Source organism: Poeciliopsis prolifica, unplaced genomic scaffold (genome assembly GCF_027474105.1).
Source record: "Poeciliopsis prolifica strain line A6 unplaced genomic scaffold, Auburn_PproV2 SCAFFOLD057, whole genome shotgun sequence".
In the NCBI taxonomy this organism is placed as follows: domain Eukaryota; kingdom Metazoa; phylum Chordata; class Actinopteri; order Cyprinodontiformes; family Poeciliidae; genus Poeciliopsis; species Poeciliopsis prolifica.
Genome location: NW_026562432.1, coordinates 1,666,193 through 1,810,371, shown reverse-complemented (window position 1 = coordinate 1,810,371; position 144,179 = coordinate 1,666,193). Strand labels below are relative to the sequence as shown.

At 39.5% G+C, this 144,179-nt stretch overlaps 3 protein-coding genes across 10 annotated transcripts; 2 read left to right on the top strand and 1 right to left on the bottom strand.

Moving 5' to 3' along the window:
- Positions 1–53,280: 53,280 nt before the first annotated feature.
- mtss1lb (MTSS I-BAR domain containing 2b) lies at positions 53,281–126,251 on the bottom strand. 5 transcript variants are annotated; one of them, XM_055060017.1, is made up of 15 exons: positions 125,590–126,251; positions 109,893–109,954; positions 109,248–109,321; positions 80,963–81,047; positions 80,135–80,226; positions 78,821–78,895; positions 74,848–75,005; positions 73,178–73,285; positions 73,003–73,100; positions 71,606–71,879; positions 70,306–70,380; positions 66,570–66,725; positions 65,942–66,124; positions 64,752–64,917; positions 53,281–62,688 (listed from the first exon to the last, which is right to left on the bottom strand). In XM_055060017.1, the coding sequence occupies exons 1-15, from the start codon at positions 125,674–125,676 to the stop codon at positions 61,820–61,822; spliced, it is 2,562 nt and encodes an 853-aa protein (XP_054915992.1). In that variant the 5' UTR covers positions 125,677–126,251; the 3' UTR covers positions 53,281–61,819. The 5 variants fall into 5 exon arrangements, with proteins under 5 accessions (XP_054915992.1, XP_054915993.1, XP_054915994.1 ...); XM_055060018.1 differs by having other exon boundaries at positions 71,606–71,753; XM_055060019.1 differs by having other exon boundaries at positions 71,606–71,750.
- LOC129379309 (flagellar attachment zone protein 1-like) lies at positions 69,683–103,720 on the top strand. Of its 3 annotated transcripts, none has more exons than XR_008608160.1 (2): positions 69,683–70,153; positions 103,304–103,720. XR_008608160.1 is itself a non-coding variant. In XM_055060022.1 (2 exons), exon 2 carries the CDS (start codon positions 92,681–92,683, stop codon positions 94,427–94,429), a length of 1,749 nt encoding a protein of 582 aa, XP_054915997.1. In that variant the 5' UTR covers positions 69,683–70,153; positions 92,282–92,680; the 3' UTR covers positions 94,430–94,518. The 3 variants fall into 3 exon arrangements, 1 of the variants encoding a protein (XP_054915997.1); XR_008608159.1 differs by lacking the exon at positions 103,304–103,720 and adding an exon at positions 74,793–75,741; XM_055060022.1 differs by lacking the exon at positions 103,304–103,720 and adding an exon at positions 92,282–94,518.
- Positions 126,252–135,428: 9,177 nt separating the features above from the next.
- Positions 135,429–141,633, top strand: dhcr7 (7-dehydrocholesterol reductase). Of its 2 annotated transcripts, none has more exons than XM_055060134.1 (8): positions 135,429–135,511; positions 136,473–136,581; positions 137,699–137,921; positions 138,005–138,095; positions 138,180–138,393; positions 138,482–138,686; positions 139,138–139,269; positions 140,192–141,633. In XM_055060134.1, exons 2-8 carry the CDS (start codon positions 136,493–136,495, stop codon positions 140,654–140,656), a joined length of 1,419 nt encoding a protein of 472 aa, XP_054916109.1. In that variant the 5' UTR covers positions 135,429–135,511; positions 136,473–136,492; the 3' UTR covers positions 140,657–141,633. The 2 variants fall into 2 exon arrangements, with proteins under 2 accessions (XP_054916109.1, XP_054916110.1); XM_055060135.1 differs by having other exon boundaries at positions 135,438–135,511; positions 136,470–136,581.
- The last annotated feature ends 2,546 nt before the right edge of the window (positions 141,634–144,179 follow it).

The window sequence follows — 144,179 nt, the reverse complement described above, 5'->3', positions numbered from 1 at the left end:
ATATACAAAACACAAACACTGCCAACGGAACAAACCTGTAATAAAACCTTTGGGAGAAATGTAGATGAGCAAAAAGTCATATTTTCTTTTTTCTTATATTCTCTGAAATGCTGTGGAGTGAAAATATAAAATTTTCCTTAAAAAAAATGCTGCTCAAGTAAAGTAGAAAATTCTCAAAATCTGTACTCAAACAAACTTAATTTGTTTCTACCTACCTCTGCAATTTAAGTGTGAAAAAGAAAAAAATCCTCCCATAATCTAGAGTCGTTTATCCTTGCAGGGTCACATCGTCAGCCCGTCACAGAAAACAGGGTACAAATTTCACAAGACTTTAAAATAATCTGCAAATTACAACTAGATGTTTTATTGGCCAATCATTGTTGCTGACAGTATGCTGGATCGATCCGCCGCGGCTTTGAATTATTGATGCGCAGGATTTTGGTTATATCCAAAGAAATCTGAGCTTAAAAAAAAAAAAAAACACCAGCAGGAGTCTTTGATGTTCTTCCAGCCCACAGTGAAAGTCTGCATGAGTTTATTCTCTAATTTCTTTCCAGTTTCATGTTTGTGATGTTACAATACATCATTTTTTGCACCAATTTTTAATGAGCCAAAACCCCCTTCTAAAAAAGCTGACAGAAAATAATTTCCTGATTCTCAGATAGCAGAGCGCAGAGCCAAAAAATCTGCACACCATCTTTGCTGCAGTTAAGGGAAATCTTAAAAGGACAACTTTCTCTTTGTAGGTTCTTTTTAAAATGGCTCCCACATACCTACACACTGCGTAGTACTTATTATCCTGCCTAATTGTACTGTTTATCTGCGTTTTGGAGAAAAAGTGTGGTGCCAAACTGAAAACGCAAAGTCTTTTCCTGGATGAGCTGTAGAGCAGATGATGATGTGACATTTGACAACACACTCACCATAAATAATTGAGGCTGCCATCTGCAATGGAGATGGTGTCAGTCATAGCAGCAACAAATAACACAAGTGTGTACTTTCTTGTTCGACGTTTTCAAGAAGTCACTTCCATGGCAACTTTTGCTCGACTCCTTGTCAGAACCAAGCAGAGGACCTTGTTTGGAGCGCCGTGTCTGGCTCCAGCCACGTCAGCTGCTATGCAACACCTGTTGGGTGAGCTGGGAAAAGCAACTGTGAGCATTGGTTTGTTTGCCAGCATCACTGTTTGCCCTCACTACTGGCTACAAAGAAATTGTTCTGATGCAGATAAAGGCTTTTATGTCAAAGATAAAATCTGAATAATTTGGTGGATGAACAACTGTTCCTCAAAAAAGTTCAAGTTTTTGTTATTTTACAACCACAAATTTGTACAAATTTGTTAAAATGATCATTATGTATTATAATGTATAATTTAAGACAACCAGAAAAAAAAAAAATCAAGCTCCTCTCCAGTCCCCCCCAGTTCTCCCAGTACTAACTTCAGAAATCCACCACTCAGTCAGAAGCAGAATATACTTACTTACTTTTATCGGACAGAATCCAAGAAAAATATATTCTTCCATATAACATAGCGCCGTCAATAACCCTTGTGCTCACCCCTTCCCACTTTCTCGTTGCTAAACTGCAGGTTCATCACAACATAACCTGCCATGAAGGCTAAAGCTAGCTAGCATGGCCTGTGATGATGGCCGATTAAAGGTATTTCTGTAATGGTAAGTTGTTTCTCCACCAGTCACACATTAAGCAGCGTACAGGAGGATGATTGACAATGCTAAGCCCCTCCTCCTGTCTCTGATTGGTTGTTTTAGACCAGGATCGGTGCATCTTTGCCGATCACAACAGCTGCACAAGGAGAAGGTGGAAGAGACAGATGTTTTCATAGATTATCTGTCGTATGCCATACTGTCATGACTGGGTTCTCATCTATTGAGTTGTTTTGGAAAATGTATTATTTGAACCTCGTTTCACTACTATTGTGTGCTTTAGTTTCTTAATTTGATTAGATCAGCCTCGTTTCAATGTCACCAAATTTGTCTTTATTTCATCATTTAATCACTGAATTTGTAAATAGAGTCAGACTGTTCCTTCAGATTTTCGTGATTGTTTTGTGATATTTTGTGACATAGTTAGCTTAGTTAATTATGATTTTATTCTGGTAATATTATGAGGATTTCTCTATCATTGCAACTTTTTTTCTCATATTATTCTGACTTTATTTTCATAAGTTCTTAATCTGGTCCTAATACTTTGTCATAGTTTTTATTTAATTCAGTGACCTTTTTGGGTTTTTTGTTCATTAACAGAGGGGTCTCAACAATGTTGCCCACATTAGTACATAAGCCACCTTATGTAGTAGTTTAAGGAAAATTCACAATAGTTTGTAAAGAGTCATGAACAATTCTAGCTTGGCATTTGTATACAAATGCCAAGATTCTGACTTTAAAGTTTAATTTGAGTGCAGACAGATGAGCTGACAGCAATAGATTTGATGCTATTCAGTCAGATGATGCCCAGCAACATCTCCATTTCCTCTAAAACCATGTTTAGTTCTCCTGAATTTATTTTGTGTATGCTTGCTAGTTACACTGCAAGCCTCAATGAAATTTGCAATACTTCCATCATAAAATAACAGACAAATCTAGCATCACAACAACGTACATTTAATTTCTCATATATGTGGGGCTCCCACAGCAGACTGTTTGAATCACCTCAGGCATATTGGACTTCAAAGGACCTTATTTAGAATTTAATTGCACAATTGTAGATCAAATCATTTTTGTAGTCTGAGAGCTCTGAATGTTCTAAATTTCAAACCCTGACTCACAATGTTTTATTTATTTATTTGTTTTATGTTCCAGATAAAAATACAGGCATACTCCCTTTTAGTAGAGCTGGTTTAAGATTAATCTTAAAACTTAATATTTTACTATTGGAAAGAAAATGTTGAGAAATAACTGGTCTGACTAAATCATACATGATGTCAAGTTGAGCTAATGAAGAGGTTTCTACATCACTCCCGTGGATAGACCACATACTTTTGGCTTCATACAATATTTTCAATATGTTTTTCAAACTTTTCTGATATGTTGGACTTTGTCATGCTTTAAGTTTAAAGGTGCATTCACACCAGCCCTGTTTGGTCTGCTTTAATTGACTTTGTCTGTGTAGGAAGTTCAGTTCGTTTTTGGAGGTGTGAATAATCAAACTCTGATGCAGACTCTGGTCCGCCTGAAAACCTCGGACTCGGTTCAGCAGGATAGACAGTTTTCATTATTTCCTCATCTTCCAAACTTATGAACTCTTAACAGTTGTTTCTCTCTGCCATCATCGCTGTGCTCACTATACTGTTGTAAAGCACAGTAGTTTTAGTTATCTATTTTACACAGTTTTTTGGTTAAGTTGTTTATTCTTGATATAGATTAATCAATTCTAAACCCAATAGATGTTATGCATTTTTATGTTGTGGGACAAGGTCCAACATAAGTCATAGAACAATTAATTGTTCCCAGTTAGACTGTGTTTCCTGACAGGATCCAAGAAAAATATATTTTTGCAAAGCTGAAAAAAGACATGAAAAACCTCCAGGAAAGATTTATTTGTTGTTCTCTGGAAAAGATAAATGGAAGCACATGATAAAATATGCAAACTGAATGCTTGCACTTTTCAATCTTTTTTTTTTGTCTGTCTGAGAATAAAGAGACGTTTTCTTAATATGATGCATTGGCCTTCAGGTATTTTCCTGGAGTTGTCAAGTGATTCCAACTCTACTTTTCTGTGCAAACATTGCTAAAGCACCCCTGAAAAAAAATGCAAAGTATTTTTTTTTTCCGTTCTTGTGAATGGGAATCACTGTGTCTCCACTGTCTCTAGGCAGAGCTGAGAAGTGAAACAACAAATTAAAATGAATAAGCTTTGAAACTCCTCACACTGCTGAAACTGCTCTGTTGAAGGTCTTTAATGACCTTTTATTAGCTGCAGATTCAGGCAGCTAATGTGTAGTTAACCACAATATTTTTATCTACTGATTGGATCAAAGGCTCTGCGTTGGACTGCTTAAGGGATTATTTAGCAGGAGTTTCTTTGTGTGTCTCAGAGTTCATTTCCTCCACAACTCCCTCACACATGGAGTTCCTCAAGACTCCATTCTTAGTCCTATTTTATTTTCTATTTATATCTTTCCCTTAGGCTCTGTCTTTAGAAAATTTAAGTTCTTACTCCATTCATATGCAAATGATACTCAAATTGTTAGGTCAAAAATGTTTTCTGAATATATTTTTACACTGAAAAAGTAAGCACAAATATACCGCATTCACATTTCCATGGCCTTGGATGGGTGGATGTATTTCGCTTATTAAAGGATTTCTGTGTCATGATAACTTATCATTAGAAATATGTTGGGTGTCAGGTTAAATACTTGCTAACCAAACCTTTGTTCTCCTATGTCACTATCAAGGTAACTTTAACTGCTGTTCAGGAAATTACTGAGCAATGTTTAAATGATTAAAAACAGTTTATTTAACACAACTGATATCTTCAAAAATTAGTTTTTTTCCTTCCTTAAAGGTCCTAAATAATCCTGGTCAGGAACCATCAGCTGCTGCTACCCCCTTCATGCTTTGGTTTCATTAATTAAGAAAAGATAAACACCATTTTATACAGAAATATTCGACATTCATAAAACACTCCAGACAGAAAAAAGACCCAAACCAGGATTTAAACAATTTGTCCTACAAAGTGGCATTGAACAAAACTTTTCTATGTTTCGAGGAAGAAAGTGTAACCTCTCACAAACACTGATGTGTCTGCAGAGCAGCTAATGGCAGCCGACAGGCTAAAAACAAACTACATGAATAAAACATGAAAGATAGTCTTTTCATCTCTGCTCTGCTTTTCTACCACTCATTACTTTGGTTTGGGTGCAGTCTCTATCAGCATCTGTTTTGGCCTGCCCCTCAGTCCCTCTCTCACCTTCCCCCACATTTTATGTTGTTTCCCACGACTGTTTAGTTGTATTAGGACTGAGGGCGCCACCTTGAAACCTTGGCCAACTGTCACACCTTCATCAAGAAAGTTTGGAACTTGAGGGAATATAACTTAGGTGTAAATGTACTTCTCTTTATAGCATCAGATCTATCCCCATTTCCTCCTACAATAATCATTTGACCTGGACAAGTCTTACAGAGTTTTCCTAATATTTAATGTAGTCCATCATTCAGCTTATGCTCCACAAATCTGGAACAAACTTCCAGAAAACTCAAAATCTGCTAAAACACTGACTTGCTTTATATCAAGGCTAAAAGCTCAGCTGTTTTTTTGTTGTTGTTGTTGTTTTGTTTTTTTTTTTCCTTTTGATTCATAGTAACATTGATATATTTGACATATTTTTCAAAGTGTAATGTTTATTGTTTTTTTTCACAATTGATGACTGCATGATGCTTTCAACAGGCTTGTTCCTGGAAAGTGCTGCATAAGTAAACTTGACTTGATGTAAATGGGACAAATTCTTTAGTCCAAATCTGTGGACGTAAACATAATTTTCTGAAATATTAATGGGAGTCTAGTTAGATAGAGTGTTACATTTATTGATCTCGTCGTGATTTTGATGACCTTTTGGGCCAGAATGTCAAGCGGTAATCATTAACTGTCATACCTTTCAATAAATGTTGGGGATCATTTAAAGTGGAACGTGGGCTTCAGATGAATCAATATTCAGATTAGCCCGAAACAAATTTACAAAAGGAAACCATATCAGTGTCATGCAGTCCAAGGACTTTGATTACATTTTTCACTTCATCTCCCAAAGTTACATGGTTCTACCTGGATATATGTTCTGACTGACAGTTGTCCTGATTTTCAAATAGATAGAAGTGGTTTTTTCTTTTCTCTCACTCTCCCAGGTTCTTAGAGTTTGCTTCCCTTTGAAGAATATCACAAGTCTGTCAATTTTAATCTTAAATCCAACTTTGATGTGTGGAGAGGTTAACTTGAAACAGATTAGTGAGATTTCTCATTTTTAGCTTAATGGCACTTACAACTTTTACAATAAGTCACAAATATTGTCATTTTCTTCAAAGGACACAGCTTTAAAAAATTTAATCAGGACTCAAATAAGCTGCAAGGCATATTGCTCATGAAAAATACGCAGCGTGTTCATCTTTGAACTGAACGAGAGGAAACAGGATTCATCATCAAGCTGATTGACACAACAAGGAACTTGTTATTATAGAGAAAAGTTGATCAAATATAGTTATGGAAGCATTGTCTCTTTCCAGTTAGCAGTTCCATTCAGAAAACCTTCTTGAACAAATGAGATACAATGCTTTGGAAAAGTGTTCACACCAATTGGATGTCTTTATCTGTGATGTGTTATGGTAATTGGTGTTCATTAATCAAATGTTCTTACAAAATCCAGCATGACTGATTGGGTTCTGCTGTCACCATGCATCTCTCCCTCTCCACTCATTATCTCTGGATCTCGTCCAGCAAGGTGAAAATCACTTACCATGCAGCCAAGAAACCAGTAAAATATCATGTGTTGGACATTTCGAGCTCATACATGTAGATTTTGTGAGAATTTCATCTCCTATTGAGTTTTCTGTACCCATTCGATGGATACATAACTGCAATACAATACTTTGGGACAATTAAAAAAGTTAAAAAAGTCAAAGTATGAAAAAAATTCATGAAAATTAAAACTAAACAATATTTAACAGATAACGTAGTTTAACAATTGATTAAAACTAAATTAGACAAATAAAAAGTCACAATAAAATGAAACTAAACTATAGTGAAAAACCCCAAACTAATGTGAATGACTGATTTAACTTTGATTCATAGAGAATTAGTACAAGTTAAGACATTTACTATATAAACTTATTACTGAAGCTTTCGATTATTAGTACAGTAAAATTCCCTATGTTGCTATGGTGGTCTATGTCTGTTTACAGTTTTCTTTTCAACACTGAGAAGTCAAGGCAACATATTATCATATAATTTCTGGAATGGGATTTGGGACGCCACCCTTAATGGTTCTGAAGCGTTGTGCTTTCATGAGCCTATCAACAGGGAACCTCTACAAAAGCCTCATCTGTGCTAAGTAGTCGTATATATTTATAGAGCATAATATCAAGTTTATAGAAGTGCGAGTGTGCGGTGGAGAGAGGGGGATAAATAATTTAGCTGAATCAATGCCGATCGGGATTACGGCAGCAGGTTTCTGAGCATCAAGAGGTTAGGAAACTCAGATCTATCAAAGACATGGCAACACAGCCGACTCTCTCATTACCTCGGTTCAATAAGTCAGCAATAATCTTGCTCTCTCTGTTTCATATGCAAGAACACTCACTACTTTTCACATGACTCAAGATGTTCCTGCCTTACTTTGAATCCATCCAGAAGTTTGTCATGAGTTAAATCGTAGGATTCAGATTTTTCTTTTCACTCTGGATTTGAGTGCCATGTTGTTGTTTTTTTTAAATAATTATTTTGTTTTAGTTTTGTAATTTTGTGTTCTTGTCCTTGGTGCCTGAATTGAAAGAACTCATTTCGTTGTACTTGCTCAGTATGTACAGGCCTGTTATGAACGTTTGGTGATTGGACTCTTAGTTTCAGTGATGTTTAGTTGATTTCTTGTGTGAGTTAATTTAATCTCATTGTTGTTGTTTTGGATTTGTTTCTTTACATGAGTCTTTCTTTGTGTTTGCTGTTTATATTAGGTTCAGGTTTCTTTCTTCTTTTTTCTCCTCATCCTCAGTCTTCCTTTCTGTTCCCCTTCCCAGCTGATGATCATCTCCTCGTTTTCTTTGTCCCTTCCTGCTCCTTTCCCCAGCTTCACTCACTCAGCCCTCATTAGCTCTTGTGATTCCTTTGTCATTTCTCGCTGTCTGTCAGTATATTGAAGGTCATAGTTTCTTGTTGTTTTCCACTGGCTCCTTCTATTGCATTTGGCTGCATCCTTGTTGTTTTTATATACATTTGCATATATGTTTTTTGATGAAATGCATTGAAACTAGCCAAAGTAAGAGATTGCTGCAAAGGAGGGTTTGCAGCAATGGATTCTATTTATGCCAACAGGAAGTATTTTGATTTGATTTAACTATGTGGTGCAACTTTGGACTTGAATCTATAACAGTGGCGCTGGAGATGCCTGTTTCAAGAGTTAAACATCTCATCAAACACTTAAGTCCATCTTGTAAAAAATAAAAAGATTACACGTTTTTTTGTGGTATTTACTAACTAATAATTATTAAGCTGTTGAATTACTGAGGACTAATTTCTAAGCCATGCAAAGCCTCTTGTTTGTGCTGTTCATTGCTGCGTGGAGAACCCGCGCTAAGGAGTACTTGAAATAATGAGGATGACTAACGTATGGAAACCCAGGAAGGAGTCTCATTTCAGGAACATTTGCGAAGGGATCAGTGCAAGAGTCATTTCTCATAATGATAATCGCTCCAAAGAGCAGCTGCAGCTTTAAAGAAAATGCAAGCCAAACAATCACTTTGAGAGAAAATAAAAGCAGTATTCATGAGCCTGTTGCCTGCGCACAGACAGAAAAAGGAAGATCGACACAGAAATTGGCTTGAAGAAGGAGCATGTGAAGGCAGTGAGGAGGAGAAAACACTTAAGAATCTAAAATAGTTAAATAATTAACGCCTGCTCTCTCTAATTTCTTATTCCCTTCAATAAACAATTCTAAGAAAAGGAAGTCATGTAAAAAATTGGAAAAAGACTAACAGTCCTCCCTTCTCCATATTCCGGGTATATTGTATGTTTGTAGCTAGTATGTCGATGGTGTTCTGCCATTAGTCTCAAACCAAAACAAGTCAAATGCCATGAGACATGTTTTAATGAGCCTGATGTAGAAACATTACTGAGACCTGCAGTCATCTTTTATAGAACAAGTCAAGCCAGGAGGTAAAGATTCTGCCGCTGCCTGCAACAGGATGACGTCAGATGTTTCAGGCTGCTGTCGTAACTAACAGTTTTTGTAAAAATGCTTTTTCAACTTTGATAACAAAACAAATGCTAATAGCAATGGGAGCTGAACTTAAAAGGACGGTCTAGCTCACAGGAGAAGTTTGTCATCTTCATCTTGGTCAAAGCTTTCTTTGGCAGGTTCAGCAAAAATCCTTGATAAATTGCAACGTGGTCATTCTGATTGCAAACACTTGAAAAACTATGGGGGACGTATCAGATATAGTGGCACAAATCAGATTGACTGCCGTTTTGACTGCCATAAAAAACTCAGATATGAGTCTCAAATGCACAAAAAACCTACTGGATTTGGGTCACATTTGCCTGCTTTGTGAGTTAGCCTAATGGGCTCGTCACTCTAGGAGCGACAACAACAGAAAGATCAAATTTGTCTCTTGCGTTGAACTCAACAGACAAGATGCAGTGGCAACATCGACAAAAGTTGATATTTTTTCAACTTTCTTATGTCATGTTTGTAGCCTACGTGTTTGAAATGTGACCAGCACAAACTTTGCCACCCACAGGCGATTGGCGCCTCACAAACTGCTGCAGTGACGCCGCTTCCCTTAAAAAGAGTAGACAAGTAGCTTTGTGATTTTTTAAATATTCTTGTCAAACTTTTGATGTGCATTGTAATTTTCTCTACATTGAAGACTGATATGTACTTCAGTGTTGTTTGACATCTCACCAAATGTCTGAGCCCGTAATCGTCCTTCAGTACTTTATGGACCCCCATTTTTAGTCCCCATCATAATGAAACCATTGTCAGTTCCTTCGCCCAGGAGTTTCTGTTTTTTAAGGCTTCACTTTTTCCAGAAAAGCCACATCAGGTTATACTGCAGATCTGACTTTTCCTCCCTCCAATTCAAGAAGCCCCAGAAATGTGTGTTTGCTGTCAGTGAAGTGCCTTATCACAGCCCCCAGGCACTTACAGTCACTTACATCAGTGAACTTATCAGATTTAGACTGAAACTGGTCACCCTCATCGTTACAGCCAACTTTTCCGAAAGTATATTGTGCTAAAAACACCATTAATCATTTATGTACTTTGTATGGAGTCTGAAAAATTACCTGGACATGCTTCTCTAAATTGACTGCATGGTAGCATGGAACCATTGTCAGCCGTAGTTAATGCCATGGTGGCTTCAGTCTTTTTCACGTCATGATTTTGAGTTGGCTTTTGTTTTTTTAAGTTCAAGTTAGCATAAAAATTAGTCTGCCAATATAAAATATATGAATATAACAATGGCTCTAGAGTACAGTAATGGCTCAGAGCAACATAACATTGGAGAAGTTTTTTTTTTTTTCTGTTTGGTTCTAGTTTAAAGACCTTTTCACTGTGTGTGCGTGTGTTTTATTTTCTGTTTTCTTCAACATGCTCCCTGCTGGCTGGAGTTCCTGTCTGTACAGTTGTTGATGAGCCATCCTGGGAGGAGTGGTGCGGGTAAAGAACACAGTTTGTGCTCCACAACATTTGTTTAGTGGAGAAAATGAAATAAGCCAATCTGTCTTTTCCTTCAGCAGAGTTAGCACCTGACGCCAACTTACTCAACTTGTCTGCTTTGCATATGGAGTTATTGGAGTTATCAGAGTGTCGGTGATACTGTTAGCGTATCCTCGTTAGCCATTGCAAACATTTTACAGAAGAAGTCTTTTTCAGAAAACCTCCCAACAACAACTCAAAAGTCGTTTCGTATTTCTCTCGCAGAGACGAACAAATACCTCATTTTCGTTAGAAAGTGGTGTGTCAAAGAATAGCCGTGTATCCATCAGCAACTTTATATGAAACTTTTGAAGTATTGCATTAGAAATGGTTGAAGAAAACGCTAAAATTCAAAATAACTCCCTCAATTTTGTAAAAAGGTTATTTCGCTCACTTGACATGTTTTTTCTTTTTTTTTTTTCTTTTTTGCCTTTTTCTAAAAGTGAGCACTAAAGGGGAGATGGCTAATAACACATTTACCGACTAAGTTTGAACTTTCCCTTTCCAAAACTCCAGCAGAGAGGAGGGCTGTCAGCCCTGGGGGAGGCACTCTACGCTGGGGGAGGGAGCACTAAAATGTTCCCATCTACTGACCCATTTTTTTTTTTTTTTTTGGAGATGTGTGGTTCAGCTTCCGCATCCATTTGGTTTACAAACATCAGCAAAAAGGGGAATTGACTTTTTGTTTATTTAATTGTTTTACTTTATTGCCATGGAGATGGAGGGGGAGGAGGGCGGGTAATATTTACAGAGCCTACAATTTATTATTTTTATTTTTTGGAGCACCTTTTCCCCCAACAGGATCATATGGGAAACTGGAGTGAGAGGGCCACACACTGTAAATGTTTGACAACGTAATGCAACAATTTGGTCCCTGATTCGTTTCACTATCATTAATATTCTGTTCTGCGCTGAAGCTCTGTCTACATCCACCTGACATTGTCTCTGTAAATTTAACCTCCTTCCATTTACATGGCAAAAGAGTAAAAATATAAAAAAAAGCCCTATTATTGGTAGTATTAAACCACTCAAGTTACCTTCATATTAACTATCTTAGCACACGTACAAAAATGTGTGTTGCTGCAGCTCATTTTGTGGCAGCGTGTGCTTCTAAAACACCTCTGCTGCATTCATTAATCTCCTTCTCTTTACAAATCCTCCCACCAGTTTACTTCCATTTAGATAAGGGAAATACAAAACTTATACATGCACAAACACTGACATGCACGCACCAGCACACACATGCACACACGCACAAACAGTTCTCCAGTACATGTCTCAATCCTGATTTCTCTACATTCTCTAATATTTGTTGTAAAGGCTCCTTAATTAATTGCCTCCAAGCAATGTATGCCTGAGGGAGCTACGTTTGCTGCCTGCTTGCCATTCACTTCACTATCTGATGTATTCCCAGGAAGGTGTTTACCAAGATAAAGCACAATTGTTTCAAGTTACACCAAAGCCTTGCTGGCTTGTATTGTTCTTGTTTTCGTGTGTCACAGGTTATTGATGGCGGGTTTCTTTTTCTTGTTGTACTTTAGCCTAAAGTCTCACATGTAAATAAACCAGACGTTTGATGCATGTTGGTTTTGTCATAAGCCAACTGTCAGGCATAAAAGTTTTACAATTACAGAAATTTTGTTTTTTGTAAATTCTAAATACTTTTGAAATGTGGGTTGATGTTTGTAAAATCACACGGTCAAATAATTTTGGTTTATTTGGCCTGTAAAGAGAAAATACAATGATGGTTCATTTTTCAGTCATATTTTCAACATGTTATTCATTTCTTTATCCATGTCTTAATCTAAAAATAATTATTTATTAGCATGCTATTTATTTGGCTCCAAGTTAATATTTAGTTAGCAAACTAAATATTTACTTTGGAGAAAAATGTTTTGTTTACAAACTGAATTTCAAAATCAGTCTGTCTTGGATTGTTTCCTTCTATTTCCTGCTATTCTTTTCTTGCTGACTCTAGGCCAGTATTTGACGTCCATTCAGAAACACGTCCACCTACCTGCTGCCATTCTTGAATAAGCTCTGCATTGTTGGCAATCCCTAAGCATTAATGGCCTATGGCCTGCTGGATGTTGTCAGCCTTGAAGAAGATCTTTGGGGATTGCATTAGAAAAGGTTGATATGGTTTCTTAGACGTAACCGACACTTCAAGAACGAGTTCAAGCACCACTCGGTGTTCAAAGAACCGCTCTGCTTGTCTAAGTCATTCAGAATGACGGATATCAGCTTATCTGCCCTTATTAAAACATTTTTCCTCAAGCAAGTGATGAGATCATTTAAAATAAGTTAGCAGGTGATTTTGTGGGAGGACGAGTGTTTTTCATTTTTTATTTTTTATGTGATGAAGGTAATTTTCATTGACCTTCCATTTAACTGCATTTCATCTGATCACTCTTCATAGGAAGCTGAACCTAATAAAATTGCTCTCAGTGGTGATGTGTGTGTCAATCATAATTCTGTCCTGTTTCTAAACCACTGGCTCTCAATCCAGGTACCACAGCATTTAGAACCGAAATCCATTTTCAGATGTGATTGCTCGTGAGGTCTTTGGTTTAATTTATCATGTATAATTTATCATGTATGACTGCGTTTCAGTGACATAGTGGTGACTCAGAGTTATAACATTAAAGCATCAACATTCTTGCTGGAACCAGTACAGGAACTTGTATGAGTTGTTTTCAGTGCGTCCGGGTGGATTTGCTGTGAACTGCAGTGTTGTCTTGAAATAGTTTAACACTGTTTTCATTGTTTTTGAAGGCTGTAAGTTTTCATTTTTAAGCCATGAAATAAGCCATAAGCAGGAATAATGACAATAATGACAAGAATCGTCCTGTGCTTTAAACTCAGTCCAAAAAAAATGTTGGACTGAGTTTTTGGACCGATGTAATTAATGAGTTATTACATCACTGGAGCATATGAGGCATGTTTCTCTTTGGTTTGTAAAAATATGAACTCCCTGTGTGTCCAGCTGGTTTCCTGTGGAATAAAAAAAACACAAGTTGTCATAGTGTGCATGGGATTTTTATGATTAGACATCAGTTGGGGTTATTGAATTATAGATATATTCATATGTGCCTCTTTGAAATAAAACGAATTCACCAGCAACTGAAATATCATATCTAGCTAAACAGCTAGATAGATACCTAGTTAGCTATCTAGTTAGCTAGCTGGATAGCTGGCTGATCATCTGCTATTTTTAGCACAGACTTGAAAAAACAAATTGTACATTGTTGTTGTTGGGCTAAAACAGAGGATTTCATAACTTCACAAACAGTGTTGCATTACCAGCATATTTTTATATGTTGGTTATATTTTTTTCATTGTGATCCTCCTAATTTACTGTTGTGGCTATTTTCACAGTCTTACTTTATTTACATTGATAAGAGACATGTGGGGGTTTCAGACGCTGATTTTTGGCCATATATGCAATACGTCATCAATGTGCAGTAATACAAAGTATTATGTGTGTCAGGATTATGCTGTAAAATATATTATGTGTTTGTATCTGTCTTTGTAATAAATACGCTGCCCCAGAGTCAGAATTTTACACTTCAATTGCATATGACGGTTGTTACTGTATGCAGATTTAGGTTATGTGACAAAGTAAAGAGACAGAAGGAAGTAGAAATGGAGCCTAAGATGAAGTATTTTTTTCTTATCCAGGGAAAGGAGAAGAAAATAAATAGTTCATTTTTGTTTGTTCACTAATTAATTGCAGTTTTGTGTGATGCCATTTTCTCCATGATTTATGATTCTTCGAGACAGTCATGTTCAGTAGCTAACAGATGCTACAATTTTTTATGATGATGAGGCTTATTTAAATGATCTAAACAGAGAGGGAGGAAAGCCAAGGGTTATCTGGCATCTGCAGTGTCTCTGGTTTTTAAATAAACAGAGATCAACGGATCAGCCAGATGAAACAAATGTGAAAAAGATTCAGTCAGTGTGCGTGTGTGTGCGTGTGTGTGTGTGCGTGAACAAGTATGCATTTTATTTTCACTTATCTTGCTTACGTGTGAATCAACTCTAAGAACATTCTGCTGAATCCCCATTTTCCTTTAATCTTCAGCCTCGATTCATGCTGAAATGAAGCATAATGCACATCAATCAGAAACACACAGGCAAACACACACACACACACACACACACACACACACACAAATTGATGGATATATCAAAGATTAAATTAATGATATCAAACAGAGTTATAAATATGTAAATTAGTTTCCTACCCATTGCGGATTCAATACAAACACAGGCCAAGATTGCAACAAAACATACTTTGACAGCGTCACAAATCCGTCACAGAAAAAAAAAAAAAATGAAGGATGCATATTTTGGCAATAACTTAATCCAGAGAAGATTAGTGAGACAAAATCTGCTCATTATTGAAGAACTTTTTTCATTGTGGATGAAGTGCTAAAAGATTTTGGGTTAATAAAGCCTTAAAAGAAGTGTGACACAGTTGGAAAAAATAAACAAGAACCAACATGACAAAAAACAGGAAGTAATTATGTATTTTCCCTTTATATAGGGCCATTTTATAGTATGTTTTTAGGCTACAATCAAGTGACTATGTTAGCTTTAGCAGCTATGAATGGAAATTGCAAATGGAATGGAAATTCCAGATGTGAGCAACATGTTGCTCACATCTGGAAATTTTGCACATGCAAAGAACCAAAGATTCAGTTAGAGTTTTACGTTTTTAGGCTTTGTGTTTATTTTAATCTCCCTGGCTACTTTTTTTCAATGAAAACTTTTCACTGACCTATGAAAGGTGATACCATTGGACCTTGTTTTCCATGATGGTGTGGGAAATTAGCAGCAAAGAACTGTGTCACTTTTTCTTCATGTCACACATACATTTAAGATTTAGCATGTTTTGCTAAGAACATGACAGCTAAAAGTGTTTTGTCATTGTCAGTGACACCTTTCTGCCCTCCAGCAGGGAAACATATGTTTTAATTACGGGGTACCACACTGAAGGGGGTTGGGTGTCTTTACCATTTGTGAAAGGTGTGTGTGATGCACACATCCTGCAACCACGGGACCATGCATCAACTGTTTGGCTTCAGATGAAGTGGGAGAGCCTCAAGGCAAAGCAACATGCATTCATTGAGGAAATTACATGCCGCTTTTGCAAAGTAATCCAATATAACATTTCCTTGCAGTAGAAATAGGGTCACAGATATCTAACATGGGCGTTAAGAGATCATTCTATGTCTGTCTTGTTCCTTGTGGTCTAGTTTTTTTAAGAGATCTAGATAATTCCTGTGTCACCTCCTCCTGAAAGAAACCTTGTGAGCTCCCAGTTGGCTCAACGGATTATTACATCTTAAATATTCAGAGCTCACCTGTCAAAGTCAAAGTTCTACCCACTGGGACCTTTTCCTATTTATTACTCATATTTCTCAAATGAGCTTCTTCCTTCAAAAATGTTAGAATTATTCTCCATCATACCAGCACCCTGACAAACTTACTCCTCCTCTTTGACAAAGCAGCTGTGAATCCACGTCTCTGTGTTTCTCTGGTGTCATTGTATGAAAGTGAGTCTCATTACAAAGCAGCGTGTCACCTGGGCAGAGGATTAGATGCTTGGAGAGTTTTACCAATCTGGCCTTGGCAGTCAATAGTACTCTCACTTCACACCTACACACCGTGACTCCTCATTGCAGTTTTGTTTTCACTGTTGACCTGAAGTCACATACTATTATATCTAATAAATAATGATTCAAATCAGGACCACAGCACTATCAGAGTGTTCTGTTCTGAATTGTGTCGTTAGATTAAAGCTTTGGCACAGCACTTATATCCATATATGATCTCTTTTAATTCTGTCATACAAGAACAGATCTCACATGAATGTTTCTTTTGAAATGTTCTAAATCTTTTTATCAATATTTTCTCCATTTTTGTGATTTTTTTTTGTAAACTAAACTCTGGCTCAACATTTTGGTTGGAGAACTAAGTTTAATATATATATATATATATATATATATATATATATATATATATATATATATATATATATATATATATATATATATAGTATATACAGCTTTTACACAGTAATCTCCAATTCCCGTGTGAATGCTGAGTAAAATTTCAAAATGTTACAAAAAGGAAACTAGACATCTTTCCATCTACTGGTAGTGGTTTGGATCACACACCTTAGAAAATGGGTTAGAAGTTTTCAGAACAGCTCATCAGTTATGTGACATAAAGGTTTGAAACATCAGAACTTATTCCACAAATGTGTTCTCGTCTTCCTTCTAGAGCATTAGCTTCTTTTTTGGAAAAGATAAAACCCACCAAGTTATTAGGAAGTCTGCCATTCCATCAACGTTTTCTAATGAAATCTTAAAAATGTGCATAGAAAAATGATGGAAACATTGTTATTGTGTGGCACACTCATCAACTAAGAACAGCTTACTGTTCGATAAGGCACAACAAAACCACACTGCATGGTGACATTCATCTCATGTGCATCAACATGCTGCATAGCCTCTGCTTTGACGGCAGAACTTACTGCAAAATGTTGATGTGAAAACACCCTCAGACATCTACTAATGGCAAATGCCACAGAAAAGAAAAACAACTCAAAGTATTTTAATTGTAGGAACCAGAGCTGCATGTGTCAGGCAGTCATTTACAGTGCAGATGACAGAAAGACTTTCTGTGTGGTGAAAATAACAGAGAGCTGTCAAGGTCTCACTTTTGTCCTTGAAGATCATTTTTAATAAGGAAGGCCTTATTATTCAAAGAGATGCTCCTCACCCTGCAAACAAGCTGCTTCAGAAACATGAAATGATTATTTCATCAAATGAAGAACAACCAAAATATCTAAGAGGCAAGAGCAATCTAGTTGTCAGGATGGCTACATTGCGGTTTAACTCATGAAAAAATAGGAAATATGTGATTGAAGCTGATTACTGGGTGAAGGAGGTCAGAATGACAGCCAAGCCCTAAACAAGGAAGAACGGAGGAGAAGGTTCTAGATGCTGTGCAGACAGAGAAGTTTTGGCTCTTGCTTTTTAACTTTTATACAGTTGATATGAATCATAACTGCGAGCAGCTGGTAAGCATCTCATCATCCATCCATCCTAAAATGGCACAATATTAGTGCCAAAATTAGGAAGATTGCATGCCCAGCAGTTGTTATTGTTTTGTTTCAGGAGGCTATTTCTACTCCAAAGCCTGCTATTGGTCTGATTAATCATTAGCTTGCACTGGTTACTGAGACACTGGTGCTGGCAAGAGAGAAGGAGGTTACTGACTTATGTTAGCTTTGAACAGGCTAATGACTAGCATACCTGGACTGATTAGTCCAGGTATGCTAAAAATGTGCAAAGACATGCTTCCTGTGCTGCATTAGCATGTCCAGGCTGACATTAGCATGTCCAGGCTGGCATTAGCATGTACTGGCTAGCATTAGCCCTGGATAGGCTAACCACTAGCTTGCGCAGAATGGATTAGATCAATCCACATTAAAAACAGAACATTTAAAACCTACTTTATTGTTTTATGAGACCTTTATTGATTAGAAAGTTCAGGAAAGGGCCATATTTGTGGATTTATGAATTATGATTTTGCCCCAAATGACACAAAGTTTAGACACCACTGGTCTAAACACACTTTCATCCATTATTTGACTATTTTACTCTGCAATCAATGGGCAAGAGAAGCGCTACACGCTGGGCAGGTCACCAGTTCATTACAGAGCAACTTTACTGGAACGCAGTCAAAATGGCCAATCAGTCTAACAGTAGCTGTGTAAAACATAATTATTCAGTTGGGGTGTTTACATTATGTAACAAATGCAGTTAAAAACACATGAATAAATTTGTTTGCGCGATAAGTTGATAAAAAAACTCTCATCTTTTTCGTCTTTTCTGCCAGTAGTAACATTCCGCTGTTAATTACATGACTTGTGCTTCCGTTTCACTTTTGTGAAATACACTAAATGCTAAATACACAGCAGGTCTTTTTCAAAACTGGTGTGTTTCCATTAAGCAAATTTATTTTGTAATTTCAATTTGTGCAATTTTAAACTTGCCATGCTTCTGGACAGTGTGAGGAAGCAGAAGCACATAGGGAGGAACACGCACACACACACACACACACACACACACACGGAGCTTCTTGTTTTCAAGATAACAGTGCTATTAACTGAACCGCCATGCAGCCCTGAACACAAACAGCCAAACAAAAGAACAGTTTTACTGCAGCACACGCTGCAAACAGCAGAGGAGCTTAAAAACTCACAACATATAAATCAAAGTGCCACCGAGAGCCTCTCCTAGATCATGAAATAAAGTGAAGGAAATGAAAAACTCCCAGCTCTAAAAGTGTGGATGCCACAGGGCTGGACACGACTGAGAAGAACCTCAGAGAAATCCACAACTACTGCTTAACCTGGGTTGAGATGGTACAAGAGGGAGCGCATCGCAAAAGTCAGTGTTTCCTTTCCAATCTATTTGAAATATAGACGGAGACATATCTTCATTGTTTTTTTATGATTATTATTATTCTGTTCTGAGATATTCAATTTCTCAGTCATATATAGGTTATTGCCAAATATAAAGCAGGAGCAGTCAGACGAGGTTGTGGGTCTGAGGCACAGCCAGCGGATGGTACATCCCAGCAGGTAGCGGCAACTTCTAGACGCTACAACGACACAAACTTCCAGTCGACAACCTGCCGCTCTCCTGAGGAGCCGTGCTCCAGTTTTTACCAAGCCAGGCGTCACAGAGTGCCTGCGGGAACTCGACACAGACATTGTAACAAGCTGACGCTCCGAGGAAACTTCAGAACTGGATTGTTTCTCAAACAAAACAGACGAGCTGCAAACAATGCGAGTTTGTTTACCCGGCATTGTTGGTTGGGTAAACGGTGCAGCGCAAAAAAGATAGATTTACCACCGTGACCCTCTGACCTTAACACAGCAACATGAAACGGGAGGCCAGCCGTCCTACTGAACGTTCAGTTCAGTCAAAATGAAAAGTTCATCAATCAAAGTTTTTTGTGCTAATAAAAAACAATTTTTTTTAACTGCACATATTAGCCTTATTTTACCTATTTAACACTACCAATTAAAGTAGTAATTGATTATTTTATCTATAGGTTTTGATGATTATAAATTGCCACATTCTGCAGATGTTTTTATTGAACCACTTATGCCCAGCCTGTAAAACTTTAAAGATACATTAAAATTAATATTTCAATTCCTCTTTAAGAGAAGAAAACAGATATTTTTAAATGCAGTAACAGCATGTAGCAAAAGATGTTTCTGCCACTGAAAAAATGTTTCTCATGCTAAAAGCTCATCTACTTCTTCTCTAATTTAACATCAATACAGAGCAGCAGAAATTGACAATGACACTTGAAGAGTTTTATTCAAAATGTCTCGTTTTGTACAATTTTGTACTTAAATCCCACTGAAAATAACTGTTGCCAGACTTTTTTCTTTTTTTTTCCACTTATGGAAGTTCTGAAAGTTTTGTTGTTTTGCAGCAAATTTAAATTTTGAAATAAAATATTATGTTGGCTACTCTAAGTAATAAGGTGAAAGGTCACATGACCGAACTTGGACATAAAGTAAAATACTTAATTGAACAAATACAGTTAAAATATTTTTTTACATAAGCTCCTTACAGGGTTTTCTGTTGATATTGAATGAGAATCTTTTTGCTGCCAGTATCTTTTATTAAACTTGTTGAAGCTCATTTGGCTTTTGATTTAATAATTTAGCAGCAAAAGTAGTTTTTGAATTGAAAATGTTGCTTATTTTATTCTATGCATAGTTTTTGATCGGAATACAGTTCAAATGTGTTTTTTTTAACTTTTTATTACAGATCTTGCAATTAACTTGATTAAACTTTTTTTAATGAAGGTCAATTACTGGATAAAATCATAACACAAAATCACAGAAAAAGTAAATACATAAAATAACAACAAAAAATAATTTGCGGGTGTGCTGTGGTGACGAAGGGGATGGCTCGACTCACATATGGAGGCCTTGAGTCCTTGACGCAGTCGTCGCGAGTTTGATTCCTGGACTCGACGATATTTGCCGCATGTCTTCCTCCCACCTACTTTCATATAAGGGACACTAGAGCCCACAGGAAGCCCCCTGGAGGGAGAGAAAAAAAAACATTTTGTGAAGAAATGTCAATACATTTGAAACTGATAATTAATAAAAGCAACAACACTCAAAAAAATTAGTGACCAAAGAGTTATAATATAAAAAGACCAGGAGAGGAGATAGGACTGGCGGGTCAGTGAAGTACTCACAGGGTGGTTTTTAGTCTTTTTCTTTTTCTTCACCCAAACAAGGAGCTGCTTCTGCTGGAGAGGACACTGACTAATGGCTTTGGCCCCCTTTGTCTTACAAATGCCAGCAGCAACAAACACGCCTCCTTACTGAGAGGGAAGATCTCTTAAACCGATAAGAACAATACGATTTTTATTCAGTTATGTCACAGTATAGAGAAATAGGATCTGTCAGTGTTTCAGTTGGATCATTTCAGATGAAGTAAAGTCATTCTGAGCATTATGTTGGGACATGGGCGCAGCAGTGTTGCAGTGGCAGAGCTTGAATGTGATAAATGTGTGGAGCGGTTTCCCACTTGCTCCTGGAGCTGCACACACTTCGTTTGGACGGCTCAGTTTTTATGAGTCAGCTGCTCCAAAAGCTTTGGCCAAACAGCTAGCGACCTCTACAGGCAACTGGCTGTACTGCATTTTATTCAGGGGCGTCAGAATAAATTGGGTTGATTATAATGCATGGGATACTTTTATTTATAAAATATTTAGAAAATATTGTAATTTTTTTGATCTATTTTGTTTAGAAATGATATGTTCTGATGTGTAAAAATAATATATATATATTTTTTAAAAAGCCACAGCTCGGAAACTGCAGCTCTGAGGAGGAGCTGCGTCTCGAAGGCGGAGCTAGGTCCACCGAGGCATTTTACACAGCTGAATGGTTACCATGGAGATAAAAGGATTTCTCAAACCTGCATGAAGGAATTAAAGCAACACTGCAGGTGTGTTTTGACGAGTTAATAACATTAGAAAGATAAAAACAATGTAGATTTTACAAAGTACTGCCTCTTTAAGAATGTGTTTGTTCTTGTGACAGGTAAACAATCGCGAATGTATTCCCGAACCACACTGTCCCCGGAATGTTTTGTCATTTAGCTCAAATCATCTTTAATAACTGGGGCATAAACATGAGGAGTTGTCTGTTCTTCATCAGCATTAAGTCAGACATCAGAACCACTGTTCAACCTCTGAGCCTTTTGTTGGATGACATATTTTATCCAAAATGAGCCACTTTACATGTGACAACAGATTTTCAGAAAAGGCAATTTCATAACTTGTGTGCATTATGCAACAGTATCACTTAAAGCAGCTACAGAAAGATTTTATCTCCCATTTATTTTAATTTCACAGTGAGGCAAACTCTTGAATGCCACAAGCTTAGACATAAAGATAAAGTTTTATTCATACTTGCTAATCATATACATCATAAAATGAGGCATTAAATATTAATGATAACATTAAACGGTCCCTAATGATTAATAAAGCAACCTTCAGAAAAGGTTAGTAGAGGTTGTCTAAAAAAAAACACAGTAAAATACTGGAAGAATCCATGTATATTGTGGAGGATGGAGCCTTCAGCATTCAGCTCTCTGAACAAAACACAGCTTCGTCTCTGAAGGCCTTTGCGTATGTCTCCACTGTTCTGCGTCCTACACTGAAAATGTGTGTTGCTGTTCAGATTTTCCTGGAATCATCTATTTATTGTTGGATTCCAGGTCAATGTAGTTTAGACCATTACTGAGCCCCTCTCAGCTCTGGGAGGAATGGATCAAATAAGCACCGATTTACTGAAACAAAGAACACTTAATATTCAAAACACATTCAGTAAATCATTTTGTGGTCCGATACAAATCTTGATAATAGCACTAACGTTCAAGCAATTAATGAGACGCTGTGCCTTTATTGTCACGCTTACATATCATTTAAAACAAACCACCTCCTGAATAAGTCACCCCTGTTGCGGTAATAGCATATGTCACGGTTATTAGTGCATAAAAGAAGATGTTCAGTAAGAAGAAATGTGGGATTTAACCTTTGACACTGTAGAGGAGGCAATAAAAGAAGGCTTCCACCAAGGGATCATCACTAAAGTACATTTAAATCCTCTGTAGATTTTAATTAGACTCTGCACAGATCGTGTCTGGAACACCTCTAATTTCAGTAAATGACACAATCCATTTTGTCAGCCCTCTTCTTATCTTATGTAATAGAAATTCAGCTCCCTGAGCTAATAAAGACCTTCATGGAAAAAAAATATCCACTTTAGGTCCTCCTTTCGTCTTGTGATCTCAGCCCAAGCCAATTTTATACACTTGAACATTTTTATCCTCGGGCTACACACCTGGAACGAGAGGGCTTTACTCTGAAATGTCAGAGCGAGAGAAAAACCTTCGAGTGCTTCATTAAGAGAAGAGCTGGGAATTGACAGGCTGTTCTCACACAGTGCTGCATGTTTTCACTGCGACGTCTTAAAAATTTAGTAGTCGTCCTTCCTTTGCTGTCGTTGTGCCGCGGCGTTGGTAATCAGAGACGTCGTCGGATGACGCTGACGGTCGGCAGCAGGTCTGTAGTCACCGTGAAGCTCTGGATGTTTCTGCTGCCATCTCTCCCCAGCTTGATTAAATGTCTGCCTTGATCTTTCCTGCATCGTTTCTTCCACAGTGGACAGCTACTCAAAGGCTATTTTCTTGTTTTTGTTTGGGTATTGATGGTAGGGTTGTGGGAAAGCCAGTTTATGAAGCTGTAGCTTCATACGTTTACATTGTGACGTACTGAGCAGCTCATTCACCAAAAATAAGCCACCAGTTATTATTATTTATTACAAACTTGTCGTGATTTTCTCCACATCATTTAGCCATGGATTAATAGCAGTGGTGGGTCTTGATGAAAAGATCTTAATCGATTTATTTAATTGAGATATTATGTTATTTTAATTGACAACTGTATTGACAAAATAAGCAACAATTTCAATTCAAAATCGCTTTTTGATGCTAAATTGTTGAACTTGTTAATACTGTGACAGATAAGCGCAACAAAAAAAAAAAGTTTATTGTTTGAAATCTATTATTCAGGTTCTTCAGCCAGCAGATTGGTGCAAAGTTCTTTTCTGAACTTTCCAGGTTCAGAAACTCGTTCATCTGCGATCCTGCCATTGAAGTGGAGGATGGTTTGTTTACAGCACGGGAAATTTTCAGGTAAGCTTCATAGTATTGAGTGGGTGCATTACATACGACACAGGCAAACATTTGGGCAAATGATTGGGTAAGAATGAACATTTCAACAGAGTGAAAGCCTTCAGAAGCAATCATTTCCCAATAGCAGGAGTCTAGACCCTCTGGAAGAAGCAAAGCGTAGAACAAGGGTCTGGTTTTTAATTTTGAGAATGGGAAAATGTTTTTTTTTTTAACAAGAAAAATATGCAGGCACTTTAGAATACTTTGCATTGAGAAATACTCCTTCAGTAGCAAATGCATTTTTGCTACTGAAGTTCTGGAAGTGTATCTGTCTTGTTTTCTTTTTTCCATCTGTCAAAGTATTTTGGATTAGAAAAATACCTGATTAATTCAGCTGTGCAATTTACTTTTACTGTGGAACTGCATGTAATTGCTGGTTATTGAGGCATCTCCATTATGTTTCTTGAAACGATGCTCGACTGCTTACATTGACCTGAGAGAAGTGATATTGCAGATATCTACTATATGCAATATCTGTGCAAGACAACTAAATTCATAATTAAAAAAGGTGATCAGGAGTCGTATCAACGCAACAAGTCGTGAAGACTTTCTGTCAAAGATTCGACATGGAGCGGTTCTGGATGAGGACGGCTCACATGGACACGAGTTTCTCACCCTGTCAACAACAGCAAATGAGGTCCAGGTGTTGATAGGGTTCTTATTGACACTTTCAGAAAATTATAATTGCTTCACTCTTTGGAGTTCCTGATTATAGATGAGATGACTCTGCTCTTAAATGTCATATTGGACGTGTATTTTAGCATTTCTCCTCGTGCATTAAGCTTGTTTTCTCTTTTAAGTGATAAAGGCTGGAGCATTTCTCCATGGTGACCTTTCAGCCCTCAGCGTCATGCAGCGTCTCCTACGGAGCAATATGCAATACTAGTCATTAGTTGTTGTTTTTTTTAACTTGAATATTTCAAATCTAAATGCATGGAGAACCCTCAGGAAATCCATTTGCAGACAAAATGGCAGCAAAACGGCTTCTAGAAAAATCAACCGATGTTCCTGCAACACATATTTGTTCTGATCTGATGGACATACAATTTTTCATGCATGAAAAACTACATCAAATCAATTAAATGTGGTAGAATATAAAAAAAAATCTCAAGGAATTCTTTACTTCAACTTTTCTTTTGCAAGCCTTCATACTCATTGTTCTGCCCGCCACAGACTTAGTTTTATGTTTTTAACAAACTTGTATTTGTTTTATTGAATCAATTTTATGAACAATTACGTTATCAAATCATTTTAATGTAAACAGCTGTGTAAACAGACTCAGATTCTGATCAGAGCATAAAAATGACCCTTCTGACAGTATGCAGCCGTTTTTTCTAAATATTTCTATTTAGTATGAGACAGACAATGTGTGCTACTATTGGTCTAAAAAAGCACCACTCCCAAAGACGACCAATCAAAGCAAGGAAGAGGTTCTCAGCGCTATCAATCATCCTCATGTATGTGCTCCTCACTAGACAGAGAAGAAACTTAACGTTCCTGAATAGATCTTATCCAGATGAGAGCAGGACCAAAGATTTTTTTCCAAATCTTATATTATATTTTCACAACATAATCATAGTTATAGCAATTATGCAAAAAAAAAAACAACAACAACAACATATTTGTAATTAAAGTGGCTTTCAAGAATGAAAGTTCTTTCATAAAATCGACCATAACGCAAAATGGTTATGGGCGTTATGTTTTTCATTCTTAGTTTTTGCTATAAATACAACAATAAGATTTCCATCCTGTGTCTGTGAGAGGAGAAATATTTTAGGTCATTTCAGCTGTTTGCAGCTGAGACCACAGAATGGAGCTGTTGTTTCTGAAAGCTGTGCTAATTAGCAGGGCCTGAATAAAACCTCTAACTCACTCTTGTGTTTTGAAGCATTTCTTGAACTAACGAGCTGTGGTTTAGAGAGAAGGGAGAAACCTTTTCTTTTTTTTTTTCCAGGAAACATTGGAAACGAAGTAGTTAGAGCTGCATTTTCAAATGCTCCCTCGATTGAAAGATTTTCTGAGCTAAAAGGTTTTTACTGTCCCAAAAAGACCTTGAATGTCGACTTTGATTCATTCAGATCAGGTCTTGTTGTCGGTTATTCCTGAAAGTTGTACAGCCAGCAACAAGCAGCATGCTTGGCAACGCTAAACGTTTTACAAAATTCACTTTTTAATTTTCAATGACACCAGCTCTTCCTTTTGACAGGCAGGTTTGTTTTTTCTCTGTCGAAACTTATCGAATCACAACATGAACACAAAACACTAATATGTCAATTAGATTAATAATGAAAATGATATTGTGTTGTGCTCTCAACTGTTAGTGGACACAGTTTGAGTCTTATATAAGATGGAGGCGTTGCCAGGTCAACCGGGTGGGCGGAGCTAAGGTGTTGATCCCTGATGACACAACATTTGGTGCAGATCTGATGACTCGGGAGGAATGTTTCTGAACATATTCTAGGGGGCGCAGTTGAGTTTAGCTCCCATGTCATCTAGTTGGCCTCTTGTGATCATTCATATCCAGTTTGGTGGAAATCAGATCATCAATGTATTTGTAATATTTGAAGTTGAATAAAAGACACGTGCCATTCATTTGTGCAAAATAGTTTTTCATTTATACATGGAGCCACCGTTTCAATTACCTATATTCAGATTGTTGTGGTTTGGACAGGACGATAATAAAAAGTGCCAGGACTTGGAGAGAAAGCTTTAGAACTTCCTGAAAAGTTTAGGTGAGTCATAGGAATTATGCTAAAGTAGATATTGCCAGGAGATGTTTTTTCTCTCTCTTTCTTTATTACAGCCTTTGTCCAGTTGCCCTTTACATGGTTATTATTTTTTCTCTACTTTCCACAATCAATACAAAGCTTACCTGTGTGAGAATATTATTATTCTGCAACATGTAAGCCAATTCGACTGCAAAAAAAAGAGGCAGCTGTTGTTGTGATATCACGTTTATTTACATGTCAGAGATGCTCAAGTTTGTTCCTTATTCAAAGTTGAGCGCAGAGGTTGGTATCGTAGCTGCCATGTTTCCGCCTGCCAACTTCAAGCACACACACACACACACACACACACACACACACACACACACACACACACACACAATTACCTATTCACGATTAGTACATGTGCAACGTTCCCACTGTGCAGCCTCCATCTGCATCTCGGTGGTTGGTATGTTTCATCCAATTGTTTTTTTCACGTGGGTGGAGCATGACATCAGAGGCAGGATATTACAGATTTAGCACAAAATAATCAGGAGTGAGAAAACCAAGTGTTTTTACTATTTAATTAGGGATATGTTGTCTGAATTGAAACTCCATTTTCTGCAGCATCATGCTTGGTCTTCACTCAGTGGCTTATAAATGCCCATACAGGAGAGATCATTCTACATTTCTGTGAAAGTTGGCATCAAACGCTGTGCGCTTTAAAAACACCGAAGCCCAATTCATCCTCCTCCTCTGTGATCCCCGATTCTTCATATTCCCAGTGAGTTATTACAGGAAGATGAAGAGAATGTGCCTCACTGGTCGACTTCTGCAAAGACGAATGGCTACTTAACCGCTCTCCAACAGCATTTCCAATATGGATTAGCTGTGAACGCCACGCCGTGTCCTGGTTTGAAATACATAATGCATATGAACAATTTTAGGGGGGAGAATGTGAAGTCAGAGACAGGGTGTGCACGCAGCAGGCAGAGCGAGGTGATCTGTTTGGCGTTGTTGTCGAGATGCGATGGATGTAATTTGGTGCAGCGCTGCAGAGGCTTGGTGGGGAGCTGCTGTGAGCGGCCGTCTCACCTCACTCATTAGAGGGAGTAATAAATCGCTGAGTATAGATCAGTGTCAAGGAGCTACTCTACTGTGTACTCTGAATCGATGAGCTGTGAAGGTGTGTGCGTGTGTGCGAGTGTGTGTTTATTTCTCCTACTGCAGCCTGATCTGGTGAAAAAAGCAAGGAAGGAAGAGGAGTGTGTTCATGTTGATGGACACAGATTTCAGTACATCTGAAGAGCAATTTAAACACAAATGAGTCTTTCACAGTCAATATAGAACAGGCTATGATGCTGACTGACCAATCAGATAATAGAAGGTTTTTTAGATGAGAATGCAAGACGATTTTAAAACCTCAATATTTATTTCATATTTAAATTCACTAAATAAAAGCTGGAACCGCTTTTAAAACTCCTGCTTTTGAATGAAAATCTACTTATTGCCCCAAAAAGGCCCTGGACTCCATGCATCTGTCCATTGTGGTAAGTCACAAGCTGTGTGGGGAACAAAGCAAAGGCGCTCTTGTCAAATGAGACTCAAATGAAACTTTTTGGCCAATGTACTTTTACACCAGAACAGTTTGGTTCACTTTAAATGAACCAAAGTTTGTTTCCTCTGACATCTGGACTGGAGTAAAAGCACCGTGACCTACAGCAAGAGTTCAGATAGAATGGTACAAACCTGAAAATGAATCACTTGTTGCAGAAACTCCTGCAAGAGTCAGTTCTACAAAAAACAAAATAAAATAAAATAAAATGGAAGGAGTAAAAACTTTTGAAACCGTGTTTTTTTATTCTTTTTTCTGCCTCACAATGATGTAGTTTGTGTTGGTTTGTCACCTAAAACTCAAATAAAGGTCTGGTTTGAGGTTGACAAAGGGGTATGGATGGATACATTCCCACTCTACTCCAGCTTAGCAGCAACAGAAAACAGGAGAAGTTTATAAAGTTTTTGTTCCGACGTGCCAGTTACTCCACTGATTCACATTAGTGCAAGTGAGTTCCTTCTGTCCACAGTGGACAAGGTCAAACCTCCAGATTTGTCTCCTTCAGATGAACATATTTGTCTGTGAAGCGCTCCTCAAAGCCTGGGGTGAGACGAGAGTCAACTCAGCTTTTCCTTTTCCCGCATGCAGACTTCTAGGGTTCTGCTTGAAGAGCTTCAAGTTAAGAGAGCTGTCTGATGTACTGCACTTGTTTTGAATTGAGAGTCTAAGTTCCCAGCGCTGCACTGCTGCTTTTCTGAGCTTGTTTTAAACAGACTGGAAAAAAGTTTGAAAAGACTATAAAGTATGAAAAAAAAAATATTTGGAGTTTCATTAATATTTTTAATTGACTTACATATTTGATCCTATAAAAGAGTGGAGATACCCGTCTACCTGAGCTGTTTATTTTTTTCTTTCATATATAAGAGATGTGAGTCTTTGGTTAAACATTTGAAGTAACAAAAGCAACGGAAGCTTAAAGGTCTTGGTGTGTATGGTGGATGAGGCCAGTGCATCCAGAAAATGGAGCCTGACATCATGCAAACTCATGAAATGGATTATATCACTTCCATCAAGGGATTTGGGTGAAGCTATGGAAATGTCAGTATGATGATGTATTCATTTTAAGGCAAACGGTGTCTCTTTGGCACAGAGCCAGAAGATGCAGGAGTTTCAGTAAAAGAGAAATGCAGTGCATGTGTAGTAGTTAAAGCTTTGGTAAGCTGGAGGGAAAGTAAAAGGCTGGGCATTGATCATGGACCCTGGCAACCAGGAGGGAAAGCGCAACAAGTCTGCAGCATGGAAACAAGAAAGCATTAGCTGAATGAAATCCATAAGATGTGGAATTTAAAGGGAAAGCATTTTGTGTTTTCCAGCCACATGTCATTGCATCGAACAATCTAGGAACTATGTTCCTTTTAGTTAGGAAGTTGCAAAAAGATGACTTTTTGCACACATGCTCAGTGTGTTCAGCATGTCTCTTTGTCAACCATCAAGGTTTTTCATTCAGAAATTGGACTTTTCTTACATGGCTTCATTCCAGGAAAAGTTGAAGAAGAAAAAGAAACCCAGTTCTGTGTTTCCTAACTTTGGAACTTCAAACTGAATTATAAATCAGACCAGAAGGTTGTGCTGCAGAGTAAAGTGTGTTTTATTTCAACCACAGGAGCACGAAGGCCAAACACACTTTCCTGAAACATTAAATATGTTTCAAAATGCACTTTAAGATAAGATTGCACCACAAAAACAAATAGATCTGTGCTTGCATAACTGGTGACGTTCATATTTTTAACAAAAGACCTAAAGCCAAAAGATCCCGTCCAATCAGCAATGTCTCCCACTTTTTTCCCACTGAGCTCTACCTCTTCTGTCTTGCTAGTGTTTAATGTAAACGTTTTATTGCAAATATACACAATAAAAATAATTAAAAACAAACCTCACCCTCAAAAATGAACCAATCAGGTGATTGTCATGCACCAGCCAGAAAAATGAAAGTTCAGGTATATTTGAAACATGTCAAATATACCTGTGGTCATATTTTTTTTGTTTGTTTTTTACTCATCTTGCTTGCTTATGGCTTTGTTTTTAGAAAAAAAACTTTTTCACACTTTTCTCTCTGCTACACATATCATGTGACCTACACAAGCATCTTAACAGGCACCAAGAGTGAGTCACAGACGAATGTAGCGGAGTGAATCCAGTCATTTTTCAAGGTTGCTTAGACTCCAAAAATAAATAACATAACAATACCGTGAAGTTACATATTATTTCAGTGGCAGATGGGCCCAAATCAGGGTGTCTATGCACTCTTTAAAAGTCTTAAAATATCTGCAATCCGAAATCTGAAATCTGAAATTAAGGCTTTAAAATGTCTTAGATCCATGAAAAATAAATACGAGTTAGCCTTAAATAAGAAAATTACAATTTGTAAGTTTTGTCCTGACAGGACAATTGAATCTCATATTCTCATATGTACTTTTTTTTTCTCTTGGGACTTTTTCACCAGGTAAAAGTCTGAATCATTTGAAGCTACTGCTAATTAGCTGCTAATATTCCCACACTACCCAGGGCAGCAGTGACAGGGCAGGGGTATATTGTTTCTAGTTGCCACTGGAAGCAACTGGAAACCCAACATATGAGACATGACAGCAGTGACGGAGAAAATTACTGTCAGAAAATTTGAACAGGTTTTGACTTTCTCACATCACAGTTCCAGCCCACCCACACATCTCTACATGCACAGACGTAAAATTTCACATGAATGAAAGTAATTGGTCATTGACTGAAGGAGGGCAAGATATTGTCGCCTCATTGTAAAGAAGTGACGTCCTCTCTCATGTATTGACGGTTTTAAGTCAAAACTTATCGCCGGTCGCCAAGACATTCGTTCCATGAGACTCTTCAATCCAACACAGCAGGATTACATGATAGTTTTTTAGTCTTAAATTTGATTCATGGTGGCATTCAAAAAATGCTTTTACAAAGTCTCAAATTTGACTTGCTGAATCCTGCTGATATCCTGTTTTCAAGATCTTCAGTGCTGTAGATTCATATTCTATATCTAAAAAGAAAAAAAAAACTTTTGAGGCCAATCACAATGTTGGCTTCAGAGCTCATAAGAGGTCCTCTCATTTCAGCTCTTGAATTTCACCCAAATGTTGTGAAATGGTGTTTAACCCGTGGAGAGACGTGGAAGTGGAATCAAAGGCATGGATCAATTATCCACAGTTACTACATGAACACAGCTTCAAAGCCTCCATGTCAGATCCCAATCTCTGCGGGTTGTGCTTTCTCCTCCTCCTCCTCTCACATTTCACAAACATTTAATACACACACAGTACACAAAACACACTAACACACAGATGAAGCATTAAGATTTTACATCCTCGCATTTGGATATCGTTAATGTCATCAGGGGAGATATATATATTTGACTGATTAAAGATGATAAGGAATACAGCTATTCTTAAGTGAGGATGAAGAATAAAATCTTGGTGATAGATTCAGAGGTTGACCCACTTCGAAGAAATGAAGGGCAGGCCAACAGAAAAACTATTGTAGATTTTAAGAAATAACTTCACCCAATTAAGTGAAACTTTCAAAATGAAGACAGGGTTCCTCGGTTAAAACCTGTCAAGTACTTCTTATGATTTCATGATGCAAACGAACTCTTAACTAGGCCAGAGTGAAGAAGCTGAAGGTTAGAGAATGAAGCTGTAAGCAGAACAACAGGCGTGAGCGGACCAGAGGAGGGAGGAGAGGAAGTGTGTGTGCGGCGCTTCTGCCGGCCTGGAAGAAAGGAGGTTGAGAAAAGTGGGCCTCCAGATGTGACTCGGCGTCGTTCCGCCTCCCCTGGCAGCGTCTTCAGACGGCTGGAGCGTGTTCAGTTATTCTTTACCAAAGTCCGGATTGTCTCACAGCTCGCAAATGTTCACTGGATCTGTATTATTTAGACGCAACCTGGGAGGAAAATTTCTAGCGTGAATATGTAAACGGAGTAGGAAGATAAAGCAAAAAAGAAAAAGAACTGTTGGGGGAGTTGATGCGTCGCCGAGGCAGCAGCGCTCCACCGCGAAGGGGGGAGGAGTTAAGGATACAAGTGAGGAAGGAGAGGCGGAAGAAGAAAAACAAAAAGAGCAGTCACATAAGAGAAGAGGAATCATAACTAAAGAAGAGTAAAGGTGTTTTGGTTTTGTGTAAGCAAAGTTGGAAAACCAATATGTTGTTTATGTTAAATAGATACTTCATAGTATTTTTAGTAAAGTTCTGTTAAAAGTAGATAATATCTTAATAGCAATGAATACATCTGTTGGTGTAATTCCAGATTAGTTGGCTTTGGGTTTTATGCGAAGCAGCTTAAAACTTTGATCTCAAAAAGAGGACACACTTCATGGATGTTCCGCCTCTGATTGAGTCCAAATGAAGTTTAACCGTTTTAACTTTTCTAATGTCATGATCCCCAGAGGGACTCCAAAGCATCACAAGTTTGGAAAAAAGTTGATATAAATATATTAGTATGAGCTTCATGCAAGTCATTTAGCATATGTGTGACAGCAAAGCGATAAACAATTTCTGTTTCATTTTCAATAAATTGAGGCGATACGAGGGATTTTGACTTTTTTGAGCTTTATGTTATGACATCATCCTGTCATCAAATACACACCCAGAGTGTTTCTCCATGGTAACCATGAGGGATTCCTAAATGCTTGCTCATGCAAAGCGTTACCCATTTACCCAAAGCTCCCCCTTAGAGCTCAGCTCCTCCAGACTAGCGGCAGCAGCAGTTAATTAGCAGCTCGTTGGACTGTGAGTCTGTTGACCTCACGATACCAGTTCAAGTTTAAATCCAAATGTATTCTTAAATGAAACAACGCTCCTAGGAATGGCTGTAAATGGCATCAAGGAGGAGCATTGTTGTGATGAAATGCTGAAGGGGGCATGGAGGAAAGAGGAGACGCTTCTTAAAGACACAGAGGCCAATTTCAAAGTGTTAGTTACATCTATGATGTAGAGTAAAATATAAAAAATAAATGACATTTATAACCTTTTTCTCACAACTGAAAGAATCAGAGTTACTTTGGGTTTTTATTTAACAAAATGGCATAATACCTACCCTTTAACAGAAGGAGTTAAATGTGAATTTGTGACAGTAGGGGAACTTTTTGACAGGATTCATGTTGCACTTCATTTTTTTCACCACAAAAAACTGACAAGAAAACCCAAAAACCTGAAAGTGCTGTTTTTTCAACTGTTCCTTTCCTGTGTAAATCAGTTTGGTCTTAGTGCCTGACTTTATTTGGTCCAGAGGTGCTTCACGCCACATTCACCCGTCCACACACCCAAACACACACACACACACACACACACACACACACACACACACACACACACACACACGCACACCCAGCACACACACACACACACACACACACACACACACACACACACACACACACATTCACACACTGATGCAACGACTGAGACAGACAGAGTGGAGGTTCGAACGGACAACCCCACTGGTTACAGGACAAACTCCTACCATGACTCCATCCTCAGCTCCAGCCTCTGGCTCCAGCTGACAGACATCATGAAAAAACAGGCAACATGAACTTCTTATAAAATCCCAAACCATCTGTAGTCTGAACAATTTCCCAGCCTGTGCATACAGCGAACACAGTGAGGTGCAATTAATCTCATGGTGTTTCTGTTATGACTTTTTTGTGTTTTTTTTTTTTTCTTTAATAAAAAACCGGAATCCTCTGCAGAATAAATCAAAGTATTTCTGGGCCGCTTCTCCTGCCTCCTACCGCACGTAATTAAAAAAATCAATTAGCACCTGTTTCCAAACCTTACAGCAAAACAGAGAGCAGAGAAAAGTCCCGACATGTGGCTCCTCAGAAACAAGGCAATAAACGCGGCGGCGTGACGCGGCCCGTTATCACGACGATCAGCGGGAGCAACGTCTCAAGACGATGAGCGGGTGGGGCGTGAAGGGGGGCGTGGAGGGGGGCGTGGAGGGCGGCTGTCTGAGGAGATGATGAGATACGGCGAGACAAAAGCCGCTTGAAGATGAAGCAGGGGATACGCAACAAAAGAGAGGAGCTGTGATGTTCAAACGGGCCGATCAAAGCCGCTCGCTGTCCAGACGTCGTTCTCTTGTTTCGTTTAGAATAAATCCATCAAGGTTCTCGCTTTGCGCTCCGGATTTCTTGAAAGAGAGTTTTTTTTTTTTTGTAAGACAGATATTTTATTAAAAAATGTTGAATTAATAATTAAACCAGCCTTATTGCTACAACCAGATCCACATTTGGAAGCGTCAGCGCGTTTCAAACCTCTTCGCTCTCCATGCGCTCTGCTTGACCTCTGTGAGATAATCACAGCATATTTCTGTTTCTGCTCACACCGAGATGACAGACAAGTCGCTTTAAGATGAGAGCTTCATCAGTCCTTTCCTTCTTCCTGGAGGCTTCTATTGAGCGCTGTGGGCAACCAGAAACACGTTCAAGACGCTGACGGCCATTTTCTGACTGTTTTGAAGTCCAGAGAGTTTCGAGCAGTTGACACTTAAAGCCCCTCTGGAGCTTTTCCACTTTTCACCAAGTCATGAATGCAAACCTTTGTATGTTTTACTCAGATTGTCATGCGTGGTTAATTTGCAAACAGGAGATCAGAAGAGTTATAAAATATAACTGAATGCAGAAAGACTTACAGGAAAGAGGCAACTGTAATCAAAGTGAAAACCACAGAGATGGATGGAACGCAACGGAGGGAGCCAGTGCAGAACCTAACCATAGAGATTAAATATACAGAAGAGGGAGCAGAAACACAGAAGAATAAGAAGAGCTAATTACAGGTGGGTGGAAGCAGCTGGAGAAAGCAGCAGGTGGGGGTAAAGGAAGGGATGAATAACAGCTGGAAAGGGGAGCAGGTGCAAAGGGTGGGGTGGAAAAATGAACAAAACAAAAGAGAAAACCTGAACCTAAACTGAAAGAAACATAAAATCTAAAGAAACAAATCCAAAACGCCAACAATGACACACAAAGAGCAGCAGGCAAAAGGGGAAAACCAAGAAAATACACATTTAACAAATGATCAAAACAAAAGCATGAGTGAAAATGAAGAGAGAATTATGATAATCACTGATCACAGCAGCTCAGAGGAGCAAATATGTAGAGCAGCGTAAAGCAGGGTTCAGTTAGAGAGCAGCAGATTTTACAGAACGTCGTTTGTGGAACGCCGTTTGTGGAACGCCGTTTGTGGAACACCTTAGGAACGTTCTGGACCCAAAAAACACAGTCCAATAAAAGCAAAATAGTTTCTATTGACAATAAATGCGACAGAAACACGACTTTGTTCTGAGAAAAGCGAACACCATTACAATTCAACATGAATCGTTTGTTCCAAACTGGGTGGAGGAAAAGTATAACCAGTCAACTGCCAACAATCCACTCACATATTCACGTTTACAACTTTGTAATGGTAAAGTGGTATTAATAGTTCTCACAGCTGGGTGGGACTGACGACTGCCATAAATCTCATGTTGCTTCTACACTGAATAATTAAAAACTGTTTTAAACTAACACCACCTTGAAATTATTGCTCTTAGAATAACATGCTAAAAATCTTTGCTTTGACTCTGAATCCTGATTTTTTTTTTTTTTTTTTCACCAGCATAATGAAATCTTTGGGGATTAATGTGAACCTTATTTAGAATGACTGAAGTGTCAGTTATTACACAGCAGCGGCTGACATTTCCTGCTTTTGACATTCAAATCTCACAACTGGTAATTACTTAAAAGCAATATCTGGCTCTTCATGAGAGCAGTTTTTTTTTTTTTTTGCATGTTCCACTTTGCCCCTTATTGTGTCTCTGACTCGTCGATGAACAATGGCAGCCCTGGGATTTGACGGGAGGGAGACATTCCAGCCACTGAGCTTCAATGTTGCACTTCTTTTCAAACCCAACAAATGATCACAAGTTGTTTTGTGTCAGCAACATATTTCTATATGATCTGTTCTCTAATGAGTCATTTGTTCAACACTCTTACGGAGCAGTGACGGCGTCAACACCGTCAGTCCCATCACAGCTCAGACTTGTTTATTTCTGATTCATAATTTCCTTTCTTAATTAGATTTCCTTCTAGATCAATTGTCATCGATCAATTAGGAAAAATGTGTGAGTCCATTTAATTCATTATCTTCATAGGAGCTATGAGTTACTGACAACAGCCACAATTGTAATGACTTAGTATGGAGATTGAAGTGTAGATAAAGTGATGTTAAATTTTAGTTTCATTTGTTGCTCCTCGGTGGAATCAAACATCCAAATCAGTTTTCTATAGTTCTTCTCGATCAAAAGCTTGTGGCATTATTTCAGCTCCGATTGAACTAACCGTCAGGTTTGGTCTGCGTTGGACATGCAGGGAGATGAGAAGACGCAGCACAGATCAGTGAAGAGAGGAGACATAAAACTGGATATGGACAAAAAATAAAAAATAAAATCAGTGTGTCAAGATCGTTTTATGTTCATTTTTAGTGGATGCACAAGAATGAATTCATTTGTGGAAAAATGCAAATGGATTTTATTTAGTAAAAAACAATTGAAGGATGAAATGACAATCTATTTGTCCTGCATTGAGGACACTTTTGTTTGTTAAAACAAAAGTTTGTCATCCTCTAATGCACTTTTCATCTCTCCGTCTCCCTCTGTGCTCAAGGCGTTTGGTAATCGCTTCTTTAATCCACTCACTTGTCATTCTTTGGTCTTTTTCTCTGCCCCCCCGAAACAAATAATGAAGGATGAGAAATACTCGCACAAACTTTAACTGGGATAAAAGGATCAGAATGCAACCAATAGCTTCTATTTCCTTAAGGATTGCCTCTTTTCGGTGCTCATATTCTCTAAAAGTGTTTCATCATTAAGAGAATAAATAATTTTGACATGCTATTTTCTTGAAAGTGTCAATAAGAAAAAATTTTTATTGAGTTTTCCTTGTACGTTGTTTCTGTCTCATTTCAGAAAACAAACTTCACTGTTAATGATAATACATCTAAATCAGCCACATACAAGAATAATAAAGTAAGCTGAGGGCGTACAAATGACATCATTTATCAGGAAAAAAAGCTTTGAAAACCAGCCTGTACCAGCTGAATGTAAAAATATAATTGTTCTCCTTAAACCAGAGTTTAAATTACCTGTAGAGTCAAGTAATCACTTAATTGGAGAGTGGGGGAGGTTATATACATTTTGAGCGTTATATGACGTTATAATGTTATTGCCTCATCAAAAGCAAACCTGTTTTTTTGCCTTGATTCTTTCTTGCATGTTTGAGGTATACCTGAATCGCCCGTGTCGACCATTTGAGGTGCTTAACGCTTGCTCCGCCATGGAGCTGCAACTCCAGCCTCACAGGCCATCCCAACCTCATGGTAGAAAATAATCATAAAAAATAAAGATAAAAATCACAATGATTTTATTTATTTTTTATTTTTTTTAATGATTCTAATTATTTTAGAGCGATACTTGTCAGGAACGTCACTGTCCTCTCAGAAGCTGTAAGCATAATAGTGGCAGCTGTAATTTATTGCATGCATAAAATTTGATCTTCCATATTTAAAGTGTTAAATATGCAAATATCACAAGCTACTAAAATATCCTTAGTTAAATAGATACAAATCTGAGGCACCTGAGTAAATAGTCTTACACATTTTATTAATGTCTGGTATGAGACACTTCCACGTCTGTCAAAGCTGAAAAGTTTTCATGAGCAACGCATTTATATTTATATTTCTACGTTAAAACCAGCTCCTACTAGACTGATACCTTTAACACCAAGACTGTGCTGAACCTTTGGGATGTTCGTACTGAATATGACTAATATTCCATATGCATCTTTAGCCTTTGTTTTGTTGCTGGGTAGACCTGGGCAGCCTTTGATAACTATCCTAGTTCCAGTTTGTTTCTGCAGGGTGAAGGTTTCCCTGCTTCCCATCCTGACACCGTTTTCTAAGTTTGGTCGTTATTAGTGATGGCAGCCATTTTCTCCATCGCCTCGTTTCCACCTGATCCAAACCACTCACCTGTTCCCACTCTGACAATACCCCTCTTTAGCATTCACACATCTTGCCAGACCCTGGTTATATTTTTCATGACTTTTTTTCATGACTTTTCTCATTGCTCAGCGTAGCTTTGTGGAGTTTTTGCCTCAGGATTCTCCGCTTCTTCACTGTTTTTGGTTTAGATAATAAATGTCAAGTTTGATTACGGCTTGCCTCCTGCCTAGTTGAGTTCTGAGGGCTTTACAGCAGAGTTCAGTGCGGCTGTTCTTGACAAATACAAAACAGAAAAACTCAACAGATGCTGCAGCGGTGTGTGTGATCTTGGTCATGGTCAGGTCTGTTCTCTGCTTAGGGGATCACGTTCAATACGGATCATTTTATTAATTCTGTGGCCCGAAGTCAAGGAAGTGAATGTGATCAAAAATTCAAGACTGCTCAAAATGCACCTTTTGAACTTTCCCACATGTTTTTAACAGTGCTATCACAATATTGAATGCATTTTCTATGGACGTTTTGTGACAGATGAGCACAAAGAAATCCTTTAAAGGTTGGAGGAAAATAATCCATAGTTCTCAAAATATTTCTCAGATAAACATTTTTAAAGAGTGTTGTGTATCTATATCATTATGTAGCTCAACCCTTTACTGCAGATCGTTTTGGGTTTGTCTCTACAAAACATTTTGTCCTTTGTGAATAATTTTGGACAAACTACATAAATTACATTCTATGGGAGGCGAACATCTCCGCCTAGGATGGTAGAAATCAGATTCCCTCCAATTGCAGAATCTCATTTTGACATCCCTCTGCGCTGAGATGATGTCGCCCCGCAGCATCCCACCGCCTCCACCAAAAGGTGATTGGTATTAATGGAGGCCAGTTTTTCATGTTTGTAGTTAATTAGTTGACTCTGCTGCTCAACTTGTGGCATAATTTGTTTTTTGAGTTTAGCTTCCTGATCTTTGTATTTAATACGTGTATTAAATACAATACAAGTAATCCAGTTACTTCAAGTAACTGGATTTGAATACAATATAGAGGGACCCAAAAAGTAAAATGACATTTGAATGATAAGAAAAGAAGCAAAGCTAAATGGAAATTACTGAAATACCTCTTGACTCTTTGGTGTTTGGATTTTGATTTGTGGTTTTTGTCATGGGTTCTTATTTTTTTTAATAGTTGCATCTGTTTTTATCTTTTATTCTTTTTCCTGATTGGCCTCTCTTGGCTCTTTCTGTTGTTTTATTCTGTTTCTTTCCCTCCTAGTTAAAGTCTTTTCATATTCTGTCAGGTTTTTCTTTTACTCCAGACTTGTCAGCTTTTGTCATGTCTAGTTTCATATTGTATTCTTTAGCCTGATCGTTAGTTTTTACTCTCTGTATTATTCCTGTCATGTCTTTCTTATCATCCTTCCTCATTAGTTTATTCAGTTTTATTCAGGCTTCTTGTTCCTGTCTTGCCATGTTTTGTTTTTAATGTTTTTTTTTAAATATTATTACATAACTATCAAATATGTTTCTCCTCTTGGCTCCAGATCCTCAGTCATCAAGCCCACCTGTGTTCCCTCATCCTAATTCTCTCACCAGCTATTTACATTCCTGTTTTTATTTTCCTTTCTGTTTATTGTCAAGCTGAAGTGATCAAGATTTTTTTAGCTTTCTTCTTAAAACATGAACCTTCACTTTTCCATTCAGCAGCTGTTGTCGGCGCTTTGATCCACCATGACAAAAATGTAAAAAAAAAAAAAAACCTTGCAATGTTTAAGTTAAATCTGTTAATAAATGGCATAATTATATGCAACAGAATCAGTATTTTTTTTCATATTTGTCTAATTTCCCCAAGCATTGATATGCTTTTTGAAAGAGTCAAACAATGAATATTAGAAACGATAAGAGCAAATTAAAATTTCCTTCCCACTTTTTCCCGTCTCTGACATGAAGGCCTCGTCTTCAACTCCTCCTGCTTAAATGACTTGGCTCTGACAAGTCCACTGAACACCGGATGTCCTAATTTTTTATCTCTGAAATCAGTAATTGGAGGTGGCGGCTTTACGCGGCGGCTCGTGTAGCAGCAGCTAGTCGAGATAATTGCACCAAGCGCGCGTCTTGAATATAATGGCGATTAGCTATGTAACCTCCTTGAAGAGCAAACTGTGACCAAATAAACACATCTTAATTACGCCCGCAGAGAATAAAAGTTGGAGAACATACGATTACAGTGGCTAATTAATTCACTGTTTTATCATTATAGTTTCCGCCCTCATGCCAGACTTATGCAAATAAAAGATTCATTATCTGTTCATGTTTCCCACGGCGCTGTGGGTCAGCCTTTGTAGCTCGCTGTCCTGGCGCTCATTAGCCTCCATGGGGCCCCAGCAAAGAGCCGGACTCTGAGATAAATAAAAAAATAAATGTGTGGATGAATCAGACCGCGGTTCTGTCTGTCAGGCCGGGTTCTCCAACCAGCGTGTCTTTGAGTGCTTCAATCCAAGTTTTGCCTCCAGCTAAACCTCCATTGAATAATCAGCAGGTGCCTACAGGCACTGGTGCATGCTGGGAACTTGTGGCAACACACCAGAGTGGTCTCGCGGGGGGAACGCTTTAACTTTCTTCTCTCCATTCTATTCCACAATAACCCATTTAGAGGCCGACCGCTACGCTACGCTGCAGAAAAAAAACAAACAAAAAAATACGTGCCATGTGATTTCAATATGAATCTAGATCATACACAGATAAAAGATACATGTTATATGATAGATATAATGATCATAAAGGGCTTTGAAGGAAAAATTTCTTTGGTTAGATCAAATATGTTCAACACCACGAGGCCGGGCTCAACGGTTCAAAGCTAATCTAGTGCCAGTTCAGCGCCTGACATGAGGTTCTGGATCACATTGTGAGTCGTTTGTGGAAAAGCAGATACTGCAAACCCACTTGTTCATGCAAAGTTAACTTCTACATTATTAGATTTTAAGATCATAAGATCACATCTTATATCAGAGAGAACATGTGTATACACAAAATAAAGTTTTCAAAAGATGATTTAGCGTCTTGATTCAATAAGTCATGAAAATCAACCTGCGTCAGAATCAACATCGCCTCCTAGCTGCTCTAGTTAGCAACGTGCTCCTGCCGCCGCGATCAAACCAAACTGCTCCAATGAGGGATAAGCAGGAATCTGTCCAACAATGCTTGTAACTCCTTTATTTCTTATCCGACTTTTACAAAACATGTCTTAAATTAAAGATGGAAAAACTGACAATGTTTTCACAGGTAAAACATTGTGAATTGCTTTTTCTCAAGATGCAAGAGAGGACTAAACAAATTTCTGTTCAAGGTTGAACCATAATTTACTTCTACAATAACCACTACACTACAGGAGCCATGATTTGTTCAAATTGAACAGACTTTGGCTCCTAAGCCTTATGAAAGATGTCATAAGTGTTTGATTATGACTATGTTGAACTTTTAGAACCTTAACACATAAGAACACAACAACAAGAATAAACCCCAGCCATAACAAACAAGAAAAAAACAGCAGACAAACAACTTGTCCTAGCTTTTTTCACCGATGCATTGCTATGGCAACCGGCTGACAACAGATCCACTAGTTAAAAGAATAATTGTGTCAGGAATAAACACCAAAAAGCACAAGTATGTAAAAAAAACACAAAAAAACGGAACATTCAGTCCATCGCAGTTTTGTTTTCAATCTTGAAGTTTGTTTTGCAATTTTGAATATAATTGCTGATTGAAACACCTGCTCTACTGACGATCTGTCAGAGTTGTTGTGTAGCTCGACTTATTTAACGCTAACTGCAACTGAAACGCATCGAACTGCACTGCACATATACGTACGTGTTAAGGTTGTCAAAATCAAGCTAGAACTGACCTAGATCCTATTTTCTTGATAGTTTCTAAATTAAGGCTTTTTACTGTAAGATGTGATGACCTTGGACCTTGTTGTCTGGCTGCCATAGTGTTGACAATTTATAGCAACACATTACGTCCCATTTTCTGATTCTTTGTGTCATTCTGTCATTTTACTGACCATCAATATTCTCAACTCATTGCAGTGGTATGACAGGCGTCATATTTTACTGATGTCCAGGTCAGTAAAATATAAAATGGATCATCCCACCGAAAATTCTTAAAACACACTCTCAATTTCTTTAAGGTTACATTTTCCCAGGTCAGCTTGAAAATGCAAAACCAGAGAAAAAAAAATCTACTGATGACCAAGTACCTTTCTACAGCACTGTGGTTTTACTTCTAATGAAAACCTACTGCTCCTTTGTTTCTATCAGACTTTCTCTCACTTCTGTTGCCTCAGTAAGTTTGTTTTTGTGTGGGTCCTGGATAAGAGGCAGCCTGGTGCTGCAGCAGTTGGCAGGTTTGACTCTCAGCTGAGGCCTTTCTGTTTGGAGCCTGGATGCCTAAGTGAAATGGATTTCCTCCAGCTGCTGTTTCTGCAGCCCAGAAAGTAGACAAAAAGATGTGAGCATCTGTCTCTGTGTCGGACCCGTGAGAGAGGACGATCACTGACCTCCTGGTTCTGAGGGACCTGAGGTATGCTAATGCAGCCCAGGTAGTAGTTTTAGACAGAAATCTGGTATTGATATCACTAATTATTTAACATTTTAGAGAGAGAAAGCCCCAACCCACTGTTCTCCCGCCACAGCTTGTGAATATTTCATATCTGTTTCACTCCAAAAGTGGCTCAAAACTTGGAACTCAAAGGATTTGTCACAAGAAGACCAACCAGCTAGACACTCTCCTTCCTGATGGCAGAAGTTCTTTCAAACATAAACTTCAGAGGAGTTACGATTGAATTAATTTGTAACCTAGATTATAAATGCTTTGAAATATTGTCAGATCCCCATTTGAAATCCATAAAAGTAGCTCCACAGGGGAGGAACCTGTTGTACTGTTGCAATCCAATCAATGTGAAGCACTGATATGACACATTGTGAATGAGGTTTAATGAATGAATCTAAATCTTGTTGTACAATTTAGAAGGATCAAATAGACGACCAAAAACAATGATGATGCAGACGATGACGTTCAGCCGGTAAGAAACATCTTGGCACCGTTCCAACACAGATCTCTGTTTATAGTCCAGAAGTTTTCTTTACTTTCCTCAAACACATCCTGGCTCTCTGTCCACTTCCTGACTGCACTTTCCTTTATCTAAGACATTGTTATTTCTTTCCTAAAACATTTCCCGTGGATGTTTTTGGTGACGCGGGTCAAGAAAATGCATCATAAAAAAAACTTGTACATAACACAAACGAGAAAATATCAAATTTCAGTGGAAACCACATCATTTATACTCAATTTCTAAATACGAATAAGATCAAGTAGTAAAAAAGTTTGTTAGCTCCTTTTTGAGCTAAATGACTAAAAACAGTTTTAGGTAAAACATGAATGGGATTATTCAGACAATGTCTCGTCCTTACTGTATGTATATGTATATACTTGTGGATAAGCATATATCCACAAGTATATACGTACTTGTTCTCTGCGATCTTCCAAAATTCCCATGCTTTTATTTTGAAATGTTTACCCTGTTTTTAAATGTTTTTATTGTAGCGTTTCCTTCGTTTCCACTTTTACACTGTTGACATGTTTATTTGCTTCTTTGAGTTTGCTTCACATAAATTGGATATGATTGCATTCAAGAAAATGAAGTGACTGAACTGCAGAGAAACACATTGTAAATACTAGAATCTATTGTAGTAATAGTTAGCCCAGAGATGCTTGTTTTGAAAAATGTTTGTCACAGTGGCTTCCAACATTTATTTATGCTCCATGCAGTTTAACGCATATTTTGACAACAAAGGCCTTTTTTCATTAAATCTTATTGTTGACTCACCAACATTTGACCGAACCGAGGTGAGCCAAGTGTGCAGTTTTTTAGGCTGTGCTCATAGTAGACTCAAACCTGCTTTCTTTGCCCAAATGCAACATGTAGTCAGATCTTCCACATCAGCCTGAAAGACACAATTCAGATCTTTTCACCCTAAAAAAACAGTTTGTGCCCATTCCCATTTGTGGAACTAAATCCAATTGTTTTCAGATTCAGTTTTATCCGACTTCTCTGTCGTTGGCATTTGACATTTTGTCGAACAAATTTGTCATAATTCTGCACCACAAGAAATTTGGTAAATCCAAATGGTAACAATGGCTGAAAATATAAATATGAAATTATAAAAGATGTGTCTGAGTGAAGTGTGTTGCTCCAAAGAGACTTCCCTCCTATAAAACTCATTGCCAAAAGTTGTGCTTTCTTTTTATTAACTTCCTTCATGCAATGATTTAGTGAAAATAGTGTCAGTTGTGAATAACTTTGAAATCGACCCTAATAAATTAGTATTTTATTAGAGCGAAATGACCCTAAACTCAGACCGGTCCTTCTGGATGCTCATTAATGTTATCACTGCAGTAAAATTGAACTCTTAGCGAATGTCACTGCAGCGACCAAAAAGGTGTCAACCAAAACATGACAAAGTGCAGCTGTAACCGATCAAAGCAGAACAGACCCTGAATGTCCCAGCAGGGCCACCGTCCAGATCTGAGAATTCAAAAAGATCAGGAGAAGACAATTTTTCACTGTTTTCAGTTTTGTAACTTGCTTTATATTTTGGTCTTTCCTTCTCAATGGAGAGCGCTGTGAGAGGACCCAGACTGTCATTTACTGAGACAGGCTGTCAGTCTTCTGTCTAATCTTCACTCTTTTCCCTGTCTCCCGTCCCCTCTCCTCTCCGAGGCCACTGTGTGTGGAGGAGATGGCATTTCTGCTGCTTTATTTTTTCTTTTACTGTGATTTGTGTGATTTCTGATTTGCCTTTCAGACCAAGGCGACGCTGTTCTCCCTGATGTCTGACAGCCACGTTAGAATACAACGAGAGCCACGAAGGGGAGAAAAGGGTGCCGTTTTTTGTTTTTTTTGTACCATTGTCTCAGATGCCTGAAAAAAATCACACATTCCTTTCATCTCTGGGGATGTTGAGTTGCTTCTCTCTTTTCTAATTTTTATGTTTCTGTTCCCCTGAAGCCATTTTTCTATTTTTTAATAATATATACATTTAAACATGAGATGTGTCTGATTCAAAGTGAAGCTTCACAGCAGGCCAGCTATCAGTGTGACAATCGCAACGTGTCACTGTGCAGCCTTGTTGCGACATGATAGGAATTCATCTTACAACTGCTCTCTGGTCACACTTGTTGTTTTTTTTCGCTTTTTCTTATCGGCTTCTTTTAAAGTAATCGTAAAGACTTTTACAGGGTTCATATGTATGTATATATATGGGTGTGTATGTGTTTTGTATTTCTGTTTGTATTAAGGAAAAAATTGTCCTACTTGTGAGATTAACCTTTACCTTGATCTTGTCACATTCTTACTTCAGTTGAAGATATTTTTTCCTGTTCCATTCAATCTTTTTCCCTATTTGTCATCAGCGCTAACCCTGTTCCTGTTCTCCTCCTTCTCTGCTGTATTTTCCTCCATAGTAGCAACTTTGTAGAAATAAAATTCACCAACAGGTAAGGCTGGGACTTGACCACCTTCTTTAACATCCACTGATCGTCTGACTTCTGAGTTTGTGTTGTTCTTCGATCAGTGCTAATATTAGCAGCGCTAACCGTTTTCTGGAGAGCTAAAGCCAGAAAGCAGATATATTTCTGGGATCTGTTTGTTGCTCTTGGCAACAGCTTTGAGTTTCTCACACTGCTTATGGCCTGAAACCCCACAGTGGATGATCCGGCCAACTGCCGATTAATTTGCACTTACCCAGGACAGATGCAAAAAAAGCCTAGCAAGCTAGCAAGGGTATGTTATCATATAGTTACTGGTAGGTAGATGAGTGGAGACCAGTGGAAAAAGACCATTATAGGATGTGATTGAGTAGTAAAATGTCTATTACATTTGATAGGTTGATTTGAGTTAAAAGGAAGAAAAGTGAATGTATTTTAAAACAGCATTTTAAAGGGGCAATGTTGTCAATTGTCAAATTGACTCATTTGAACTGTACATCATGTTATAATTTTGTTCCCTTAAAAGATATACCTCGAGTGTTGCTTTGACTTTTTTCACAGATGTTTGAGAATTTTTTTAATCTCCATGGTGACCGTTCACCTGTGCAAAGTACCTGGGTGGATCTAACTCCGCCTTCAAGGCACAGCTCCTCCTCAGAGCAGGAGCTCCCAAGCTTTTGTCTCACAGAGCAGCCCTCCCCCACGATGCCCAAATCAGCTCCTTCAGACTAGCCTGCTGCAATTAGCAAATACCTCGTGGAACTGCACATCTGTTGAGCACATTATAGGAGCTATTTCTCAATGCAAAGCTGGTATAACTATTGTTAAAATATTAACATTTGGTGAGCCATGTTGTGGTGGGTTCCTGAAAGTAGAGTTTCAAAAAGAGCAAAAGTTTTTAAAAAGACGGAGGTGTTAAATTTCAAGGTGTTAAATTACTAAGTAAAATTTATTTTAAGTCATGTTCGTATATAGACAGCATTTTTATTTCTGAAGGTAACATAGTTACTTGATTGTTCTATACAATGGCACACATAATACTTTTTTAATCATATGCCCCTTTTAAAAATGCTGAACAAGTTCTCTACCCACATTGACTGAAACACTACTCCAAGAGGAAGAACCCGTTATTTCCACATCAACGAGCCAGATTAAAGATCACAAATGCACTCAGGGACAAAGACCTTATTATTTGGAGCTCTGATTAAACTAAAATTGAATTGTTTGGCCAGAATGACTATTGCTATATTTGGGGGAACCAGGGCGGGGGGGAGCTGGCAACACCTGAGAACATCCTGACTGAAATCCTGTTGTGTGGATATTTTGCAGTGGGAGGCTTGTGTGCATGGAAAATAGATGGCATCATGAGGGAAAAAAGACACCATGTAGAAATATTGAAGCAACATCTCTAGGCAGTCTGCAAGTCAAAGCTTAGGCACGAGCAAATGAAGACTTTATGTACTGATTTCGGTCCCACAGAAAATGTATGGGCAGAGCTGAAAAGGTGTGCTGAAAAGACAGCATCTGGAAAATCATGTGGAGAAGAAAAGGTGAACACTGAGTTCTTTGTGGTGCCAACAGGGAGGCATCCTGATGAAATTCCTACAATATTTCAGGGAAAATTTAATCCACACGATGGAGCAACATGTTTTAAAGGACCAGAATTTTATACAATCAACTTTTTTATATAGCTTTACGTTAGTTTGTAACATCATTCCGTCATCAAGAACATACCTTGAGTGTTACCTTGATTCTTTCATGCATGTTTGAGAAATCCTTCAATCTCCGTGGCAACCATTAGGGTTTTCAAAACGCCTGGGGGAAACAAGCTCTGCCTTCGAGGTGCAGCTCCTTGTCAAAGCTGCAGTTTTTAAGCCAAACATCCACATTGCGGAGCAGCCCTCCTCCACGTCTTTCCCGCTCAGCTCCTTCAGACTAGCAGCAGCAGCAATTAGCAAACAGAGCTTATTGTGCAAACTACTTCTCAGTTCAGAGTTCCAACAAACGTTTGTAAGAGCTTATAGAGGATTATTGTTCTCTTTCTTCTGAAATAAGAGAGAGGATGAAATACTTTATCAGATTTGTTACTATAATGTAAAGAAATGTATTAAATGTAAAAATAAGCATATGAATAATCTACATCAGAATATTACAAAAAATATTCTTTTCTGCATCTGTCACAAGTTATCTTATTCCCCACAGGAACCAAATATAACAGAGCGCGGCTACAAGTCATGACATGCTGGAAGATATGACCAAAGAAACTCTCAGAATGTGATTCTGAGTTGTTCACAGACACCGACTTGTCTTCATGTGTTGAAGCATAATTCCTAACTGATATTCCATTTATATGTTGTTTTTCTTTTCAAAAAAACAACATATGTTCACTGAAAAATAAAATCAATGTCTTATTGCAAAAAAACTTGTTCCCCAACCACAGATGAAACACTGACAGGTAAAACCATGTTTATGTGGAAAGAGAAATGTAAAAAGTCGAAACATGAGCTTGCCTCCAGACCTGAAGAGTGAAGAAGATTTAAGATACATGTTTAGAGGATCAGCCGAACACACAAACTGCTGTGCATCCAGATTAGCTGTGGAGGGCGGATCCTTTTACAAGAGAATATGTGAGAAAAATGTGACAAAATTACATTTGACTTCTAGAGGAAGCTTAGGTCCTTCAAGGTTTGCAGATCTGCTGTCTTCTGCCATCAGTCAGGGACTTACAATGTTCAACAATCTGAAGAAGACTGGTTTTGTTCTGGAGACTAAGAGCTCACATCAGTACTGTTTAGTCCGGGTTAATCCAGCTCTACCTCGTTGCCCAGAAGGTCCAGTTTATTTGGAGATTTATTTGGGAATGCACAATCGAACTATCATGCAAAAATCTGGTTCTCTACAAACCTCAGTCTGGGTTCAGTTGAAATGAACTCTGGTTCGGTTCAAATACATATGTGAACGTCAAGCGGTCAAAGGACCACCTCAAAAGCAGGAAATGGTCTACAGTGCAGGGCATTCTGGGTAAATATAACCAAAACAAAATTGTGAGTCTAGTGCTAGCAGGAGAAGTGATCTGCTGTTTCTTCTTTTTTAAATCAAAGACAAAAGAGAAATCCTACAACCACTAAAATTTGTCACTACTGCATTTCTGTTTACATTTCTTGAAGCAGGAAGTTGTGCTCAGTGTCTTCTTTAAAAGCATTTCCTTCAGTGGTTCTTGGTGCAGCGCCACCACTGGTGAGGAGGGGAATAGGTTTTTCAAGTGCAGTGGGAAAGTGACCTGCAGCAGCTGAAAATGTAACAAATGTTGCTATTTGTCTCCCAAATGAAACTGGATTTATCAGACTATCAGATGTGAAAACTCTGAGAGATGATAATGCAAGGAAGGCCTCCTCATGAAATCAAGAAAATGATGGACAACCCTGAACAACCTCTTCATGAGCTCTACAGGTGACCCTTCAGCATCTGCAATAACTCTTTGAATAACATTGTGTAACATGAGCTACAACATTCCCCTCTGGGATTAATAAAGTATGTGGAATTGAACTGAAATGAATTATTACCATTGATGTTTCCGTTAGATCTTCAACACAGTGAAACTGAATATAAAATATAACCTTAGGCAACGCTAAACCTGAACACGACACATATGAGCTGCAAATCTCTGCAGATAGCATTAGCTCTCATCAGAACAAAGCTGAGCTACTGGAAAGGATCAGATCATGAATAAGTTGTGTATTTCAAAGAGCAGAAACTTCCTTAGGATTGTTCATTAAATCAGCCAAGTCTTTTCCTTCTGATCCATTTGCACTGTTATTGTACGCCTTTATCATCTCTTTGATCTTGGAGAAGAAACAAAATCATCACCAACACTTTGCTCACTGTTACATCTCAGAAACACAGAGATGAGTGGAGAGAAATGCAGTTTTTTTTTTTTTTTTTTTTTTTTTTTTTTTTTACATCACGGGTACTTGACATACTTTTCACTTCAAAATAAAACAAGTAACAGATAAAAAAATAAGAAATACTCCATACATAATTAGCAGTTATTATTACATCAATGCTCACCAGCAAATGTTGCAAGATCTGAATAGACGTCAGAAATGTAAAGTTGTCTCACAAAAACAAGTGTACGTAAATCTTCACTGAACCAGACTTTAAGCTAAATACTTAGCTGGCTAGCTAAACATTTAACTTGCCAATTAAATATGTAGCTAGCTAGTTCAATATTTAGCACAAAGCTAAGTGCTTGTCTCGCTAACTACATATTTATTTTGGAATGACATATTTTGTTTAAAATGACTGAATAATATGGTGAAAATATAACTTTATATACGGCACCCCCACCAAATTGACAAATAGGTCCATGTAGAGTTGTATGTATGTATGTTTTTATTATTATCAGAACGTTTTGGTTAGGTTATGCATCTTGTCGTCTTGTGTCGTCTTTTTCTGTCTCCTCATCATCATTTTCTCCCTTTTTTCAGCATCACTTTCTGATACTATGAGCATAAACACATAGACACATAGGGGGCCAACAGGTTTTACAAAGGATTTGGTTTCTTTGACACAGTGCAGTGTGAAAGAGAAAATGTAACAAATGTTGAAATTTTGTTGAAAATGTTAAAACAGTGCCGTTAAATCAGCACCAGTTAAAACAGTACCGGTATGCCGTGTCTAGGACATCACTGCTGGATGTGGTTAAAGAGATCTCTTCCCCTCACATCCACTTGTCAATACTTTGACCTCCAAAAGCACATACAGCTCCCATGATGCAACACAGCTGACATCCTGATTAGAGTAAGATGTGAATTCAGCAGCTGATTAGGTGTGTAATGATACGCAGTATCAGTTCAGTTCAGTATGGGTGTAAAAGAAGCAAATACTAAATGCTGTACAGTGTCTTAGGACAGCTGTACAGCATTCACATGTTTTTAGATGTGACAGTGGTTTTGTGACAGTCACACAGCTTCAAACTTTGTCATTCAATGGAACAGACGATGTCTCTCCCTTCATATACATCCCAGCTTCCTGTATGCACAGATACATTCAGGGACAAACACAAGGCGCAGTGCCTCACTCTCAATTTTGAAGCTGCCGACTTCGAATGCAGAACGTCTTCCTTCAGATTAATTGTGCCCCATACACTTTTAATTAAATGTCTTTGTGTGGTTCGATGCTGGTGATGTGGGAGTAGGTGTTAAGTACAAGAAGTGTGTCCTTGTTCTGTCTTTGACGTTTAATCAAAACCAGCCAACAGGATTTGGTGGAGCAAACCCAGAGATGATTCAGTGATTGTCAGCAGACGATAGCCGGTAGCATCTCTTGTGATGGAAACCGATCAGTAACCTGCAGAAAAACCTAATAAAGGGTAATGAAAAGCCCACTGTGTGTGTGAGACGCTCGACTCGCTTGCTCTGAATGGAGGATTTTGTTTTATTATTTTTATTCATAGAATTACACATTTTCATTTTCTAAACAAAAAAAATAATAATCAAATTGAGGACGTCCTTGTGTTTCTGGAGGATGTGAAGCCTGGTTGCCTGGATCTGTGGTGAGCATCGAACTTCCTTTGCCTCCGGTGTGTTGTAGGGAAAGACTTGGGCGCCCCCTGTGGGCAAACATAAAAACTGCCTCATTATACCTATTTCACATTTTCTCTCTTGAATCAGGAGAGAAAGTTGATTTTACGATTTGTCCTGGATGAAGAACTGAAATATTACGTTTGTAAATGGGATAATAATAAACATTGTTCATCTTCAAGTTTACTTGATTCTCAAAGTTGTGCTACAGCCTCTTCATATTGCTACTATTGAGCAAGCTTGATTTTCTTTAAATATTAAAACATATTAAAGATTATAAAGATTAAATCCTAAATCAAAGTCTGTTCTTCACTAAACCTGGAGAAAGCAACCTTTTCCAAAGAAACTGATGGTTTGTTAAAATATGGTTATTATTATTCTCAAATTGATTCCATGTTTCTTTTTTCTTCCAACAGCTAATTAGTCGTATTTTGGCACAAGAGCTAATCTGTGAATTTCAATTGAGCTTTCTAGTGTTTCCAGCTCTGCTTCTTGTAAACAAACTTATTCCAAAAAAGCATAAAAGCCCATTTATCATCATCAGTAGCTTCATCAGGGGCATCTGCATTTGCCGAGTTGCCTTCATGAAAACATTTAATTATCAGAGAAACGTTGAGATGAAGTAACAGAAAATTCATTGTTCCTTCTTTGAAAACACTTCTGTCGCCATATGTTTCATTCCACTGCAGCATCCTTAATCTCAGAAATGTCTCCATCTGTTTCAAGGTCGTTGATGTTGATGGTGCCGTGGTAACGGAGGAGGGAGGAAAAAACATACGTCACAACAAGGTCAAAGCAGTTTGGGGCTTTTTATTATAGTTTAGTTTCATTTCATTGTGATTTGTTCTCTGTCTAATTCAGTGAGTATTAATTTAATTTTAGAGTGTGATTTACTGGTTTCTATTAGTTAAATATTGTTTAGTTTTCATTAGTTATAGAAGTAGTTTTAGGTTTTTTCATACTAAATTAAACAAAGTATTGTTTAGTACTTATTCTTCAATTGATTATGTAATGAATTCTCAACAGAAGATTCTATTTTCAAATAAAATGTTTTCAGTTTTTCTCGAAGTACAACTGACTCTAGTTTTCTCCCAACTTCTCCTGTCGCCATTTTGCGGACTAGCGTAGCGCCACCAGAGGGATTGTTGATATGGGGGAAAAATCACTTTCAATCAGTTCTCATCAGTTCAAAAGACTAATGGATATATTCATAAACATGAAAATAAAGATTATTATATCTATAATTTCAGTGTAAATGCATGACATGGTTCTAGTTAGCTATAGTGTTTCCCTTTTAATTACTGTTTTTATTTATTTCAGTGAATTTTTTTTTCAATTTCAGTTCTTATTATTTCATAGGTTTTATTTATCTATGATAACTTTGTATTACTGGACCTGGGCAGCTCTTAGTGTTGCTCTATAAAAGGTGCATAAATTTGTCTTGTTTTATCAGAAGTGAGGAGCTTTTACAAGCCATTATTAAAGGTACTTTCGATATTTTTTAGCTGTCAGTCTTCAGTATTAAAGTAACATGCTGACTCTAAAATAAAACCCGGGTCTGAAATGTCATAAAATATCTAGAATAAGACGTGTATGTGAGCTGCAGAGGTGTGAAAACAGGAACAACAGAGTTCATAGTTTCAACTGTGTTACGTTTTATTTCTATTCTTTTCTGCAACAGTGATAACGCTAACAACATTTTGTTCAACATTTGCTTTGCTGTAGCCCAGGCATACACACACACACTCTCACACCCACACACATACGCACACACTTCCTTCACCAATGTATAAAACAAACTAGTATCTACAACGTCTGAATCCGATTTATACCGTAGGGAGTAATCTGATTCTTTGACTCAAACGGACACCAAGACGCCACACACACACACACACACACACACACACACACACACACCCCCACACACACACACACACCACACACACACACACACACACACACACACCCCCACACACACACACACACACACACACACACACACACTACTGCTAGACAGTTTAGGAGCTTTGCTGTGGATCACTGAATGATAGGACCAGTTCTACACAGCAGCACACAGTTTAAGTACAACTTTTATTAATACTGGAATCATCACAGTGCGTTTTGTTACATTAGCAGTGACTGAACAGAAAAAGGGTCACTTTTACAAAAAAAGGAAGACAGGAAAAATAAAAGTTTATATCAGTGACGAAGAGAAAAACAACCTTAGAAATCAATGAACAATAAATTAAAAGGAACATCAGAGGAAACTCAGGGAGACAAAACTACAGCCACTACTGGAGGGTAAGAAGGAGGTTAAATGATCGGGTGGAAACATCGAGTAAGCAGGTTTTCACTCGGGTCACAGTGTTCAGCGTGAACTAAGCGGCCCCCGTAGAAAATGTCTCCATGGCGACTTGGGCACAGATTTCTCTAAAGAGTTCAGATCTTCTCATCTTTCAAGAAGAAAGAAGAGAGCAAGAGTGACTACTGAGACGTTGAGTAAAGACAGTAAGACATTCACTTTAGTTACAGCGACAGTGGCACCTGGAGGCCCATTTGGCTACTTGGTTGTGGATGTTTGATGGGAACTTGCAGAGCGTTACATCATGAGCCCCCTAGAGGACATCAGTGAACCCTTATGCGGCCACTGAGGATCTACCTTTGTCATGTTCACTTCAAATGAGTGTCTAGCAGTGTGCATGTGTGTGTGTGTGTGTGTGTGTTGGGTTTGTTGAGTATGGGACTTCAAGAAGGATTGACAGATTGTGTGTGGGAAGTGAAAAGGAAGAACAGTAGGGGTTTTAACCACATGTCCTTGTGGAGCATAAAAACTCTTTCTCTCTCTCACACACACACACACACGCATACGCGCACAGCATTTTATATAGCTTAGGCAGATGGCTTAAGAAGCAGGAAGTGTCCAACAATTTCATGATGCTTCTTTTAGTCTCAGTCAGAACACAAAGCGACCTGCAGGATTTTGGACAAGCGCTGTAACGTCTTCATTTGGACGAGACACGTAAGGAGCAACGTCGCTTTCAAAATGTACTTCCACACGTTTGTGTATTCATGAAACCCACAAATTATCGGACACAAATGTTGTCCTGTCAGATCTTCTGTAGTTGAGTTCCTCACAGCAGAAATCTTTTAGCAACCTAAAAGTCTCTTATTGCATGAGGGAGGAGGGAAGCTGGAGATGGAGGGATGTGTTCATCTCATGGCAAATCTCAGCTACTGTAGCTTTAATCTAGAAAAATCTAATAAAACCTCCTTCAGTTCAGGAGGGTCTACGGGGAAAACACTGGATGAAGAACGCAGGGTGTAATCAGAAATGCTAGAGCTGAACAAGAGGCCTGTTGGAGCCACAGGACCAGGCGCTCTGCACTGTGTTAATTAACCCTCACAAAATAGTTTTCTCTTATTTAAACAATACTATTGTGAAGTAGTCGTGGCTGCAAATATGTTAAATAACAGACATAAAGGAAGAAGAGTTCAGATCATTAGATCAGATGCCTGATCAAATTTGATTTGTTTCGGGGTTATGGGGGAACTCAACCCTCGTTAGGTAGGAACCACATCAGGGCAGGAAAGATCAGGGCAAACCTAACTATGTCATAGTTGGCAAAGTAGCAGTTTTTTTTTTAAATTTTTATTACATTTTGGGTGTCATGTGGTCTGATAACAGCATTCTCTCTTTCAACATGTGGACGAGGCAGATAGAAGTAATTTCATTGTTATTCCAGTGTTTCAGGAGAGCGGCCGTTTTTATCATTTGCAGGTATTAATAGCAGCCAGGATCAATAAAATGAAACAATTCACTTTAAGTCCTGCAGTATGTTTTAGTGCTGGATTTGGTTGGAGATCGATTGAAAGTTTCCATGTCAACATGTGAAATAAACTAAAACCAGTGGCGGTTAACCCAGCGATTGCAAAATGTAATTTAATTAATTAAAATGACTAATTATCAGTCAACAATAGATATTTGGACGTTGAAGCTTCTCAGAGTTGAGCAGCATGCATTGCTGCTTGCACTTTTGAGTTTTGTTTTTTTTTTCAGCATGGAAGCTCACGGAAAAAAAAACAAAACAACAAAAAACAATCATATTAAGTTGTTTTTGGTCTGCTGCCAAGAAACGTCTCAAAAAACCTGATCAAAATTAATTAAAATGTAATCTAGCATAGAGATAGAGCATTAGGCGTCCATCTGCTTGCCTGGAAAACGGCTCCCGTTAGCACATCCACCAGGGAGACGTTTCCCCCGTTAGCAATTCCAACTCATACAACAGTCCACCCAGGACGCAGCACAGGCCCACAGTTTGCACCTGTGCACGCATGCAAACCAACAGGAAGTTAATAGATATAAAGGGGATTGGTGAGGAATGAATGAGAAGGGAAAATAAACTGAGCACTAAGCGAGCATCCGCAGAGGACCGAGGTGGAAATTAAGATTTCATCAGAATTATTTTTCATTAGCTTTAATAGACTGAGAGGCACAGAGAGACCAACTACGGTGTTTTGGGGCTCCAGTCAACCACCGTGACAAGCACTGTTTTTTTTTTTTTTTTTTTTTTTACTTGTCTGCTGCTGTACGGAAGAGATGAAGGCTCAGAAAATGGCGAGAGGTTACGAGATGAAAACCTCAACATGGCGGAAAAGAAACATATCTGCCTGCTTTAGCTTGCCAAAGAGTGCAAAGAGCAATTTGAGAGCGAATGCAGAGTACATGGGGCCATGTGGGAACATGCATGTTGGCACAAAATTCATTTATGTTCCTTCCTATGTACAGACACGCTGCAGCTTTGCCCGTCTTCTGGTTGGCTTGCTGTTATTTGCATAGCGACTCAGAAAATGACAAAACTGGAGCAAAAATCAATTTAGTATGTTGGCACAGGCAGTTCAACACAAAATAATCCATCAAAGTAAAACGTGATTTCCTTGGATTCCCTGCTGGTAGGGCTGTATTGAGATCTTATGGAATAAAAACCTGCGATATTACACCAACATGTCTGTCATTACAGTCTGGCTGTGTAAACATTATCCAGTTAACCACATCTGGATAAGTAGGTTTATTTTATTATGTAAAATGAGCCTTCTATTTTGTATGACACTTTTAATTTGAAGCACTAGAGAATAAAGTTATTGAGCTATATTGTGTTTGACAAAGTGGGGGAAAACCTAGAGCTGGTTGGGTTGACCAGCCCACTTGGTTACATCAGCACTGCTCTACTTTTAAATAATTCCTGACAGCATTTTGGATAATTCAAAGAAAATAAAACACTAGAGACAAAGTGACAGATTAAGTCCCCAAACCAGCTTTAGCAGGTCAAGAAATCTTCAGCCAGTAGTTGGTAAATCCCCTGCTCTATTTTTTTTTCCACTCATTGGATCAGGAAAATAATAATGTTACATTTCCGATCTAATAATGGAAGCAGGCCGAGCTGGAGCCTCCACAATGTGGTGAAGCTGCATGAAGTTAGCCTGAATGTTCACTGTGTCTTCAGTGAAACTATTATTCTGAGAGTTAAATCGATTATGAGGTGTCATCAGTTCCTTTTGAAACACATTAGTACTTTTAATTGGAATTAAAGTTGTTTATTACTCCTTCACGAACAACATACAAATGTGTTGCTAGCGCTGCAAGAACACCAACACTGGCTGACCATGAGCTGCTAACAGTTTGCTTCTTGTCAGGGATAAAATAAAGGGCTGTTTAGTTAAACAGGACAAACAGTCTAATGAATCCAGGCTATGTTCACTCAGTTCTACTTTACATTTTATTTTTCAGATTATTTAGAGCACTAATTTGTCAGTTAGGTTAAAAAAAAAGAGCAGCTTTAAAATGAGATCATCTCGCCTCATTTAATATTTCAAGAGAAAAGTGAGTGCTCGTCTTTTTAAACCAGATCCCTGTGAAAAATGACAAAATCAAAACAGTTTTGCGAATGAGTCATTTGTAAGTTCGTAAAAAGCAAATAAATATGTAACACTTAATTTTTTTATATGGATTCTTCCCCTCGGTTTTTAGGTGGAAACATTTAGCAGACACTGCAGGAGCTTAAAGAAATGTTCAAATCAAAACTTTCCACTGTGGAAGAACTTTCAGAGGATAATGATAATTATACAGAGAGAAGAAAAGTGGTGTTTTAATAGATCAAACCCACAGTGAAAGACCATTGTAAATGGAAATTCAGGTAAACAGAAGTTAAATTGCTGGCCTCTGATTTCCACTGGGTACTTATTGAAGTTTAACTCTGAAGCTCTGGGACTGATGTGGACTTTATCTCTGCAGTACATCCATCAAAAGCATCTAGATGTGTAGCGACAGATAATCTAAATACATGAAAAAAACCCATCTTTGCCTAAAATGAGATGTACATTGTGTAAATGGAATCAATCTGTCCTGGCTTTCATTCTCTCATTTAGTTGTCTCACAGCAGCAAAGTGGGATAAAAACACACACACTGTAAAAAAGGCATTAAAATAAAAGCAATAGGGGAAAAACTCCTGGAAGAATTATTTGCTACTAATTTCCAAAATGCAAAGGAACCTCAGGAATGCGTAAGAAAAAAAGTAAATGAGTGCTCATATTAATGCTTATGTTCAGATCACTGCTGGAGACATGTGCAGACATGGTGATGAAAAGTTTATTAGCCTAGAGATTGACAGACAGCCAAGGACACATCCAAACACACACTCAGTCTCAGCGCCTTACATCCACATGTCACACAGCTCAGTTAGTTTGTGTTACAACTGGACTTTTTACCTCCTATTTTTACAATAATTAAAGCAAGATCTAGTATTCCAACAGTACCAGTAGAAGGCAAAAATAAAATAATTTGTTATTTTTTAAAGTAAACTAATGAGATATTTTCTAACAACCCTTTACACCAGATCTGTGCTCCGGATTCAATTTTAGAAGTACAGCACATACAGTTACATACGTATCGTATGAACAGGCAGTGAAATGCTCATTCCACACATCTTTTCCTCTTCCTGTCAACGTTAACAGACTCATCCGTGTCCTCCCAAACAGGCTCCACCTATTCTCAAATCTAAAAGATCAACCTTTCATAATGTTTTGTCCTGAGCTTAACCAAAGGATTGGCACAAAACTAAGCCTAAATGTGCTCGGTGCCTTGTTAGTTTGTTTGCTTTTTTTTCTTTCTTTACGTTTGATCTTTTCCATTGAGCACTGAGAATTTATATGATGCCAACACTTTCTCATGTCTCATCTGGAAAACACTTTGGCCAACTTTCTTGCACTCTTAATTATAAAAAATAGCAAAGTAAATAGTTTTTCAATACTTCAGCTTTGACAAAAGTCTCATTCATTAGAGATGACCTTTAAAGTATCCACACCCCTGTTTAATTTAGATCTTTTTTTTATTTATTTAATCAAAAGTTTTTTTCTGATAGCAAATGTAACAGACAGTTGGGAGCATGGCTAGCTAAAACGCACCAACCCTACGCGCTAATCATAAACTGCAGTTTCGCTACCAGTACAGCATCTACACCAGCACAGTAGCAGAGGCTAGTGCTAACATGCTAACTTAGCAGACTACAACCCTGGAGCACCAATTTAATTTTAAAAAACGACTTGGGGGTTGATGCCAAAATGTTTTCAAACTTCGCTAAAGTGCTAAACAAAAAAAGAACAAAAAAAATGCTGTTATTAGCACATTAGCTTAAATATGCCTACAAATGTTAAGAGGTGTCTGGAAAGATAAAACAATGTGAAAGAGGTATCATTTTTGAATAACAAATCTATTTTTACTCATTTTATTGAAAAATGGCACAGTAAAAATTATTCATACCCTTATTAATTGCCAGTGGAAAAGAAATTATTAAAATTCCAGCAGTCCAGCAATTTTTATGACTGCTGACCAGATTTTTTCACGCTTCCAATTGTAGATTAAAATGTATCTTTGGAAAGTGTTTGATATTGGAAGGCCTCTTTACCATCACCCTAATCTTTTGCTCCCTCCACAGAATATCTATCAGATTCAAGTTGAGACTCTGGCAGGGCCACAATAAGATGTTAATATTAATTCCAGTTAGAAGTAATATTAATTTCTTTTGTATCTAATTTTTTTTTTTTCTGTCCCAAAGTACCAGCTAACACATGACAGCAAAGCTAACATGTTTAGAAGAAAGCTCTAATACCTTCAACATTTGATGCCTTGGTGTCTAGAACAGTGTCCACATCGAGTATCGGTCTACATGGTAATCATACCACTTTTTCTATTTATAAAATGAAAATATATTTCAGTATTCGAAACTGTTAGCTTTTGAGACATTTCTGTCTAACTTTCTATCAGAAACAAACTCTTTGGTTGACTGGGACTAATGTGAAATCTGAATCTGCCAAAGGTGTGAATAATTAGAGGTTCATCCTTACTTCGTTTTTAAGAGTGACTGTGTAATTACACTGCAGTGTTTAGCATTGAGGAACATAAGTGACCCAGGTTCTGTTTTAAGATAGGGCTGGTTCAAAGCTTGAGTGTTTCATCCACGAGCTGATATTTTTGTGTTGCGTTTGTGAGCTCATGGAAAACTTTCAGCATTCTGGAGATCAGGTCCTACAGCTTCTCTATGGTGTCAACATCATGAGATCAATTGAATTTTGAATGACTGTTGTACTCGTTTAACTTTTTTCAGGTTTTATTCCCACCAAATTCCAATCAAGTTTGGCTAATTCTTTTTACTTGCACTCAAATGAAAAACATAAAGTGACGTGCATTTCCTGAGATGGTGCTTTAATTGTTCCACTCGATGTGCTTTACAGTTTCAGAAGTACTTTTCCATTTTAAAAGTCGGCAGATTTACATCTAGTTTTAAGGTAAAAGACAAAAAAAAAAAAAACTGAAAAAAAAACTCAACTTAATAAAAATAAAAATAAATCTCATCTGGATGTTTTAGGCCTAAAACATATTTAAAAAAAAAAATCCTCTCACTCAGCAAAACATTGTATTTTTCCCCCCAGTAAGTCTTCAAACCTTAAAATACCTGTTCAGGCAAAAACTCTTCAATGTCAGTCCCATCCCGCCTCCCGCCTTAAAACCTGATCCATCTTCAGAAAATATTCATACATTTTCTCATTTAAGCAATCGCTCCAGTGCCAGCAGTCTTCTTCACATCCTCTTTACCTCTCCCTGCCTTCTTCTACTTTAATGTATTAAATCATCTCCTTAGGACACAGTCATTGTTTTCACTCCTTTTCCCCCTCCAGCACCCTTCCACACATACAGCATGACTACAGCAACATCTACTGGCTATTGTACAGACTCTACTCTCATCAAAGTGCTTACAGTTTTTCTTTTTTCAATTTTTTTTTGTCATCCACTTCATTTAATAGAAAGAAACTGGGACAGAGCGAGATAAAGAGAGAGAGGTGCATGAAAAACCCATGAATTCACAGTCGATGTGTAATTTAGCATTCCTGATGATTGCCTGAATGGGACAAAGGAGAATCTGCAATCCTCCGAATCCAACCGTTTCCTCGAAACGAGAAAATAAAACACATTTATTGCTCCATTTCTGATTTCACTTTTTTTTTCTTTGTTTGTTTGTTTTTGTTATTTTTTTTTTCTCTCTGCATCTAGAAAATATATATGAATATATCTATAGGCCTGGAATAGGTCTCAGAACTTCCCGTACAGTGGTAACAAGGTAAACGACGTCACGATATAAACGAGAAAATACGCACACGACACAGGAGAAAAAGAAAAAAATAAAGATAAAAGCCCTGCCCTCGTTGGGTAACCGGCTGTCCCGCAGCAGAGCTCTACCCATCCCCTCTCTCACACACACACACAATCAACCACATATACCCACACACTCCATTTTACATTTTCTGAGATGCATACGGATGTATGCAGAAAGAGAGCGAGAGAGGGGAAGGAGCAACAAGTACGGCTCAATGCCAACACCTTTTTTTCCTTTTTTTTTTTTTTTTACATCAGCGTGAACCAGAGTGGGCCTCTGGTTTGTTAGCTCCCCGTACTCGTGCCAAGCAGTTCGATGGCCTTTTCAGCACAGCGCACCGTTGTCCAGACGACCTGGCTTCAGCTGAAGCCAGTTGCGATACGATCCGAGTCCCCCACCTCTCTGTCTCTCTCTGGTCCTCATCAGCCCCCTTCCGTCAGTCTTTCAAGTTGGATCGGCCAGCTGGGCTAGTCGGACAACAGGACAGGGAAACGGGTTCAAACAGAACAGAACCCAGCGCTCTTCTCTCTTTGCCTCCATTTATTTTCAAAATCACTTTTCCTGTGAGTCGTTCCGTCCCTGTCTGACGGTGTATAGAAGACAAACATGCGTCCAACACACAATAGTTATAGCGGCCTGCTAGGTCAACATGAAGTATTTCACTTGTACTCGTCAGCATCGGTTATGATTACTTATGTTATTGTTATATTAGACTGTATATCATTTACTCTAAAGGTGTCTTTAAACATTTTCTTTATGGACATTTTTTTTTCCATTTTTATTCTTCCTCTGTTATGTTATAGCTTTTCCAACATGGTTATGTTTTCGTGTACTCACTAGGTGGCTGGGTACTACCACACCAACAATTGACCTATTGACTGACAACCCTTCGCATTTCTCTGCTGATCACAATATACGGGGGGCTGAGCGGTCGTTGGAGACCGTTTTACGAAGGCGAACTCCTCTCCTGATCGTGGTCAGCATGTCTCCAGACCCCTCGGCCCCTTCCATCTGAGTTTCGCTCGGGCCACCTGGCGTTGGGGTCGGGTCATCTGGGAGAGCGGGGAAAGGGAACTGACCCTCACCGAGGGCGTGCGCGCTCGCTACCAACTCGCCGATCTTCTCCACCAAGCTGTGCCGGTTGGCCGCGATCATCTGCTCCTCCTCTGATCCGGCTGCTGAGCCTGACACCATGCAGTGCTGCTGGGCATAGACCTCCAGCGCTGCCCCGGAGCCCCAGGCAGTGTTGGGCAGGCTGAGGCGCTTCGGTGATGCCTTCACATAATCGAGCCCTCCTTGGCCGTCCTCAGAGCCGGTGAAGAACACACACTCTTCACTTCCCACTCTGACGGGGACGCTGCCTCCTTGCCCTCCCCCCGCGTATCCACCTGCACCAGGTGAATGTGAGTCCGCGGGAACAATGGGTGTTTTGACAGGCACAATGGGTGGTCGGATAGGGATGGGCCCCGCACTGGACAGTGTACGCCGCACCCCCGGTTTGGTTGATGGGGTTCGACGGATAGTAGCGGTGCCCGGAGTCCCTGGTCCTCCTCCTCCTCCAGCGCCACCTGGCTGTCCAGGTATCCCTTGAACTCCTGGACCAAGAACACCACTGGGCAGACCAGCTGTACTGGCTGGCCTTTTGGTCTGGATCATGCGCCTGTAGTTCTGGGCAATGTTGGAATGGCGAGGAATTGTAGAAGACTTGTCAAACTCTGCCTGTCCATCTGGGCCTTCGGTATCTCCGTTTACAGAGTAGCAGTCGTAATCTGAACCTGTTATTGGTATGACAGAAAAAGAGAAAATTATGAAATTTTATGTTATTCAGTATTTCTGGTCCCCCGGAATTGGTGCTCCTCCAGACCCCTGATACGTTAAGTTTGGCCATCTTTCCCACTGTAAAGTCCCCCAGTCACCCTATCGTCACCCAGGAATCTGAGGCTACACAAATTTTACTTGTCTGGTGGTTAGTTCCTAATCAAAGGGTGAAACAAACAGAGCAATGGGTAAGGAAGAGAATCAGTAAAACCAGAGCAGAGGAAAGAAATTCACATAAACACTTGTTTGGGGGAGAGAAAAATGTTAATTCTTTTACTTTTTTTTTTTTTTACCAGTGTTTCACTGAGAAGTGGCTCAGATAATGAGCTTAGCAGATGTGCAGTTTGCTAATTCCTGCTGGCTAGTGTGAAGGAGCTGAGTGGAGGAGACCTAGGCAAGGGCTGATCTGTGAGGCTGAAGTTTGGGAACTGCATCTCTGAGGAGGAGCTTCGTCCTGGAAGGCGGAGCTTGGTCCAGCCAGGTGTTTTGCACAGCTGAAGGGTTGCCATGGAGGTTAAAGGATTTCTCAAACAAGCACAAAAGAATCAGGGTAACATTCCAGGCATGTTTTTGATGAGGAAATAACATAACTTGATGTACATGTAACATCATGACATTGATTTTACATAATACTGCTCCTTAAAACTTTTCTACCTATTTTTATCATTCTACAGTCATGCATTTCTGTTGTTCTTGCCATTTTATGTAAACAAACACAAACTAGTGAAGCAGAAGGGAAATAATGCAAACTTTTTAACGCTTATATGAATAAAGATCTTATGAAATATTACGCCTGTCTTCAGCCCCGGTGAGTCAGTGCCACAATCACAATTATAGCAGAAAGTCTTAGTTTTATTTTGGCACCTTGTTCCCCAAATCTTCTCTTTGCTAAGTAGCTCAAATTCAGTCCAGATTGCATGGAGATTATCTATTCACAGAAATTTAGTCTCAGATTTGAATCGAGCAGTTAACTGACTGGAACAGAACAGAAATCCATTGTAAATTTTGCTGTATCTTCAAGGTCTCTATCTTTTTGTGACATGGAGCAAAAAAATGCTAAAAGACAAAGAAAAAGGGTTTCAGCTTGAAGAACTTGCGTCACTTTTTGTCATTCTTGGTGTATTTAGTTAAAAAAAGTCCAAAGTCTGCTTTTGAGTAAAAGTGAGTCAACAAACGTATTCCTGTTTAATATGGGATTTAAAAAAATGTTCTTTTTTAAATCTTTTAATTTGTTTGTAATAATTTAAAAATAAAAACAGTTCCATCTGTTTGAATCACCCGTACTGGCAGGCCAGTATTTTGAAGTTTCAAGATGAGTGCAAGGTTGCATAAATACTGAGAAAAATTTAAACTCAAGTAGAATCCATCATTTAGGTGGCTTCATATGGCAATGGCTTTTATAGATTTTTTTGAGGGATAGTAGTTAAAAGAGGGGCATCATTATTCCAAATACATACCACACTTTTCAGATTTACGCTTATTGCAACTATTGAACGTTTTAGTTTAAAGATGAAAATGTAAATAAATAAAACATCCAAGGGCAACTCATGCCTTTGAGATCCACTATACACAAAGATATGAAACAAAAAATATACTGGAGTTAAAATTCTTAATCACACAGAGGAAGCCATTAAAATAGAGAGGAAGCACACTCATATGGGAATATTATTCAGTTTTATATCGGTGTATTTGTTGCTTTGTTGCCGTCAAGCAAACCATCAGGATCCAGCCGTCAAAAAATATGCCCGCTGCCTGGACTATTAAATGAATAATTCAATTTATCTGTTTTTTGTAACACAGAGGCGAGGGATTCAAGTGAAATTTACTACATAAAATACATTTAAACCACAACAAAACAAAACAAAAAAAAGCAGCTCAGCATTTCTTGATAACATCCACAGAATAGTGAAGATTGTTCAGCAGCTGCTTAGACACTAGCAGAGATGATAAACATTAGTCAGGTGAAAGGTAATAAACGAGGCACGGCGAGATTAAACGCTGCAGCAGAAGAGAGGCTCACCTTGTGAAGGGATGGTGTCCTCGGAGCAGGACGGGGTGGTGGTCTCTGTGCTGTAACCGCTGGAGTACTGCAGGGAGTCCCGGCTGCTCTTCTGCTGCTCCACGCTCAGGCCCCGGGTCAGCACCATGGCCAGGTCACTGGCTGCCGGGGAAACCTCCTCGCCGTGCTGACAACACACAGGAAAATCAGGACTGCCATGTTTTTATTGAATCGTTACGGATGCTTTGGTTCAACCTGAGTCTCTAACACTGTGGTGACGCGGAGAATGCAATAAGAGAATAAAAGAATTTGAGTGGAACTTGACAATTTTATTTAATTATTGTATTTATATTGTGTTTTATTGATGGATGTCACTACTTTTAATATATTCTTTTTATTCCAACAGATTTCATCATTGATTTTTCTACACAATAATATGCTGTTGGTGTGCAGCATTTGTTTGTAAAGTTCTATTTGAATACATTGAGACTGGAAAAAATTAAGTAAAGACAAATGAATCAATCGTTCTTATGAACGGATGTGGGTGTGTAAAAGGTAAATGAAGCTCAATCACTTCCTTTATTTTAAAACATTAGTTTTTTTTTTTAAGTTAAGCTGAGTTTGTTGTTAGAAAACATCACAATTCATAGATACAAATGTAAGTATTTGCTATACAAATTAGTGAAACTAGTAATAATGACTCGTAACTCTGACCACTAGATGTCAGGAAAGTGCTGCCAATGTCCTTAGTGGTATGTGTAGAATATGCATCAACAGGCTTCAGGTAAACATAAAGCTTGACTGTGTGATGGTTGAGATAAATTTGCAAACAAAACTCTGGAAGTGGTTAATGCTATTAGCTTCAGTTCTCATTCAGTAGATTCATCAAAGACGTAAACTTGTTGCACATTCCAACAACTGACCATAGTATCTAGTTTATATACTTTGGATCAACATCATTAGATTCTTTTTCTTTGTTTTCTCTTTCCTTTGGTTTGTTATTTTGTTTGTATTTCCTTTTAATTCATGTAAAGCACCTTGAATTGCCTTGTTGCTGAAAATGTGCTGTATAAATGAAATTACATTTGACATAATATTTATAACAACAAGGCATTTATACACAACAATAAATTTGCATAATTTTTTATATTATTACTTTCTAAATATAACTTATATTTTGGGTCATTCGGCTCACTGCTGCCCAGTGTTACCTTGGCAGCGATGCTAGCAGGTGTCATCCGGAGCCTCTGGCCCTCTTCTGGGTGTGACGCTGTGGCATATCCATGGGAACCCGGCGAGCCCTCACTCTCTCTCAGCCTATCCACCGGCTCCTTTCTTCTCTGGACCGGAGCGGCGGCCGCGGGCTGCTCGTACTGACCTGCTTTGGACCAGTCCTGAACAGTTGAGGGGAATTAGTAAACAGCAGAGTTAGCACAGGAGACCTGTCTGCTGCCCAGCAGTTTGATCCGCTTCGCCTGGATGCTGAGAACATGACCGAGTGTGTGTGTGTTTTGGAGCATTTAAAGGTCATATGACGACAGCTTGTTTTTTGGGGTTTTTTGCTGAGTCATCAGTAGGTATATCACACAACCAGGGAGGCAGGTGAGGGTAAATTAAAAAAAGTAAATAAATAAATAAAAGAAGCATGCATGCACACACAGCAGCCCATGATGAATGTTTTTAGAGAAGCAAAGCAATGAGTGGAAAACAAATCAGGTAAGGAAAATAATAAAGTCATCTGAACTCTGCAGAACATATCCAACTGGAACGGAGGGAAAAGGTGGAACTGGAGGAAAAAAAAAAAAAAAAAAAACAAGGGCAAGTGCATGGGCAACAAACCTTCCACATGGGAACCTTTGATGTGGGAGAGGAGGAGCTGGATCCAGAGGGGCGGATATAGGGTGGGGACGCAGGAACAGGAAGAATGACAGAGAGAGGCCTGGTGGAGCCAGAGTGAGAGAGAGCGGGGCGGAAGGTAACGAAGGACGAGCCAAACTGCGGGATGAGAGACACGGTCATGTCACCAGAGAATGGAAAAGCGGCAGGCAGACATAGCGAGGCAGCCAGCTGTGGAGAACATGAGAATGTAAAGCCGCAGTCACAGACACCCAGCCTGAATCTGACAGGGAGGAAAAGATAACTGGAGGTGATCCTTTGTGAGGGAGGAGGCATGTAGGAGAAAGCCTACAGGGCTCTGCTGCTTCACATGGCATGACTGTGTTAGATGGCGATGGAGTGTGTTAAACAGTTCAACTGTTAAAACTTTGTTTTCAGGATAATTGTAAAAAAAAAAAAAAAAAGAAAAATTGCGTGCCGTGCGTTTGTATTGAGCCTTTTCACGGGACGTCACTCTCTTCAAAACCCCACCCACTCCGCCATGACGGCTGTCAAAACAACCACTGCGCTCCTGTAATGCACATATGTCAGAAAATGTGCACATGTGCTAGCCTAATATCGCTTTTATCAAGTTAATTTCGTGGTAATTAACTTAATAAAATCAAGTGCTGCTCGTTCGACTACAAAAACAAACAAGCATAGAAAGCAAACTTATCATTTTATTGTGCAACGTTTAATAAGGAGTTACGGCAGTGATGGACTCATAACGACGGTCAGCCATCAGTGTGATCATGGATTTACTGAAAACTCTTTTTACAAAGAAGATAAACATTCATATACTTCATAAGTAAGTATGATTAGAAATACATGTAACTTTGCATATGGAGAAGGTACACGGCTAACCATTAGTAACCATGGAAACAATGCCTCACCATGCAGCCTAGCATGTATGGAAAAAAGTGGTTAGCATCTCATTTGAATAAATTTTTAAAGCTGCTCTGGTGTCAGAAAAACGCTGTTTATGTGAAAATAATGATGAGGCGTAAATTCAGCTGGTAATTTGATCAACACATCAGGAGGGAGGATGAGTCGCTTTCTAAGCTAGCTGTTTTAAAACCCACCAACTATGAGCCCCGAACAGGTTTGTTACATTAGCTCGACTCAAACAAGTAGAGGCCTTGAATAAACTGGATGAAGCAACTTTGGAAAACAATTTCAATGGCTCTGTTCAATGGGAGTATCGCATCATGGCGCATCAAATGATTAAGTGATGTAGATGCAGGGAGTCAATTCAAAAGCTCTGATTGGATGGAGAGCATCTATTGCTGCGTTCATAGAGCAGGCGACTGTGACTCATACCCAACTTTTTAAGGCAGTCTGAAGAGTTTGTGCCACTTCCATACATGGTACTAAATGGAGACATTCACAGTCTGAACCGCCGCGTCGCGTTTTGTCTGACTTTTTTTGACTCTAGCCAGGTTTCCATCACCTGGGTTAACATGCGAGGGGTTGGGCTTGGCTTAGGGTTACTAGGTAACAAAATTGTTATGTGACACTTTAGAGGTGTTTGAAATGGGTCAGTTTGCAGACACCGGCAGGACGTTCATTTTTTGTGTGTTTTTTTGCTCCTGGAGTGTTTCTACAAAGGTACAGAAACATGCAAAAGGTGAATTTTTAACTTTTAACATTAAATGCAAAATGCTAATATATTCTGTACAGTTATGTCTGAGTGTGTTTTTTCATCAAATGGCCTTTTCTGAGTCTGTTGTTCACTTAACAATCAATTATTATAGTTGAAGATTATTTCAATCATTCTTTCATAACAATTAATCATTTCAGCCCTTGAGGTCAGTTTTCTCCTGTTGAGGTTGAAGGAGTTCCTGTGCTGTGAATGTTTCTGTGATTTATTTATCTAAGCTAGAAAAGGCAAGATGAATTAAACCGTCACAGATTAAAGCCTTTACTCAGCTCTATCAGTTGTCACATACGCACCAGATAACCGATGCTGTTTGATGTGAATGCAGAAAGATGAAATGTTGAAGCAGATCAGAGAATTTCCCAGACATGAGGAGTCGCATTTCTTTCTTTTATTTCGTTTCATCAAGCACAACTACATCTGTCCAGATGGAGAATGTCACCGTCAAAGATCCCCTCATCATTTAAACAAGAGAAGCCCATCATCTGATGCAAAATAAAAAAAAGAGAGATCCAAAGTTTGTATGATTGTTTTTGTGACTCCCAGAGTGTTTCTGTCACAATGTCCAGGAAGGAGAGCAAACAATTGTGTTTGTCAGTTGAATTAAAGTGGGATCATGGTGGAAACCTGTCATGGGGGAGAACTTTAGTTGTGAAGAAAGCTTTTGCTTCTAATCTTAGCAGAATTTTTTCCTTTCCACCAGTAAATCATCAGTGCAACTTCATTCTACTGCACCTTAAAGAATGTGCTTAAAAAAGAAAACGGCTCTGAAACATGAAAGAAGTTGCAAAATCACATTTTCGGCCGAATTATATGATTTGTATCACAAGCTGATGCACAAAACGCGTCAGATTCATACTCGGCTGTTAGCAGGAAAGGTGGTTTTATTCCAAGCGAAACAAAACAACAGCGGCATTTAAAAGCAAACAGATATTACATTAATTTCAGCCCAGCACTTATGTCTGAAGTGCTTTTCCTTACCACTCTAAAATAAAATCTCTGCAGGAGAAAGCATTAAGCTCTGGGGAAGTCAGTGTCAGGTTTGTGTTACCTTTCAGAAGTCTGCCTCAAGCTGGTTTCACATAACAATAAAATCGCAGAGCTTCCTGCCACCGCTGTGAGTGAAACGTGGCATTTTAACAGCGTGCGCTGCACGGCTCTCACAGCAACTTTTAGAACAGCTACAATTATCACAGTTGTTTCAGCGCCGACAACGCGGCTTTGTTCTCCTGAAAACACGGATGTGAATGAATGGGGAGATGTTTTGGTGAGAAAAGGAAACGGATAACTTTGACAAAGTTCATTTACAGCAGCTGATGATGTGGTGGATTTCTGTAAAGCCCAAGGGTACGGTGGCCCAGAAGGATCAATAACATGTAACAGCAAAAGCCACCACTTTTAAAATAAACTAGGTTTGTCTCCAGGTTTGTCAAAGTAATTGATAACTTGATTTTGTTGAGCAAATGGGTAAAGTTAAACTCGACGTAAAGATTGCTATAAATCTTTCAGATTTCTGAAATTTGGTGTTTTAATTTTTTGGTGTGTTTCAAGGAATTTCTTGTTTTTGTGTGTGTGTGTCAAAATCGATACATACTGTATGGATCCAGTCACATTTGCCCAAGTCGTCTCATCTCTTCCAACAACAGCGCTGCGTCAACATTTAGCACTTATCCTTGAACTTTAAACTCTGCTAACGTGGCGAGTGCAGTGACCCACATTAGCCCACAAGACTCACATATCTGGTGTTTGGCAAACAAATTTTATTACTGTTTGGAAGAACTTCACTTACGAGGCAGGCAGGAAGAAAAGGACATCCAGAAGGATGCCACATGCTATAGCTGTGCTAATGCTACAAGCTACATCACAGATGTTTTGAGAGCAACTATAAAAGGTAAGTAAAGCTCCTCAATCTGAAACTGTTTAAACCCCAGAAGATTTGTCCTGACTTCTAATGACGTTTATGTAGTTTGTTGTTTGTTTCATAAAAATAAATAAATAAAAATAAAAAACAGCCACATTGCACAGCATGGCTGCAGTACTTACAGTAGTGGGGGAGCTGCATTCACTGACTGACTGGCATGTTTCTGAAGCCTCTGATGATGCAGAGCTGGAGGATTTCTGGAATAGAAAGAAAAACATTTTCTTATCTAGTTTACCAGTTCTCAAAACTTGCAGTGCCATAATTCTTTTAATCCTTTTACTTTCAAATTCAATAGTTAAATTTTAATTTATTTTAACTTGTGTTTGCCAGGCATATTTATGGGGACAGAAATACAGAAATACCCGATTTGATATTTAAACTTCTTGTCCATTAGCAAGCTGCAGAAAAACACCATGAGCTAAGTCCTATAGCACAATGTGTCTGACCTCATTTCTAGAAAGGAAAAGTGACATTTTTTGAATCAGTTGGTCACAAGACAAGGTATTTATTAACATTTGTTTGACAGGAGTGTTTGGTTTGGAAATTTGTTGACAGTCCCTGAGTGAACCTCCGAGTGCTTGAGGAGGGAACTTGAGAACGGCTGGTCGAAATTAGCGTTCATTAATCGGATCAACCTGAAGCTAATCACCGCTTGATCAGCGGATATTGGGATATCCAGTATCCAACTTGAAACGGTAACACAATAAAAACACCGGAATAAAGTTTGTTTCGGTCAATGGCCTGTAAAGATGGCACTGAGCGACTGCGCGAGACAGAAACGTCTTATGCAGTGGCGTTGGTTCCAAAGCTCTATTGGCCAATAGGAGGAGCTGGACATAGAAGGCTGCTCTCCTCATTAACATAAAAATGCACACGGAGAAATAGGAAAAGGACAAACAGAAAAAGGAGAGGAGGCAACAACCACAGAAGGAGAGCTTGTATAAGGAGAAGACAAAATAAAAATGTCTACTTGACAAAAACACATGTTTGGGGGAAATGAAAAAGAAAATGTATAAATGTGTTGAAGGAAGCTTGTGTATAAGGACAAGGAAAAACAAAATATATATTCATGCTTTTATTTTTTAGTACGTCAGTTTTGGTCCTCCATACATTTGTTAAGGAAACGCAGCTAATAATCTTAAACACACTCAAAACTGGTTGTTTAGAGTGTGTTTAAAACTAAGAAAGCTAACGCTAAAGAAACCTAACGCTACTCTTATGCCGGAAACAAAGCACGAGTGAAACTCTATGGCCTATTTCTCATTCTTCCAAGAACAGAATTATGGCACTGTGATTTTTTTCTACAACTTACTAAAGGACAATTATTGATAGGGAGTGTTTAGATGTGCATGTGAACAAAATGGCACTGAATTCAGACTGTTCCAGTGTGCTGTCGTTGGTGAATGCACCAGGATTTCATACCTGACTGGTGATGTCCGAGGGCATTGGTGAGGGAGGCTTGGAATAGATGTTTGCATCTTGGGACACAAAGCCCGAATCGTGGGAGGAAACACTGCTGAGGCGGTGGGCTGCAATGCCCCCTGGTGGTGGAGGCTGTTGAGGCATGCTGCTGCGGTAGCGATAGGAGGAGGAGGAGGAGGAAGGTGAGTGTGGCTGGGACCCTCCTCCACCACTACCCACACCTGCACCTCCTCCCGACGAACGGGAGGCGCTGCTGTGGGCGCTGTTGACGCTGCTGCATGGTGAGGGTTCAGGGAGAGATGAGGAGGAACAGGGGGTGGGGTGGGGGGGCAGGGCAGAGCGATGAAGGGGTGAGGAGTGTTACAATGCCGGATGCAAAAGCGGTTATGATCAGAGGAACGTGGTGGAAGGTAAAATTAGTTATTGGTTAAAGTTTGGGAGAGCGAACAAAGAATTGGAGGAGGCGAGGAGAGAGTTTGCGATTGGTTGATGGGAATGAGTCCAGGAGTTTTTGCGAGTTGGTGAGAAGTCACACAACAGTCACAGTTAGAAGCAGGTTCCCCAGAAAGGAAAGGGAACCGGGGTGTGAAGCGTCCGGCAGGAGTGAAAGAGGGCAAATCACAAACCAGGTACAAGACAGAAGATAGACAAGCGAAGATGGGGAAAGAGCACAGAGGAGGGTGGTGGGTTGAAGAGGAGGAAAAGAAGGAGGGGAGGGGTAAACAGAGAGTGTGTGAACTCAGGAAGATTCAGGGAATAAAGAAACACTACAGGTGGAAGGGTGTGAATGTGTGATTTCCACATAAACACACTGATGCCCTAGATGCACACACACACACGCACACACACACACTGAGAGATTATTGTTTTCACCATCAAAATCCTCACACATCAATTTCTGCTATATGGGACATATACAGTGCGTTCATACGCCTGGACCATTTTCAGATTTGGCCTGTATCTGAAAAGTGTGGAGGTTTAGAAACATAAAGGAGTTCTGCTTAAACTGTCACATAATTTCCTTGTTCAATAAACTGCTGTCTGTCTGTAGTCTGGCACAAAGGTGCATAAATACTTTTGCAAGTCACCGCATTATTTACATCACAGTGAAGCTGATGTCAAATTGATTTGTGTTTTAGACTGTCTTTTTGTGAGCCGTTTTACAAGCTAAAACCGTGGGAATGTTGGAGTTCTAACAAAGATGGTGGCACAAACACCAACAATGTTCTGACAGACACAAACAGTACAAGTGAGACACTGACACTCAGGAAGGCTCCTCTTTCCAAAACTAGAGTTCTGTACACAGCACTGAAATACAGCTGCATCCTGGGGTTTTATGTCTTGCGTGTATGCGTGTTCGTGTATGCGTGTGCGTGTGTGTGTGTGTTTGTTTGCACCTGCACATGCTGCTCTTGCGTGAGCCAGAGCTGCTCGGGGACGACGGGGGGGTCTGGTAGGACCAGCTGTAATCGGAGCCCTTCAGATCCTTGATCACCTGCCAGAAAAAAACTGTCAGTCCATTTCGCACACGCTTCTGGCGTTTCCTACCAGCCAGGTGTTGCTGCAGTTCACCTGTTCACTGGCAGGGGGCAGTTTGTGGGGGTCGGTGGTCAGCACGGTGAGGTCGTCGATGATGGCCTGGAGGTGGGTGATCTCTCCCAGCATGGCGATCTCTCCGTTCTGGCCAACGGGACACAAACGAGGAGCATGATGTGAGTGACTGTCAGAATCCAGCCTCACACACCGATCAGTGAGGTCATCAACGCAGCTCCAAACATTCCTGACTGAATCGGTGATTTTCATTACATGTGAGCCGTCACCAACAACAGACTTGAAATATTTCCCTTAATGAGTGATGAATGATTGATTATGACTCTACATAATAGTTGAACGGTGGAGTTTTGGCGTCACTACAGATGAAAATAGAAAGCAGGGACTGCTGACCTGGTTATTGTCCACAGTAAACACCATCACTGCTCACAGGTTTGGTGCTTTAATGTTTATTATCCACTGAAAACTTTTGCGTGACTCCCACACATTTTCACAAGACGGTAAAAGTAAGCATATATTTATGCAAACTTTCACCCCACATTCATTTTAATATACCTGCCAAGTTGTGTGTAAAATATGGCGCCGCACGTATTTTGTGTGTATGCACGCTTTATATACGAGGCCCCACAATGTTTTTGTGTGCTGCACTTTTGAAAATTTCTTAACTTTTATTGTAAAAGAGCTGTGGGCTCTTTTATACACGAGGCCCAGGATGCTACCACTGAAACCTGAGAGGACATCTGTCACTATTTAGCTCAAATTTCTGACTTGGCGAAGTCAGGGATTAGTTTTAATACTGTAAATGTATAAAAACTGTATTTTTCCTCGCAACTTTAGCTTTTTAGTGTCTAAAGAGAAATTAAGACTTCACTATAAAGAGAAGGCAAACCCTGGACCTGAGATTTTATTATGTAAATAATGACATCTGGTTATTAATAATTGAAATTTAACGTCAAACATTTAGTACTGAAAAACTTTGTGATTATTTTTTCAGATGATTTGGTTTTATTCATAAGTCATAAGTGCAAAAATGTTTAGTAAATGGAAAAAAAAAACATTGAAGTTGAAATAGTCAAAAAAATGTCTGCTAGATGTTTCACACATCTCATTTGCATATTTGCAGGAAAATATCGACTTATTTGCAGAAAAAGAAAAGTTCACTGGCAGCAGAGCAGATTAAGAAACATTGTTTTCCTCTTGATTTAATCTGCAGATATGAAAAGATTGAATAACTGTTTCAATTATTATTATATTAAAGGGACAAAGAATGTAAAAACAATCTAGATATGGTGTGACTAAAATGTTGGTTGACAACCTGTGAACTGGTTCATTTATTGCCTTAAGCCTTTTGAGCAGAAGAGGGCGCTGTTGTTTAAAATTTCCAGAATGCAGCAGTTTCTTGGAAAGGTTTTGCCTTCATGCAGGTTTGTGTTCTTGTTCATATATTTACCACTTCTCTCATGTCTTTCTTAAAGAAACAGTGCTACTTTTATTTTCACTTACAAGTTTTTAATAATTTCCATCAATAAGCTAGAGATATTTTCATAGTCAGTGTGCTCGTGAACTTTGCACCAAATTTAGTTGAAATATAACAATAATCTGGTGGTGACCATCGCATCCTTTGTTTTTCCACCAGTTTACACTGAAAGGTAAACTAGGGTCCGATCCGATTGGGCCGGCCTCCTCCTCACCACCACAGGCTGAAGGAAGCCGATGAAGGTGCAGAAGCGCCCCCTCTCCTCCACCAGGGCACGGCGCACCGCCTGTTTCTCCATCTCCTCCATCAGCAGACACATGTCGGTCACATCCTGCATGGCGCTGTCCAGCTGCGGCTGCAGGTCGCCTCGCCCTGCCAGTAAACACAGAACGTGCTTTTCAGTGGAGAGAGGCGGGTTGACACAGATCAGTGCAGGAGAGCTGGAGAAGAGGACCGAGGAATGAAAGAAGGAAGTGGGGGAGATTACATCTGCAGTGACTTGCAAAAATATTCACTTGTATATTGTTTGAAGTTTTTGCTGTTGTTGTTGGACTTTGAATAGGCCATTTCAATGTAGCTCTTGGTCAATCTTCAATGTTGTACATCTGGAAGGCTAAGCTTCAAGCCTTCTGCTGCTCTTCCTTCAAAAAGAATCCCCACATCATGGTGCTGCCAACACCGTGTCACAGAGGGGTTCATATTTTATGTTATTATCATATTCTGCCAGATTTGTGGAGTGCATGACTAGCTGCCCTGTGGACAGATCCTCCTGCCTGAGCTATATGCAGCTTCTCTGAAAAATATAGTTTCATTAGCTAACCCTAAATTTGTGTCACATAATGAAATCATTTTAAAGTATGAATACTTCGCAAGTCACTGCAGCGTCAGGTTGTTGCCTCTTTGTACTCCAGTATTAACACATAAATAAAAAGCTTAGTGGAGGAGAATGCACTCTGATGTGTTACAGTGTCAGCACCGGTCCAATGCAACACCAGTGTAGCATGGCTGCCGTATGAAAAGTTACTGTCAAAATTCAACTATAATTTGAGGAATTTAACCTTTCATAAGAAGAAAAAATATATATATTCACTGTGTTATTCATTCACTAAAAAATGTCCCAGGTTAAAACTAAATATTTAATGAGAAACTGCAGACTTAGTTTACAAACTAAATATTTAGTATTGAACTAATGTTGTTAACAGAATATTTAGCATATGGCTAAATATTTAGCTTCAGTTGTTTTTTGTGTACCCTGTTCGTCACTGTTTCTTTTCTTCTTGACCTGTATAACATTTCAGCTTGCAAGCTAAAAATGTAAATTTTTAGTTTGAAAACTAAATACTTAGCAAAATATTTAGCTTAAAAACTAAACATTTAACTTACTACCTAAATATGTAGTTTCATGCAAAATATGTAGTTTGTACTTGAAATAATTAGCTTGTTAATTAAATATTTACTTTGAAACTGAGATGAATAAGTACCACGGGAAAATATATGTACAACTGAAAAATTTACCTCCATCTTATTCTGTTATGACAGGATAAATAACCCAAATTGTCAATTTTTGCCGTATTTTTACAAACAACGGCCCATAGTGTAGAGCCAAAACAAAACAGCAAATCCAGATGCTGTCTGGAAGCCAGAAGAGTAAACGTGAAATGCAATGCATAGAAAGCAAGACATGAAATGAACCTCTGTAGTGTTACAGCATGCAACACAAATCAGTGCAGATGTCAGTGATATCAGGGACGTAATGAAAGAAAGAGCTGCAAAGGAGTGGCAAAATGACAGCAGAAAGCCTGAGGTGTCACTACAAAGTTCTAACACCACGAGATACAAGAGTCACGAAGGAGTCAAGGAGGAAGTTCCATTACATCAGGCAATAAAGACGAGCTGCTATAGAGGCTGAACTCTAATCCATCCTCAGGGAACCGAAACTTTGATTAAAGTTGTTTAGAGACTGCAGTGCTCTAGAAACTTTTTCCATTTGAAGGTGAGGGTGAGAGGACACAGTAATCTGTATTAATGCTAATATTTATTAGCAAAGCTAAGTTACAGAAATAGTGTGGTCTGGAGGACCAATCACATTCATTTTCAGTGTCACGTCTTACTTTTTCCCTTCATTGCTACGTTCGTTCATCTCAGTAACATGTACTCATAATGTAAAAACCCCATCAGAATATAGCTTTCTCTAAGTTATTTTTATTCTTAAGGAAAAGTAAAACAATGTATTTTATTTGTAGCCCAGGAATATGATGCAACAAAAAATCTTCTTACTTTTTTTTTTTTTTTTTGGTGATCTAAGTAAGAAATCGGTCAGAAATCGGTGAACTGCTACAATAAACAAAGTCCAAGACGTGATAAAGTTTCATCGCTCACCTAAAGTGACAAAGTCAAATCAAACCCTCTGCTCTCACATCTAAAACAACGACAGACAGGATGACAAAGAGACTAGCTGATGACAAAGAGACTAGCTGATGCCGCAGAGCAGCGGTGAGTGACAGGCCAATACTTACCCTGCATCTCTATTACAGGGAGACAAAATGCCACAGGGACGGAGGGACAGAGAGACGGTGGCAGGTGAGAGCGGGGAGGGGCGGGGCAGCAAAAATAGAAGCAAAATTGGGGAAAAAAAGAAGAAAAGAGACAGAGAGAGAGAGAGGGAGAGAGCATAAATAGCAGAACTTATTGTTAAGGTTAGTACAAAGAAGCCATCAGGACAGCCGCGGTGCAGCAGGTTAGAGCAAAGCAACGCAGCAACAACAACTAAAAAGGAGTCCAGAACCAAATATATCACCATGCTTCAGCTGGACAAAACTCACACACAGCTGTTCAGTTATCAGGTTACACGGGTCTGGTTCTGTGTAGAACCCCATTAACAACAATCTTATGTTTGCATTTCATAGTGACATTTATATCATGGAGTAGTTATTAGCTAAGTATTAATAATAGTATTTTGTTGATTGTTTTATTGTTTATTTAGAATGAAACAGCTCTCTCTCTGTGATATTTTGAATCTATGAATTATTTCAGACATTCCACCAAGAGGAAAACAAAACAAAGGTAATACTTACATTATCTTAAACACAATTATTACTACCTTTAATCTGATTTTTTTTTTTTCCTAATTTCTTGGTGGAATGTTTGAAATAAATTCAAACCACACAAAAAATAATACTGTTATCAATAAAAAAATTATAAATAATCCATAATATATCTAAATGTCAACAAAAAATACAAACAAAATAAATATGTCAGATATAAATATTCATTATTTTTTAAATTAATTAAAGAAATGTCATAGATCAAATACTAGGAGTTGCAATATTATCAATTATCACCAGATGGCATCATAACCCAACCAATGATTTTATTTCTAACACTTCAGTTGGAAAGTTTGGTTTCTGCTTCCTGTTTGTTGATAACAAAAACAGCTTCAAGGGACAGTGCTATGTGTTTTCCAGGTTCATAGTTCCAATTTACAGAACAACCATGCAACTATGTTACCTTCAGTTATTATAAAACTGCTATTTTATTGCTAAATATAACTTAAAGAAAATTTGACTTTGTAGTTTAATGCCTTGAAATTGGGCCTCTGTGTCTTTAAAAACTCCTGCTTTGTCTGAAACTCTGCCTCCATGAGGTCACCACAACATGGCTCCTTTGTTAACCCATTTTAACAACATTTTTACAAGTGATACACTAAGAAGTAGCACATATAATTAGCACAGCACATGTGTAGTTCCACCAGGTGTTTGCTAATTGCTGCTGGCTAGTCTGAAAGAGCTGAGTAGGGGAGAGCTAACATTAAAGCTAACTAAAGCTCAGAGGACGAGCTGCGCCTCAAAGGTGGGGCCATTTCCACCCAGACATCTTGTACAGCTGAAGGTTGCCATGGAGATTAAGGGATTTCTCAAACATTGAATCAAAGCAACACTCCTCACTTGTTCGTAATGTCATTATAACATGATGCAGAGGTCAGAAAAAGTCAATTTTGCCTGATGCTGCCCTTTTAATATTGAGTCAGATTAAATAAATGTATTCCTTTATTTTGATTTCAATAAAACTCTGGTGAATAGTGATAGGATCCCAGAAAAAAATAACAAACAAACAAAAAAACTTCCTCTTCCAAAGTTCCATATAAAGATTATGATTGAGACCAGAGCAGGAGCGTCACTTCTGGTTACCTTTACGAGCTTTCTTCTGCAGCTTGATGGTGTCAGATGACTTCTTCTTGATCTCGTGGCGTGACCTCTTGTACTCTTGAAAGAGGAGAAACAGAAATGCTTTTACATGGGAATGCAAAGCCTTGGGGTAAAATCAACTTTCCTCGCGCTTCACATGTTAGCTTTAGCAGAACTGAGTCCGTGAACTGATCTGACACAAGCCTGTAGCCTTTTCACTGCCTGAAAGGAAAAACATTACAGTTGGAGACACACTGAAGATTCTCATTTAAGTCTACCCACAATGAAACAATTTGACAGAAACCATAAATGGTTGAAGGAAATATTTGTTAGTTTGAGAAAGAGAGAAAGTTAAAAAAAAAACACACACACACACACATTGAAAATGTGGTGTCAGAATCCATACAAATATCTGCTTATAAGGCAGCTTCCAATCAACAACTCATGGTATCAACATGAACTTTGAGCTGAGAGTTAAACTGCTGTGGATAAAACTGCAGGCCGTCACAATCACCTTCTGAAGAGGATTTAGCAGGGCAGCAGTCTGGTGTGAGTGTTTCTGTTGGTGTCTCACTGTGTTATTCTGATGTTATTTTGTTTGATGAAGTTCCATAATGCCCACTTCAAACTGCAAGATAGTTTTGCTGATTTTTGTCACAGTTTTCCCCTTCTGACATCAGAAGGACATCTTGATTATCGGGATGGCTCTTCAGATAATCTTAAGAGATTTTATTGCCATGTGTGGTGAGTGAAGAGTGGTCTGAACGTCTGGACCGCTCCGATCTAAAATCAGGCACATTCAACATGTTGAATCCTCTTGGCCCAATATAACAGTGAATGGTGTCCCATAAGGACAAATGAGAATCAGCCTGTTGAATGTGACAAGTAGCCAATCAGAAAGCAATGTGGACGGAAACACAGAGGAAAATGCAAGATAATCTAGAAACTCTGGGGGACGTTGGACACATCTTTGTGTTGTTTTTCCTCTGTTGAACTTAGTCCACAAACTATTGCCATTGCTTATTCCTAGAGAGCCACAGAGTTCTGTTTACTCTGAACTTAACTTTGATCCAGAGAGATTCAGCTAACTTTCCCATCTTACATCTGAATGTTCTTGAGTGAAATCTGTTCACATGGATGGAGACCACATCCAAAGTTACTATACACCAACCATTTCTTGTCATTATGTGAGGGGTCTCATACGTTTTGAAAATCAACCAGACAATTTGAAAATCTTGCCGTTTGTACCAGGCTTGAGTCCCAAACCAACAGATAAGGCTTCATGAATTAGCACGTTCAGCTGATTTCATGTTTCACCTTTGGCATGGTCCTTATCCAGCTGGTGGGCGGTCTTCTTCCAGTCTTCAATCTTATCCTGGAGAGGAGTGATCAGACTCTCCATCAGAGCACTGTAGGAGACACAGACAAGGAAGGATGGAAAGCATTGATCACTAGCGGCATCAGTAAAGGAGAAAAAGAGAACAACTTCACAATTGTCTAGATGTGTTGAGTTGGCAGCATTGGCGCACTACATTGTGGCAAACTGGACTTTCTTTTTGTCCATCACAAAACATGATTTAAAAAGATTTTAACAAAACTCTTCATGTTTTTTTTTTCTTTTTATCAAAGCAATTACTATTATTTTACTCTGTTAGTCTAGCTCAAATAATTAATAAAACGCATGTTTGCGGTTTTAATGAGAGAAAATCTTACGAGTATTATGGGTTGTGGGTATGAGTGTCTTTGCAAGGCACCTTTTAGGTAATCAGGATTGCAACAATATTTTGGAATGATTTAGCCCGACTTTTATTCCTGCACAACCGTATCGACATTAGCTGTCAATACGGTTGTGCAGGAACCATCATTAGCGTAATAGCTTTTTGTTGTGGAAAAGTCATTAAGAAGTATGGAGAATGAATCCAGAGGAAAGTGGTGGGTAGGAGTCGACTCTTGGAGAGGCTTCCTGAGTGGTTTATGATGCATACCAGTGGTTGTACTCAAATGCAATTCTTGAAATGTGGAGAGAGTAAGCAATGCAGCAGACACCATTCATTCAGCAAGACAAGACACAAAACATTTTTGTTCAGACAGATGAACTGTGTATGACCAGCGACGCCGGGAACAGAAGGAAACAAGATGTCTTACTTTGTGAACTGGCGAAGTTTGGCTTCGATGCTGCGATGTCTCATGCACATCCTGGTAAGAGCTGAACCGATGTCTCTGGTCGCCCCTGGACGGAAAGGAGAGAAAGTGGAATCAGAACAGGACACACACACACATAGACACAAATGCAACAAAAGTATTCTGTTCGTTTACCACAAAAGGCCTGTTTTAGTTCCACCGACCACAAATCTCAGGTCAAACCCTGCATTAAATTGTTAGCACGCTGTATAAAGACAAGACTCATAAAGTCATCGCACATTTCAAACAGACGGACAGCTAAAGAGCTTTTGTTTCCTTTTACACTCAGCATTTATACAAGAAAGAGATTGGCCGTCGTGGAGACGCTACACACACTCCCAGCTCCGACCAAATAAAGCAGTGTCCTGTGAGGGGGCTGCTGCGCCCAGAAACCCGTTTTCATGTGTGGCTAACCTGCTACTGTAAACACAAGTCTATTTTAGGAGAATAGGTCTATATGGAAAAAGCTGAGCAAGGAGTTTGATTCAATGGATGGCAGACATCGCTGACTTCCAAACAAGGTGCTCAGAGCTGCAGCCATCACAGTAAAGTTGGACCTGCCAACTTTACTGAATAGGGCTGAGGCTAAGAGTTGTACTGCACACAGCACAAGAACAATAAAATAATCCAAACTTTAGGTGAAACATGCAGTGGAAAGTTCGGATTACATCAATGAACAGGTTTCCTCCAGGTGTCACAGGCTACATTAAAACTGGAAAATGACTCACAATATCTCATGACGATGCTATAATAATAGAATCAATAATCTTGTAATCTGCCAAGTTTGTTTTTACTATGGGAGTGATTCAAAGTTTTAGTAGAGTTAATTGCAGTGTCTGTAATTAATTAACTGCATTTGGATCAAACTGTATGCATCAACAAAATGCAAAATATTTTAAATTCAAAAACCCCTTTTTGATGCTAAATTATTGGATAAATAGATATACAAGATCAGCAGCAAAGATATTTATTGTATTTAATCTGTATTCCAGATTTTCCAAAAAAAGCATAAAGTGCTAATATTGTTTGACATGTATGAGCCTCATGCCAGCAGTGTCAGTGCTGGCAGAAGCATTTAGATCTGAACAGCAACTTGATCGCAAGCAGGCAAATAAGAGATTAGAAAAAGCTACTACTGGAATTTGAGAGTTTTTTCTTGTACGAAAAATGGCAGAAAATCTGCTTCTTGTAAAGCAAAGTCTAAGAAGTGAAACCTTTTTAAAGTCAAGGCTTCCAGAGCAAAACAAGAAGTTTATACCTAATCTGTTTACAAATTGTTGACTGCAATAATCTCTCACCTTCTGTAGTTTATTTATTTAATGGTATATGTCATTTTTTTCTTTTCATTAAAATCAAAAATTGTTGCAGCAAGTTTGAATGTATAGTGGATTATTTTCTGTGACACAGAGGGTCCGAGTTATAAGTACAGCACAGGTCCAAATACATAAAAAAAAACATTTGCCAACAGAGTTGGTTGCTGGATGACTTTTAACTGAACATGGTGGAGGCCTATTTACTTTAGTGATCAGGACTGCCAGCACTCATTGGTTTGATCAATATCAGATCAATAGGAAAGTATAAGACATTCAGATCAGGTCAGAGAAAAAGAGATGTTGACGTCATCCAACCGTAAGTCTTAAGTTCAAACAACTGAACATGAGTACAAGTTGTTACTGTCCTTCACCTGATGCTAATGTCTGAAGGATCAATCTGTCATCTCAGAAGAAAGGAAAATTGATTAGGAGGCAGCAGATCCACTGAGGTTGAAACATAATGTGAACTGGAACCCTGGTCCCAGCAGTTTCGTAAAAACCTACCAGTTTTTCACGATTCTGCGATTGTGGAAATTCACACAAACTCAACAAATCCCCCCATTTTTTGAGCTAATGAGTTTATTGCAAATTTTCCACAGAAATGCTAACTCTTACCTGCAGGTGGCAGTATTACTTTTTCTACATTGCTACCTGAGCCTTTCCTGATTAAGTTCCTGTAGGTGATTGATATAAAAGGATATAAAAGATGTTTTTATGTCCAGTCTGCCTCCTTGTGCTTTTGTTTTTCATCTGTTTTTCTTTTACATGCAAATTTCAGACAGAATCTAATGATTAAAAACATCACAAAATATTTCTGAAGCAGCGCCACAAAACCAGCTATTCTGATTGGAAGAAATCACAAAAACAATCGTAAACTCCTGGAGGGACTGACCAGCGCTGCTGTCTGCTGGTTCTACAGAACCACAGACTGAGCAAATGGTGACCAAGCAAGATGTGCTCTAAAATCAACACCCTGTAGGAGCTGGACTGTAATTTGCTGTTGGATGACAAGCTATTGTCTGTATACTCAGCCGAGATTTAACAATGGTGGGTGAGAAATTGCCCACATTATTCATGCCAAGCATCATGGTTTTTGGGAACAGAACTCATTCTTCAGACTGAAGTGCCGATTACCATTCAGGATAAGAGATGTAAATGATTGGAACAGAGCAAATGGACAATAACAGCTGGAGTTGAAGAGGACTGTAGATGTTAGCTTCTGCAGCCGTGCTAAGATGGTTTCCACTGTGCATATTGAAATATATTTGGTGTCTGAACAGTTACAATTAGGGTTTCAGAAGGGGTCTATCAGCGGCTGTCCTCCCTAAAACCAACGGTTCAGTGTATTGAGCATAATGTTATCTGCACTCTATCACAGACATGAAATAACATCCTACAAAAATCCTACACATAAAGCACTGGAGTCCAAAGCAACGGCCTGAAGGTCTTAGCTCTTTCAACACACCTGAATCAAATGATGGTTCATTGGCAGAACCTTCCTTTGACAGGACACCAGCTCTTAAAGGTGCAGTACGTTACTTTCATAAATCAGATAGAAAATCAGCCTCTCCAGCTACCTCTTGCATATTTACATGACATATTATTGTTAATTAATATGCATTGTGCCCTTAATGAAATAAATATTTAAAAAATTACAAATTCAAATTCACAAGTTATTGTTTTAATTTGAAACAAACTGTCTGGGATATCATGACTGCCTTGCTCATTAGCACCTCAAAAATCTCTACTACGGTCATTGATCTGCCACAGCAGCTGGTCTGCTGATACTAACCAGCAGCCGTCTGATTAAAACAACCACAAAATATGCTCTCACTTAAGCTACCACATACCCTGAGATACCGCACACACACACACACACACACACGGACACGCGCACGCACACACACACACATATGGAACTATTTCTCCCATCCAGAGAAAAATCTCTCTTTCATAATTAACAAATTCTTCTCTCTTTCCTCTCATTCTACCCGGCAACCATTCCTTCAGCAGAACCAGCACATTTGTAGACACAGGCATGCTACGAAGTATTCACAATGCACGCCAATCAATTGCACACACAACTTCAGCAGCATTTTGAGTGGTGTATGCAGGTGTGTACGTGTGTGTGTGTGTGTGTTTGGAGAACCTGATTCGCTGTGATTCCAGATCAGTAAGAGGGTGTGAGAAGAAGAAGGATGACGTGGGAAAGAAAAGAAACAGGAAGAGCCTGAGAAGGGATGAGAAAGCATGAGGACGAGCGGAGTTGTCTTGCACATTTTAATGAGCTCACTGCTGGAGTGAGAGCCATGGGACCCGAGTTACAGCCAAGTGTGTGTGTATGCATGTGTGTGTTTGATCTCTGCATTTATGATGGTTCTCTTCCTGTTTGCCTGTTATTACCAGGCCTCTCAGACTCCATAGGAGATAAACAACTAGATGAGAACACACTATTCCCATCTGGTGCTACTGTGTGTGTGTGCACGTGTGTGCTTGTGTGGACGTGTACGTGTGTGTGTATGCAAGTCAGTGCTGGAGGAGCATAAAAACAAACTATCGTATCAAAATCATAAATAATAAATAAAATAAAAAATAAAAAACGTAGGGTGCCAGGATTTAAACATCCTGCAAGTTTCTAACGTCACAAAGATTCAGGAGACAAGAAGAAAATAAAGCTCAGAAGATTCAGAGGCACAAGAATCCGAATGAGTTTTATACGGAAAAGGTAAAACATTACAAAGGACATCAGCCAGACAAATTAGAGTCTTGAAAGAAGCTTAAATCAGAAAAATGTGTAATTCTGTGATACTTTTGCTTTGAATATCCGACTTTCTGATAATATTTTCCACAGTTAAACATGTTTTATCTAAACCAGGGGTCATCAACATGTTTTTTTTAATTTTGGACCCCAATTTTTAATTTGGAACAAGGACCCTCAAAAAAAAAAGAAAAAAGGAAATAATAATAATAATTCTATATATGTATTTCACAAAACATACTATAGGCTCAATTATAAGGAAGCATTCCTTATAATTGAGAATTCAAACCATATTGCACAGCTTCTTTAATTCCAATTGTTAAACTTAAGTTTGACTCCTAAAGTGAAGGCCTACTATTGTCACTGCCATCAACAAACTGTGATTTTATATAAAAGTAGTTGTTTGATGACTGAAATCATTATTTTATGTCCCTTTTGATCAATTTGAGACATTTTGTATTCATGTTAGTGAATATTTAAAGACATAGCTTATACAAAATATACAAATAATCTCTCATTAATCAGAAATGTCATGACTTGTTGAAGACTTCTGATCTAAAGCGTTCCTTTAGCTGTAGCTGTATGTTTGGTTTGTCATCCTGCTGGACTTTTAATCTCAGGTTATTTTCACACCTGACAGTTCGATCGACTCGGATCCATTGGGGACCAAAATTGCAACATTTGTTACATTTTCAGTTGGTGTGCTTTTTAGCTTTGGTATAAAACCACAAACCATTTGTCTCTCAAGCACTAGACTGTCATGTTTGTTTTGGCAGTATTTACCCAGAATGCCCTGTGCTATAGTCCACCACAGCTTGTGTTTGCTGTGTTCCCTTCCTGGCCTCTGACAAACTGCAAACAGGAATTTTCATGGCCTTTTAAGACCAGACAGAGAGCGCGCAAACTTCACTGAGCTGATAGAGTTAAGGCAACTCCTTCACAATTGTAGAATCCAACATTTAGCAAAAACAAATACATACATGATGAAAAACAGACAAAAATATGTAAATATTTAGGAAATATTTAATCAATCATGTAAGCTTTTATGCTGCCAAGATTCACAAGGAAACGTTTGAAACTGCTGAACGTCAGTCAGAGGCAAATGCTCTGTCACATTCTAGACATTCCTTAGTTAAAGTAAATTTCAAACTAAAATGCACACACACCGACATAAAGCCTCATAAAATTTATGTTTTCCTTTTTAGGAAAAAATATCCTGTTTTCCTTTTCATTTTTTCCTCTTTCCTCTTTTCAGTGTTTTCTGTCTGGATTTAACCCACAGAAAGCAGCAGGTCTTATAATGGGTTATGATTTACAGCCAAGTTTATAGAGGCAATTGAAGAATGAACTGTAAAAGCACACAGTCTGTGCAGAAATCAAGATTATTTCACTGATATACAGTAAGTAAGCAATAACTTTCTCTTTTTTAGAAAATGGCATGTGTACAATGAAATTGACAATTAAAACTAAGAAGGAAAATTAAAAACCCATCATATGTTTTGAACCTTCTGGAAGCCTTGTCTAGTATCGGCATGTCGAGTCACTTAGAGGCTGAAGAGACCTGATCACACTGGAGTCTGACTTGGCAAACTAACCATTCATCCTCATCACCTAGCAACTGAATTAACTGACAGATTTGTTACAGTTTCCATGACAGCGCAAATCTTGCCCTGTTGCTAAGGCGGGACTAGGGATGTTAGTTGCTAAGGTCAAACGGTTGGAACAAACGTCTGTGTTGCACTAAGACAAAGAGCAGACAGGGGAAGATATATACACACACACATGCAGACACACACATATTATATATTTCTATCTTCTCAAGGACTTTACGTTGACTTGCCTTCATATTTCATTCATTTTTATAGCCTAACCCTAACCTTAACCCTAACCTTAACCCTAACCTTAACCCTAACCCTACACTCAGTTCACACCTGATAACGTTACAACACAATACTGGGCACATGTGATGATCTTGTTGAATCTCTATTATCCTAATCATCACATACAAAAGTAGTTTGTTTTTTTTATTTTTATTATTATTATTGGCAAACCGTAGCTCCCAAAATCTTAAAAAGAGTTCAAGAAAGCCGTGAAAATGAAGAGAGGAAAAATTAAACTCTAATTGTTGTGAAATTGACAGATTTGAAATCAGTCTGATTATCCTAGTTTGAAATCTGTAGTTTTGGGTTCATGTGCCGTCTTCCATGCAGCAGATTAATTGGAAATTAGAAAGCTATAATTGACAGATGGGTGGTTTAATGTGCCTGCAATAAGTATTAATTAACAGGGTCACCAAACACAACGCATATGCACTCAAAAAGTTAGGATAGAAGTTTGGGAGGGAAACGTGAACATTTTGCTTCTATACCATGTGTTGAAGAAAGGGTTAAAGCCTGAGCATGTGAGGCTGCAGTTTCCAAGGTTACAGACGACTGCAGCAACTATCCTGACGCCCACATCTGTGCCATGACACAGCAACAATGCAACGCTGGGACCATAGCGAAGGCAGAAAGATGGAGGGAAAGAAACGTGTAAAATGATGAGACGACAGGCTAAAGACAGGAGGACAGACAGAATCCCACAGGGATTAAACAGAATTATTCACAAGCTCTGCGTATTTCTCTCACCACCAAAACTGAGATGGTGCTTTCTAGACGACCAATCCAGCCAGATCAGGCCACGTCTAATGCAGTGACGTGTGAAATGTACAGTCTGAACCGTGGACCACATGTAGAAAACCTCCAGGGACGCTCGCTGAAGCAAAGCCTTATGCTATGAGACATTATCCTGAAGCAGAAGGTCACACCAGGCAGAGGGTTGGGGTAAGTCTCTCTGAGGATGAAAGTCGTGATATTTGAAGAAGAATTTTGTTTAGCTATGGTAATAAATTACATCATCAACTTGTCAGACTCCTACTGCGGTACAGCACAGTTTGAACACTGCAACCATTTTAAACACGTTTCAGCGTTGGGACTGGAATCAGGGGAAGTATTTTTGGAAAGAAGGCCAAGCACCACACTGATCTCATCACTTTTTATGCAACACAGCTGCGGTTTGCATGAAGTGGAGGTGTGCAGACTTAACAGCAGCTGTAGCATGTTGTGGACTTAAAATTTCTGAGTTACAACACAATACTGAGCACATGTGATGATCTTGTTGAATCATCACAACAGCGTGAATCCTTCATGCGTTTTTCTTATTTTTATTTTCTTATTTCTTTAATTTAACCAGGTGAAACCCCAATAAGATCCAGATTTCATTTTCTATGTTAACTGTTTGCAACTTTAGATGTTGAAAATTTATAGCAACGTTCTGACATCAAACAAGACAAAGTGATACGTTGTAGCATCTGACTGTGTGAGGAGAACAAGGAATCATCAGATAAGCACAATCAAGATTCTGTGTTTACCATTTTACCTAGTTCAACTCTTTATGCATAATTTAGAAAAAGTGTAAAAATGTACAAACTTTCCCCATGTATCCAGGCTCTGTCTCAGCTTAAAGCCTTACTTCTCTCAATATGAAACCTAGAAACGAAGGAGCTTTTGGGAACAACCATCCAAACAACAACAAACATCAAAACACACACTTGAAAGCTAAAAAAAAAAAAAAACCTAACACACACAGGGAGAGTTCCCTGGTTGCATGTCAAGAAACTTCAGGCGAATGCGTAACAGACAGACATGCATCAGCCTGCAGTGCACAGAACGCCCTGGTCTTCTCCAGTGTTATGGACATCTTGCATCAGTCTAAATGAAAATGCTACACAGCCCCCACATTTTAGGGAGTGTTGAAATGGCTTCCTTTGTGTGATACAAGAAATGTACAAACTTTTACATTTTTCAAAGACCAGAAGATAGCAGCAGCAGCGTGTGAGACACAAGTTGGCAAACAACATTGGCATTCAAGAACTTTCTTTAACACTTTAGACGAAATACCACTGTCAGACATTTTTTTTTCCCATCAAACACACATGACCAGATTTACACAAGTGTCATGAAACCAGAACTCTGGAACCACATACACCTGACAGTCTGGAAAACTCAGGTCTGTTTGCGAACAAAGTTGCAACATTGTTACATTTTCAGCTATTGTTCTCATTCCCACTTAACTGAGTCAAAAGATTCAAACCCTTTGCAGTAAGAACCACTGAACGGAGCAACACAAAAACCTCTATAAGACGACACTGGGTGCAACTTCCTCCTTTATGAAATGAAATGGTTTTTAGTAAAAGACCACAAGCCTTTTCTCACTCTAGTGCTACAATAGTGTGTTTGGGTTGTATTTACCCAGAATGCCCTGCACTCTTGTCCACTTTTGAAGCGGACTCCGATCCAGTTGGCCGCCACTTATGCATTTGAACCATATCAGAGTTCACTACAACCGAACCCAGGCTGAGGTTTATCACACCTCCCCAAACTAACCAGACTATCTAGGAAAAGGGACTAGAGTTCGATTAAAGTGAACTAACATCCATGATACTGTAGAGCTGTGGGTCTGCTGGGCTGGTGGATTAGACTGAATTTAGACGGATCTGGGAAAGAACGCATGTTCTCTGGCTTTGATTACAGAAGCTTTAAATCTCTCTTACTCACACAGGCTACTCACCAAAACTCATGTAAGGACAGACAAATGAGACAAACTGAAACAGATACACAGGCACTCTCTGGAGACCACAGCGAGGAGAAACTACAGTACAGGCCTCCAGACAGGACATTTTTACTGAAAAATGGTGGGCTGTTGCCAAAGGACAGATTCTGTTGCTAAAAATATCAACACAGAGAGCAAACAGCAAGGCCAGCTGGCTCTGACATAATTCAAGAAACTGCAGCAAAAAGACCTTCAAGCAGAACAATAACATTAGTAGTTAACAAGCTAGGTTTCTTGTTAACCTGATAAATATGAACTTTATATTCAGGTATTTATTCCTTTAGACCTGGACATCGTTCTCACCCAGGTCAGACTGGGATGTGTCTGACCTGGGACACAGGTCAGAGACCTTCTGACCAGTGAATTCTGGGTCTTTCCTGGGTGTCTATCTGGTGAGATATGACTGGAAAACATCCAAAGGGAATCAGTGGTGAGGCATTCGAATTAGATGCTCAAACCACCTCAACTTGACCCCTCACGTATAGCCAGAGGAAACTCATTTCAGTCACTTTTACCCTGGGTGTCTTGGCCGCTATCCACACGCCATCATAACAGAAAAGGGTTGGAACATCCACAGGCGAAGAACATCTTCTTCATTCCTAAAGACCAAAGCAAATTCCCCATTGCAGACGAGACCCCAATCTGTCAAGACGGGAGAAACAAATAAAAGGCTCCACAGACAAAAACCTGTCTGTCTATCCATCGATCTGTCTGCTACACGTCTAGTACAAATCATCAAAAAAGAAGATAATTGGGATCATTAAACATCTTTTTTGCAAAACGCCACAACCGAGTTCCTAAAATGAGAGAAAAACCTTTCATTGTGAGGTCAACCCATTAACAGATTTTCACCGGAGCCACTGCAAAGGTGTTTCTCTGAGCGTCGCCTGTTGAGTGGCTGATTTTCCGAGCTGTCTGCACGTTGGCCTCTCGAGGCTCCATGACACACGATCTAAAGGGGCTCTCTGCTGCTCTGCCTACTCTAACAAATGCATTTTACATTAGGTTGAAGTGGAAGCTTTTGTTCCTAACATACTTTTATTATTCAGTTGGTGCCGTGCTGGTAGTTTGTACCACATAAATTCATTCTTGTAAGCTGGAAAGCTACATGAGTTCATTCTTTCATTTGCATTAAAACAAAGGATGGGAGGTTAAGTTTTGTATAAGCAACATTTGAAATGTTAAAAAATTTTATCCATAAATTGTTAAAATATCTGTCCAATGAGTGAGGCAGCTTAGTCCAAAACTATTATTTTTCAGGAATGGTTAAGTCAAAGTCCAGGAAATGGCTAGCAGGAAACTCAGAACTCCAGTCATCAACAACCACTTTGTTAAAATAATAGGTTGCTAAATTATGAAGTGGAGCCACAAAGAGTTCGCTCTTTTATTATAAATGAATGTATTTGGCTCTGTGAGCGTCACAGACACAAATGCAAATCCAGCCTGGTGAGTTAAACTGAAGCTGCTGCGTCAACATGCGGCCTGATAAAACAAATTATTAAAAAACAACCAGACTGGAAGAATAACAAAAACAGTCATGATGACTTGTTAGTTTCTGTTGGGGAATATTAAAACTCCCTTTTCTGACAGTTATTGTTTTATAACCTAGTTGCATTTATTCAATAACATTTACTTGACATTTTTAAAAAACAATATTTTTGCTATATTGTACTTTTTAATTCTACTTTAGTAATTTGATCAGGAAGTATCTCTACTCTTACTTAATTATAACAACTAAGTGATTTGGAAGAACTGAACCTATCACTGTGTCCAGTGATAGATTCAGTCACTGGCTACATATTTAAGTATTTTTTATTCCTCCACCGACTCTTTGCATGCGACGTCACTGTCTTTGAAACTCGACCTGCTCCGCCATGACGGAGGTCAAAACAACCTATCCGTGCCCCTAAAATCTGTGAAAAAAATGCACATGGTGTCGCTTTAATCAAGTTGATTTCGCAGTGAAAATGGTCACAGGGTGCTGCACAAACAGACAAGGATGCAAACCAAACATCAGTTTATTGTGTAACTTGCAGCCTGGTTACAACAGAAACTTTTAATGAGGAAAGATTAACGGCTGCAGCAGCGTTAATCATAATCACCGCCATCCCTGCAGATATGCAGCGAACACTATTTACAAGATAAGAAGATGTTGTATTATCTTGCCGTCTTACTGTTGTGTTCAAGTATTCAACTCAGAAAGAAACTTATCTTGATTGTCTTTCAGCTGTCTTTGTCCTCGCCGAAAAATCACTGCAAACACTGTGATATTCAGCTCACCGCTGAATCTTGAGTCGAAACCAGAAACTGCTGCTGCGCAAGTGACGCAACGGGCTGTTGCTAGGTAACCAAAGAATGAGTGAGTTGCTAGGTAACAATAACTGAATACCAGCAGGTTTATGTTAGGCAAAGAACGGCACAGACCTTCATCTCTGCAGAAACCCTCAGCCTCAGATGCAACAAATCCACTTTCATATCCAGTGAGCCGACACTGGCCAGAAAGACAGTCGGAAATGGTGGCTTCCAAGGCATCAGCTGGGTTTCCCCTTTTTCTCTTTCCAGGCACCATTTGACCATTGGTCCTGCCACCCTGCCGTGCCAGTCCATTGTCCTCAAGAGCCGCTGTCTCCCAAGTGCGGATTTCAGCATTGGTGATGTATTACCAGCTGAACTGTCTCCAGTGGCCATCAGCTTCAGCTGTAAAGTTTGTTTTTCTTCAAACTTCAGCAGTTTTCTAGTTGTCCTTCTGAGGTAGTGACATCAATTTGTGACATCACGCAATTTGATGTCACAAGGAGTGATGCACCCTATGTGGAGCTATAATGCATCACTTTTGAATTTACGGTCATAGCTATTGCAGCAGTTGGAGAGAAAGCACAAGTATTGTACTAAACGCACTAACAAGCAAATAGTCAATTTTCTAATTGATTTTCAGATTTGTCCAGAGAGAACTAATTAAAAATGAGTCAGAGCAATAAGATAAGTAAGCCTTCTGATTTCAAAGACAAGGAAATGCAAGAGACCATAGCGATTCAGACGCAGCAGCTCAATGATTTTGTAGAAAAAGTAAGCATGATGTCCATCGAGCGAATGTCTCTGCTGAAAGTGAATGAGGAGCTGAACATTCAAGTTCTAAATATGAAAAAAGTTGCGCTTGAAGTAGACGCTCTGGTTCGGGAGAAAGAAGACGAATTAAAGAAACAGTTGGATGCAAACAAAACTTTGAAGAAAAATATCACTGCTCTGGAGAAGAAAAAGATCGCCTTGGAAAACGGAAAGATCGCCTTGGAGAATGAAAAGATCGCCTTGGAGGAGAAAAATACTCGTTTGGAGAAGGAGAAGGCCGCTGTGGAGGAGAGAAACACAGCCTTAGAGATAGAAAAGACCGCCTTGGAGAGAAGAAAGAACGCGTTAGAGGCTGAAAAGAACGCCTTGGAGAAGAGGACCTACACGCAGCAGAAAGAAAATTTTGCACTGCGACAGAAAAACACGATCTTGGAGAACCAAAAGACCGCTTTAAAGGAGAAAAACACTATGCTGGAGAACCAAAAGACCGCTTTAAAGGAGAAAAACACTACGCTGGAAACACAAAACACTGACTTGGAGAAAAAGAACACTGCTCTGGAGAAGAAAAAGACCACTCTGGAGAAAAAAAATATTGCACTGGGTCAGAAAAATGCAGCCTTAGAAATTGAAAAGGCTGCCTTGGAGAAGGAAAAGACTGACTTGGAGGACAAAAACACAGCCCTGGAAACACAAAACACAACCTTGAAAAAGAAGACGACCGTTTTGGAGAAGAAAAAGACTGCTCTGGAGCAAAGATGTATCACACTGGGGCAGACAAACGCAGGCTTGGAGACTGAAAACACTGCCTTGGAAGAGAGAAAAATAAACTTGGAACACGAAAAAACTGCCTTGGAGGAGAGGATCACAATCTTTGACCACATAAATACCATCTTGAAAGAGGAAAACACCGCCCTCAAGCAGGAAAAGACTGCCCTGAATGAGGAAAACACCACTCTGAAGGTGAGAAGCGCAGCCCTGGAGCAGAAAAGTGCAGTCTTGGAGAGGAAAACCACTGCCTTGGAGCAAATTAACACCATTCTCAAGCAGGAAAACACCGGCCGGGGACAGAAAATCACTGCTTTGGAGGAGGGAAATAGCTCGCTGGAGAAGGAAAACACCACCCTGAAGCAGAGAAGCACCACTGAAAAGCAGAAAAGAACCATCTTGGAGAGGAAAACCACTGCCTTGGAACAAATAAGAGCCATCCTCAAGCAGGAAATCACCACCCGGGGACAGAAAATCACTGCTTTGGAGGAGGGAAAAAGCTCGCTGGAGAAGGAAAACACCAGCCTGAGGCAGAAAATCGCTGCCTTAATGAAAATAAGCACCGACCTGAAGTTGAAAAGCGAGACCCTGGAGAAGACAACCACTGCCTTAAAGGATAAAAACACTGTCTTTGAACAGGAAAACACCGCCCTGAAACTGAAAAGTATCGGAAGTGTCTTGGAAGGGGAAAAGCTGACCAAAAAAATGAGGGAAGGAGTGGAACAGCAGAACCAGCAGCCGCCTAAAGAGGAAACCCACGGAGAAAGCCAGTCGGATTCAGACCAGCCATCAGTAATCGCACGTGTGGTCGGAGGTATCCTCAATACATACCAGAAAATGTCCGAAAATGGTACTCTGAGATACTGGATCGAATTGTGATATAAAAGGGTCATGATAACTCAAAACTTCATACTTGATTATTTGGGGCAGAAAAGCTTAACAACAAAAGCACTGCGGTGTCAAGGGAGCTTGACACTTAGGGGCTGATGGCGGAAGATGTTGGAGGGAGAGCTTGCGGCCCGCAGGACTGCGGTGCCATGGGAACTTGAGGCCTCAAGTTCCCAGACCATCAGACTCTAATCCCATTTGTCGCCAGGTCATCAGACAGTCTTCGGCTGACCTCCGGGGCTTCGTATGGAGCCCCGTTGGTCTCCGGCTGACCTCCAGGTCTTTGTGCCGAGTCTTTTTCCACGAATATTGCATGTTCTCCCCATGCTTGTGTGGGTTCTCTCCGGGTACTCCGGCTTCCTCCCAAAGTCCAAAAGCATGATTGTTAGGTTAATTGATTTCTCTAAACCCATCCTTAGGTGTGAATCTGTGCATGCACGGTTGTTTTTCACCTGTCTGTCTCTGTGTTGCTGGCAACCTGTCCAGGGTGAACTCCGCCTCTCGCTGGAGCAAGATACCTCCCAGATCTTCCATTTTTGGTCTGAAGGTTTCCTAAATAAAACTGTTAGCATTCGTAACGGGAGCTGAACTCCAGTATTACACCAAGCCCTATAGCTAATGCAAAATATTAACAACATTGACCTAGTACTGAAAAGTTATGTCCCGCGCCTTCACATGAATAGTCCATCATTATGAACAAAAATATGCAGCACTGCTGAGGCATCGTCTGCTGTTCTGGTTTAGCCAAGTAGGATTGACGACCTCTCCAAGACGGCCACCGTGTTTCCTGCCTCCAAGCAGTCAATGCAGAGCCTATTCTTCTATTATGTCTGTGGGTTGAGCGGTTAAAGCTGCTTCTCAGCCTACATTTCCCAGAATGCAGTGTGGTTCTGGATCAGAGTTCAGTAAATATTCTTTAATACAGTGGACCAACCCTGGTCCTCAGGAACCGCTGTCCTGCATGTTTCTGATGAGTCTGGACTCCAACACAACTGATTCAGATGACTGCATTTCCTTCTTTGCATTCCTGAAGTTGTTGAAGTAGCTGGTTAATCACCAGCTACTTCAAAGTGGAAGAAATGTTTACTGCCATTTGAGATCAACTTAAGTTGTTTCCAGATGTGGTAGTCTGGTAGAGTTGGTTCAGTTGAGAACCAAAATAACATGTTACATTTTCATGTGATACCTCCTCACATGTCGTGGCGCTGCACCAAGAACCACTGATGTTCACATATGTAATCGAACCACACCAGAGTTCGCTACAACCGAACAGACGCAGAGGTTTTTAGGTGTACACCTTCCCAAGCAAACTGGAAAGTCATCAAAAAAACTTGATGACTGACTAAACCAGACATTGGCTTCTCCAAGCTCCCAGGGCCACATTTAGATGGAGAAAATATAAATGACTGTTAATAACCTGATCATTTTACATTGATTATGTCCCCTCTACTATGAAAAGTTTTGTATTTGACATGACATGTTTAATCCAGGTGTGCAGCAGCAGGGAGACGCCTAAAATATGCAGGACGGTGGGCCCTGAGGTCCAGGGTGGGGGACTACTGCATAAAATATATTGAATATTTTCTCAGATATCATCTATTGATATTTATCAAGTGTATATCACAATATATATTGTTAGCTCTAAATTATGGTCAACATAATCAAGGCAAAAACTGCTGACTCAAACAGAAAATTATTGTAAAATTGAGTGGAAAGAAAAAAATGCAGTAGAAACAAGGATAAGATTGTGAGTTTTGGACAGGTTCATAAGGTGAAGACCCCACACAAAGACAACTCTTTGCGTTCCTAAATAAATGTGTTAACATTTATTTAGGAACAGAAACGTTATTTCTGTTTCAGCCACTCCTGAAATAGAAATATCATCTAACTTGAGATTAAAGTAATGTTTGCATTTCAAGAAGAGGATGAAATGCAAACCAACAACCCAGAAGATCATTTTTAAGGTGACTCAGTATAATTCCTTATAATAAAAAACAAATTAGAATCGATCTATGGGATATGCAAAACATTATTATATTTTTTGCACAAAATAATTAAATAATGAGACTGAAGTTCTGCTCAGTTCTGTCTGTTTTCAGCTATTTCAGTGCTTCTGTCACTTTAAATCCAAATAAGCTGCTGCTGGCCACACCCCCCAACTCATCATTTAAACTCACAAGTGAAAATGGCTGCAAAGAGATGCGAAATTATTCAACCGTAGATCTTTGAAAAGCAGAAGTAGAGCCTCCTGCACAACCAACAAGAACACATTTTTGTTGGTTTCTGGATGGTGAGTCAACAACAAAACACCTTCTGTCTTTTCCAGCAGCCACTCTGCAGCACATACAGCAGTAAAACCAGCTGACCAAATATGCTGGACCTCTGCCTGGGTTGCTAGGTAACAAACTAGGTTCAGCTGGGGTTGCTAGGTAATGGTGCAGTGAAATGTGGAATGTGAACCAACCATCAGGAGGTTTTTGAAATTGTCCAGACACCCAAAAAAAAATATTTCCCCAAAATGTTGCTTTATGTGTGATGCCCGAGAGGCTTAATCTCTTCCTTATACAAATAACCTGCAGGATTGTGGACAGAGGCGCAACAAACTGATAAATGGGATACAATAATTGATTTTAAAAACAACTAGACACACTGGACTGTGACGGCCCTGCTGTCACAGTCCTGTGTGTCATGTGATTTACTATCAATTAAGGTCCTCAATGTGGGAGGTGCTTCCATCAGACACCTGGATGGTATACAAGGAGCGCCGTTCCACTCATGTTGGTGACTGTCAGAAGCCACCACGCGCAGACGACCCGGTGATCCAGGCCAGGATGAGACCAGACTGAAGGGGCCCGGACTGATCACCCCTTGGGCCGCCTATTGATGTCTTCTAGACAACTTCATTCTTTTAAAAATAAACGCCTTTTATGGGCTTAACATTGAGTGGTTGCCATGTCCCCCTAATTTTGTTGCGGCTTTCCAAGCCAGGCCGTAACAGAGACATTGCTGAGGAAGGATCAATATACAAGTCTATAAAAAAAGTCTTAACTGGCCCACGACGGGGGGAAAAAAGAAGGGGCGCGGTCCTCTGCTGCCCACACGTCCAGCCCGGTCCAAACAATCCTCCAGTCCACACGAACCTCAGCGAGCGCCAGCCCAACGGCTCCGTTCAGGGGAACACGGTTCTTACTACTTCTATACGTCCAGCTTGGTCCGACCGGTTCTCCGGTTCTCAGCGGTAACCCAGCAGTTCCACTTCCTTAGCCGGCCGCCCGCTCCTCTGCCGCGACCAGATTAGCAGTCCTCCTCAGGGCCGGTCCCTCCTGTAGCCAACGCCTGAAGCCAGTCCGAGCCGTCTGCCGCTCCAGTTTATGCTCAATCCACCTTTTTCAATTTTGATGTGTTATTTGTTTTCTGCCTTCCTCCTTCTTTTTCTCCGTCAAACGCCAACCCGCCGCTCAACTCACTGACCCACCAACCCCTTTTTACTCCTCCTGATCTGTAAACAACTTAATGAAGATGCGGATCAGCTGTGTTGCTGCAGTGGGGCGCATGCGCCACGTGACCAACAACCACAACATGCAAAAACAAAACAGTTAACCCGAAATAAACTAAGAAAATAACTTCAAAATGTACAATCTAACAATATCAAAATCTAACTCAAAAGGAAAAAACAAGGTCACCTTGCCACATGTGGGTGGAGCTTCTCTGTTTAGCGAACCGCATTCAGTCTGCTGCTGCGAGAAACTGATGGATTCATTGTTATTATGAGAGAAAAGGTCAACTCCAGTGTTTTATTTATACATTTTATACCTTAAATGAGGGCTTTGGGTCAGGGTTCCCACTGAATGTCATGAAACGGTTTAAAAACTGACCACTTTTGACACATTCTGCAAGAATAACAAGATAATATTTACAAATATATTAAAAGTAATATACTAGCTGCTGGTTTTGTGAGTCAACTTTTACCATTTTGGGCAACTTTCCATTCTGATGATTAATATTTTTTGAAGGGCAATTTTGTTTACAGAGACTTCACGATCCATTTTACTTATGGTTTCAATTTTGTTTTTGGTTGTGTGTTTTATTTTGGATATTTAAAATATCTTCCAGTTCTACTGTAGAGATTCTGTGTGAAATTGAGAGGGCAAATGTCAAGCTTTGACATTTCAGCATTTAAGTGCACTGAATAGCACTAGTACGTACGCATTTATAGTCATGAAAATCAGGCTACCAGAACGAACCATAATAACAATTAAAGCCACAAGCGGCGTCAGGCATTACTTAAACATGCTCTCTAAACAGCAAGATTATCATTTATCACAATAATTCATTAGGTAATTTATCATACTGCAATATTTGTTATTTAAAACTGCTATAAAACTAGTCACAAAACAACATAATGACAAGTTATGGAATAACTTGATGAGTAAAAGACAGTTTGTTGCTGAACGTCATTCCCTCTGTCACAAGAAGAACATGTACTAAATTGAAAATTTTAGTTTTCACAAAACTCAAATTTAATGTCATTAAATTTAATGAGCATTAAATATCTTTGTACTCAGGATCAGTGTTTGCTTTAACAATGAATCAAATGTTGTCAGAAAGAGTTTCTGCTTCATTTTGCTCTCGAAATTATTAGGTCCAAGCAGCTAAGCGCTGCGAAGGCCTATTGCTTTTGTATTGTTTCAGCTTCTGTGGTGGCTGGCGTCGGGCGGCGGTTGCTAGTACCCCGAGGTGACCAATAGGCCGGAGCGGCGCTTGGCTGCGAGGGCCGCCTGACGCCGCTTGTGGCTTTAATTGTTATTATGGTTCGTTCTGGTAGCCTGATTTTTATGACTATAAATGCGTACGTACTAGTGCTATTCAGTGCACTTAAAAGCTGAAATGTCAAAGCTTGACCTAAAGGAGCTCTCGCTGCTTTGCGGGGGGGATTTATCGTTGAGTAAAACATGCCACCTTACAAACCAGCAGTTCAGCAGTAAAACAATGCTATATAAACACTTCTAAATGCCTGGTGTTTTCCAGTTGAACCCAAAAGTTTGACAAGTTGACCTGCCAATGTGTGTTCTTGGAAGGAGATCCTTTATAGAGTACAAAAGCAATAAAAATACAGTCCGAAAATCTACCCTGGAGGTCTGGTAACCTAGCAAAGCTGTCACTCAGGAAATATTATCTTTGTTTTTATGGTGTCTGATTTGTGCCAAGGCTGGTGTTAACAAGTATAACAGGCGACTCACAAACCCCTGCAGGGCTACCTGCTCTTTCTGATTTCCTCACAGATTCATTTGTATGTATTACCCACACAAAGGCACCAAAAACGTAATTAACATACATGGCTGCACCCTAATTGGGAAAGAACTTGAAATTTGCATCCCGTGCCAGCCTCCGATCCACATCTTACTCTCTGCTGTGTTAAATTGCATCTGGGTGCAAACAGAAACTCACCTTCATGTTGGCATTTTGCATCTGCATAACGGTTTGAAGTTACGGTGCATGACTTGTATGTTCTACAGATGGCGCATGCTGTAACATGCATCAATGTGTTCACTATATGAGCTCTTCTGAGGTGTGGTCAGTGAGTGTGGGTGTGTCAGAATGACAGAAAGAGGATTAGACTATTAAGTATGCCTGTGAATGAATATTAATCCCTGCTGGAATAGGAATGCCTCTTTAATCCTGGACTAATGCAATTCTTACATCATATCAAACATTGGTAATTGTAAATACAGTCAGCGGTTACACTCACATAGCAATTCTAAAATATATAGCCTCGTATTCTAGGGATTCAATACACAACAATAAACATGTGATATTGTTATTATGTTTAAGGATTTATGTGCGATGTCACATAAAAGTTATTAAGCTAGGTGTCCCTGTATGTCACACTGTTTAAAATAATGTGCAACAACCACTTGGAGCAAAACCATGGAGTGCTGAGTCAGACACTGCAGAGGTCTAAATTTAGCAAAATGGTTATTGTAGTCTAGGCAATAATACAGAGAGGATTGAATTTGAATGGCACAAGCAGAGCAAGAAAACAATATGTCAAGATTCTAAAATTGCACTTCTTTCACCTTGAAACTTTATAAGTCACTGGGTACAGTTTTGCCAAATGCTTGCATTCAGATTTGAACATAAATTATGTTTTTATGAAATGTGTACAGCATTATTAGTATTTTAAATAAAGCAGTGTTCAAATAATGCATAGGTTGTTTTAGAAACATGAAAAATGAATAAATAGATTAGTATTATGAACAGCTATCTTTGTTTCTTAACATAGCAGATGGCGTGTGTTGGTGTTTTCCAAAACTAAACATGAAGACACGTACCACATACTGTAGAAGACTACATCCTCTGTCACCTTTTCCATCCACTCATTTTGATACATATAACCTAAACCTAAAGACGATTTTGTGAGGCTGAAATAGGAAGGATTGCCATGAGTTTGAGTCACTTCAGGTATTCAGTTAAGTAAGTCTTCATCAGGGCTGACAGAGCATCTGCATAGCTTCCCATGACATTCAGCTCATTATTAGCATACTTAATTTGAGTAAAATTTGTGTCAGTTCTCTGGGAGTAGCTAATGCTAATTTTAACACGTTAAAAATCACAACACGATTATCAATTTTCTTTTACATACAAAAGGTTCAGTGTTGGAACCTTCCACAACGAATACAAGGTCAGGGACAAAACTGCGAGTATACAGCTGAGGCAGCAGCAGCCACATTGGTTCTCACGCCTGACTGGTAGCTGTTAATGCTACGGATTAACACCAAACTCTCACTCACATACAGCGCACACATTAACACACACACACCCACACACAAACACACACACACATTAACACACATACACACAACAGCCAAAATCCAGGAAGATATGCTTCCGTATTTTTGCACAAGTAGGACATTTGCTTAAACTTTCATGACAAAAACAAGCAAAAAAAAGAAAAACATAAGGCAACAAAAGACACTTCATACCAATACCTTCAGAACTCACACACACATGCAAGCACTCTTTCCCACATGCATCGTACTCCTCAAGCCGGCCTCTTGTCCGATTAAACAGGATTGGCCCCAGAGCAGCTACATTCAATCAGCTAAACTTCCCATGCTGACTGAAAGAGTGCACTGCATGTGCGTGTGTGTGTCAGTGTGTGTGTCCAACAGAGCATAGCTTGTGCTGTTGACCTCGGGGACAATGCTGCTCTGTGACATGAGGAAATGTCCACATTAGAGCTGCCAGAGACTGAGGTGGGGACGGAGGACAGAAAAAGCTGGAGGACAAGAACATGAGACGGGATTCGATGGGAAAAACACGTCAGGATGTAGGAGACCAATGGCATGCCAGGGAAAAGAGAGGAGGAGAGAGGAGGACAGCGGACAGAGCGAGAGACGGTGGTAGAGACGGGATAGAGGCGGAGAGAAGGGAGGGAAGTAGATGCACTCTGTTGCTGAGGCTTAATTAGAGACAATGATGTTGTTTGGTAACCCTCTCCACAACAAGAGACCTATCAGCCATGGCCTATTTGCAGAGGAAGAGAAGTGAGGAGAAAAAAACTAAGAAAAAAAAATGATGTAAGAAAGAGACATTTAGGTGGTGCGATGAAGAAATGTTGCATATTTCTGTAAGACGTTTCACAAAGAAAAATAAATTCGGACAAAAGAAGCTAAGCAACAAAACTGCTCTAAAGTTGCATTCACTGTTTATTTTGTTTTAATCAAACTCAATCAAAATTTCTTTGCCTAGAAAGTCTGGGCAGGTGTAACTGTGCAAGCAAACTCTAATGAGGACCATAAAAAGCAAACTCTGATTGCTGACAAACCTGAGTCTCAGTTTGTGAAGTCTGGTCCAGTTCAAATGCATTTGTGAATGCCAAGCAGACCGGAGACCTCTTCAAACACCTGATACTCAAAACACGTTTGGTGTCAACGCACCTTCAAGCAACTGCATTCAAAGTGCACATGCATCGAACTTGAAGCATTGGACATGTTTTTGACGCACATCGCGTGTCTGGTGTGAACGGACCATGAGGGACATCGCACAGCCACGCAAGAATTAAAACCATTTGTAGAGTTTTCTGTATGTGGTAAAACGTACCCCGCATGAACTCATGGTACGTTTTCTTAGTGATGTCAGCAATGTTTTGAGGAACAGAACCAAAGTTTTACGACAAATGGGTTTGACTTGATTGAAGATTTGATGCAAGAATTTGAAGCTGATTTCTGTTTGCTGCCTTCCAGCTGGTTCTGATGTAATATCACTACTTATACTGTCTTATATTTATTTGCTCGTAATTTCAGTAAAGTCCAGAAGTTGCTTTTGGGCCAAAGTAGAAAAACAAAGCAAATGGAAGTGATTGTTGTCACTGTGTGTGCAACAAGGTTACTGGATGACATAATTTATCATTGTCTCATTTTATTACATAAAAAAAACTGGTATTGGTGAAGGGCAGAAAACTGCATCTGCTTTAGCATGTACAAGCAGTAGAAAAACATCAAAAACCGACTGATCTGTGGTACTTTACGAATCACAGAACACTTCATTGTCATTGTGTTTAAAATGGACTCTGTTGCCCATGTGGGGTTAAAATAATGTCAGGACATGACTAATCCTCACTGTAACCAAATTATGTAGGCCAGAGTACAGAATCCTGCCTCGGGAAATTCTGTTGCATGATCAGCTGGATAAGATTAGAATCGGCAGTTGACCGTGAAAGGCATGCAATCTGTGAAAGGCAATTAAGCCATCTTCCTCAGATTTCTCCTCTCCTCTTGGCAACAACACGGCTATTTTTTTCTCCGCCACAACTTCCGTCCCTTTTTCTCACACGCTCCTCTTTCTCTCCTCTCCTGTTGCCAGGCAACCGTGCTGGTAAATGTGATTCAGCTCGACTGCGATTGGGCGAACTGTGGATCCGTTGCCGGAGTCAGGAAGAGAAAACGGGGAGATAACATGCATCGCATGCCGGAGTCGCAACTATGAAGAGCAAGATAAAAACAGCTTGCTGTGCTTTGTGAAAAGTCGACACTCTTCCTAGCCCTTTGCAGAGAGCCAACATGTTGATGTGAGGCTGAGGTGGGTGGGGGTCTCTATGAAGTAGCAGGTGCTGCTTGAAGGAGGTGACATGCTGATTTCTGCATAAGGAAAACTTCTGTCTCTGTGTATATTTACCTTTTGTCAAGACGTCCTCATTTTACCTCCCTAACAGGTAATCATCAGTCAACCCTGACTTCAATGCCTCCCCCAAATAAACTGCATAAACACAGAAATGTATAACACAGTCTGAACAAAAAGTCCTTTATTTCAGTGCCTTTGGAGAGTGTTAGCATCTCACTTTGTCCTGTTACCACAACGAACTCATCAAGGAATCTCATTGGGATTTTATGGAGTGCACAAAAACGACACATGGGTTTCAAGTCATTGTAAAAAAACTAAAGACGTGTTTAGTTGAGCTCAGTTTACGCTGACACTTCTAAATCACAATGTAGACTTACCAAAACACATGGTCATCCAACAACCCTGAGAGACCAAGCTTTAGTCAAAGAGGCAACCAGCTAATGCCTGAGTAGCTCTGGTGGAGCTGCCAACATTAGTCATACACTGGGGTCAGAAAGCACTGCATCTTTTCCCATTTTCTAAATACTACATTTTTGCTTGGAATTTTGTAGACATGTGGTTCATAGAATAAAACTACAATGTTCAATTTTCTCAAACATATTTCTATAAAAAGTCAAATTGGAGAAACTGATCATTTTGGTCTCTTCATTTTTTCCAGAGCTGCAAATGCGTATATGGGCTATGCTTATATTGCAATATATAGAAAAATATTAATATATTATACTATTCCCATATAAAAAGTATATGGGAATACAGTACTTAATGTATTTCATGCTATTTTCCAATATACTTCGTTATATTGTTGTATCATAGTGGTATTTTCATTTGCATCTTATAAAATAATAATTTATTGTGACTGGCATCGTCCAGCAGTTTAGCTCCACTGTCCCATTCAGCTCCACTGTCCCATTCACCATGTCTTGATACACAACATGACAGTTTGAGATTCTTCATCGGCAAAAATTAAATAAGTTCCTTCTCATTGTATTTTAAATATGTTTTATGAATAGAGTTTCCATACATCAGAAATCTGCTTATCCATCAATAAACTGGTTCAAATCAAACTGCTGCTTTGGTGAACTGACTGTAAACTCTTGTGAATGTGGCCCAGAAACCTGGGCCACATTCTGTGTCACACTTGTAGTCACACCAGTCATATTAGTGGTTGTGTTTCTCAAAATCAAGACCACATTGGCCATAAACCTCACTCCTTCCTGCCCCCGGCTCTCTTCCTTCGGCTTCAATCAAGATGATAAACGTTCTAAAAATGACTCTTCCTGCCTGTTTTCTCTCAGCACCTTAGGTTGTTTCTGCTCGTCTCGTTTTGTAGAAAGCCGGGTTATTTTCATCTGTAATCGGGAGATTGGTTTCCATCATATTGCACAAAGAAAGGCAGAAGTTTGCATCTGTGCATGAGGGCATCCTGACGTGAGCCCCGTGTGCATTAATGAGATTTATGACGCTCATAATGAAAACTTGTATCTGGGTGCAGGCAGACAGCCGGGCAATAAAACCACCAGGCATTCTGCACCATCAGATAATCATCTCCATCAGTGTTGTGTCCCGCACAAACTAACACAGAAACACGCAGAAATGCAAGAACACACGCTTGTGCTTCATTGCTCTGTGTACGGCTTAATGTGTACCATGGGAGTCTGTGAACTGGTCCAATTTTACTGCTGCTACTGCCGATCAAGTCTAGGAGAAACAAACAAAACAAAACATCTCTCTAGAGAGCAGCTAGCTATTTATGTAGCTAGACAGATAGATATTTTGTTAAATAGCTAGTTAGCTAAATAGCTAAACAGGAGAAGGCCTTGAACACCAGACAAAGTCAGACCTAAGTCTACCACACCTGGCAAGAACAGGAGCAGGATGTGCAAAGAGACCCTAGAAACATCCCAGCTTCTCACTTAGATACCCAAGTTATGGGCCAAAGCCAACGAAAATATTGGTATTCTGATCCCGATATGTCATGTATTTCATGTCATTACATATGCATGTATACTACAAATTCAAAGCCTGTGTCAAAATCAACAAAAAAAATCCAAATTCCAAGTTTTGGATTTATCAAATAAAAGAAATAAAATGGAATTTGATCAAAATATGCTCAAGAAAGTAAAGCTTAAAAATATTCATTCCAAAACATATTGATGGACCTCTTGGGTTTTTTTTTCTTCTAAAAGATGTTTGTAGTGGAATTGTACAGGAAGGTTTATCTTGTTTTTGTTCATGGCAAGGACTTGGTATTTAAATGTTTGGACTTCAGAGATGACAAAGACCGAAGAGGAAGAGGGTGGTGACATAAGCTCACAGATAGGATCAGGGAAAAAATGCAAGAAAACCTTCCAGTGAAATCATTAAAATATGTAAAATCTTCTTACTCCGTTCATTGTGGAGTTAAATAGCAGCAGAATGGAGAATTTCTTGCCGTTCCAGTTTTCATTCCATCGTTTCATTTTGCTCTCCCATCAGACAGAGAGATGAAATGTGGATGGTTCATCTGAGAGTGGCCTCCGCTTCACCCCCCAGTGGGGAATTCACAAACACTTGCACACCTCCTCCCACTGGATTTCACCAACGTGTTAAATCTCCCTCTAACCCACACACACCATCACAAACCCAAATGCAGCGCAAACCTCAGCTCCTGTCCTCCAGGCTGTCTTTGTTCGACTCGTCCGCCTGGGATCAACACAGAAGCTAAAAAACACCCATAAATCCCACGTGCTGTATTTTGTGACATATTTCGATTCCGCTAATTAAAAATACATCCGGGGGCTCTCTGTCCTCAGTTTCTCGTGGTTGTGTTTGTTTTTTCTTCTCCTTGTTCTCATCTTATTACTAACAATCCAACAAACACTTCTCTGGGAAAGTTTTCTGACCGTTTCCGTTCTCATGCAGCATGTCACACTGACCTAATTAATCTGACTGTGTAACAATCAGTACCTACAGTTAAGCCCCAAAGTCTATTAATTAATTAGTCTATTCAACTCAGTCCAAAATACCTAATGTTTTTGATTTAAAAATTAGTCACATTCTAGAACCAAAGTCTTTGGTCCAAGAGCAGAGAATAGGATCATCAGTACGCTTTGGGCTGGATGCAGACCTGTTGTAAGAAGAAGTGCGTTCATGCAGCACGAGGACAGAGCGTCTCTAGTGTCTTCTGCTTCCTTTCATTTAGCAGATCCATCAGAGAGTCTCGCACAGTGAAAAAGAGCATCGGGCAGATGTTAGCTCGTGGAATGACTCATCAGTACAGGAAGCACAGTGAGCCTCTGGTGAGCTGCGTGCATCAGTAGAACTGCATCATTTGCGTTATATTTTTGTACATTTGCAGCAATGGAAGCACATTTGGTATAAGCTGACAAAGCTTAGAGACTTCCTGTCTGGCCAGTAAAAGCAGCGTGAACCTCTTCCTGCATCCTCGGTTGGTGGAGCCCACCTGGTGTGATACACACACGTACACATGCCCACACGCACACCTTCATCCCACACACTGTATCACATCTGCACCTAATAAAAAACAACAGCAGCAGGATTTCCCTGTGTTGCATCCTGGTGAAATACTAAACATGTCAACATAAAAAAAATAAATAAATAAATAAAATAATACTTAAAACAGCTTAAAATGGCAAAGTGTAGAATCCTGTAAAGTTCAGCTTGGGTTAGGCTGAAGTTTGAACTTTAGGTTGATGTAACAGTACAAAAATGATTTTGGATGACTTCATGCTCCCAACATTGTGGGAACATGGCAACCTGATGTTCCATCATGACTATCCAGCAGTCCATAATAATGTCCATAAAGACAGAAATAAGCAAGTTTTCTTGGGAACTGCATTGAGTCCTGTCCTCAATCCAAGGATTTCTTTTGTCATCATCTTGAATGTGAACAACACAAAGAGATGTAGGGGAGAAAGGAAATTGCAGACACTATTTCCATCCCAGGAGAGGAGGCAGAAGTGACGGAGGAAGATGAAAACCTCTGTGTTCACTGTGGGGATGCAACATTGAAGAGGGGAAAGAGCAGAGTACTTTTTGAGGTCCCTTTGGGCCTTCAGTCTTTGCACCAACATACAGGTCTTCTGTAAATCTTCAGTAGAGAAGACTTACATAATGAAAACTTGTATCTGGGTGCAGGCAAACAGCCGGGCAATAAAACCACCAGGCATTCATCTCCATCAGTGCTGTGTCCCACACAAACTAACACTGAAACATGCAGAAATGCATGTTTCATTATTGCCAGATAATGGCTCAGCCCCTCAGCTGAGCTTTGGATCTGCCCCGGGGTGTCCTACCATCAGGGCATGAGCAGAAAAGCCAACTGGTCAGGTGCTCAAACTACATCTGATTCATCTCAACACCGGGGAGTAGAAGCTCTAGTCCTTAATCTATCTCTAAAGGCTCACTCATACTTCATCTGAAGTGTTGAAGTCAGTTCTCTTTGATGTAGATGTATCATTTTATTTACACAGAGGCAGCAGACTGCCAAACTCAGCACCCGCCTCAGATCAAACTATTTCCACAGAGCTCTGTGCAAAGTGTCGTCTGGTTGGTCAGGCATTTGTTAGTGTTTTGTGAAATGCGCTCGGAGAGCAATGTTGATATTTTGCTTTAGTTAGTCCAATATCAGGTCTATGTATCCACAAGAGACATGAATGATTTTCAATTAAATTCAGTACAAAAACATTTTATTTATCCCGAAGGGAAATTAAATGTTGTTGTGACTCATGTCAATTCCAGAAAGAATTATTGCCATCAGGCTGTTGGCAGGAAAGATCTCCTGTAGTGATCTGTATTACATTGAATATGAAGAAGTCTTTGACTGAAGACACTTTGTTTTCCAATGAAAGTCTCTCATCATCAGTTTGAGTAGTGTTTGCCATATACCGTGAGCAGTTATGTATGCTTGTAAGATTCTTCAGCCAATAACTACAAAGATTGTCAAATATTTAATAACTCCTGGGTGGAAAATGGAGCATCATGGTCCACAGAGGAGGCTGTCATGGTCCACAGAGGAGGCTGTCTGCAGAAAGGTCCAGCACTGTCTCTGTCACTGTTTCATAAAACAGAGGATCCAGGGAGGAAACTCCAGCTAGTGTGATGAATTGTGAATTGATAGGGGTTTCTCTAAGGTGATCTATGCCGTGACTTAAAAGTGTGTAAAAGTGTGCATATGAACAATCAGCAACAATATGTCAACTGTTTGGCTTCAGATGAAGTAGGGGAGAGCCTTAAGTCTTAGTCCAGCTAGCTTATGGAGAAACCTTCATTCAGCAATTTACTCTTAAGGCCATAATCTACATGTAGAAGGCAGATGAATGGGTACATCACTGTTTGGCTCTGCTCATTCTTTGCAACACCAGGCTAAAACAACACCATGACTTAGGAACAAGACATCAATACACCAAAACCATTTTAACTGACTCACATATTCTCAAATTTGAAGTGCTTTAGCTACAGATATGTGGAATCTCAGCCGATGAATGACCAGCTTTGTCATTTCTCAGTGTCTTTAACCAGCCCTGTAGTTTTCTTTCTAACTTTGTAAACTTGTGTTCCTCTAGGCTGCTGGAAACCCTGTCACCAGTTCACTGAGCTTCCTAGAGTGTGCTCAAAAGTGGAGGAAACAATGGACAGAAAACCAACTATTATAGATTTTTGCATTGTTCTCTATTCCCAGACCTACCTCTAGTGTTGGTAGCCATGTCTGCCACTTTCTGAAAGGCATCCAGGAAGGCCACAGCAGCCAGAACAGTGGTTCTATGCGGATTAAAAACACATTTTCATGAATTATATCAGATCAAAAATCAATACAGGAATTATCAGACTAATAGAGTGGTAATTTTTTTTTTTTTTTGTAACAAAGGCAGGATTTACGAGCACAACGAACTGTCCTACTGCTGACAGGCTCTTTCAACCAAGCCTGAAATTTCTGCAGCTTCTCCAAAGTTAGCATCATCTCTTAACTTTACAGTCATGTGCTACTTTGCAATCCTGTGTTCTGTAATTCAAACAGAACACATTGAAGTTTGTGGTTGTAATCTGACAAAGTGTGAAGAAGTTTAATGTGTGTGTAGGTGTGTGTGAGTATATATTATTTTATTGAGAGCAGGGGTGGGCAATCCTGATCCTCAAGGGTCAGTGTCCTGCAACTCCCTGGTCCAACACATTTGATTCCAACAGCTGAATCATCTCCTAAATGCAGTCAAGCTCTCCAGAGTCCTGCTAATGACCTCATTATTTGACACCTAAAAGTTGCAGGAGACTGGCCCACGTTCTCCTGCCCACCCCTGATTTAGAGAGTGGATCTCTTGGTTTCTGCAGAGCTTACCGGAGCTGGGAATGCAGCTTGGTGGCCTTGGCGCTGAAGTCCTCCCACACAGGATAGGAGCACTGGCAAAAGAAACACAGTCAGGTGAGTTATTACTGAGAAACATTTATTTAAAACGTTCCTGTACTTTTATTTTCTCTACAGTTATGATACAGAGGGAGCTAGAGCAATAAAGAAAACATGTTCAGTTATAGTGGATGGTTTTATTTTGGACTGTCTAAGCAAGTGTGTTACGTAAACGATTTCTAATTGACTGGATTCATCCACAAAGTACCACTATAGCGTTGAAATATATTTGAAACAAAACTTGACCACTGCAGTTTTCAGATAGGAATTATATTTTGTGCTATCCTTTGACCTAATCCAACAAAAGAATATTTCACAATCACCACTTTAAACATTGAACATACAAAAAAATAGTCAAGAATTACTGTTTATGCCGAGAATTGTAAAGGTGTTAGATTCATTCAATTATTTAAAATTTGCAGAAGAAAATAGCAAAAATTAGTTATTATCAGCAATAAGCTAACATCAATTTCTAAAAGAAACAGGAAATTCTTTTACTTTGTAAGACCACTGGTGTTATGTAGTTTGTATCAAAAATTATAAAACCATTAGAACATTCATCAAAAAATCAGGATATTGGACATGTAATTCCAAATTAATTCCTAAAATATGACCTTTTCCTTCCTAACAGATAATGCAAATATACATGTCTGTGTTTCTATTCAGTCAGAAATAGCTAACATATTTTTTAATCACTCTATTCTGTAGCATCTTGCTCTACTTATCTGCCTTTTTTTTCCCAACTTCATTTGCTCAATTCTGTTTTTAGATCCTCAAAAGCATTACCGCAGACTCACACAAAAACACACGCACCCACACACTGTACACTGTATCTAGCCCCAGCTTTCACCCTTCATTCACCTCTTCCTTTATCTCCCCCAACCCCTCCGCTCATTTCGGTGCAGCCATTTAATCCATCTACCACACAACACGCATCTCCACTCTCACATGCCCATGAACACATGCACACACGCACACACACACACACACGCACGCACGCACACACACACACACACACACACAGTGCTTGACGGCCACTGGCATCAAGCGGCATCAAAAGGCTCGACGAGAACATTCCCGGATCATTAACACAATCTGGAGCTGAAGGTGTGTCTCTAATGGATGCAACCCCTACTCTCCCAGTACTTCTTTAACCCACATCTCCTCCCCCTCTCTCCCTCGCAGCTCCTGAACATATTACATTATACTTGCCCTAGGTTAACCTGCAACCTTGTTAAGTGCTTGCAAATTGTGTGTGAGGGGAGAGGGGTTGGAAGAGAGGGGTGTCTATTTTCAGTGTGAGGTTAAAATGTCTGTAGGGGATGTAGAGGATCTGCAGACAGAAACAAGTCAAATACTGGAATGATTGGAAATGTGAAGGTTGAGTGGAGACAGTAGAAAGGAAAGGTGTATCTATGCATGTGTGCGTGTGTGTGTGTGTGCGTGCGCGTTCGTGCGTGAGCATGCATGTGTGAGTTGGGGGTGGGGTTTCCGGTCTGGATGTCAGACTCTTTGTACAGACAGTGACGGCTGCATACTCTTTGATCCGGTGTGTTTGATGTGGCTTAATTTGGTCTGAAATCACAGTCGTATGTCCCTGTGGTACTGTACTGGAAGGCAGCCCCCCTCTACCATCTCCACCACATACACACATGCACGCATGCAGATTCATCCACAACACTCCCTTTGCAGGGTGTTTAAAGCAGCCAGTGGGGCTTAAGCAGTGGGGATGGGAGATAACACAGAGTGAGTCTTTCCAGCTTTGCACCTCATTTGCATATTTCTAGCAGCTCCAGCCAACTACAGCGCATGGTGACCGAGTAACGTGTGAGAGTTCTGTGTGTATCTGTTCCCCCTTGGACTTAAATCTGCAAGCTCAGTTCATTCTGTTGTTATCTGGAGCCGGTAATGGGTTCTGAAAAATGTGGCAAACCATATAACAGAATGTGTCCCGATAGTTTTCCCAGTATCCCAAAAACAATAACTTGATTTATGCACTGTACGAGCTCTTTACATGTTCGGGGATAAGCGGCTTGGTCGCTTCCCGTCTATTGAAAATGGCATTTTGCACTAGGTGCTTGCAGGGCTTGACCAAGGGAATAATTAATGATGTACATCGACCCAAAGCCCCAACAAGTAAGCTGGAGAAAGATTTTAAGAAGTATGCCTTGTTTTACATTCACAGATACGAAGGTGAGTTTTACTTTCTTAAACTTTGTGGCTAACATTAACTTTAGTTCATGTTAGAAGGGCAATGAAGGGCACTTTTTCTCATAAAAGTGTGCTATTTAAGTATCTAAACAATTTAATTCATTCTAACAGACAATGTTTTTACCTTATTTTCAAGTATGTGTGTTTATTGTCACTCACAGTTCAGACATTTTGCTTCCAAACCACGAGGAAGCAAACAAACCCCATATCTTAAAAGTAGGGCAGCTCTGGTGTCAGAGATCTAGTGCAGCTGACTGTTGAAGTTCAAAGTTGCTGCTTTTAGAAGACGTTTTTTCGTAGAGAAGGGAGAAGAATAGCAGAGGAGAAAAGAAAGTGGCAAAAGAGAAAACAAGCAAAACTTGAAAGATATTATAACCTCCTTCATGCCGGGTTTCGGGTGAATGATGAAATAGTTAAACTTAAAAAAGAAATGATGGCTGTATTGAATGAAAAAAGCAAAGGAGTGTTGGAGAGTACAACACTTGGAAGAAAATGAAAAATGTACAAGGTACTTTTTTAGGAAACTATTTCAATCTAAACTACTGATAAATACTTTAGTTAAAGCTGAATTAAACGGTAACCAGCAGGTCATTTCTGAAATCCGTGGCTTTTATAAGAAACTATTTGGTAATCAGAAGATTCAAGAGGAAAAGATGTTTGATTATTTTCTTCTTTTTTTTTATCTAAAATGACTAATAAATTAACACAAACAGAGAGAAAGTTCAGATAAAGAAATGACAATTCATGAGATAACTAATGCTATGCTGAGTATGCAAAATAATAAGTCACCAGGCTTAGACGGCTTGCCAAAGGAATATTACTTTACCGTTTGGTACCATCAAAAAGTCCCCCTACTTCAGGTTTATAAGGAAGCCTTTAATGAAGGTGCACTGCCTGGTGCCATGAACCAAGATATGATCACCTTATTATATAAAAAAGGTCCTCAAACTGACTTGAAAAATTTTAGACCTCTAACCTCATGAGGAGTTGATATTAAAATACCATCAAAGGCTTTATTTTTCCGTTTCAGTCAGTTATTTTGAACTTTATAGACAAAGAACAAACCTGCAGGATCCCAGAATGATGGATAGTCTGGCTCTGATTAGAGATACTTACCTTTCCAGTCAGGTTAGAAAGCTTCCTCTGTCTACCTGGGGAATAGATTTAGGGAAAGCCTTTGATAGTGTTGATTATAGATTTCTAGAAGAAATATTACGCCAGCTCCATTTTGGAAACTCGTTTAAAAGCTGGATGTAGCTCTTATGTAATGAATGTTGTAGTGGTGGTGAATGGAATTTTAACTCCCCCCTTCACAATAAAAGTGGGAGTAAGACAGGGTTGCCCACTGTTCCCTTTATTGATTTTTATGGCCATGGAAACATTAGCATGTGCTATAAGGCAAAACAAAGCAATGAATGGCATAATTCCTCCTGGGAATTATAGTAAAGACATTAAACAAACCATGTATATGGATTATCTAACTCTTATTATCAGACAACACCTCCATACTGAAAAGTCTTCAGGGATGAGGATTAACAAACACAAAAAAGTGAAATATTTTATAGCAATTGGAAAGAAATAAGAGAAAACTGGGGTCTAATAGAAAAAAGGACACAATAAAAATCCTCGGAGTTCAAATAGGGAAAAATATGAAGATTGAGAATTGGAAAACTAAATTGCCCAAAATTCAAGGAAAACTGTTGCAATGGAAAAATAGAGAACTATCATTTAATGGCAAGGTGTTGGTGATAAAAACAGAAGTTATTTCATCTGTAGCCTTTTTAGCATCAACTTTCCCAAACGAGATAATGGCCACGATCCGGAAAACAATGTTTCGATTTGTATGGGGAAGCCAGCAAGAAAAATTAAAGAGAGCTATATGTATAGACCGCTAGACAAAGGAGGGAGAGATGTGCCGGATATAGGAGTTCAATTTAAAGCTATGTTCATCAAGCCAATTTTAAGAGCTTGCTTAAATCTGCCCCCACTTTATGTCAGGTTTTGGCTGGGAGGTCATGTGATGAGGGTCTGGGACAGGACGGTTACTTTACAAACACCTTTTTCAGATAGATATCCTTCAATTTCCAAATATTCAATGCCCCAGACCCAGATGTGGGGATGACGAGACAACTAGACATGCCCTTTCATATAAAATGTATGGTCCTTAATGTCACCTTAGTTGAACAACTTGTGTTAGGAGGATTTAACTTAGGGTCGCTTGAAAATCCCTGAAAACTTGAAAGCCCATTATATTTGGAAGACAACAATGTTCATGGTATTGCTTTATTTGCTTCTGAAATACGACTTTTCTAGCTGTCATGGTAACTCAAAGCGGAAGCAAGAAAGCCCCATTTTGCTCATGTGGATGTGACATCAGCGCCATACGTGCAAAGAGTCCATTGATTCCAAATATCAGAAAAAAAGTCAAAAATATTCTGAGGTATTGATATAAAAGTTGAATAAGTTCTCTTCAAATCACCAGGGTTACCAGATCACAGTTTCCAACCTAAACACAACCTGAATCCTGCCCAACTCCAAAAGAACAGGCCAAGTCCCAACCTGTAATGGGACTCATGTTAACAGACATGCAAAGTTCACACACATACACACATATGCATATATATATAAAATTCCCTTCTCACCCACCGCGGGTGGTTCTTATCCTCTGAGCTCGGGTCCTCTACCAGAGGCCTGGGAGCTTGAGGGTCCTGCAGTATCTTGGCTGTGCCAAGGACTGCACATTTCTGGACTGAGATGTCTGATGTTGTTCCTGGGATCTGTTGTAGCCACTGCTCCAGTTTGGGGGTTACTGCCCCGAGGGCCCCGATGACCACAGGCACCACTGTGGTCTTCACCTTCCAGGCCCTCTCCAGTTCCTCCCTGAGGCCCTGGTATTTCTCTAGTTTCTCGTGCTCCTTTTTCCTGATGTTGCAATCACTTGGTATTGCTACATCAACCACAACGGCTTTCCTCTGATGTTTATCCACTACGACAATGTCTGGTTGGTTCGCCATTACCATTTTGTCTGTCTGGATCTGGAAGTCCCACAGGATCTTAGCTCTGGCGTTCTCCACCACCTTTGGGGGTGTTTCCCACTTTGATCTCGGGGTTTCCAGTTCTGCACAGATGTTTCTGTACACTATGCCTGCCACTTGGTTATGTCGTTCCATGTACGCTTTCCCTGCCAGTATCTTGCACCCTGCTGTGATGTGCTGGACTGTCTCAGGGGCCTCCTTGCACAACCTACACCTTGGGTCTTGTCTGGTGTGGTAGATCTGGGCCTCTATTGCTCTGGTGTTTAGGGCCTGTTCCTGGGCGGCCAGGATGAGGGCCTCTGTGCTGTCCTTGAGTCCAGCTTTTTCCAGCCATTGGTAGGATTTACTGATATATATATATATATATATATATATATATATATATATATATATATATATAGTCTGCAACCAAAGCCAGAACCAGTGCTCTCTTTCTCTCTCACACATAACTGGGGAACTTAGAGCCTCATGGTAGCCAAGAGGCAAACAACATCAGCATGTTAGAGAGTGAGAGGGAGACAGAGTGTGTGAAAAGCTCTGGCATTGTCAACTATTACATCACCACTTCCTGTGTCACAAAAAAACCCCTCAGCACAGCATGGATGATTACCTCCTGAGAACACACACACATGCGCCATACTTGGAGCATGTTCCCTTTTTGACAGATAGCTAGAACCTATCCTACAATAATCCCCCAGCACAACAACTCTTCCCAAATTACTGTTTGTTTCTCAATAAAGAACTCTGGCCAACAGTGTTAAGTTTTCTGTAACCACTCCATTGCTATGTGTGTGTTGGTGTTGGGGTGTCTAAGCCAGGGTATACCATAAAACATTTGCCACTCCATGACACAGGACAAATCATGACTTTTCTTCCTTTATAACTGGTAGTTATCCACAAAGGCTTGAAAAACAAACAAAAACAAAACATTTTTTGACAATGTTCAGTCTCTTCTTTCCACGGCTGTTTGAACTAAACATAGCAGGCATTAATTTGCACACTGTAATAACATTGCTCCAGGGATATGCTGTAAGATTTATCCCCCTGTGACTTTTCTTAGCCAATGAAGACATAAATATAGCACAAATAAGAAGAAACTATGGAAACAAACAGATGTTAATAAGTTTTGTCTCTCTGCTTTGGGATTCATCATGCTAAGAAGATTCAACATAGTTGGTAAAACTGCTTCAAGGACAATGGAGTCTGTGCAGAGGGTCAAACTGCTCTGCTAATGTGCCGGAAAAATGCATCAACAATTTGAGTAGGGCCAGACGGATTTACTTTGGGGTGTCATTTGAATAGCAAGCATAATTTTGAGGTGACGTAGCATAGACCCATTTAGCATCCAAACAGAAGAATTTACTTGACCACAGTCGAGATCAAACTGAATTTATAATACTACTTCTTTGTCGCAATATTTATTTTTGTTGAATTGTCAGGGAATAATTCCACAGAAAATATGAACAGTATTCAGTAACATAATACTCTGTATTGAACCCCAGTATGCTAATCTACTTAAGGAAATGGATCATTGTTAGCATATCTGGACCCTTTCAGGTACTACAAAATGTAGCTTTACATGTCTGAATGAAAGGAAAGGTGTACAAGATGGGGTTGAGACCAACAATGCTGTTTGTTTTAGAGACAGTGGCAACAATAAAGAGGCCAGAGGCAGAGCTGGAGGTAGACGCTGTCGATGTTTTTTAACTGAATTAGGATTATTTTGCATCACTGAATCTAAAATGACATCCATTTTTCTCAATCAGGTCAGGTTTTTATTCTAATTTGATTTAGAGAAATCAGATCTTCTGACCTGATAACATTTTCGTGACATTATCAGTTCATTTCCATTAATATTTACCGTTCAATTGTTAGAAAAATTTGTTTTCTGACAATTGTTTTAATTAAATGTTACAAACTGGAAGATTTCTGTAAATTGAATAATAAACCTTGATAAGGGTAAGTACATGTAAATTGAACATCTCCTCAGGAAACTGATTCAGATGTGAGAACAAGTCATGCATTTTGATGCTCATGTTGCTCCATAGTTCATTAAGTTGACCTGATTGAGCAAAACCAATGTGATTTTTGGATTCAGCTCATCAGAATGACCCTAACACAGTTGAAAAACCACAGACAATTTTTTGTCTGTTGACCAGTGTTATTAAAACTGGCCCTCTTCTAATGCATGTTACTAGTAGGTAAACTGAGTTTTTCTTCTACCCAGCTCTCCTCCCTCTGCATTGTCCAATGCAAAAATCCTTCACTTTATCCCCACCATGACTTTAGCCTTGTGTGCTGTCAACGGTGCTGTGGCCTAGTTCTCATAGCATCAGTCCGCCCAGTCTGGCCAGCTTTCCATTGAGAGCCCCACTCCACCACTCACTACAGTGGATGGAGAGCTTACTGTCTCCTCTCATTCTTTTGTTCCCTTTGTTTCCCCCACAGCAAGACAGAAAAACAGAGGAAATCCAGCAAGAGAGACAGAGGCAGAGGCAGAGTGGGGAAAGGTGGAGACGGGCCGAGAGGGAAGTAGGGATTAGCTCTTTTTTTGGTCAAATAACCAAACCAATTTATACATTAAAAGAGATTTGCAAGAATTCAACAAAGAGGCTAATTTCAAAGTGCTTCATATGCACAATGGAACTACTGGGGACCATTCTCAAAAAGGATGAAACATATTTTTATGAAAGTTCTCCATGGATGTGTCCCTATTTTCCCCACTGGTCTCACAGATGTACCGTTTTGTTACTGTTCTCCCATCACACCACCTTAGATTTCCTTGCAGGCCTCCTTTCATTTAGATGATAGTCTGATATTTTTCTTTTTCTCATGATTCAATTGTTTATGTACTTCTGTTTAATTCTCATAAACCATTACAGCATTTGCACACTGATTAGAGACCATCAATCCATCCGCGGGACGACTGTCCCGCCAACGCTTTCCATTCTATTGTTTTTGATAATGTGAAAAATAAAACACAATTTCTCTTCCTCCAAACATGGGAACCCAATCATTCAATGATTACTATGTAATAAAATACTCGTTTTCATCTGTATACCAGCTGTTAAATTAATTTACAATAAAGTGTACGTTTCTATTATTATTCTTTAAAAATCATAAGCGTTTTGTACTGTAGCTTGGCATTTTGAAATGACAAAAAAAATAAATAAATAACCTGCTGAATATTTTTTTTTGTTTTTTTCACACAGAACACATTTGGTGTTTTGTGTGAAAACCACACAAAACATTAAATTAAGCTAATATGCACATTTTGACATATTTGGGTACCACCACCATTATTAAAAACTTTTAAATCAATTTAAATTATATTGCAGTTAATCTCACATCAAAATAAAAATCTGAAAAAACATGATTTGCTTAGTTTTTGTTTGGTATAGATTTGTTTAGTACATTATGCTACCGCAACAATTTTTTTTTTTTTTTTTTTTTTTTACAACACTTCACCAAGGTTGACAGTAAGTATAAAGATTGTGTTTGGCATTGACTGTAAACACTGGAAATTAGTTCACTGTATTACTTTTTTTCATAATTTCCTCCACTTTAGTAAAGCCCTTCCTCAACCTCAGAGGCTGGAGATTTATTACAAAAGAAAAAAAAAACTAAACAAATCAGCACAAAGCAGAGATGAGAAAATAAGAGAGAGGCTCCCCTCGTTGCATAATTGATGAAGCAGAGCCGTTAATTCCAACCTAAACAGGGCAATGAGATGAAAGAGGAAACCATCTGGGTGTCGCCATATCGATGAAACATCTGGAAGCTGCGGGACAACAGAACAGATGAATGTCATGTAGTACATACTGCTGTCCACAGGAAACCATCGATGTGCTCCATCTCTATAATAGCATTAACTACCAGCGTTCCACAGTAAAAGGGCTGCTGGTCTTAGAATATAGGCTAAGGCAACTGGCAGTCATTGCTCATATGATAGCTGGAGAACAACTCCAGAAAATATAAATTTTCTCATCACACATAACTGCCATGACAATGACATTGCCCCGCCATGGATTTACATCACCAGATGAGTGAAGATGGTGCTTGTAAACTAACAACAACTCAAGCACCATTTTCAATTCACTGAGTTGTTAACTCCATGGTCAAACCTTTCAAACCTTTTTTTTTTAATTGACATGGAAGAACACATACATGGTCGACTGAACGGGGCAACCCAGAACAAACAAATATACTGGGAGATTTTCTAGAAAGAGCACTTCATCATCAACATTACATCATCTCATCAGCAGGCCATGTCACACCCACATTCCTGCCCATATTCAGGCCCACATAGTGAGGAACACTGCAGATGGAGACGCACCCAACTTGACTACAACCAAATCAAACATTACCTGACTAGATTTGACAATGAAATAAACAGCTTTAGAGTTATGCCTTGATTTGTTCTTAATAGTTTATGCACATTGTGATATTTCATTATTTTAGTAGGTTGGTCTATGCATATGTGTTATGTGAATAAATTTGACCTTGACTTAAAAGATAACTGCAAGTTCAGGTTCCAGAAAGCCACGCAGTTGTGTGAGTCTCTGGCTGATGATGCCGCTGCCCTCGGCCACCAGAACCGTCTGGACCCCAATACGCTGTGACCACAATAATAAACCACTACAGCCTTCCAGAGGATGTTCAATGCAGACTAGAAACCTCTGTGGAACTCAGATTATTGTAAAGCGTCATACAAACACTGACCACATTCTGATTGACTTTTGATGTTTATTGTGCAGTCTTTGTTTCGTAAGAAGGCTCCTGAAAAGCAGAGTTTGGACAAGATGCTGCCACTGAAGTCCATTTTAATAAACCACCTGGCAACACGGCACTGTCTGTGAACCACGTGGGCATTTTACATCTGATATCTAGAGCATGAAGAGACAAAGTCTATTTCTGGGATGAACATAAGAATATTGAATTGCAGCGCTCACCGTTATTCTCTGTCAGCCTGTTCATAATGATCAGTGTGTTTTACAGTGAACAGCTGAGCCTGATGAGAACGCTTTGACAGGCCCGACAAAGGGCTCACTGACTGAGGCTGCATTGGCCCACTCCCAAGCAGCCTCCATGCCTCCAAACCAGTCCTCCCCATTCATCTCTGTGGGCTCTAACGAGCCTCGGGGCCCTAGCGACCTCTGAGATTTTAACGAGCTCTAACGAGGGAAATGCTCCTTCGCATGTCCTATGACTCTGTTGTGTTGTCCCGCTGGCATTTGGGAGGTGAGGGGAAGGGTTTGAAATGGTGCATTTTTCAATGGGAGCATTTACAGCTTCAGTCAGGCTCAAAAGGTACAAAGTTATTAATGTCTTAGTGATTGAACACATAGGCATGTAACCCGCCATTGTTTTAGTTAAGATCACATAAGATTGGACAGAAAGTCTGACATTGTCACGTTCATACGCTGCGTCACCAGCCCATGTCATCCTGTGGTTGGAGCTTGGCAATAGCAGCAGAGGAAGTGAAGGAAGCCATTCAGCCCATGTTGCTCACGCTTCCAAAAACGGAGCAATCAAAGTTGAAGCAAGAGGAGTGTTTAAGGTCTTTTATTGCTGGCAAAGCTTCGTAGCATTGCTTCCTTCGCAATCTAGTTGGCGCACTCGTGCTTCACGTCTCGGCCAAACATTAGCGGTCGGGTAGAATCAGCAATTTAAAAAAAATGGCTTCCCAATTAGGACTGAAACACAAGAATTCAGTGATAGGCAACTCAATACATTTCACTTATTGTGAATTAAACCCATATGCATTCTCATATATAGTCAGGTTTGTTCCTTATTACAAACCTTGACTTGTCACATCACTAAAGTCTAATTTTTGTGCTCTGATCCATTCAGGCTGCTGATCTCGGCTGTCCTGAGTACCAACTGCTGGATGGACAAACAGGAGCAACATGAACACATCTGTTGACACCCAGTGAAACCTTAAAGCCGGCTACTTGGTGGGAATTACCCTGGACCACACACAGACCAAAAACACACCAGTGATGGGACTAATGCCACGCTTTCACAGAGCATCTTCAGTCCTGCAGTGCGGCACAGGGTCATGGGACTACATGTTATTGACTCTTCACCTTATAACCCCTGTGACGTGGGTGTAATACTAGAAGACTGAGACATGATGTAGAAGAGATGCACAGCAACCACAAATACCTAAAAATATGCTCCCCAAAATAAAATAAAATGCTAGTCGATGCCAGAGACTGTGAACATTGACTATCTGCTTTAGTTTCACAAAGCAGGTCATGCAAGACGCATGCAGCAGAGTTAGGTGGAGATCCTGCTGAGGCAAGGAAGAGGAAGGGAGGAGTAGGGAGAGAAAGAGGAAGATAAGGAGGAAGAGGAAGAAAAAGTGCATTCTAATCATCATAAATCTACTCTGCTGACAGCAGGAAGCACACAATATGAAGTTGCTTATTCCAAACAAGAATCTTCATGTAGCCTTGGTCATTTACACATCCATTTTTGACTGATTGTTCTACATTTCCAGACTTTTGTTTGTCAAAATGTAATTCTACACTGTTCACAGAGTTGTGTAGTAACTAGTTACATTTATTTCAGCAAAAAAAAAAGGTAAATAGTTATTATAATAAGTATTTTTACCACACTGTACATTTTACTTTTACTTCAGTAATTTTATTATGAAATTTCTACTCTTGCTTGAGTAAAATGTCTGGGTTCTTTACCCACCATGAGTAACTTCACCGAATGAAGAACAAACATGTTTTAACCAAAATAAATTCACCAGACACACCTGCAGTTTTTGTTTAAGTTTTTGTTTAAGTTTCATTAGTTCGACCTGCCCTTTGTTCAGAAAACCAGTAAAGAGATTTTAGGGTCCTTTATTGCATTGGCTGAATCCTTTCTTCTGTGGTGAGCTGTAATCACTGATTATATGCACATTGTTTCCAGCTGAGGCAAGAAGACTGAGGAAGGCTGATGACTCAACGATTCTCAGACGCTCACCGATGCTGTTCCCTTCCTGAGACCCGAGGAATTCAGCCATTCCAAATTAGGGCAGTAGTTTCTTATTTAGCCCAAAGACAACTGACCCACATCTTTGAGTCTGAGCAGCAGAACATAAACAGGGAGGCTATTAAAGCTCACATGAATAATAGATGAAACAAAAACTGAGAAACGGAGAAACAGAGAAAAACTGTTCAAGTGAAAGGCTTTGAACAAAGACCATGTAATAATGTTGATACTATACTACACCACACTATTGCTACACTATTCTATGCCATACTATACACTATGCCATTTTACATTACACAATAATGTACAACATTATATTATGCTATGCTATATTACACCAATACATAACCGTATACCGTACTAAAATATACTATTCGTTTCTGCATTGTGCTGTGTTACATTAAACTGCTATGTTACACCTCTACTATTTTATACTATACTATTTTGTACTATATTACATTAGACTATATAACACTATTCTATAATACATTCCCAGTACTGTACATGTTGGACCTGCGTTGTTATAGCAACTTAGTGCAAAATCATCTGTTTTATGTTTTCTCATTATTAAGAAACATTTATAAAAATAAATGGTTTTGTTTTAATAAAATTATGTACATCAAGGTACAAATACTGATGCTGCATCAGTGCAGAGATCTCACTACACTATAGAAAGCCCAATAAAAAAAACTGTCTGGATCTCTAAGGTATTCAGAAAAATCCTTAAGGACATAAAAAGTTAAAGTAACTACTGCTGTTTTCTAAATGTCTAAGTTGCACAATTAACCTTGATTCACTAGCAGCAGGAAAGGAGCAATAGGAGAGAGAAGGGTGAGAGATGCAGTAAATACCTCCAATCAAACTGTGTTGAGAACACCAGCCTCTGCATATGGTACACCTGCTCTGTCACTGAGCCAAGAGATACTCCATAAAATGATTCTATTTCAGTCACTTTACATACTTTACATTCAATACTCAACAGAAAGCTGCTATATAATCAAATGGTGTAAGACACCAAGGATATTGTGGTGTAAGACACAATATCCTTCTTCAGGATATTCTTGTGAATATTCTGAAGAAGCAACCTCTCCCCTGCCCAACACACAGACACACACACACACGCACACACACACCCACACACCCACACACACACACACCCACACGCACCCCCCCACACACACACACTCCCCCACCCACACACACACACCCACACACGCACACACACACCCCACACACACACACATACACACACACACACAATTTCAATATTCCGGTGTTTCCATTAAATAAGAAATGCATATAAAATCACAGGTGAATAAGTTTATTCAAGTTATGTTATTAAAATAATTTCCACACTATGATCCTCCAACTACTTCCTGTCATAGTCTTCTTCATGGTTTGTGCCAGTGGCAACATCCACAAGGACATGAAAAAGTTTATCCATTGCAGTTTTGCAAGATTTTTTGGTCACAAGTTCCAATGCAACCAAAAACTCCAAGGCATCATAGCACCAAAACTTTCTATTGAAAAATGAGTTTATTCGTTTGTCCATTGCTCAAACTTAGCTTCCATTCTGGAAATGGGTTTCCATCTCCATTTTAGCGCATCAAGTCTGTATCGCCATAAGCCAACCTAAAGAAACGCAAAAACGCTTTAGCAAAACTGAGAAGGTTAAGTGGAGTTTTGCTGAGTTTTTTGTTTTTTTTTTATCAAATATGTGATATTTCAAAATGTGCATAAAACCATTAATGGAAACAGGCCTTGTGAGGTTTCTTCTGTTTGCAGGTCCTGTAAGAAGAGTTGACTGTCTCAGTCTCAGATTTCTATTACTAAATACAATACTTCAATGTTTTTAAGAACTCTGAATAACTTTGATCTACAGACTGAATAGATTCGTTTCAAATCTTGTTTGGTATTCATAAATTATTGATTCTATTTGTGAATACCACCTCCCCCACCACAACCTCCCTCCACAAGGAGCAAGTTTAGTGGGTTTGTTGTTTTTTGGAGGCTTTGGAGGTTTATAGAGAAAAGCTTGACTAGACTACTTAAAAGGCAGCTGGAAGATACGGACTTAAAGTTTTATTGCGACATTTTGTGGTCGTATTGCCATAACAATAAAGTGACGATAAGAACTATTTACTACTTCTTTTTTGTAATGTACCGAATGGAAGAGAAATCATGGCCCCACAAATTCAGACACAACACTTTTGCAAAACCTCACTTTAGAAATATTCTTCTCTACGACACCATTCACGTAGAAACGTGTGATTTGTATCATTAAACTGCATGCAACAATTAGCTACCAGTGTTGATAGTTAATGTGTGTATGAATTTTCCTGGGGTGAGTGCTGAACCCAGTGGCCTGCTGCACATAGAGACTCACACACAGACAACAGGAGAAGCAGCAGACTGGGATCACGTCTGGCGGCTGCGCTCCCTCATGCCTTCTGTGCGTCCCTGCAGGGAAACCAGTGACGCTGCACTCTCACTGAGACGACACCCACACCCGCACACACACACACACACACACACACACACACACACACACACACACACACACACACACAGACACGCACACACACACACAAACACACACACACACACAGACACGCACACACACACAGAGACACGCACACAGTCCCTGTCTGCACCTCTCCTCTCCTAATGCTGATGTCCGGAGGTGATGTGCATGTATGGTTAACACGTGTGCGCCATGCAGAGGAGGAATCTGATCCTCAGAGCCTCTGAGGTAAATGGACTAATAGGCTCCTAAGGAGAGCCAGTGGCTGGACGCATGTGGGCCCCACCAAGAAAATGTAAGACATCATCACAAGATGTCAGACACTGGGCCTATGAATACATATATATATATATATATATATATATATATATATATATATATATATATATATATATATATATATATATATATATATATATATATATATATATATAGGTATATACATTTATCTGGGGTTTCCGGGCAGAATGGAGGTGTTTTAAAGATAACGTGTGAAAATGTTTGCGTTTGCATTTACATGCTTAGGCAGTTCTCAGGCAGAGTGTGTGTGTGTGTGGGTGTGTGTGTGTGTGTGTGTGTGTGTGTGTGTGTGTGTGTGTGTGTGTGTGTGTGTGTGTGTGTGTGGGATGGGGAGGGGGGTTGGTGCGGGGTTACACCAGCAGCAGCACCGCATCACTTTGGTAAAACCAATCCGTCATGATATCAAACAGTATATATATAGCCTATATATATATATAGGCTATATATATTCGTGCGTGTGACAGTGTAAGACGTCGGCTGCATTCAGATGGGGATGTTTTCCACCAGGCGCATCATCCGGAGCGCGGATCCAGTGACAAAGGTCTAAAATAAAAGCGGCGTGTATATTTACCTTCATGTCGTTCACTATCGCCTGGAATAGACCCCCGAGGGCCCCGCATTCCTTCTCCACTGTCTCCATGTTTGCCAAATCCACCATCGGGGGGGAATCTGATCGGGCGCACAGCAGCTGCGCGCGCCCAACACCCAGCGGGGGAAAAAAGAAAAAGGGGGGGACAAAAATATCCTTCTCTCCCCCCCCCCTTTAAAAAAAAAAAAAAAGACAGGAAAAAAAAAAAAGTGACGTTATTCCACTAAAACGCGGCGCCGGGATCCCCGGGTTTCTCCTTCACCTTCACACCGACTGACCGGTAAGAACGGAGGCTGCGGGGAGGAGAGGAGCGGAGGAAGAGGAGGAGGAGGAGGAGGGGTGAGGAAGGATGCCGAAACAACAAACGCGTTGCGCCTCGCGGTGTCCTTTAGGCTTGTTCCTTTCTTTTGTTTTTTTTTTTTTTTTTCTTTCTTTCTTTAACAGAGGAGAGGCGGTGTTCCTCCCTCTCCCTCTGCGCCTCGGTGCGGCTCCGGCTCGGTCAGGCGGCGGGCTGGTACCGTTCGGATGGTACCGAGGAGACCACGCTCATCTTGGCGCAGCCGGCGTTACGCAGAGAGAGTCGGAGGGGACGCATGTGAAGACAGCGCAGTTGGGAACTGGAGGGATGTGTCACAGAGCGTGCGTGTGCGTGCTTGCTGGCGCTTACGTGCGTGTGTGTGCGTGAGCGCGTGTTTCGTGGTTATGTATTTGAGGATGTGTGTGTGCTCGCGTGTGACGGCGGGTTGTGATTGGTGCAGAGGCGGTGGGCTCAGCGGAGCGGGGAGAGCAGCGAGTAATACGATCCATGAAACTGCAAGAGAGTAAAAAAGAAAAAAAAAAAAACAGGAATGGGGGGCGGAAGTTGGGGGATGCTGGGGGGGTCTGGACGATCGTGGATGACTTGTCACATGATTGTGGCCAGCTCGCACCCACACACACACACACACACACACACACACACACAAAAACACACCCCCCCCCACACACACACACACACACACACACACCACACACACACACACACACCCATACACATACACCTGATCTCCAGGAGAAAAGCCTTTTCGGGCTGTAGGCAGAGGTCCAGTGTTTCCAGTGTTTCACTCTGATTTGAATTCATAAACCATCACACAAAATTGTTCATCAGATTGTTTAAATTCCTTTGTTTCCGGGAGATCAGTGAGGTGAGACATCCCAAGGTCAAGGTGATAAGGTTGGTGTGAGTGATAGTGTCTCCTCTGTGGCAGCAACCTGGCTTCTTTCTGGGCCTTGGTTCTGTTTCTGATTCAGGCATTTTCTCGTCTAAACTTAAAACTTACGATGGCGTCGACATATTCAGGGCATTTGAACCAGCAGGAAAGTCGCCGCTTGTATTATTCTAATCGATCAATCAATTAATCGATCAATCACGGAAGTGCTCTTGTGTCACATCTTAACTCGTCCCTCAACGATGATGTCACTGAGGAGGACACAATCACAGAGAACAATATACACTGCTCAAAAAAATAAAGGGAACACTCAAATAACACATCCTAGATCTGAATGAATTAAATAAATATGAAAATAATTTCCACCTGTTGTCATATTATCAGAGATAATATGATGTCCTCTTTTTTTCCGGAGCTGTATATAAAACATCATTTTGTTGTGGCTGTCTATTAGAAATGTCTTAGAAACTATATTTTGGACTTTTTATTTTTTCTGTCCTAACATAAGAAGTAAACCTGTTCCCATGTAAAGTTTCTGGAACGTTGGTCACACTGCGGTGACATGAAGCCTGAACCGCCTGAGCGGAATTTTCTTGCTTCCTAGTTTGGCTTCAGGAAAAGAGATTTTGTCGTCACATGATAAGCTCATGATAATTTCAGAATGCGGCGTCTGGATGTAACCCTTTTCTGAAAACAGTTTCAGTTTCTTAAAAAAAAAAAAGAAGAAGAAGAAAAATCACTGAAAACATGAAGTCTTCTGCAAAGAAATTCCAGCCTTGTGAGTTCAACTGGAACAGCAGATCTCTGATATTTGTCTTGGAAGACTCAGACTTCAGTCGGCTTGTCCAAAATTAATAAAAATGACAAGCTTCCTTATGTTGATATCAACATACACCCTCATAACAGGACCAGGAATGTGTGTCATTCCTGGAATGACACACATTCTACACTCTCAGCTAATGCTAAATGTCCCCCATCCTGTGAGATAAATAAAAGGTCAGAACATAGCTACATCTGTGCGTGCATGATGCAATAAAGTATTTCCTTAACTTTGTTTTCTAACCTTTCCATCATCAGTTTCTTCAAAACCTGCCTGTATTTGTTTGTCCTGCAGAACGGATCGGTCTTACTTAGACTTTGCTGGACCTCAAGGAGTCAAGCTGAAGCTCTTTATCTCCCGCGAGTCCTTCCGTGTAAATGACTTTTAGCACTGTGGAAAGTAAACACACTTCAAAGAGTCATAAGATCAGTGGGTGTATTAACAGCTGTGTACGGTCAGGTGACCGATTCCAGACAGGTTCAAATCAATCTGATCAGGGTTTTTTTTCTGCGTTCCTAATAGTAGAGCTGATTTTGATCTGGAGAAGAGTCTCACTTAGCACTCTGTTTGTGCTCACACCAAAAACCTTTTTCTGGTTCATTTTTACTTCCTGTATGCTTGAAATAAAACAAAACTAACTTTTCATCAAGAAAGAAGCTGGTTTAAAATAAACATTTGCTTAACATTAACAAAAAAGTAAAAGTTCAAAGTGAAATGATCTGCTGGTGGAACTGATACTTCTTCATCAATATCAGGGAATTATTGATTAAAAAAGCCCGTGCTTCTTAGTGAAATGTCACTTGTTAGTTAGTTTTGTCTCATTTGAAATGACTAAAAACACATATTTGTGTTTTTGCAGTGTGTTATTTCTGGAGAGCACCATAAAAACTACATAGATCCATTCAGCCACTCTGGCTGGTTGTCTGCATCAACAAATACTTATAACCACCTACACTCTCATAACAGGACCAACCGACCTTCTTTCTGAGATATTTAGCTGCTTAAACTCACTGGACTTGAAGGTTTGTCTTATTTATCATTTTCTCAGAAAATTATTTCAACTTTATATCTCACTTTGCGTTTTATTGTAGCACAAAACATAAGTAGATTTCCAGAGATGTCAAACAATAATTCCTTGAACTGGAATTGAACGTTTCAGCGCAGAGTGATATTCACAAGCACGCAAAGTGGAATCCACTTTGGTGGTTCCCTGGGTGAGGTTAGAGTTCAGTTGTGCTTGAAAGCGGACGACTCAGCAGTCCTCTTTGAGAGGAGCCAGCAGAACTTGTGTAAAACTGACAGACTAAAAGCAGAAATGAGACGTGGACTCTGAACGCAGCAGTCTATAGGTTTACATGCTCTCTCCAGCTGCTCATCATTTTAGGGAAACTGATTTTCATTAGCAAGAGGCTGGTTTAAAGAAAGTCATAAAAATACATTTTTAATAAATTTACTCCCATTTATGACGTTTGCATATCACTTTCAAAGTCAGTGAAATCCATTTTCTTCTCTGTATTGACACACACTGTTTCTACAAGTAACTGACTGGCTGGTTATGTTGACAGGCAATTGAACAGATGTACTTAATAAAATGGTTGACAGATTGTGTGTCTTTTTATCAACATCAATTCCTGTTGTAACAGGAATGATTGCTTCTTTATTTTTTAAAGAAAACATACAGTAAATGAGCCACTTCCTTATTGGAAGCACATCCATGTGTTTCTGTGGGTTTTAATCTTGTTCATACTGAAATTTATCAGGTTTCTTGAAACTGACAGATTTTCTTATGGAATTTCTCAAAATGATCCATTGACTGGTTAAGGATACTTAACCTGAGAATGGAGAAGAAAGAGAAAGCGTAAGGCTACATTGTAAAGCCTTAACTCTTAGGATCTCATTCTTGCTGCTGTTGTCAACAACTCTTGAGGTTACATTATTTTTGAAAATTATAGGTTAGCCTGGCATAAACAATAGGCTCAGTTTGGGAAGGAGGACTGTCTCTTGTGCCCATCTTGGAAATGAATAAGCTGTTTCATAACATGACCTTTTAAACAAGCTGAACGATTTATTAAGTTTCTAGCGTGTCCTATAATCTTGACACTGTTTTTTTTTCCGTCTGGTGGCGTTTCATGGTCTTCTTCTTTCGGCTGCTCCGTTTTGAGGTCAAAACAAACGACCATCCATCTCCATCCTGTCTACACACAGTTGCATCAGCCCTCCATCAACTGAACATTCTTTTGTCACTGTTTAGCCAACATGTGAATTTGGGACCCATATGTGCAAACGCTGGAACAGAGCCATGAAAGGCAAAACAAATTAGACTCTACATAAAGGTCTTTAGTAGGCATTAAGAAACTCAGTTCAAACAGAGCAACACACAGGCAACATATAAATCTCCTGGTTTAGCCAAACATTGTCCTGCATCAAACCTGCACTTTGCTGCTGAAGGCATTTGCTCGTCTGGTTTCACACACTTTTGAACTTGATGTACTTCACATAAAGTCTAACATGATATCGGCCAATCCTTTTCAGTTGACACAGCTTCAGTCCTTCTGGGAGTGTTTTCCACAAGGTTTCAGAAAGTGATTATGGGAATGTTTTATGATTCTTCCAGAAGAATATTTGTGAAGTCAGACATTGAAGGTCTGCCTCACAGTCTCTGTTCTGATTCCTCCTGAAGGTTTTAGTTATGTCAGGTTTAGGTCAGAAGTCTTGCACTGACCTAAACTGCACTGAAAATGAAAAGAGTAGAACCAACTTAATTGAACTGCTTCAATTGGTATCTAGTAATTCAATTAAGTTTACCAGTTTAACTTGAAATAAAACATTCAGTTTACTTCAAATAAAGATGTAAGCTAATAAAGGATCTTCTTTTGGCTCAAAGAGCCTTTATTTGAGAGTAGTTAGAAAGGAAACTGGGTAATGACAGAGAGGGAAGACATGCAGCACAGATCATCAGGCTGGAAGTGAACCTGCGGCGGCTACGTCAAGGACTGAGGTCTCCTTATGTGGGTTGTGCTCAACCCCTGCACCACCACAGCATCCTGGTTAGTACAGGGTCTGTCCCTGGTGAAGCTTGAATCATGAAGTCAGATATATGCAGTATTGAACTTAATTGTTTCAAGTAAAGTCAAGGTAAAAAGTTCCATTCAAGTTTAAAAAAAATTGTAACTTTCAAGTTAATCTGACACGTTTTTAAGTTCATTCAACACAAAAAAGTAAGTTGTCATCACTAAACCAAAAGAATTCTGGAGCTCTGCTTGACTGACGAGGTGATTGCTAATCTTCTGTCTTGGTCAAATTCGACCTGACTTCTCGACCCTCTCCTTCTGTCTCCTGTCCCTGTCATTTCCAGTGAGCAGTTCTTCTGTCTGTGCTGAGTAAGACCCCAAAATCCTGCTAACCGTCTCACCAGACAAAAGAAAGGGACGTGGGAGGAGTGGAGATGAGAGTACGAAGCAGAAACACACGGAGCTGAAGTGAGTCACAGCGGGAGGCTGTCATAAGAGGAAATAAGAGGGGGCTCAGCAGAAACCCCAAATTTTCTTCCTGGTGTTCCCCTCCTCCCCTGTGTGGCAGCAGAATGTAGGTCTGTGCTCGCCTACAGCCATCAACAACAATCAGTTCTGCCCCAGTTACTGGAGCGTCTCATCGTCTAAACATGCATACGTCACGACACGGAGAAATACACACAGGCAGATGCACTGTGACGAGTTTTCAATATGCTTCCAGACACACACACATACACACACCGACATACACGCCCACATAACACAACCACAAAACACCTGCACAGACATATGTAAACATTTGAACATGGTCATGTTTTCACAGTTTTAATCCAATAAGGATGAGGCTAACCTCACTTAGCTTCTCTCAGGTTTACAGTGACGATTTAAAGCTCTTACAACTGGACAGCCTCACTTCACCGTCCAATTGAATTTGATGTGTCCTTTTTCTGTCTTATTGCCAGTGTTTTCTGCTGTTGCTCCAAAAATAGGGCAGATACTGTGTTAGTCAGACTTTCCTCAAGAGAAAGCTGTCAACACATCAGGGCGAAGCAAGCATGAATTTATCAAAAAGTATCCCATGGGCAATATGGATGGCCCAAAGCATGTTCTACTGGGTGTTCACAGTCAGCACCAGTTCCAGGTCACCTGCTGGTTGCATCCAAACAAAGCACTTTAGATCAGCCATGTGAGGTAAATGTTGGTTGTGTCAGAACATATTTGGCCAATGTGTTTCCATCTCCCCTTCAGCGCATTGAGAGAGGAGGGTTTGTTTGAAAAGCTAAAGGTCAGGACGACTGACCCCTTGAAAAAGCAGTAAAAAAATTACATTTTTAAAAGGCTAATTACAAAAATTTCAGTGAATTTCTACAAATTCCACTGATAGCCATTTAATTATTTCTATATTAGATAGAATCTTTCATATTTTTTTTCCATCAGTCAAGAAAAATAACTATTTGGCCACTATAATGAAAGCTGACAACACGTTCTTATGTGAGTCACTTTAATCACAACTGTCATCCATGTTGGGTTTACATTCCTCTGAATGTACCATAGTGAAGAGACTCGTCATACTCATATTTTAGGAAAGTAGAAGCAAAAAAAAAAGTGCCTTTTTTTATATCCTTATTCATAATTTTGGGTTGTTGTCATGAACAGAAAATGACAGAAGGACAGAGCCTTGGATTACAGCATCACACCATGAACCCTTGCGTTTAACAAAAAATAAAACAACACCACATCACCAGTGAATACAAATCAGCAGCAAATCTGAACTGATTTGTTCAGAATCATGGCAGACACAGAGGCTGCTAAGCAGAAAGGCAGACGTGTTGTATCCCAGGGGAGCTGATTAGGGTACGACATGTCAGACACTCCCCTCAGTTCGTCACCATGTGCCATGCCAACATCAGTGCTTCTGTGTCTATAGATCAGACTCTCTGCTCATATGTGAAGCAAAAATATTTCCTCCCTGCACTTGGTTATGGTGTTACCATTCCCTTATTCAGTTTGATGAATAATTCATGAACTGGATTTGGTGCAGCACTTCAATCTTTACATTTTGGAATCAAGTACATAGGGGGGAAATGTGTATATCCACACACTTATCATGCAGTCTTTAGCTGGTTTTCTGTCTACATGGTATTCAAATTAGAGAGTCACATGTAACAACGTACTAAATCCAACTATCCATCCATTTTTTAAAAGTTTTTTTTTTCCAATTATTTTAGCAGGGTGTTCTTTGACAATTTTTGAGGCAGACATGGCCAAGAGGTACAACATATTGGCTGTTTGAAACAACCAATATGTTTTGGCCATCTTACTGTTAATTTTACTGGAAGTTCAAAAAGAAGGAAGTTGTTCCATTTACAACTTAATGTACCATCAGTTTTTTTGGAGAACACCAATATCAGTGCAGTGACAGATAACCTCTGCATGAGAAAAACAAACCCACCACTATGCTACAAAGTTAGCACAGTATTCTGATGTTTGAAAGCCTCACCTTGACACCTAAAAATGCATTTAATATTTTTTTTCCTGAATTGGCATCCATGTTGATGTTAAACCTGACCATAGACAGTATTGCTGGTATTCCACCATGTTCCAACTGATTACTCAGATGGGTCTTTCTGGTTTCTTGATGGCTCCTGATGATTGTAGCCAATTTTCTTTCATCTAAAGCTGGCAGATTGGGTACGAAGATAGAAACTTGGTACAACTTGGAACAATGATTCCAAAACAGCCTAATGTTAAGCATCTGGCATTTCCCCAGTCCATGCCAGCAAAACAAGGAACCTAAACTGGATCAATACCAGGCACTGCACCTCAACTGTTGATAGTCCCGTCCCTTCAGAGTGTGTCTGATCACTCTAAGACATACAGTACAGAGTTCTGGCAAAGCAATGGTAATTTAATACTCCTACACAATCCCATGCTGTCAAAAGACAACTGGAAGCGTTCGATAGATGAACTCCCAGAGAGCAGACTCAGCCAATTTATATTCAGTTCGTCAAAGGTAACAAAAGGTAAGGACTGCACAGAATGTCTTCTTTCATTCAGACACGTTTTCTGCTGAGTGGCCCAGATTCATCACACCGTCTGGGTGCAGCACATCAGCACAGCCTCTGATCAAAGAGCAGAGAGGAAAGGCAGAAAATGTGCCAAGACTAGAGAGAGAGAGAAAGAGCAGAAAATAAAACTAAAAACAGAGTCAAAAAGGGAAGTTTGGGGGAAAACATATCGGCCGTGTAGAAGAACATTTGAAAGTTGAAGAAAAGAGTGACAAGGATAGAGATGGATGTCAGAGGAAGAGGCTATGGGAGGATGGTGAAAGCACCGCTGGGAGCCTGATGATCTGTGGGAGAACTAAGCGCTTTCATTTTTAAACACACCGTCCTCAGAGTTCACGCTTTGCGGCTACAAAGAGAGTCCAAAGAGATGGGTTCTTAATCGCTTTCAGAAGTTCTGAGTTTGGTCTTGATTACATGTTCATAGAACCGGAAAATGTCAGACCCTACACATGAAAGCCACAAGCAGTAAGACAGGAATTTGCCAGTTTTACAGCTGTGCCACAAAAATATGCCTATTAAACTGTTTATATTCAAAAATGTAAACCATATAAAGATTATCAGGAATCCTCTCCTGTCTCCAAATGTTCCCATTCTTTACCCATGGTGTCAAAACAAGGATATGATTTTGCAGTGGAAATGTAAACTTGGCTAAATAAAACATATGGGAAAAACTCAAAGAATTAAGCTGTAACAAAGAATGTTTTAACTGGAAAGACTCACATTTAATGACATGTGGGTCGTTGTCGCCATGCATGAAGTACATGCAGCATGTGAGAACTTTGAGCCTCCCACAGCTGAGACCTCCTTACTTAAAATGTTTGTGATAGTTTAGCTCTGCCCTCTAGTGATCAGTTTATGCAAAAACAAACTACTGAGGTTTGATTAGGTTTTCATTTTACTGCTCTGTTGTATTTTATGGGGTCACGTGATTTAGATGAAGGGAAACTTTAGAATAACTTGTCTCCAAAGACAACCTGACACTCAGATGTTTGCTTCAGAAGAATTGTTTCACTTTGTTTAGGTGAGTTCCTAAATCTACTTCACGACTTTAAATAAATTTTACTGGCAAGCAATAAAGGCTCAACCACAACATATTGACATTTTACGAGAAAGTATTAAAAACAAGAATCTCCTGTTTGCTGAGAAATAATGTTTCAGTCTGATCTGCTGGTGTTTCAATTCTTTCCACACAGCCAATGTTTTGTGGGTTTCCATTTAAGCATGTCTAGTGTGGAGGAAATCCCAATAACAGTAAGTGATGATAAGGTAAAAAAACAAAAACAAACAAACAAACAACAACAAAAACATACAAATACTTATAGTAAAAGCAGTAATAATTTAAAATGATAAACATTTTTGATAAAGTCTGCAACAGCATAATATTTAGGAACGCCAACAAGCTGACACGACACTGAATTAATTGCGATAAGCCCTAGTATCCAGCCAATCCCTCACTAGCTTAATACCCTAATTGCCAATCACAACAATGCAACCCTCCCACATTTTGCTACTTTTCTTTCAAGCACTCTGAAGCTGACCATGGTGAAATAATTCTTAAGTTATCGGGCGCTTATGGCTCCAGTGGCTCTTACCCAATCAGAAGACAAGAATCCAACCCCGTTCTGAGTCTGACACAATCTCATTGGTTTATTATCCAAACGTAATGGCCTTATGGGCGGAGCCTGTGACGCTACGTCCAGTTCCGTCTAGCGGTTAGCAGGGAGGCTGTAGTCCAGTCTGACTCTGTAGGAAGGAGCACAGCAGGCTGTCTTTTATACCCATACTTACAGCACAAAGGTGAGTGAGCAACCGAACAATACAGCATCTGTACCACATGTTTTCCACTGTATTTTACACCGGTATGCATTTATAAAGGTGCTTCTCTATGACGTGCTGCTGACGGTCAGCTGTATAAATTCGACTTCACTAAACAAAAAATTGCGCGTGCACAAACAAATAAAGAACGAGCCATAAAGCTCCTGCCTCGCATATAAAATAAATGGTGTTTGCTGAGCATTACGAAACCTGTCTCCCCTCCCTCGCTCTGTCAATGCAAAGACAAGAAGCGACAAGGACGAGTCATTTCCCCTTCTATTTATTATTGTATTATACAGATTTAATTACAGTGAAACAGTTTATTGGTTTGTTGCTCTTTGTCTGTAGTCTGACCTATATTCACTGGTTTCAAGGTGCGCCTTGCTCGATCGTTTCCTAATGTATTAACTCAGGACACATTAGGACTCCGCCTGCTGTCTTTAGTTCCACTTTATGACCCTCATCCTGTGAACAGAGATGTTTACCATTACACCACACAGACCTTTAAACTCACTTAACATATCCTGTGGATATTTTTAAAGGTAATTCAATGAAAAATGAAGTTGAAAAGCAGTTATTTTTCTTTTATTTGTTTGTTATTTGGTTTATTTAAAAGACACAATCCATTTGAATTCAGATGGTCATTTCCATCTGCAGTCCCTGGCTAATATAGCAAGAGTGCAACATTAAACCTCATGATTCAATAAATCACAAAAGTAGTAAATAACATAAAGTACTTCCAGTACTTTATGTGCACAGTTATAATGATATAGTTATAATGACAACAAAGGGGAGCTGCTCTAAATGAGGCCCAGGTTTTGTAAGTGTGTTATACTTTATTGACATTTTTTGGTTGAACACCTGATTGTCACTGATTGCACACAAAGTACAGGACACTTCTGCAAGATGGATCCTAAACCTGATAATGTGATTCTCTCAGCAGAGGTGAAGGCTGCAGAGACCATGAAGTCCACCAGGAGGCGCCCTCAGCACCATGCCAATGGAAAAACGTCTGAAGCTGTGGAGAAGTCAGCACAGTGGGGAAGAGCATGGTGAGTAGCTCAAGCTGTACAGACTTATTTGTTCAAAAAGAGGAAAAAATCCATTGACTTGTCCTATTTTGTGATTCGAGGAGGTTTTACCTTATGAAATAGTTTCACAAAAGAAACACCTGATAAAATCCAGTTATGTGAAATGGTCCTGCAAAAATACAAATTACTCCTGAGCTATAATCCTTATGCTTGATTAACTGATATAACATGACTTTATGTCATATTATAAAGACAAACTTAAATAGATTTTATTTGATAAATAAAAACAAAATAGGGTCTTAATGTTTCAAGGAAAGAATGTAATATATGCATATATCAGCGTTATCCTACCATTAAACCCAAGAAGATCACGACATTTGGGGGCGCCAAGCCACACCTCTTGCGCTTATCACAAGATTTCAAAATTACCAAAGTTATCAAAAGCAGGTTGAAAAGACGCACTTCTACTCTGTGTCACCGATGCTCACACATGATCAGGCAGCTGCGTTCACCTGTGGAGAAAACACACATGGCAGTCATGGCTGTTATGACATGCTAACAGCTCAGTTCTTATGCAGTTCTCATGTGATTTTGCAGCTTCTTTTTAAATCTTTGTCTGGGTGTGTGGTTAAAAACCCAGGCAATATGTAATGATAGTTTTTATGATTAGTGTAAGAGCCATATGAATGAAATGAATCATTATTGAAGTGACAGAAGCACACAGCTTTGACACTTGGGTGGTGGGTGTGTTGAGGTGGGCGTGACTGTTGCTTAGGTACCAATGGGAGCCATACTGGTGTGCTAGCTTTGTGTGTATGAGGAAGTACGTGTTTGAAATTCCCCAAGTTAACCCAGAGGGGCTCTCTACAACACCATTAGTTTGCCGCACATGAAATTATTTTATTTATATATATATATATATATATATATATATATATATAATATATATATATATATATATATATATATATATATATATATATATATATATATATGTATATATATATATATATATATATATTTTTTTTTTATTAATTTTTTTTTTTATTTTTTTTTTTACAGTAGTTATAGTTGAAACATTACATACCTCTGCATGTAGAAAATCCTCTGACCTTCTGTGTTTCCGATCCATTCCCAGGGAGGTGGACTGGTTTTCCCTGATCAGTGTCATCAGCCTCCTTTGCTTCGCTCCCTTCATCGTATTTTACTTTGTGATGGCCTGCGATCAGTATGAGTGCTCCATCAGCCAGCCTCTGTTAGAGCTGTTCCAAGGAAAGGCAACCTTGCAGTCCATCTGGGCCCGGGCCCCCTCCTTCACATGGACTGCTGCTAAGATATATGCCATCTGGGTGAGCTTTCAGGTAAGTAGAGGAGGGATCAGATGTTGCGTCACACAGGAGCTTTACATTTTCTTCAAACTGAAATGAAGCGCCTTGCTCTTCAGGTTTTCCTCTACATGTGCATTCCTGATGTCACCCATAAGTTTATTCCGGGCTACGTGGGTGGAGTGCAGGATGGAGCTCGGACCCCTGCTGGTATATGCTTCCTACTTCCCTGAAACAGTTGTGAAAGTAATGTCTTATCTCTCCTTATATTTGTTTTCTTCTTCTTCTCCTAAGGTTTTATTAACAAGTATGAGATCAACGGGCTGCAGTGTTGGATCATCACCCATGCTCTGTGGTTTGCAAACGCCAATTATTTCCACTGGTTTTCTCCTACTATTATATTTGACAATTGGATCCCCCTGTTATGGTGTACTAATATACTGGGCTATGCTGTGTCTACCTTTGCCTTTGTAAAGGCCTACATGTTCCCCACTAATGCTGAGGACTGGTAAGATCAGCTTCTGAACTCCACATTATCTCGGGTATTATAAAGACAACACAATGTTTACCCACTTGCTTTCTTTCTCACTTCACAGCAAATTTACAGGGAACATATTTTATAACTACATGATGGGGATAGAGTTCAACCCTCGCATCGGGAAGTGGTTCGACTTCAAGCTATTCTTCAATGGCAGACCTGGCATCATTGCCTGGACCCTGATTAATCTGTCTTACATGGCCAAGCAGCAAGAGCTGTACGGTCACGTCACCAACTCCATGATTCTGGTCAATGTGCTGCAGGTACGATGGGAAGATCAGGTTCTTAAAGCTGCAGTATGTAACTTTGTAAAAAAAAAAATAGGGTTTTACATATTTGTCAAAACTGTTACTTTGTTGTGGAAAAAAAGAAAATCAGACTCATATTTTCTAACTAGAAAGCAGACAGAGCCAGGGGGTGGGCCTTAGCGCTGTCAATCACCTTCAGTGTGGAGCTACTCATCCCTGTTATGTTTAAATTAGGTGAATTTATTGCCAGATCACATTGTATCAAACCTGATCATGTCACATGAATGATGTAGAATAGATTTTATTTATTTGATAATTTATTATCATTATAGAACCAAACCCAGGACAAGTTTCCCTTTCAGCTTGTTGTATTTTTCTATATGATTTATTCAGTTCTAAACTAAGTTAATGTATTACTTGTGGCTGAAATTAATGTCAGTGGCAAAATCTGTTTGTTGCCTCACAGGGGATTTATGTGCTGGATTTCTTCTGGAATGAGGCATGGTACCTGAAGACCATTGATATCTGCCATGACCACTTTGGGTGGTATCTGGGCTGGGGGGACTGTGTGTGGCTGCCGTACCTCTACACCCTGCAGGTAACACACACAAGCACACACACACACAACAAAGTGTCCATGCCACGCTAAATGGTTAATATTTTGTGAAAAGGTTTTTCACCTGCAATAAGTCAACTAGAAAAGTGTCAGAAAGCATCTGATAATCAAGAGTTGCAACACAAGGCCTGTGACAATGACACATTTTGCTGGGTGATTTATTGTCCCAGAAATTATTGTGATAATTGCCATTTGTTTAACGGCAATTATTACTATTGTTTGAAGACCATTGTTAATCTTATAAAAATGACCTATTAGGCAATGACAATTAGATAAAATTGTAATTTTTATCTAATTGCCCTTTTAAGGAAACTGTCTTAGTTTGCTCTATGTTGCACTCTCCCTCAATATTTTTGCATTGTACCTGATCTAGAATTTTCTTCAGTTCTAGGTCAGATACAGATATTAATATCGGATTGGTGCATCTCTAATATTTAGGGACTTTTCAGACAGTCAAAATGTAATGGCTATAATCAGAATAAGGAGGTCCAGCTTTTTAAAGGTTAGTAATACCATTCATTGGTAAAATTCCATTGAGTGGTCTCTTTTTTTCCCCATCTTTCTTCTAGTTGTTACAGCTTTCCCTCGAAATAGATTTAGATTATAACAAAGGAACTCCATAAGATACTTGGTGTATCTTATGGGGTTCCTTATTGGGTCTGCTCTGTATTATAGAAAAATACAGAGCAGACCTGCAAGAAATCCTGATTGAGTTTCTGGACAGAACTACCATGTGATGCTGCAGCCCTCACTGCAGTGATCTCTGAGCTGTGATATGTGAAAATATTCATAGCTTAACAATAGTTTATATGCATTGTACATGAAAGCTGACTTGCACTGACTGATCTTTCTTGTGGCTGAAAGCCTTAGACAGTTGATGTGTTGATGTGTTTCTGGTTCTTAGGGCCTGTACCTTGTGTACCATCCGGTCCAGCTATCAGACAGTCACGCCGTCGCTGTACTGTTGCTCGGACTCGTTGGTTATTACATTTTTCGCTCCACCAACCATCAGAAAGATCTGTTCCGCCGCACGGAGGGTTCCTGCTCCATCTGGGGGCGTAAGCCCTCCTACATCGAGTGTTCGTACCTGTCCGCTGACGGACGCAGCCACTGCAGCAAGCTTCTGACCTCGGGGTTCTGGGGAGTGGCGCGTCACTTCAACTACACTGGTGACCTGATGGGTTCCTTGGCTTACTGTGCCGCCTGTGGCTTTGGCCACATTCTTCCATACTTCTACATTGTTTACATGACCATCCTGCTGGTCCACCGCTGTGTGCGAGACGAACACCGATGCAGCAGCAAGTACGGGAAAGACTGGATACGTTACACCGACACAGTGCCTTACAGGCTGATTCCTGGACTGTTTTAAAGAGAGGCAGAGGAAGAGCTGGGAACGCTGGTGAAATGACGAATGCTTGGTTAAACGAGATAAGCGTTGCTCCTCCCACTGAACATTCTCCTCTGAATTTCAGACTTCACTGCAAACTCATCCCTGCAGCCCTCTGCCAAAAAAATACAGTTGATAGTTTTTGGTTTCCATGAAATGACAGTGTGCCATCTTGCAGGACATTTGATAAAAAAAATGTATTTTTTCAAAAACAGCCTCAGCAATCATCAGAAACAAAGTTACTTGTTTAAAACACCGAACAGCATGTTCTGCAAAGTAAGGGATACTGCCCCTGGGGAGGTAAGGAGCCATTGTGATTGCAGTTTACTAATTTGTATTTGTGAACAAACAGAGCTCAGTCTCAAAGATTAAACTCAGAGCATCAGATTGTAGCTATGGTAATAAAACAATATAACTGAAATTTATTCTTTGAACTTTTACAAAGTAAACTTGCCAGCTTGACAAGGTGGGGGTGTGTGTGTTAAATGTCCTGAGGATAAAAGGACTTACAGGTTATCTAATGGTCCCATTGAATAACATCAAAGTTTTGAGGATGACAGTTTTCTCAACCAAATATCTTCTCAATGCCAGTGTTGGATCTAACTTAATTATCCTCCTGCAGTCTGGAAAAGTTGAGTCTCATTGATGAGAATCCTCCACATTATGTAAGTCATAAACTGTTATGACTTACATAATGTGGAGGATTCTCAGTTTTTGTGAACTCAGTAACTGTACTGAGTTCACAAAAACTCAATCAAAATTCATCCACATTCCAGCTCCAAGGAAATGTTTTTTTTTTCTTTTAAACAAAGTATGTTTCCTGTATTTTATAATTTCTCAGACTGACATTGCAACCATCCAGCAATAAACTAAAAACAGAACTTTAAAGTTTAGTGATGATTTTACTTTGTTTTGACACACTATCATTAAGGAAATCTAATAAACAATGTCCAGGCTTTTTTTTGTTAGACTGACATTATTATGGCATAAAGTCAGTGTCTTTGTCATATTTAGTATTAACACTAGAGGGCAGCAGATAACTTTTCTTCAAAACGAAATGGCTTTTTTTTCATAAATGTGCAACAGTTATAAATGTATAAAAATAATTTAGAGCTTGTTAATGCTGCTCTTTAATTGACTCATCCTACAATTAATACACTGTTATACCATAAAATGAGTGAAGGACTAACAAAAAGCATTTTAAAAGGCTGCATGATTAGATTTCTGTTCCTATACATAATAGAGATCAGAAGTGGAAAAAAATGGTTTCTGATGTACACCGTTTAAAACATGTTTTTTGTTAGTTTATTAAAATCCAGGCTTGTTATAGTTATGCAAGTAGTTTTGCTTGCAATGATCATAAGAGTTTAGAACATCCCCCTCTGGTGGCCATCTTGTAAGCAGTGATACTGAGTGAAATTAAATACAAGGTTAAATGCATGACAGTAGGTCTAAAGACGAAAGGTAACCAGACACAATGCAATGGAAATAGAAATTTGGACCCAGAATGAGAACCAAACCAGGTAAGGTTTAATGAGTTTTATGGACAGTTACTGCATCATCGGCACGGCTTTCTGGACAGATTATGTAAAGAGGAAAGGTTTGTTCAAATTCAAAAATACTTTATTGATCCCAAAGGTAAATTAAATGAGTGTCAAGTTATGATGAGTGATGGGCAACAGGAAGTACTGTCCAATCAGCAAATGAATACTTACCCAACAGAAGTGGTTCCCACCATCTGTTTGGAGAGTCGGACCACGACAGATTTGAATCCTCTGTGATGTAACAGTGAAGGAGTAGAAAGTGTCCTTTTTCGGGGGATTGTTTCACTCATGGAAATACTGATACCAGGGTGAGTAAGTTGACACGCACTAATGCTATGAGCAGAACTCACCATGGGAAAGGCATGGCTGTCAGGAGGCAAAACAGATCAAGGAACTGACGCTGTAATCAAAGTCAAGGTGTGAGGAGCAAGTTTCAGAGTATCTCAAAAGTATCTTTGTGACACGTTTGCCCTGAGTGAGTGTGGTGCAGGAGTCCTCAAATCCAGGCCAGAGTTGGTGTCCTACAGCTTCTACATGTATCCTTGGTCCAACACACCTGAATCAGGTGGCTTATATACCTCCTCCCTGTAGTCATGTTCTCTGCCTCAGGTATTTAGAGGCAGAGACAACGAAAGGTTGCAGGACCCCAGCAGGACCCCAGCTCTCCAGGCCTGGATTTGAGGTCCCCTGTTATACACAGCAGAGTTAGGAGGGGTTGGAGAAGATCATGACAGACAATCCTTACTGGACTCATTAGGTTGATTCAATCTGATGGGATTGCAGTTTGGGTATGCATGAGGCTAGGTCTGGCAATTGCTCGGCATTTGTCCAGATGCTACCTGACTGTGGGCGCTCTCACGTACTCATCAGTCCCGACATCAGCTTGCTGCAGCATCTCTCAAGTCCCATCGTGTTGAAAATGTTCACAATAAAAGTACACAAGCCTTATGCATACGCAAAATGGAACTGCTGTCAAACTCTGTCAAGTTGTGGGTTGTGTCTGGTGACCTTTACTCACTGTTTTGATTTACTGTTAAATCTCCCAGTATTTGTATTATTGACTGATGATGTCAGAGTGTTTGCTCTCATTTGCCTGTTCATAATATGCCAGGTAGATGTTCTTACAAATCCTTAACTTGTTGCTAAACTTTTTTCTTTTGCCAGCGTGTGCACATTGCAACTATTACATAAAACCTGTAAATGACTCTCACACCACAGCAGTGAGAGTTAAATCTCTTCAAACTACAAACTCACCCCCAAAATATTGTTTTTTTAAAGATACCTCCTAATGATCCGTCATACCTGGCAGCTTATTCTGCTCTGTCAGCGCAATACAGGCCTGTATCCTGGAGCTCAAACCGTCAGCAGCTTTCTTCCCAGTATCATGACACATTATGGATGTAAATTAGTTATGAAGCAGAAGGCGTATTGATTCCTCTTACCTGCGTTCAAGCTAACGCCATTTGCAGCTGATTCATTATATTGCATTATGTAGAGCCAAATTGCCTTTGATTGTTGTCTCAGGCCAACCGATTGCAACCGAAGACGAGGAAGAGTTGCCCGTGTCTGGGTTCACTCATTGTCAAATTGACAAACAGCTCACTGTGAATGGAATGGAAATCTAGAGATCTTTATGCGATGACACTAAAAGCTAGACTATTGAATTTTCCAAAGGGCGGATCATTCACCCATCCATATAAACGTCCAGTGTACACAGTAACCATATTGTCGGAGCGCCCCTCAATTTTGCAGCTGGACATTTTTCTTTAGTGAAGGGCAGTTGGGGGTCACAGAGTGGGAAGAAACTGTAGCACAGCGAGGAGTGGGAATGAATGACACAGATACTGAGAGGCGACGGCAGAGAGGGGAAAGCAGAAGGAGAAATAAAGTACGCTCAGTGGGACACTTGGAGCTGGTGCCACTCCTCGACAAAAGTTGGCTTGATTTCCCAAAAGACTAAA

What these genes read in the sequence shown, in the direction of transcription:
- LOC129379309 (XM_055060022.1), top strand. Translation starts at nt 92,681, where the DNA reads ATGAGTCAGAGCAATAAGATAAGTAAGCCTTCTGATTTCAAAGACAAG.
- mtss1lb (XM_055060017.1), bottom strand. Translation starts at nt 125,676, where the DNA reads ATGGTGGATTTGGCAAACATGGAGACAGTGGAGAAGGAATGCGGGGCC. An exon ending in CGATAGTGAACGACATGAAG is followed by an intron (nt 109,955 to 125,589) that starts GTAAATATACAC and finishes TTCTTTTGCCAG; the next exon opens with TGCTCCTATCCTGTGTGGGA. An exon ending in AAGCTGCATTCCCAGCTCCG is followed by an intron (nt 109,322 to 109,892) that starts GTAAGCTCTGCA and finishes TAATCCGCATAG; the next exon opens with AACCACTGTTCTGGCTGCTG.
- dhcr7 (XM_055060134.1), top strand. Translation starts at nt 136,493, where the DNA reads ATGAAGTCCACCAGGAGGCGCCCTCAGCACCATGCCAATGGAAAAACG. An exon ending in GCACAGTGGGGAAGAGCATG is followed by an intron (nt 136,582 to 137,698) that starts GTGAGTAGCTCA and finishes ATCCATTCCCAG; the next exon opens with GGAGGTGGACTGGTTTTCCC. An exon ending in TGGAGCTCGGACCCCTGCTG is followed by an intron (nt 138,096 to 138,179) that starts GTATATGCTTCC and finishes TCTTCTCCTAAG; the next exon opens with GTTTTATTAACAAGTATGAG.